General features: G+C 45.3%; 6 protein-coding genes across 11 annotated transcripts; 4 read left to right on the top strand and 2 right to left on the bottom strand.

The window, feature by feature from the left end:
* The first annotated feature begins 24,616 nt into the window (after positions 1-24,616).
* STEAP3 (STEAP3 metalloreductase) lies at positions 24,617-49,543 on the top strand. 2 transcript variants are annotated; one of them, XM_075757140.1, is made up of 5 exons: positions 24,617-24,719; positions 36,764-37,247; positions 37,711-38,238; positions 39,785-39,949; positions 46,079-49,543. In XM_075757140.1, the coding sequence occupies exons 2-5, from the start codon at positions 36,765-36,767 to the stop codon at positions 46,367-46,369; spliced, it is 1,467 nt and encodes a 488-aa protein (XP_075613255.1). In that variant the 5' UTR covers positions 24,617-24,719; position 36,764; the 3' UTR covers positions 46,370-49,543. The 2 variants fall into 2 exon arrangements, with proteins under 2 accessions (XP_075613255.1, XP_075613254.1); XM_075757139.1 differs by lacking the exon at positions 24,617-24,719 and adding an exon at positions 32,139-32,222.
* On the bottom strand, positions 25,351-68,284 carry C6H2orf76 (chromosome 6 C2orf76 homolog). 4 transcript variants are annotated; one of them, XM_075757143.1, is made up of 6 exons: positions 68,150-68,284; positions 65,743-65,895; positions 63,958-64,008; positions 60,358-60,395; positions 60,160-60,241; positions 25,351-27,868 (listed from the first exon to the last, which is right to left on the bottom strand). In XM_075757143.1, exons 2-6 carry the CDS (start codon positions 65,873-65,875, stop codon positions 27,747-27,749), a joined length of 426 nt encoding a protein of 141 aa, XP_075613258.1. In that variant the 5' UTR covers positions 65,876-65,895; positions 68,150-68,284; the 3' UTR covers positions 25,351-27,746. The 4 variants fall into 4 exon arrangements, with proteins under 4 accessions (XP_075613258.1, XP_075613256.1, XP_075613259.1 ...); XM_075757141.1 differs by lacking the exon at positions 68,150-68,284 and adding an exon at positions 67,593-67,698; XM_075757144.1 differs by lacking the exon at positions 68,150-68,284 and adding an exon at positions 67,446-67,498.
* DBI (diazepam binding inhibitor, acyl-CoA binding protein) lies at positions 67,895-71,268 on the top strand. The gene is made up of 4 exons (XM_075757146.1): positions 67,895-68,048; positions 68,185-68,302; positions 70,139-70,201; positions 70,973-71,268. Exons 1-4 carry the CDS (start codon positions 68,040-68,042, stop codon positions 71,044-71,046), a joined length of 264 nt encoding a protein of 87 aa, XP_075613261.1. The 5' UTR covers positions 67,895-68,039; the 3' UTR covers positions 71,047-71,268.
* A 9,235-nt stretch (positions 71,269-80,503) lies between these two features.
* On the top strand, positions 80,504-84,576 carry TMEM37 (transmembrane protein 37). The gene is made up of 2 exons (XM_075757138.1): positions 80,504-80,679; positions 81,575-84,576. The coding sequence occupies exons 1-2, from the start codon at positions 80,659-80,661 to the stop codon at positions 82,145-82,147; spliced, it is 594 nt and encodes a 197-aa protein (XP_075613253.1). The 5' UTR covers positions 80,504-80,658; the 3' UTR covers positions 82,148-84,576.
* Positions 84,577-87,939: 3,363 nt separating this feature from the next.
* SCTR (secretin receptor) lies at positions 87,940-110,316 on the bottom strand. Of its 2 annotated transcripts, none has more exons than XM_075757137.1 (13): positions 110,082-110,316; positions 106,027-106,150; positions 101,259-101,369; positions 97,111-97,214; positions 96,727-96,824; positions 95,614-95,746; positions 94,277-94,430; positions 94,125-94,185; positions 93,355-93,424; positions 90,580-90,671; positions 90,346-90,484; positions 90,149-90,185; positions 87,940-89,128 (listed from the first exon to the last, which is right to left on the bottom strand). In XM_075757137.1, the coding sequence occupies exons 1-13, from the start codon at positions 110,124-110,126 to the stop codon at positions 89,046-89,048; spliced, it is 1,251 nt and encodes a 416-aa protein (XP_075613252.1). In that variant the 5' UTR covers positions 110,127-110,316; the 3' UTR covers positions 87,940-89,045. The 2 variants fall into 2 exon arrangements, with proteins under 2 accessions (XP_075613252.1, XP_075613251.1); XM_075757136.1 differs by having other exon boundaries at positions 88,803-89,128; positions 90,144-90,185; positions 110,082-110,256.
* A 4,770-nt stretch (positions 110,317-115,086) lies between these two features.
* Positions 115,087-141,216, top strand: CFAP221 (cilia and flagella associated protein 221). The gene is made up of 27 exons (XM_075755770.1): positions 115,087-115,170; positions 115,982-116,079; positions 117,741-117,821; positions 118,704-118,888; positions 119,332-119,432; positions 120,442-120,528; positions 120,634-120,729; positions 121,215-121,315; positions 123,706-123,809; positions 125,934-126,093; positions 126,615-126,738; positions 126,825-126,939; positions 127,161-127,269; positions 127,879-127,966; positions 129,687-129,776; positions 131,139-131,234; positions 132,392-132,482; positions 133,780-133,907; positions 134,375-134,455; positions 135,432-135,539; positions 135,683-135,859; positions 137,314-137,472; positions 137,885-137,979; positions 138,529-138,618; positions 138,821-138,940; positions 140,277-140,306; positions 140,909-141,216. The coding sequence occupies exons 4-27, from the start codon at positions 118,750-118,752 to the stop codon at positions 141,030-141,032; spliced, it is 2,613 nt and encodes an 870-aa protein (XP_075611885.1). The 5' UTR covers positions 115,087-115,170; positions 115,982-116,079; positions 117,741-117,821; positions 118,704-118,749; the 3' UTR covers positions 141,033-141,216.
* The last annotated feature ends 237 nt before the right edge of the window (positions 141,217-141,453 follow it).

Here is a 141,453-nt window from a genome sequence, read left to right as displayed (position 1 = left end):
AGTTTTGTAGCCATCCTACAATGTTTTGGATGTTCCTGCAATGTAAGGGACAATCTTCCCTAGTTCCCTTACAAGAATATCATGTGTAACAGTGTTAAAAGCTTTTTAAAGGTTGAGATATGTGATACTGCTTTGCTACTCACACAAAGAAGAAAATTATATTGGCGTGACGCAATCAATTCTTGCCAAAAAGCAAAGTGTGCTGGCTATCATTTATCCCTTTATTATATGAGTATTGCATGTTTTGGTAGCTGCCAGGAAGCTCATCATGCATCAGGCCCCTCTTGTGCAAAGTGCTATGCAAACTCAGAACCAAAAGATGGATCCTGTACCAAGAAATTCACAATCTAATCTTAATTTTTTCCCCAAAAGAAAATGCCAGCTCCTTCCTTAGTAGACTTCACATTGAAACATCTAGGAAAAGAAGAGTCTTCATTCTGAAAAAAAAACCAAACCAAAACAAAAAAACCCCAAACCCACAAGATGACAGCTTCTTTCCAAGGCGTCCCAAACAAGTAGTTATTACTGGCATCATCAAGACTCATCTCTAAGGCTTGATTTTAACTGCATTAAGCCTTGCTTAAGGCTAAAAGACATCATCTGTCTGCATCCCCCTCACTTTGCTCACTCACTGTCTGCTCCACCTAGGATGCAAGTCAGGCAGTTCTTTGGTTTTCAAACCTGACTGCTTCCAGTATGAGTGACACATCTTATGGTGACACAAGCGCTGCAGGGTCTGCAGGAATTGTCTGAAAGCCAAGAGCTCTGTCCAAAGGAAGGAAAAATGGCAAGGATATAGTTGTGTGAAGTGAATGAGTAAAAGGCATCAACTGCAAGACTGCAAGGCACAGTAGCCGAAAATGTGGCATTTTGCAACTGCCCCTGCTGTGCAAAGTAAACCAATTTTTAAAAGTGCTAAATCATGGCACTGGTTGTGGCGAGCAATGAAACTTCATCTTATTTTATGGAGTTTTGATCTTCACAGACACAAGGAAGACCATTATCAAGCTAAAGTATTCCAGCCAGATATAGTCTCTGACTGTGTTTGCAGATCACCTGTGACAGAAAAACGTGGGCTCTGCTGTTGCTTCTGGAACCAAAGAGTTAGTAACAACTAATGGTTTTTTATACGTGCAAAGCATTTGGAATTAATTACAGGTTTGTGCTCTATTTAAGTGTACTTTTAATTACCTTTGATTAGGATAAAGAGGATCATTTTCTTTTACCAATTCGCAGGATATTCAGAACATCTGGAAACTAGAGTAATTCTTTGCACACCAGTTTATTAGCGTAAAATTCAACACTTCCACAGAAATGCCTCGTGAATGGGGAATGGCTGAGGCATCCAGCATGACATGGATGACCTGGGACCTTAGTGCCATGGAAATGGATGGACATGCAAACCTTTCCCTACTGTAGACAGACAGGGTCTGTTGCTCCACCACACGCATTTGTCCAGCTTCTAGGTGTTTAGAGGCCAGAGTGACAAAAAGTCCAAATTGGAAGCACTTATGTTACCCATCCATCTTTCCTTCTCCCAAGCAGCAGCTTTCTCAGATGAAGTGCTGATGAGGCTGCTGTCAGCCCTGGCTGGTACCAGCAGGGAATGGGGGTCTGTTCTGGCTCGGCGTAGCAGGTGCCCGTGCAAGGCAGCTCGCTCTCCATCTGCCTCGCAGCTCTATTAAATCACTCCTTCAAAGGCTGCTGTTCAGGGCTCTCTGCTCGTTTGGTGGGGACTTTGCTGAGGTAGACCCCAGCCTGCCTGAAGATGGAGCTCACTGCTTTAGCAGCTGGCAAAATCCAGCTCCGGAGAAGAGGCGGAGGTTATCAGCCCAGAAACTGGCCAGAGTGGGTGGCCCCACAGTGCCTTGCTCAGATTTGCTGTCACATCCACAGCTCTAAAACTTCTCCTCTAGCCAGGCCTTTGTGGCACATGAAGCACACACTTCCATAAATAACACTAAAACAATTCTACTTCTCTGTGGGATGGAGAGGAGGGGAGAGGAGGGGAGAGGAGAGGAGAGGAGAGGAGAGGAGAGGAGAGGAGAGGAGAGGAGAGGAGAGGAGAGGAGAGGAGAGGAGAGGAGAGGGGAGGGGAAGGGAAGGGAAGGGAAGGGAAGGGAAGGGAAGGGAAGGGAAGGGAAGGGAAGGGAAGGGAAGGAAGGGAAGGGAAGGGAAGGGAAGGGAAGGGAAGGGAAGGGAAGGGAAGGGAAGGGAAGGGAAGGGAAGGGAAGGGAAGGGAAGGGAAGGGAAGGGAAGGGAAGGGAAGGGAAGGGAAGGGAAGGGAAGGGAAGGGAAGGGAAGGGAAGGGAAGGGAAGGGAAGGGAAGGGAAGGGAGAGTAGAAGAGAGAAGAGAAGAGAAGAGAAGAGAAGAGAAGAGAAGAGAAGAGAAGAGAAGAGAAGAGAAGAGAAGAGAAGAGAAGAGAAGAGAAGAGAAGAGAAGAGAAGAGAAGAGAAGAGAAGAGAAGAGAAGAGGAGAAGGAAAAGCCAGGACAATGAATCCAGCATCTTTGTCATAGGATCACAGTAAGTATATTATCTTTTATCATGGAAGGACCGCACTACAGCCAGGGATGAAGCCCAGGCAGGCTGATTTTGGCGCTGAATGCAGCTCTGAGGCTCCACGCGGGACCTCCCACCACCACGCTGCCCCAGCAGGTCCATGCTGATGGAATCAGGAAGCAGGCATGGATGCCAGTGACTTACTGGGACTGCAGGAGGCTGCTCACTTTAATATATGGCACATATGGCATGAGAGTGTTAATGGAATTTATACTGTAAAAAAATTATCTCCGCACAAAGTATGGAATTACTTGGGAGGATTTATGCAACAGACATAAAATCCAGTGGAAACAGTCTAACCTTTCTGAGGCTTATTAAGTTTTGTCTTTATTTATGGAAATGTCTTAATTTATGCAAGGTCAATGCCAGAAAAAATGCTATAGATTAGTCAGAACCTAGTTCTTGCTATTTATAGACTTTCACAGATATATTCTGCTCTTGTTTACATCAGGAGTAAAATTATTTGAAGTCACTGGGCCCAATCCAAAAGCATCTACATAACTCTGATGAATGGGTACCAGCACTATGCTATCAGTTGCCCCCCAAAAGATGCTAATAAAGAACAAAAAGTGTCAAGAAAAAAATGTCAGTAACCAAGAACGTTAAAAAAAATTGCTTTGTATCCTGCTTACCCTTGTTGTATATGTTATATTAAATATACATCAAAGTAACACTCTTCCATCCTTGCCTGTGTGCAGGCAGTTAAGATGCAGGACTCCCTGAGGACAACAGGGTTTCCCTGGGGCCCTGAGGACAGGATGGTACTTAGTCCTTGGTGTGAGGAGGATCTTTAGCCAGGTTACTAAAGAAAAGATGACACTTCAGTAACCATGCTGTCTCTCCGTTAGTGCTTACCCCATACCCACAGTTTCAACCAAACTGTGACAATGTCCTTCAAGAACTTGATTTCCTACAAGTGTCATGAAAATCAGAGAGACGTAAATCGGTGCTCGGTGAGAGGTGACAGAGTCTCCCCAAGGGTTACACCACCTCTGGTAGGGCTGGCCAGCCAGGTAGGACACTTTCAGCCAGACACCAGGAGTGTCACACACAGGGCAGTGTTTGTAGTACAGAAGGAGGAGGTGGATGGAGGGGGGAAAAACCGCACAAATCCATCGGAAAACAGGCTTCTGTTCTTCATCAGTCAACACATCTTACGCATTGCATCTAAATCCTGCACAAATTTCATCCTGTACTTTTCCACAGCTGTATCACTGAAGCATCTTAATTTCTTACAGACACTAACGAATGCGACCTTAAAATGCCCACCCTGAGGTCTGCTGGGGTTATTAACTGGAGGTGGCAATAAACGAGCTCCAGCAAATCTTGCTCCGGTGGCTTCCGACACCATCACCCCACTCATCTGCTTCAACTTCTCTCCAGAGCCACTGGTTCCCAGCCCTCATCCCAAAACCAGGCAAAACAGCACTGATGGGGGCTGGTGTCTTGTAAAAGAAACTTGTAAGTCAGCATCCCCAAAGCCCAGGAGGAAATCAAATAACATTGGGCAGAGAGTCTCTGGCCTGGCCTTTGGAGACCTTGCCCCTAGAAATGAGTTTGAAGTGAAAGTGTTTCTTTTCTTATGATTTTTAAAAGTAAAGGATTTTTAAAGCTCCCTGATGAGGAACTGTCCTTGCCCCATGGGGCAGGGGAGAGTCCAGGGTGGGGCAGCCAGCAGGAGGGGGAATTTGGACCTCAGAGCCCAGATTTTGCCACTCTGGGTGATGGTGAGTGCTCCAGTGTATCCCGCCAGAGTGCCAGTCCCTAGAAGGAGGCATGGACCCAGGCTTTCTCAGCGGGTTTCCCTGCTCTCTCCAGACAAGGCAAATTAAGGTCAGCTCCAGGCTTTGGAGAAGCATTCTCTACCAGGCTTTTGGACCACCCCCTCCACCCTCACCAGCACCACTCCTGCTTTCTTTGTTGCTGCCCTTCATCTGGTGCCATTTTGCCCACCTGAGCTGTGTCTCTTGTCCTCCCTTCTCCATCCTCTGCTCCACCTCCATCTCGGTTCTCTCATACCCCAATTTCCATCCCTGTTCTTCAGGCTCCGCACATCTCCCCACTGTGTCCAAATTCACTGAGGTCTGTCCCCAACGCCAAATCTACCCCCCAACTCTCATTTAACACTGTCATCCCTCCACTCCACACACCTTCCTATGGCAGCATCCCAGCATGGTCCATCCCTCCTGCATCCACCCCAGCAGCAGAGAGAGCACCAGGAGACAGTCCCCAGGCTGTGCCCAGCATCCCAGCGGGATGGACAGGGTCAGTAAAGGTCTGTCCCATCACCCTCCCGAGCTGTGCACACAATGTACAGGGGCTGTGCTGGGCACTGGCAGAATCCCTGGGGAAAGGAGCTGCTGGGCACCCCCGTCTCTCTCTGCTACGCACATGTCAACCGAGACTTTTCAGGCTTATCACTTCACCCACTCTGGGGTTTTAAATAGGGGTGATACAGCCCGAGAGCATCTCTGCCATCAAACTTGGAGCTTCTACTCCAAAGCATGGAGTTTCTTCTGGGCAAAACATCCATAGCAATTTCTATAATGTAGTTAAATTGCCTGATTTTTCTCTAAATTTATTCCCAAGAATAACTACATGCTGTTAGCTGAAAATTTGTATTTCTACAGACAAGCAAACAGAATATGACCACGTGTATGTATCACTCACAAGCTGAAAAACTTCTGTGGAAAGAGCTAATGTTTGATAAAGTTATAATCAAATCAAAACCAGAATTTTATCAGGAAAAATGTTTAGAAGTCTTAACTGTAGACATCACAGTCTGAATTACAACAGGATAAGGACTAATTTCTACATCATTCTGTATCACAGAGAAATCTGAAAACAATGTTCATATTTCATTTATTCTTCACTCCACTGAAACTCCCTTTCAAATCAAATCAAAGTCAGCTGAAAGTAATGCTTTGCCACAAAAAAAGGATCTTCAGATTTGTTCTGTTTCCATCATTTCAGTTATACTTTTCACATTTTTTTGGATGATGCCCTGCAGATCCTACCCTGTGCTACAAAACTACCTCAGCATCTCCCATCTCCTGTCTCTCTGAACTCATCTGTTTGCTCTTTGCTGTTATCTCATCAAACTGTGCAATGTGGTCATCTGTGCCTCTTCTATACGACATATTGACCCAGAATAAATAGGGGCAAAATATTAGTAAATGTGATTCTTTTAAGTAGGACTTACACATGCTCTCTAAACAATATCTGATCTGGCGCGTATGTAGATCTGCCTTTGAAAGTGTCATTTAGGGGATGATGCCTGGAGGATTCCCATCCTCCGTGTTTGCCGACACCACCAGCATTTCACTACAAACACATTTAGACAGATGGGTGGGCAAACCCTGGGAGTGTTTTACAAGTGGAGAGTTTTACAAACTCCCAGCCAGGATTTCTGCAAAAGCTGTGTTTGCCTGCTTAACAGTTATAAAAATGGAAGAGGGTGGAAAATGTAATAAGCAATCCATCTGCGTTACTGAGCAGTTTTAATTGCTCGCGCATCGCAGCTGGCACAGTGGTACGGCCCCGTGCGGGGACAGAGGGGGCTTGTTGCTGCAGAAGCACCATCACTGAGCCCCACAGAGCCACCACAAAATCCCACCTCAATTCCCATCCCCATTAACAGCAAAATATGTAGAACAAAGGTGCTGAAAGGATATAGTGGGCTTTTCTCGCTGACCTGTCAGAGGGGTTGTGTCCTACACGGTGTAAAAATGAAGTTCAGCCATCTCAAGGACGTGGGATCAGATCCTCACGTCAAGTCCATCTTGTCCCAGCTGCTCTGCTCCCAGGTTCACTTGACGTCTTGCTCGTTTGGTGACCGTCCAGTGGGGTCCATGGAGACCTCTTGGCTGGTTTCAGTGTCATCCTTGTTATTCATTATACACAGTTTTAGTCCTGGGCAGTGTTTTACAGTACAATTAAGCCAGGGCAGGGGGTCTGCCCCAGTTAAGGCAGGGGCTGTGGCCCCGTGAATGCTGAACCCCATCACTCAGTGACTCCAGCAAGGAGACAGGGAGGTGGCACTTTGGGTATAGGCTCTATGGCACAAGGACCTGACACCCTGACTCCTCCTCACATTCCTATTGTATATTCATATATACTGTATGCAAATATATATTGTGTATTCATATTGTCTTATTCTCCCATGCATGAGTTACCCAGCCCACTTCAGCCTCCACGGCAAGGCGTGTCTCCTGCCTCTACTGCCAGGGCTCCCAGTGCCGGTGTTGATGAAGCTGTCTCCCAAAAATAACAAGCCAGAACCCTCTCCTGACTCAGCGTGGAGTTTCCCAAGGAACTAGAGGGGGAAAAGTATCAATGCAAAACCTAAGCATGACAGCAGGGTTTGCACCAGCAGCCGTAATCACACCGAAGGGCACAAACGAGGAGCAATTCAGCACAGCCAGAAGAATAACAAAGCGCAGGACAACACCGTGCTGCCAACAGCAGCTCACAGAGGGATGTAACCGGTGCCTTCGGCTCCTTCCAATCCCCAGGCTCTGCTTTGCGCCCCGCTGCAATTTGCTGCTGTTGGGTTATTCAGCTCCCTCCCTGCAAGCATCCCAGCTACCGGACTATTGAGATCCCGCTGCGGCTGCTTGCTTGTAGGTTCTGCAACACGTAGGGGCAAAACCTCAGTGTTTAGTTCTTCCACATGCGTTGCTTGTGGGTTTGGAGTGGTGAAGGTATGATGGGTGAAATTCCCCTTATCCTCAGGGCAAACAATGATCCAACTCCAGTTACAGTTCTCCAGGCAGGGTGATGTACGTGCTTGACAAATCTTGGTTTAGGGCCCTCAACATCAAAGTGAGAAATAGCTTTAATCAACCATCCTAAGTAATGATGGAGAAATGGGAAAAATTAAAAAGACCCCCCAAATTTGAGAGTATTTATTTCCAAGGCAGTATTTTAAAATAAGTATCTGAAGGTTTAAGCAACTGATCATTTAGATCGCCACTCTCTTGGCAAATCTCTTGCAACAATAAAAAATAGGAAGTCGAAATAAAATAATTTAAAAATCCCACAAACAAATAAATGCTGGTGCAGTGACAAGCCACTTCACTGGGCACTCTAGTTTTGTGAGCTCATGCTCAGCCCCACGACCAGGCAGACACAGGAGACACAGCTGGGACTCAGCCAACAGGAGGACCCTGAGGAGCAAAGAAAAGGAGGTTTTATGGTCCAAACCCCCCATATTTCGGCCTCCTGGCACACTGTTTGTCAGCGAGGTGGCTGAGGGGCACAGGGCACATGAAAGGCTGCTCCAGAGGGAAGGGAGCTGGGCACAGGTAAGCACGATTCACCAGCAGTGGTTGCAAGGTGCCACAGAAAGACAAAATCCTGCTGTTGAGCCGGCACTGGAGAACTTCTCCTGGACTTGAATGTTGTTTGAATAAAGCAAAACCCCTGTATGGCTGCTCAGGAGACCGTGACGTGTCTGAATGCTGGCAGTGGCACTGGTTGCACGTCACTCAGCCCGTACGCAGAGCCGCGCGAGGCTCCCTTTGAACAACAGCTCTGCAGCGGGAGCTGAGCTCCACAACACATCCTTGACACAGATACAAAAAGAGAAACAAAGCGCTTCAAATTTGTCATTGCCTGTTCTTCATCTGTGCAATCCAGCTTGCGCTTTGCTTTAGCACAGCAATATCCTCCAGGTCTCCTTATAAACCTCCCCGGGGACCATGTGCACTGTGGTCGTTCCCACCCCTCGTCCCCAGCACTTGTGGCAGGGCCACTGCGGGGACCCTGGCCCCAAATCCCCCTCTCCCTCTCCCCATTTCCCATATGAGATGTTTGCCTTAAATCAATGCTGACTTTACTGTTTTAATCATCGTACGGCGTTCCTCCTCCAGGTTTTAATTCATTGACAATTTGGGAAGCTTTGCATTTTAGCATCAGCACAACCTTACACAGTGGCCATCAGAGGTTGAACTTGTCACAGCTGCATCCCAGTGTCACACCAGTAATCCTTTTCCAAGTTAATTGGCCCAGGCATGCTGCACACACCATTGCATAAAGCTCTGGTTTTACCTCTCTGGCAGCATGGACCAGAAGCCAGCTTTGCTCCTGGGCTGATGTCCTTACTCTGGCAGCGTGGAGCCTCCTAAGCTCATGTCACACACCCTGACACGCTCGCGCCAACCAAGCCCGACACGGCGTGGGCAGCCTGGAGGGCTGGGTATCAGGCTGAGTGCACACAGCTAAAAATAGTTCAGAAACTACGAAACCAGGACATCCACCTGGACACCAAAGAAACGACTTCCTTCCTTCCTTGCTTCCAGGGATCACATGCAAGCAGTGTCTCTGCCGAGTCTTGGGGGAAGCAGGATAATTCGGAGCATCCGCATCGCTGCTGTGCTCTGGGGGAATATCTCTCTCCATCACCTATAGAGAGACTCAGAAACCAGGCCTTTAAATCAGGCACCTGAAATCAGACAGCATGAATAGCCCCAATGTTTTTATTTACTGTGTCTGCCACTTTGTTATTCAGTAAATAATTTTATTTAGTAGCTTATATTAGAGAAAAAGAGTTTTGTACAAAAATAGAGCCAGAACGCTTCTTTACACGTCAGGCTACGTTGCATGACAAATTTGGTTGGCCAAGCCTTCGTCTCCAGCTACAGAGAGACCCCAGCCCGCACACGGCCTCGCTGCGGGGCCCCTTGGGGTTTGCCCAAGGGAACTGCCCCCCCCCCCCCCGGGGTGGGCTGCCAGGGTCCTCACTGCCCAATGAGATGCCCCTGGCATCACACAGAGTGAGTGCTGTACTTTGATGTCACACCTCTCACCAAATCATGCTCAATTTCCTCAGTGTCCCCAAATCCCTACAGTGCCAGGCAAGCTAATTTAAGCTTTAAAGTGTCTGCCAGAGATGGTTTCCTCCTTCCTGCCCTCAGCTTTGCACCCCATATAAAGGCACAAAATGGTATATTTTGAACACACTGATGCACATCTATAGGTGAACTGTATATTATCCTATAAATTGGGAATTAAAGATCTCTAACTCTAACCCAATAGCTCCAAGACAGCAAATCCACGGAGATGCATCCTCTTTTCTGTTTCTCAATGCATTATGCTTGCTTAAATCCAAGACAATGCCTGGTAGACACCCCAGCCATGTTTCCAGTGGTACCAGCACGTACAACATGGCCATACAAACCCGCAGAGCTGAGCTCTCCAGAGCTCCAGATGTCTGCAGAAGGCCTGACGGACTCCCCTGCCGCTTGGCCAAGCAGCAACATGACCCAGTGACTCTGCCAGGGCTGTGGTGGGAAGGAGGGAGCTGCACGACAGGGCTGGAAAGGGCTGCATCGCATCCCATCCCTTCCAAACCCATCAGGACCTCAAGTGAATCCCCTGATCCCCATTGGTGCTGTGAGAGCCGGCGCAGGCAGCTGATACCCATAAGGGTGGCTTCAGCTGCTCCGTGCTTGTGATGCTCAGCCATGGAGATCCCAGACAGCACAGGTTAATGGGCTGCCCACATTTCCTAATCCTCACGAACAAACTCTGCCAGGAATGATTACTAGCCCCCGACAAAGGTCATGCTCTATCAGGGCTCCCTGCTTGATGCATTGGGACGGATTTTCTTTACACTCACGTGTAGCTGCCAAGGCCCCGTTATTGCCATGCATGTTATTTCTGACAAAACATTTCTGTTGGTAAACACCCACTGCTTGCTGCTGAGCATGGTTTTCAACCACCCTCCCTGAAGCCGTGGGAGAGGAGAGGAGGGAAGAGGAGAGGAATCGGCTAAATCCACATCAGCCACCTGACCGAGTGGTTTCCATAGACGCTGGGGACCCCTGGACCTCAGAGGACAGACCCTCAGGAGCTCAGCCCGTTCTCAGACACAGCATCCAATACAGGCAGCACGCGCTTGGACTGTTTGCTTGATCTAGTGCTGGGAAGAGGAATTCATCAGTGTATTGAGTGGTTTCGGTTCTGAGCAGGCAAGGCTTAATACAAGCAATCAGGAGGAGAAACAATCCTTTACAACTGCAAGCAAAGATGAAGAAATGAGTGCTTTTAAGTTGCAGCCTGCAAAGCCCCGTGCTGGGGTGCCAGGGCACCCCAGGGACCAGGACGGCTCCTCTCCTCGCACCCATGCAGCTCCATGAGCAAGCGGGGCATCTCCCACCTGATCTGCCGCTGCCCTCACCTTCTCTGCGATCGTGTTTTGAGGAATTTCCGTTTCCTCCCTTATTATCTTCCCGTCAAGTCTCTTCCCCATCCTTTGATCCTCTTTTTCAGTCTCCCAGCCACGGGATGCGATGCTTTCCCTCTTTGCGGGCACAGAGGCCCCATTCTCCGGCAGTAGCGGAGCTGCTTGTGTGGAGTGCTGGTGACATATTGTGGCTGGGCTGGTTAATCACACGTGTTCCCAAGAGCTATCAAAGCTGGTTGGATCCAAGATCTGATCTAACACAAAATATTCATACTGCGCCCCAAAACCTACACAAGCCAGCGAGGGCTGTGGTTATCCACGTGCTATAGGCTCAGCCTTTCTGCCTGGTATGGTTACGGGTTGAAGTCCAAAGGCTCCTACACTATTGATGTATAATTATAGACATGCATGGAGTATTATTTAACACACTACCTTGACTTCAAAAAATATTCGGATTTAAGCTTGAACCTGATGATATTTACATATAAAATTCTCAGCTTACCACTGCTGGCAGGCCCTACAGTTCAGTAACACTCTTAATTAAGGCCCTAATGGGGCTTGATGTTTAAGGCTATGCTTAAATCTATTGACTTAATAAAATTAAATACGCATAATTATTTATTGCGACTAGTGCAGACACGTGTGCATAACCTATTCCGTTCACACTCACCCTATGCACTTCTGGCTTGGTGTTTAATTTGTGTATCATCATACGGAATGCTGGGGCCAGGCTCTTAGGCACTACAAGCAAGATAATCGTTTAACTGACATCATTATACTCATTTAAGGCAAAAGGATTTCCTGCATGCTAAAGCACGTGCATAAATTGTTATCAATTTATTTATTAATTGTTATCAATTGTTCAAGCCTGTGTACGAATTTTACCAACCCAGAGCATAAATACACCCCGTGTCAGCAGGTCGGGGGTGGCTGCAGCACCTGCGGGTGCTTCCAGCAGAACGTATTCAGGCTACGGTATAGCTGCACAGCGGTACCCACAAAACATTCAAGTCCTTCCTTGTCCCTCATGCCAAACTGATGTTTCAGAACTGTGATATCAAGTCATTTAAATACTGCCAGTTTATGCAGCATCTCAGTTATCCTTTAATAGTATACTTACTTTTTTCTCAGAAGAGAGTGGTGTCTAATCATGTCAGGATTTTCTTAAGTAATTCTGCCTCAGGGTAAAGAGTATTTTTTTATACAGCAGCGATGGATCTATATGGCTTTAAGAGGCAGATTCTCCTAACACTCAGGGCCTGGCTTAGAGGAGGCTCCTGAACTGATTCTGTCAAAAAGCGTTTGCATTTTCTTCAGGGCGAGTTAGAAAAGGGAAAAAACCTAAATGCATTTTGACATTTGCATTTCGAGTGCTATCTGTCAAATATGCCAGGACCAGATCACAAATTTCCTAAAGATTGTCGTGGCCATCCAGCCTATCAATAGCAATCTGGAGCTCATATATGATCCAGGCAGAAAGGCACATTGATAGAGTGCAATGACAGATTCTGCATTAGGATGGAGGAGGAATAGGGGGGCAGCTAATGGCATCTTTAAAATTGCACATGGGTCATCTTGGTAAGTGAGGTCTGACAGGTCAGTTTGCAAAAACCAGAGAAGAAACAGAAACCAGAAGCTTGCCCGAGGCCATGGCCGCGCTACCTGGAGCTGATCAGTGGCTTCGTCACTCGAGTCTTTCGTCCCTTACGTTTTCTGCTGCTGTGGGCAAAATTACTCTGTAGGAAGCCTTGACCTTTCACTTCCTATTTATATGTTATTCTGGAGCAATGGATGTCTTCCAGTCACTGTTTCTCTGAAACCAGCCAGGGGCAGAGGGACTATGCAGGGAAAGGCAAGCAGTACCACCGGGGGCTGAGGGATGCTGAGGTGCGGAGCCGTCCCAGGACGGGCATCCCCACCTCCTGCAGAGCCCCAGCCCTGGGACCGGCTGCAGCATCGCCCTGGGTACCCGCTCCGGCAGGACAAACAGCACTTACAGAGGGCATCCAAGAGCAGCCTTGCATATGCCCATTCAAAATCAGTGGCAGCAGAGGACAGAGGCTGCTTAGATTTTACATTGCTTCATCATTTAGTCTCCCAGGTTCATTATCGATTCCACCTGTGACACTACACAAAAGCCCCCATTGACTACAGGACGATTTAGGATGATTTCTGATACTCCAGCAGCATCAAATTAGATCTGCTTCAAGGTGATCTGCCAGCTCTGCCTCTCCATCACACAGCGCGCGGCTGTTTCCAAAGCACCCTATTCTAATACTCCGTTTTAATACCGTGCGGAGAGGAGATCTGCAGGTCTTGTTATCATATGAAATTAAAATTCATTGTGCCGATTACATTTCTATGTTTAACGTATTGGCTCCGCAAGCAAAACAGCGAGAGCCCACCGAACGCAGGGTGCCACGCGTTGTATTAGCTACATTGATTTGTAGACGAGGAATGCACAAATTGATGGCACACTGTACTCTAACTTTATAAATAAAAACGCCAGTGAAATGTAATGCTCTGTAGAGAGACGTGAGTTGTTCCTGTGTGTATTAATAGTCAGGCTGAACTGGGGGAAAAGGTGTTGGTGTGTTTGTTGCTGAACGTACTTGAGATCCCATGCGGTAAAGCGATGCTGATCTGCTTGACCACGGGCAGCATTGTCCTTACTCAGAGCATGCTTGTCCCAAGGTTTTCCAGGGATCGTCAATACCCGGAGTCCTGCTACAGATGCTGTCAACCTTTTAATTATGGATGCTTAATCACTGGTGGTGGGTTAGCCCCCGGTCTCCTCCAAACACAACCACGTACATGCAACAAAACCTGAGGTTCAGAGCTCAGGCAGCGAGTTCCCAGGTAGCTTCGATTTCCCGTAAGGTTGTCCCTGCACTATGAACACCTTCCAGTCACATCCAGGTGGATGGGAACAGGCTTCAGCAGGTCTTTGCTTCTCACATCATAGTGAACCCTTCTTCAGACCCAGGATGGGGCCTGGCCCGCAGGAAATATTCTGCAGTGGACTGCATTTTTGCAGGGTTTGAGAGATCACTTGAGTTTGCGATGTGCTGAGGGACCAGTTCCACATGTAATATTGCAGGAGGCACCACAATTCCCCCTGTGCCATATGACGTGGAACATACGTGCCATAGGCATCTCACCTCCTCCAAGGTTTCCAGGGGGATGCTCTGCAAAGCACCGAATCTTAAAACCAGTCGACGCTGAGCACCAACCTCTCTTTTCCCTCCCAGTTTAATTCCAACCTGGTCCTGGTAGCTCCTGCCCCCACAGCCTCCAACTTACACTGCACACAAACACTAAGCTTTTGTAATCCTTCCTCTCCAGTGGGTCGAGATATTAATCACTGACACTGCAAACAGGAATCATTGGCCACTACAAGATTGATGGAGTCCCTGGAGAGTAGGTGGGATGGCGAGATGGTGCGCAGAATGACTCTTAAAATATAGCTACCATCTATTTCATAGTATTGATAGATTTGAATATCAGCCGTGTACCTGTTATGAATAGTTTACAAAATTTAAGGGACTTTTAATACCCATGTTTTAGCTGTAATTCCACTTCCCTACCAAAATCTAATGTCTTCTGAATCCTGTGTCACTGGTGACATAAACAGCTCCTGTTTCTCCATTCAAAAGAGGCAAAAATAACCCATCAATAATAAGGGATATAAAGGGTAGATTCATTTTTTAGCATCATCAGGATGCCAGAGCCAGGATACAGGAACAGATGTGAGTGCTATGGCACAGCCCCATCACCTATGCTGCTGGGAGGCATCGCTGCAGAGCAGAATAGAAACATTTCTCTTTTTTTTTTATTTATTTACTTTGGAATCAGAGGGTTTTACAAGCATCATAACCACTAGGAATAAATCATACAGGGCAGTAAGGGGCAGTTTGGCGACTTAGCAGGAGCAGCCCTGGAGAGCAGCAGGGATGCTTGCTGGAGCAGTAAGGCAGATCGCCCTGGGCAGGAGCAGCCCGAGCACTCAGCCTTGGAACAAAAATCAGCGCTCCTGCTCCAAAAAGGCTGCCAACTCATCCCAGCACAGTCGGAAACCCCCAGTCACCCCTGCACCTCCCAGGGCTGCCCCGATATCAGCCCAGCACCGGCCTCTGGGCTCACCCAAACGTCCCCACAAGATGTGTGCTGACCTCCAGAACATATTTCCAGAAAGGAAAAATCAGGGCCAGAGCATTTTGGGACATCTCACTGTCACTGTATCAAAATACCGTCTTCTCCCAGCTGCAGAAATGGCCCCTTGCCCGAGATCCCAGAGTGCGAGCCCTAAGGAGCAGGACCGATCCCATAACTTCAGGAGCTCCCCTCCATCAGAGCACCAACCTGGCAGAAAACAATGCTGACCACCATAAACGCTCCGGGTGTCCTTCTGTCCAGCTGCAAATGCATAATGCAAGTTCCCTTTGGAGATGAAATCACGTGAATAAGACAACTCAGAAATCCTCAGCAAGGTCATCCCAGGACACAACATAACCACCTCCAGTGCCTTGCTAATGGGTTGGATAAATATTTAAACCACATATTAGCTTTCTCACTAGCTACTTGCAAAGCACCCGGATCAGCGGAAAATTTGGGCTCTGCAGCCCACCAGGGAGATGTCAAGCACTGGGCAGCACAGAGCTCATTCCTGATGGTGAACAGGAAGAACAGACACCATGGGGGACAAAGGGATGTCCAGCAATGAGCTGGCTGCTCAGCATCTTGTGCCGGTACAGGACCAGCCTCGTAGGCTGGGACATGGTCCTGGTCTGCTCTGCCACTGCTGAGCTGAGCCTTTGACTTGGAGAGGTACTTCAGTATCTGCTTGAAAATACATTAAAGCCCTCCCTCTTGATGGACACATTTGCAGTATAAATAGTTATGTCCTCTTTATTTCACTCTGAGGTTTAATTAATATATAAATCAAACGCTTATAAAACTCACAAATGCTTGGGAAGATGTAAAATTTAATTAGTTTGCCCACACAACTCCATATGTCAACTGTTAGCTCAATTACTCTTCGCCATGAAATACTGACTGCACTTTCCCATATTAGTAATTTCCCTCTATCTCGGAGTCATGGTTAATCAACACCCTGAACTCAACACACACACTTGTGTTAAATTAAATATTGAGCACAAGGAGCAAGAGCCTCCTTAATGAAATCACAGCTGGATTTTGCTCAGAAATGAGATCCTCATGCAATACTGGGGCAGATGATAATCTCCGGGGTGCGGGGCGGGTTATTGCCCTGCTCCAGGATGTTACCGGACGGGCTCGCAGGAGGTGCACCACCACACTCATGCTATCACATCAAGGGCTGGAGGAAATACATCTCTGTTTGGGTTTTCTTGGGATAGGAGAGGGATGGGGCAGATGCCGCTCAGGCAGGGACTGGAGGAGCCAAGGGGAGGCTGGGGATGAAGCACACGGCAGCGATGGGTGCAAGGGGCAGGCAACAGATACGCTGCGATCAGCTCATGCACATGCAAAGTGCAGGTGTGCAGCAGTTAAAGATGGCGACAAGCTACCAGTGTATATATTAAATACACATTAAAAACACATTTAGCTCAGCCCCAGTCTGGCAGTGAGAATCAGTACAAATGCACCACCGCTGCATTTATTCCTATTTCAAAATTTTCAAGTGACGACAAAATGTCAAAATTACCATCTAGAAAAGGGACCACAAACTCACCACACTCCCGAGGTCTCCCTCCTCCCCATCCCCATCCCTGGCACGAGGGCTCCGAAAGCCCCTTGTGTCACACACCCACAGCTTTCTCCCCGGCCAGGCGTGCCGTGGGGTGACTTGGAAGGGACCTTTGCTGGCTCAGCCGCGGCACCCGGCACGCTTGGCCGCTCCCGGCACAATAGCCGGCCCGTGGCATCACATGGGCTCCTGGTCGGGCCCGTCCCGATCACGCCAGATCCTGCCCACTCCTGGGAAGCGAGGGGATGCAGCCGTGACCAACGGGACCGTTTGGTGGGGAGGAGATGCCAGGGCTGGATATGCTGTAGCAGAGGGTGCAGCAGCCAAGAGAAAATTAAGAAAGCTGGAGGATTTGCACTAAACCATTTCGCTGCCTTCGGGAGAACTCCCTTGGAATAAAGATGTCTCTAACTCTAGAAAATACTTTAAATTAAGCTCTTATTCTTCTCATTTGTGCCGCTTGCCTGTACATAATTTTCCCATTTGTGCTGTGAATACAGACTATTCATTTTTCCCTAAAACTATTTCCTTACCCATTTTGCTTTGAAAAGTTGGTGCAGGAGCAGAGCCCGGCCACGGCCACCGTGCATGAGCCACCAGCGCTGCCTGTCCCCACGGCTTCTGCTTGGAGCCGGACTTTTACAGTCCTGGAAACGTTCCCACCCGTTCTCCTTCCCAAGGCAAGACCCTGCTTGTCACTAACTCCTTGGTTTGCCCCCAGGGTTTGGGGTTTGCTCCCCTCCCTGTAAGAGCCGCAGACCTCGCTGAGATGATGCCGTTAGCCTTGGATCAAGCCCTCCCATGGTTCAAATCTCCCCTAAGCCCATGAGATCAGATGAGAGCCCCACTTCCCTGCACACTGTGACTGTCTCCAAAAAAAATTATAATTTCAAGTGTAAAACTACTTTGGCAGGGTGGTTGTTGGGGTTTTTTTTTAAGCTTTCCTGAAATAAACAGAACTGGAACCCAGATGCAAAATAAAATCATTTTCATCCTCTTCTTTCTTCAGGCAATCAGCTTGTTTCTTTAATTCAAATTAGCTCTTCATATTCAAGTCTCATTTTATTTAATCTTCTTTTAAAATTAAATTCAATTGTCTGTGATCTTCTTAACTTCCTATGCTTTCCTGCATGGCTAATACAGACAAATTTTGCATTTGTTCCTTTCACTTTCTTTTTTTTTTTTTTTTCCTAAGCTGGTGACGTTTTGCTTAACAAAACTGTCTTCCGGCAGAGAGAAGGAGGTAGAAGCAGACCCACGGCTCGCTCCGATCCTTAAGCTCATCTGCGTTGCCCGAACACAAGCAATGACTACTAAAAACCTCTACTGAGAGGGGGAATGTGTTTTCCACTGGCCGGCTGCCTCTGCTTGATGTCGGGGCATTCGTGCTCCCCGTGGCAGGGAGGATGCTGGGGCAGCATTGGTTAGAGGAAAAGGAGCATCCCTCTGCTTTTTGAAGTGTCCCTTCAAAACCCAGCCTTTATTTCTTTAGCCTTTTAGAGGGATAAAAGGAAGCGCTTCATGAAAAGCATGGTGTTAACCATGGGTTACAAGCACCTGGGGAGTTCAGACCAAGTCAGACTCCTGATTTCAAGTGTCCAATATTCAATGCATCGCAATGCCTGTCATGGAGCCGCAGGGTAGCTCCAAGCTACATATAAGATGTTTCTTTCTTAATGAACGCTTTCACAGAGCTTTCGCCAGGACACACGAGCACAGCCCGCCGCCCCACACCGGGTCCAAACTCATCCCTCCTGCAAGCCATGCACCAACTCTGAAGTCCCACCCAGGTCGCTGCAGCCAGAACCTACCCCTGGTCAGGATGGGGGAAACTGAGGAAAATTGGGGCCGTTCAACAGAGAGGGAAAGCAGCTGTCAGAAGGAAGGAGAATTTTTGGGATGGTTTTGTCCACGGCTATGAAGCACCCAGGGAGCAGAGTGAGAAGGCGATGCGGGGATGCCCTTCCCTTGGAGGTGGTGAAGCTACCACTCATCAAGCAAATGGTTGGCAGCAGGTAGACTTGGGATAACACTTGGGTAAGGGATAAAGTCAGGAAAGGTGCAGCAGCCAAAGGATAAACCTCAACATATCCGAAGGTAATGTATATTGTCAGCCACATCTTTATCCAGCCACTTCTCCAATGCAAGAGTGTGAAAGGCAGCTGGGAGCACCCTGCCCTGCCCTGCGGCCACCAGACCTGGCGTTTGCAGGGAAGATGCTCCTGTGGGATTTGCTCGGTTATTGCATTAGGGGTGTTTTGCTGCTTTTATGCTGCAGCAAAGCCTGGCTGTTTCACCATCGGTGTTGTCACGATGCTTTCAGCGCTTCTGGAAAGGTTACGGGAACCAGAGGACCAGTGATCAGGTGAGAAATTCAGTTTCCACCGTCTTCTTTAAATACTAATAAATGCTTAGTCTCTCTGGTTATGATAAAAAGCTAGAAGCAGCCCCCAAGTGTATTTCAAAGATGGAAAGACCAGAAGGCAAAGAAAAAAAGGCCCCAAATTTTATTATTTTGTATAATTGGAGAGCAGACGCTGTCTGTAGCACGCTGCCATTGGGGACTCTGGATTTCTAATAAGAAATCCAGTGGGGAATTGGATGCTGTTTCAGTGGTGGTGTGGCTGATTTACAGGGATGCACCTGGAGCCAGAATCCATGCCCCAAGTCATTGTACTTCACTGAAAGCAAAAAATTCAGGGGCCGTTTGTAAATCCCTGTAAAAAAGTGGATCTGCAGTGGAAACAGCGATAGTCCCTTAATTATAGCAGTGCTTGTGGGAGCTGTGATAATTAGGAGTTTCTGGTGTTCTGGAAATCAAAGTGGTTTCTATTCTCTTTTTTAATTAATTCAGACTTTTATCTATAAAAGTGGAAATGAATTAAGGTTCTGCTCTGGGCAAAGTGCAACGATGCTAGTGCAGTCCCTGGCAGGGTGAAGCCACTGGACCCCAGGACTTGGGTGATGTTCCTCGTGCTGCAGCATCCCTGGCCTCCGGTTCTCAATATTTCAGAAAAATGAAGGGGAAAAGCCAGAGGGAGACGTGCCCCAAGCAGGACTCACCATGTCACACACATATCGCAGGGACCTGCTGCATGGGGATGTGCGTCCGTGTATCCATGGCAGAGGAGAGACCGCCTGCCAGCGGGAATTCATGCACGGCAGATAACAGACACCCAGCATTATCACCTCCCCACACTGGAAAGGGTGAGTCAAGCTGCGTAAAAATCATAGGATTGGTATAAAATCATGATTTTTTTTTTTTTTTTGCTTGTTTGTTTAAAGCAAATTACTGTTATAGGTCCTTTTTATTTTGCCCTGGGAGTGGTTGATTTTGGGAGGTTTTCTCTGGCAAACCCCTAGGGATGGGAAATCACGCTGAAAATCCATGTGACTGTTAGAAGATAATGGTAGCAGAATGGGATTTGTGGTAAAATCATGCGATATGACCAAAGCGGATGCCTTCACGACATGAAATCACAAATGCATGGATGGCAGAGAGAAGTTTGAAGCTGTAAGTAAAGCCTCCAGCTGATGGGATGACCTCGGTGCTGGAAACAGGAACATTCGCCACCCACCAGAACTGAAGGCAGCAGTCCAAGCCAGTATATTGCAATTAACCCACACAGCTAATTAATCAAATCCAGTCCTGACAATGTTATCAAGGACCTGCCTGGAAATGATCCTTTATGTCAAAGTCTATTTTTACATCCAATAAAGCAGGACCCATCCTGGACAAGCCAGGCTCCAGTTTGGGGCATCTCCACGCCTCATCATTTCCCATGCAGTGAACTGGGCTGCGGGTTCCCAAACCACAGGCTCGGCACTAGAGCCATGCCCCAGAGCAGCTTTGTGTCAGATTAAACTGTTCCCCCCGGAAAGAAACTGCATTTCAACATCCACTTTGTTTTATTTTTGGTCTGTTTCTCCTTTTCCTACTAGATGGCGCCTGCATGACAGGCGGAGACCAGCTCCGGCAGCGCCAGCACGGAGCATCTCTACCAGGTCTTCTCCGTGAAGGGCTGATAAATGACATTTTTCTCCGAAAAGCCAGGCAGCTGCGAAAGCGATAACCTGCCAGGAGCTGATTAGCAGCAGGAAGCCGTTTTCTGGTAGCGCCGCATTAAACCGTGCTTTCCCACCAACTTCCCCAGGGGATGCTGCCAGACCCCTGGGGGGGTGGAGGGCATGGGGCCCAGCCAGAGGCTGAATCCGGGGTACTCCGGGTGTGTTTAAACCCTGTACAGAGACTTTCAGCCTGAGCATCCTCCTGAGCACCCTGGCAGCACGGCCGTGCTGCCAGGGTGCTCAGGAGGATGGTCAGGTTGAAAGTGTCCAGCATGGCTGTGCAGTCACCCACACTCAGCCACATCTCACCTCAACAGACTGGTCCAAAATCCAAAATCCACTGATACCTCTGGATCACCCATGGAAGACATACAGTTGACGGCAGGGAGTGGGCAATGGGCATGGGTGTGGACTCCAATCAACTTTTAGTTGATTTTAGTACAGCCACTATCACACACACACAGAGCCCCCGGGTGGGAGAAGGGTTGTGGGGGTACGGCACATCCCTCCCCACCTGGGATACTCCGGGAGGGACATGACAGCTCTTTGTCCTGCCTGCAACCTGCCCGCAAAGTGCTCCCCTCCTTGCAGTTCCATGAGGATACAACCAGGTCCCCAGCACCGTCAGGATTCATCATCACCCCCCAGTACTTCCAGGTAACCTTAGCAGAGTCAAAGGACAACACGAGCTACTACTTCTCCACCCAATAAAGACGCTGTTTGCCCAACTCCAGCTTCACAGAGCCATTGCAGCTCCCCCTGCGCCCATTTTTGCAGTCCCCAGCTCATTCCCCCTGCACGTGCTCTCTGTTTCACAACCACACCGCACTCATTTCTGGCCTCCGCTCACTGGCAATAATTAACCACGTTATCAATTCCACCTCGCCTGCATTGTACGTGCACCTTTCCAGCCTCTTGGCTCCTTTCTGGGCTCGACGGTTTCAGCACCGCTGGGCTACGTGCCAGTCCAGAGCTCTGTGCCGGGAAACCTGCATGACGCTCCTGTTGTGCTTGTAACCCAATTTCCCAATCTAAATGGTATTGCTGGACCCCAAGAAAGCAGCTTCCAGCCCAAAATGCAGCTCTGGAAAGGCCAGAGGAGGAGCTACCATTTACAGACCGCCCTGCCAGATAGGAGTGGTTTGCAAACAGTAACTTTGCCACTGACTATCCCTGGATTTCAGGGGAAAGCGGAGCCATTCCTTTGCTGTGACATTGTGGGTGGCAGGGTGAGACAGTGTTCCCGAGTTCTGCTTTTGTCACGGTATTTGCTCAGGTGCTGGTCTCCGGTGCACGCCAGCCCTGGGACCGGCATGTACACCTCTGTGATGCACCCAAGGGAGCTGGCAAGGGGGAAGCGGCACAGAGGGGCTTGGAGACCACCTCCTTGGTGTCAGGGTACAGTGAAGCCTGGGCATGTCCTGGGACAGGGGAGGGCCACCCACGTGTGGGGCAGGAGGCAAGCTGGCCCGGTTCTCCCCTCCACGTGGCCACCTCAGATGTCTCGAGCATCCCAGCAAGGGTCTCGAGCCACAGTGTGGGAGGTGGGGGCTCCCCACGGCTCCCTGGCCCCGCAGCCAGAGCTGCCAAAGTTCATCTGCTCGCCCATGCCACGCTGTGCTGGCACATGGGCACCGGTGGAGCCTGCCAGCCCCAGCCCTGAGCAGATCCAAAGCAACTGCCCGTCCCCACGGCGAGGAAGGACAGGGAGGAGGGGGTGCAGGTGGCACCGTGGCTGAGAGGACGGTGGGGGCATGGCCAGATGGGCACGGGGACACAGATGGTGCTGCCAGAGAGCTGTGGCTCCGACCACCGAGTGATGGGCCAGCAAAGATGGTTGCTGGGAGAAGAAGGGTCCATCTGACACAGGGAAAACCCTTGCTTAGGACCAGCAAGGAGAAAGGTGGATAAAAACCCCAGATAAATACACAGAAACACTGGCCAAGTCCAGCACAAACCTGGCACATTGGGTATCTTCGGGCAGAAGAGAGATGAAGCCACCTTGCAAGCCCACATCAGGTCACCTCATCAGAAAGACAACTCCCAAGGGCATTTCTTGAGCAACCAATGAAACCAGCCAAGGGCCGGCAGCTGGGGAGGCTTTAGCGACCTACCGAGATGGCTGCAGGAAAAATGGAGCTGTAGGACTCAAAGCATCCAGCAAATTGGTGGCCTGGACAGGTTTGAGAAAAGGGAGACAGGTATAAAGTGTGTGCTCATTTCGAGGCGCTTCTTTGTGACACAAAGGTGGAAAAGCAGAGGGCTAAAGGAACCCCAGAGGGCTGGTCATTACCCAAGGAAATGATCATAAACCCATAACAGCTCTGTGCAAGGGAAAGCTACAGAGAGAGTCCCACACAGTGCAACCACGGCTTTATAGACACCTGAAAGATCAAAGAGGAATCATGTAAAGTGAATCATAATGACCAAGGCAACAAGGCAATAACTAGGGGTTCTATTAATAAATTAAAAGGCAAAATTTGTCCTTTACATAATGCAGGAGTGCAGGTAACAAGATACAGAAAGCACAGGAATGTTCAACCATTTCTTTCCTTCAGCCTCCACGAAGGGCTGATTGTGGCCTATAAATTAAGCATCACTGAGATACGCACAAGGAGGCAGGGGCCACAACCGGGAAAAAGGGGGTAAGGAGTAATCTGCATCTCTCGGCTGCATTCAGTCACAGATGGACTTCACAGAGGCGTGATGAAGTACAGATATCTCAATGATCCTCCTTCTCCTAACCATGCCAATAGGTTTTCTCGCTTCTCTAGTATTCCCCAATACCCAGGGAACTCACAGCATCTGGAAGATTGCAGCTCAAACATCCCTAGCCTCTGAAGCTTTCTCTTATCCAAGATCCAGCCACCAGGAACCACCAATGCAAGCTTTCCCCAGTGATCCCACATCTTCGCTGCAGCCTCCCTGTATCAGCAGGTTTCTGCATCTCTCACCCCATGGATGTGAGAGTGGACGTGAGAGGCGGTGGGTACCCCCCGAGCCAGGACAGCCCTGGCTGGCAGCTGGCACCATTTGCAGGCAGCACAGAGGCAGGAGAAGGGGACATCCTCGGAGAACAGCGGTGAGAATAGGCTCAGATGGTTAAAATCATGGCCTGCCCAGGACAGCGGAAAGAAGCGAGGTTTGTTTCATACCAGGAGCACACATCCCATGTGCAAGGTGGGCACAGAGGGGATGGCAGTCAGCAAAGATCAAGAGATTAGGAAAACCCTCCTGACTGCAGAGGCGGTGAAGCACCTAAGGCTGGGTTCAGCGGGGCTGCACACCCCTCCGCACAGGCTTCAAAACCAGATCGCACCAGCATCTCCCCAGCTATGCCCAGTTCGGGGACGGATCAGACAATCCCTTCAGGTCCCTCCCCTCCGTACTCCTTTCTTCTACCGAGTGAGTGAGCCAAAGCTCCAGAGGGAATTTTTTTTTTTTTTTTTAAATCCCTGTGAGTTTGACCCGATGTTTTTGCCTGAAGACACTACTTTTAGTGCCAGCTCTCGGCAGCCTAACAGCACGCTACCGCCGGTCTATCGGAGCAGGGCCGTGCGGCCGTGTGAGGGCTGGTTGCAACAGGCCAACTCTTTCCCGGTGCGGGGCTAAGAACCATTATCTGCTCCGCACCCTGTGGCACAGCTTTTAAGAGCGAGTGCACGGCCCCTGATAGCACGGAGAGAGGCGCACCGAGCCGCACCCTCCCATTAAAATGAAACACTGGCTGGCTCTGAAATGCCCTTATAAATAGAGAATTAAGGTCTGCCTCCGACTCCTGCCGCTAATGGATACCGCGTCCGCTGCAGCCCCGGCGGCGATGCCCTCCCGCCCGTGTGCGTTTAAGCTCGGCGCGGCAGTGCCACCCGGGTGGGCGCAGCAGGGAGCGGGGCTGCCGGTGGGGCCAGGGCTGGAGGGCTCACTGGGCCCGCACCCTCACCCCCGGGCCGGGCAGCGCTGGGCCGTGCGGTGAGCCGAGCCGGGCCGGACTGTGCGATGCTGTGCTGGGCCGGGCCGGGTCACGCCGTGCCGAGCCGAGCCGTGCCGAGCGGAGCGGAGCGGCGCGGCCGCCGGCGGGCACATGGGCAGGAGGGCGGAGCCCGCGGCCTGACATCACCGCCCCGGCTCCCCGCTACCGGACGGCTCCGCTCGCCCGCCCGCCACGGCGCAGAGGTGAGCACCGCGGGGGGACGGGCACGGCGGGATTCGCCCTTGCGGGGACGGCGAGGCGCGGAGGGTGGGCTGCCCCACGACCGGGGCCCGGCGGCGGCGGGGCTCGAACCGCTAGCCCGGAGGCCGCGCCGGGCGTGCGGTGCAAGACGGGGCCGGCGCGGCGCGGCTCGGCTCGGCTCGGCGCGGCGCGGCGGAGAGGCGCCGCCACGGGGTGCCCCCGCCCGGGGTGACCGTCCCGGGTCCGCGGGGCCTTCCCCCGCCGCGGAGCGCTCGGTGCCGGGGCCCCGTCCCGCCAGCACCCCCCCCGGCCCCGGGAGCCCCGCGGCGGGGCTGGGCAGCGGGGGCCGGTCTCGCCCCGCGGTCCGCTCCGCCCCAGGGCTCGGGCAGGGGGGGTCCGGGCCGGCGGCGGGAGCGGCCCCCGGGGCGGTCTGTGCGGCGGCCGCCTCGGTGCGAGTGTTGGGTTTGGGGCTGGGGCCGCGTCCCGGCCAGAAACTTCCGAGGGGGCCGGTGTGTCCCAAATCCGGGTGGTCACTAGGAAGAGGCCGGCGGGATGCTCGGCCGCAGCAGGTCCGCGGGGCTGCGATGAGGGCTGTCTGCTGGAAGTGCTTTCCCGTGGCTGTCGGACACGTCCGTGCAGGTACGGGAAACTCCCTGGCACTGGGCACAAACCCGCCTGAAACGGGGCAGGTTTTGCTCTGCGAAGTAGACTCGTGGTTTGGTCCTCACGAGCGCGGTGGGATGGCGAGGGATAGACAGATGCACGGGTCGGGTTGTGTACTTCAGAGAGCGGTTTGCACTTGGGTTTCACTTTTTCATTCTCAGCTCTCCATATGCTTTGAGGAGATGAGTGGCTTCTTCCAGCAAGGGAGAAATCAGCACTGAGATGTAAAAAATCTTGGGAAAAATCTTGGCCAGGGCCCACGGTCCCTCAGGGGCGAGCGGGGAGCGGCCGTGTAGTTTCTGTACTGATGTAGGAGCTTTATGAAAGGTACAAGGGTTGGATGCTCTATGGGGGGACTTCAGCATTTGATCTGTGTTTGAGTAACGAAGGATGAAAGCTGCGAAGGAATTGGAGAGGTGACTTCGTAGTAGGACCATCCCACAAGTGATGAGACCTGGAGTGGGACTGTCCCTGTCCTGTGACCCTGGCCAGGGTGTAACCTCTGCCTGAGGGGTCTGTGGGGCCGTGATGGCCCCTTTGCTGAACCACGGGGAGTTTGGGGGAGCGTTTGTGTTTGTAATGCCTGCACCCCACTGAGCTGAGCGGAGGACGGATGGGTACTGAGGACCCCAGATCATTTCCTTTGGTATATTCTAAATAAAACCAGTGCACGGAAAAATGCCTTCCGTGGCGAGAAACCAAAATTGAGAGACAGCGGGAGAGGAAGGCCATCGCCTACAGCATCAATACTCCTGTGGGCTGAGGAGATGGAGGACTAACAAGATTTAAATACTATATCAAGCTTAAATTTTCTCATCTTTTAAAATCGCATTTGCCATGAAACAAATGTACAGTAATACAAGATCACATAGTCACTGCACATATTTGATTTCCTCTGTAATTGTAAAGAAGAAATTGTTGATGACTCAACAAGTCTTTGTTTAAAAGAAAAATATACCAAACCCCAGGAAAACGTGCTTTTTGAAAGCATAATAAATTTTTTTCACTTTGCTTTTTTATTTTTGTTTTTTTTTTGTTTGTTTTGCTTTTTATTGTTAGGAACGATGCTTTGACTGTGACCTTGTAACATCACACCCATAAATAGAAGCAGGTTTAGATTCAGGGGAAACACATTTTTTCCCATGGTGGGAGAAGTAGGCCAGTCACGCCGGTTCTCTCAAGAGGTGGGAAAGGCACTAGCAGCTGTGGTAAGAGATGTCACATACCAAGAATTAAAACTCTCCAATTTGTTATCTATAAGTTTACCATTGCTGATTAGAATTAGCTTTTCTGTCAACTCCACAATGGAGGAAAATGCTAATTATTTCCAAATTTTAAGTTATTGCTTCTTCATAGGGTAGTTTTCCCTACAGTAGATTAAGCAGCTTCCCATCTTCATCTATGTTTAAGTGAAATGTAGCTCAGCTGAAAGGATAAAACATTTTGAAAGCATGTCAGTGATGTGGGAGCTTACGTCTCATTTCCAAAAGCCCTTAGGTACTTTGGGGCCTAAATCACTTGAACATTTTGAAAATTTTTCCCAGGGTTTAAGGAACTGAGACAGAAATTCCTCCCATCCTTTTTCCAGGTTCTCGGATTTTCAGTGAGTCTCTCTGAAGCGTTGACTGTGGTAAAACTTGTGTATGCATTTCCATTTAGTTTGTATGAATATACCACTGTAGTCTTTGGAAAAAATGTCCTAAGAGCTCCCCATGGACCGTAGGCTTCAGGAATCAGGGTCTGTAGATAACGCATGTACCACAAAAGTGTGCTGATACCGACATGTGCAAGCACTAATAGATACCAACATGCATCTCTTCAGGTACTTGAAATAAATTAACTTCTCACTGCGAGGATGTGCTTGCCAAAGGTGGGTGCGGGAGATGTTGCTCCAGCAGAGCTGGCTTTAAAAAAACACATTAAAGCCCATGAAAGAAGGATCCCAGATGGGCAGAACGAACCAGGCAGGCAGCATCGGTTCCCTCTGCAGCAGCCAGCGTAGCTTGGCACAGGATGGCTCTCCTGCGTGGCGGTGAAACACGCGGTATTTGTACTCATCCAGCACACGTGGGTCTCGCTAAGTCGTTGGGGTCCTTGGGGGAAGGCATGCTGTGCACACCCACACGTGCACATGTGCACACACAGGCACCAGACTTCCCTCGTCCCGGAGAAGGTACCACTGAACTGGTACCTTCTGCTGCTGCTTTATACCGAGGTGTTCTCCTTCCCAGACACCTCTCCTGCCCACCACAGCTGCTCAGCAGAGCAGGTATGTCCGTGGCATGTCTTGAACATGCCCCAAGGAAGATAGCGTGTTCAGGCAGAGCAAGGGCTGTATTCACAAGGCAGCATGATCACCATAGTCATCATCCTTCTGTGGTCCTTTCCTGGTGAAGCCACCTGCCGCCTTCTCTTGCTTTTCCTCCAGCACCTCCCAGGTCAATAATACTCCCTCCTCTTCCTCCTTTCCTGTCAGTCTCTTCACCTGCTTGAAGGAGTGAAGAAAAATAGACAGAAATGTAAATGAGATGGCCAGAACACGGCACACACAGCAAGACATTAGCAGCTCGGTGTCCCTCAACAGAAGGCACCGGGTGAATTCGCCTCCCCGGGCGAACAGACCTGGCTCTGCTCTCTGGGTTGTCGGACCAAAGGCACATTTCTGCCGGGCACAGGCAACCAGCCAAGGGAGGGGAAAGCAGAGTGCAGGCATCTCAGGGCAGTGAGTTGACTTTTGGTGGAGAGCATCTCTCTCCCACCCACGTCCCACCCATCTGGATCCTCGAACCTGGTCAGCCAGTCGTGTTTGCCCCATCTCTCCCAGTAGCTTCCCAGGAGCTGCTGGGAGAGGCAGATGAGGCAGAGCGTGGCCCTACACCAGCTTCGTTGCCTTTCCTGGGCAAAGCACCCCATTTTCATGGCTGTGCGTATTCAGGGCCGGCTGAGAGCTACCTCTGTGCACTGCGTGCCGTGCCTCTGCTCCGAGGCAGGAAAGCAAGAGATCAGCAGGAGCCGGGCTGAACCCATGCCATCGGTTGTATCTTCCCTCCACCCCAACCTGCCTCCCGGGGCATCTTCTCTCTCTGTGTGGTCCTGTGCATCCTCTGAGTCACCGTGAGAGGCAAAATCAGAAAGGTGAGGTAGCGCTGCTGATTTTGGAGACCCTTCTAACAGGCGCTGCAGTGCAGGAATAGCCAATCCAAATATTTTCATGCACATACAGCGCAATTCCTGTGTGTCTTTCCTGGAAAGAAGTAAAGAGGTTTTAAACAGCTGGAGCCTGCCAGCTCCCTGCAGTGACTGCTGAAGTTCACCATCTCCAAAGCCCTCAAGCTCCCAGCAGAACAGCACAAGCTGCCCAGAGAAGAGCGGAAGAGATTTTCCCCAGCTCGGTTCAGGCAGGAGCACCTCCTCCCATCATGTCTGGCCGTAGGGCATTATTAGATCTACCTGAGAAGCTTCCATCATCTGGGCTTTTGGCTGCTTCCCTGCTCTCCCCACACTTCGGGAGGGGAAGGCTGAGTCACTGTGAGATAGTCATTAACTTGGTAAGAGCAGCAAGTAAATTAAGACCCCAAAAGAAGGCAAGAGAAGCCACGTGGGACTTCAGTACAGCACCTGCAGTTGTTGTAAACCATCACTTTATGTCACTTAAGAACTAAGAGATAATAAGCAGGGAAAAATAACCCTCTTATCCAGATAAAGTCATGTGTGCCATGTCAGCATCAGCACTGCTCTACCTGCCTGTCTCGCTTCAGGTCTGTGCTCTCCATGGTCTTACAATGAAACCTCCGGGTTTCCCAGACTTTCAGTTTCCCATTTCAGGACGTTTTGTTACAGGGCAGGTCCTTCTCAGGCCTCTCATTACTCTATTGACACAGCAGGCACAGGCAGCAAGATCTTTTGGCAGGAGAGCAGAGGAAGCTCTTCAGACAAGGACTTTGCTGCAAAGAAGTGGTACCTGCAAAGAGGAGCCCCTTGCCTTTGGGGACAAATTTGAGGAGGGTTTGGGGCTACCTATGGCAGAACCTGTTGGTAACTGTGCTTAAAAGTACGTCGTTTTGATGAAAAGAGCAAGCCGAAAGTTTGTTTTCCAGTTCCATGTTGTAGGCGGGTGATTTTTCTGCTCAGCATTAATGTTGCCTTGGGAAGGGAAATTGTCCCTGCAAAGTGACCACAGGCTGATGTATTTCTTTAGGAAAACTGTAGCCAAAATGTCTGAGCTTGTGTGGGAAAAAGAGACTATTTTGCCCTGGTGGGAAATTCTGGTAGCCCTTTCTCCCCCACTTTCCCCTGTTTTGAAAGATGTTTTTGAATCCTGGTCATGGTGAAGAACATCCTGTGGTCAGAGACATGCCTTTGGCTTCACCACTGGCTTCCAAAACCAACAGCCTCAATAATTATCAACGTTTAAACCAGAGGGTGTACCAAGTGGGGAGGGTCAGTGCCTGTCAGCCCGTGTTTTCATTAGCGGGTGATGGAGTCGGGAGGCACGTACTGAATTTGTAGGTGACACTGAGTGGGAAGGGACTGGGAATGTTACAGAGGAGGAGAGACGAAGAATTGAAGATTGTAACACAAATTGGAGAGGAAAAAAAACCCAACACCCAAAACAGGGCATGTGTCATGTCCTGCGTGGTAGGACTGACTGACCGCATGGACATCAGGTCAGAGGACGGGGTGATGGGCACCGTGGCCCTGTGTCAACATCGTCACACGGTTGTGCAAAAGCAAACAACATGCTGTTTGCAGATGAAGAAAGAAAAGCGGCACATCGGGGAAGCGGGATCTCTGCTCTGGCCAGTGCATTTTAGGGGCTTGATTGGAAAACAGAGTTCTGGGCATCCTCCAAGAAAAGTGAGAGGAAGGAAGAGAGGCAGAGTTGTCAGACACTCAGCAAATAGCAGGTCTGAGGAAAGAGTTGGGTTTCACTCACGCTGGAAAAACCGTGAAACCCGTTCTCAAAATGCAGAATGTGTCTGCAGAGAAGGAGGGGGCAAATCGTTTGCCGTGTTCTTTGGGGGTAAGAGGGGAAGCAGTGAGGTTAATTGGATCTCCAGATAGAGGGGAGAAAGCTGGGCTCTGCAGGAGCTTACAGAAGTGGTTTTAACAGATAAATACCTGATAAATGAGATAATCAGATAAACACCTGCCCTAGGGCAGGGATGAGGACCTGTGAATGCAAAGTGCAGTGGAGTGGAGAGCGGTGGCAGGGGGACATGCAGCAGCCCCGGGAGTCCATGGCAGGTGCAGGAGTCCACAGCAGCCCCGCAGGTCCCACAGCAGGTCTGTCCCCACCGTATCGCAGGGGACAGCCTCAGCACCCAGCAGTGCCTGCTTGGGGCAGGACCATCTCCACCAGGGCAGGTCCCTGTCCCACCTCCCCACCCCGGTGGTAGGGGTGCGGGGTGAACAGCCCCCCTGGACAAAGGGGCTGAAGGAGCCTAAGGACGGCAGCGGGGGGAGCCTTGCTCCCGGCATTTCCTCATTCTCCTGGCCTGGCTGGCGTCCCGGGTAGGTTTGCAACATGGCTTTTCTGGCTGAAGTAATACAGACGGTTGATTTACTCCCTTTGCCAGTTCCTGGTTTCACCACTGCGGAATTAACTCTGCTTTGGAAGGAGAAAGAAGGAAAGAGGCAGCGAGCCTGGTTTCCCCCCTCCTTCCCTCTCTTGTGGAGCAGAAGGGTTATTTCCAGTCAGCCTGGGCAGGACTGCAAGGTCTCCTGAAATGTGCACCAGAGCTGGGGTTAAAGCAGCTTTGGATAAGCCCTTTTCTTACTTAAATCTGTACTCGCTGTGCTCCTCGGAGGGACGCTCCCAGTGTGGGAAGGAGATTTAAATGTTTTATTTTCCCTGGAAACAAAATGGCTGTAGCAAAAAAAGTGAGTATTTCTGCTCACAGCAAGACCTGAATGGAGACATCAGGTGCTGAATGCTCCTCTCTAGCTGGGGCTTCTCAAGGGTTAACACAGCAGGAGATGCAGGTGGGCATGGCACTGAGCAGAGGGCTCTGCAAACAGAAACTTTAGGGCTTCGGCTCCATGGTACAAAGGTGCCTCGATGCCGATTGAAAGTCCCCTGGGGGCAGAGATCACACACCTCTGTCCCTCCGGTGTGTGTGTCTGTGGGACCATGCTCCATGGAGCCAGGTACCAGCCATGGCCCAAAGGGACTGTCCCGTTGCAGAAAGCGGGACGTTCCTCTGCCATGATTTGACCAAGGGCTCTGCTACATCAGTTGGTTCCTCCTGTGGTTTGCTGGTCCTTCAACCCACGTGCTCATTAAGGGATGTAGATAATAATCATGTGCTTTATCTCAAATAACCCCCATCACAGAAGCTGAAGCACAGAGGAGGCTCTGTGATGACCTGCACCGAGTTGAAGCCACAGCACTCGAGACTCAGTTGTGGTCAGTCTAAACAAAACCCGACCTCAGGGAAGACAAAAAAGTGGTTGTTTTAGCCAAGGTACTGCTGGCTTGGACTCCATATGTGAGGCTGAGCTCAGAGATGAGTTTTTGTGCAAGCAAGAACCAGTTTGGTTGCACTGGATGGGATCATTACTTGGAGCTCCTTATGAGATTGCTGCCATGTTCTTCAGCACAGTTTGACTCAGCGAGACATTTTAGACATTGCTTTTTCTATTAGAGTTATTGTAAAACTAAGTTGTTTTTTATCTGATAAATCTGAATACCAAGGCAGTGAAATGGGTTTGATTTTTCTGGTCAGAACTGAAGTGAAGCTTGTGCTCCACCACAGGTCCATGTTTCTTCAGGGTTTACAACTCGAACGCAGCCAGACTGCGAGTCGCAGGAACCAGCTAGGCTATCCTCCTGTACCAGAGTAAGTGAAAGGGGCCCGAAAAGATGGTCCTGTTGTTAAAGACATGGTCAAGAATATCAGGGTCTTCCCAGGCAAACTTGCTGGAGTCCCGTTATCGTTAGTATCACGGTCCCCCATGTCTGTCGAAAGAGGATAACTACTGAGCCAGCTCCTCGTTAGCGGTGGGGGATGATCTGCTTGGCAGATTGACTCTGCTGTGAGCCCAGAGACACCTGGAGGGGCTCCTGCAGCCCGGCTCTATCCAGAACGGCTGTCTGCTGCAAAACCTGAGCGAGGCTGCTCGGTGCGGGCAGAGAGGCAGAAAAACCTTGTTTGCCTGGCACTGAGCCTAAGCTAACAGGCTCTGCCAAGCCTCAGGTGCAAAATACATTGAATTATCCGTGTTTTCTTCTGTGAGAGCCCCTCCCTCCCTCTGCCTGGGCAACAGAGATTTGACTGCTTCATTTCACCCAGCTTTTGTCTGCCTGATCCCATTCTTTGGGACAGGAGTGGCCTTCTGGCCAGTTTGGGTAGGGTGCCTGGCAGAGGGGACCTCCTCGTCTTGCTTGTTGCCCATCACTGCTATTGTCCTGCAAATAATAGCAGCGATTGCAATGCAGTCAGTGAACTGCGTGCAGGAATAAGCGTGCTAGAGCTAGACATAGCATCCCCACGCAGTGATATAAGGGTGTCATTAATAGTCTAGCTGAAGTGCAGCTTTACATTGTATTAGATATTTTAATTAGGGAACTGCTTCTCGGTTAGGATTGAAGCTAGTTTACTTCCACTGGGCTGGGCTTTAAATCATCTTGTAGCTTCCTCGGTAAGAAACCGATCTCCTTGAATTGTAGGTGCCATAACTCAGCAGGGGTGCAGTTTCTTGAGAGGAGAGATCAATAGATGAGGTTTAACTAAGGCTGCAGCCAGCTAAAGATGTGTCCGAGTGCTGCGGTACTCACAGTGCTCTTGGTCTCCTCTGTCTCCGGGTGACTCCGCAGCATCCTGGCCACGGTGCTTTGCACTGACTTTGGGTGGGTTGACCTTGCCATCAAGAATGAGCTTTGGGAGGGAGAGTTTTAAGCAGGTAACTGTTCATAGGTGCAGAAAAAGCAGTGTGAAGATGGCAAGTCGGGGGAGGCAGCGGGAGGGGGGGGGTCTGCGTGCTCCACAGAGATACAGAAGTGAAAAAAAACCTGTTGCCTAATCAGACGCTCCATTTCCAGGCATCTGTTAGGCAGAGACCACAGTGTTTGTCTTGCTGAAATGTTTACGGTGAAAGAGGGATTTTCTCCTCTTGTTTTGGGGGGATCTCGGTGTGTGGCAGTGATGGCAATGTCCCCACCAAGGGCTGTGCAGCAGGGACGGGTCCTGCTCCAAAGCCCCAACAGTCAGAGTATGACTAAGATAATCACACTGAAATCCACAGAAAACATTTTGAGGCTTCTTACTTTTTAACTATCCTGCTGACTTCAAAGGCCATTTAATTCTGTCATGCTTTTTAATCAAAATAACCGGAGACAGCAAAGCTGTTTATCTCCAAACATTGCCAACATCTCTCTACATGTTCAGTGGCAGTTACAGGACAGAGAAAACACACTACAAGAAAATTTGCTAGCAGCAAAATTTGCGTCTCTATGTGAGCACAGAGAGACCTTTGAGGTGCTTTAGATTGATTATAAAATGAGTCCGCAGGTAACAACTGCTTTGTCACCCTGAAAGTTGATTGCTGTCCCCTTGGCTGAGAGCCAGAGATGCGTCTCTCTATTTTGGGATAACATTTTGTGTGTACAGGTGGTGGAAAAGGGGGGGGGGGTAGGAAAGAAAGCTCATTAAGCTGAACAATAGCGTTGGCCCAAGAACAAATAGTTCTGTCCACAGATAAATTTAGGTGGAGCAAGAAGATTTCTAAAAAGTAAAGCAGTGAGCTTTTGATAAAGCGTCAGATAGGAAGGGGCCGGGAAAAATAAAACCAACATCTTGTCAGATTGATCTGCTTTACTTTACATCAAGGGCTTAGCAGAAGACAGCTGGTTGTGGTCAAAGAGGACTGGTCTGTCCATATTGCCCTCCAGCATTCCTGTTGACTTGAGCTCCACTCGTGAGGTTGCTCTTCACCTCGAGAAATCCCAGGCGTTCCCTTCTCCCTCCTCACCGATGTGTTCCTTTTCCAAGCCGAGAGCCCTTGTCATTGCTCTCACTCTTTCCCTATGTCTCTCTTCTAGTTTTATTCCCTCATTTTTTGCAGTGGAGTGAGCAGAACTGCACTGCGCATTTCAGTGCGTGGATTTGTACACGGTATAGTAGTGTTTTCTGTGTTGTTTTGCATGCCTTTCCCACTAATTCCTGGATGAAACATCCTAGTGACTGTGGTGCACGTGGAATATACCTAAGGCGGGGTGTGTGCACAGCCAGCAGCCTGGGTTAACCCAGCCGACACAGCCAGCAGCACCAAATCAGCCTTGCAGCACACGAACCCTTCTGCAGGTCTGGAACAGAAGCAGAAACCTTCAGAGTAAAGTATGAGTAATTCTAAGGACTCTCTTACTCACCTAGAGCATGAAAGAAAGTCTACGAGATATGTGGGGAGCAGAGGAAAGGTGTAATTAAAGGGGAGAAGCCATCACACCTTTCTTTGGCACTTGTTTTCTCCTGAGAGCACTTCTTCCATGAACACGTATCTTTGGTCTCTGGGACAGGGGGATGCTTGGTGAGAGGCAGGGAGAGCAGAGAGACCTCTGCCATAGAAGCAGTGTTGTCCCCATAGCCATGATTTTTTGTATTCAGAACAGTGAATTATAGTTCCAAGGTCCATCTGCTGAAGGTGTTTTGCAGGCTTCCATGAGGAGCAGAACTGAGAGATCGTGGTTGCTGTGTGAGAGATCTTCTCCTCCAGTAACTCAGGCTCAGTTTGATGTGTGCCTGTCAGGGAGCACTGAGCTGGTATTTTCAGAGTACTATGACCTTCAGATCTTTTTTTCTGAGTGTTTTTAACAAATTTACAGCTCATGAAAGTATACATATAGTTAAGGGGGGGTTATGCCCATAGGCAGCACTTGGCATGTGTCAGTAGTGAATTTTGGTGCTCAGGTACTTTGAATGAGGAGATCCTTCAGCAGAGTCTTCACAATGAAGATTGACGGTCCTAAACGATCATCACTCACAAGCTCCATCTTCTCAGTATTCACTCCCTTTCCCAGATCACTTACGAGCATGTTGAACAACGCAGATCATCAAGAAAATCCCTTGATAACCTCTTCCTATTATGAAAATTATTTATTTCTCCTTCCCCTTTGTTTCCCATTGGTAACTATTCATGCAGAAGTGCCCTTCCCCTTTGCACCACTACTGCGCCAATCCCAGAATAGCCTTGGGTGAAGGACATTTCCAAAAAGCCTATGAAAAACACAGCCTGCACCAGGGACCAGGTCATCTCATCAGAGTGGTCACCTTCACTTTGAAAGACCTTGACTAGCTATAAGGCAAGACTGTACTCTGCCAAAACCAGGTTGTCTCAGTCCCAAATATATCACGAGTTTGTTAATTATGGTCTTTATTATAATCTCTACCAGTATGCCTAATGCAAAAGCCAGATCTCCTGGCGTGTACATTCCCTGGGCCACCTCCTGAGCCCTTTAAAAATCTGCCCTTGAGGAATCTGCCATTCCTTTAGGGCAAATTTACCGTTCCTTAAGCTGGGAGGCAGATTTGAGCTACCGGTGGCACAGCCCATGAGCAGCCTGGCAGTTCCCTCCCTGAATTTCATCTGCCCTCCAGGGCTGGCTGATGTGCTGCCCATGAATTTATTGATCTGCTTAAAACCTCTCCATGGCCTCAATATCTAATCCATTACAGAGAGCAGAGTGTTACAGGGCAAAATTCATTAACGTTTGTAAAGCTCATCAAGATCTTTCATAAGCAAATCCCACCCTGTTTTAATACGTTTTTTAAATGTCACAAGTTCGCATTACTCATTGAGGAGCTGAAGCAAACAGTGCTTGCCAGACCCAAATATTGGAAGAGACAAAAGCCGCAACTCTCTTCATCTGTCACTTTCAGGACACTTTCATTTCAGCGTAAACTCCCTGCCTTGATTCTGCTTCTCCAGATCAGAATCCACCCCCCCAGCTCTCCCAGATGTGGGCTCAGGGATCCCCATGAACCCCTGGCCTTGGGCTTTTCAGAAGATGCCTGCTGGCTTCATGGGGCTCTGAGAGCTGCTGGTCCTGGTCGCTGTTAGGATTGTGCTGGCAGTATGAGATGCCAGCATGAAGAACAGCAAAGGATGGATGACTGCAGCCAGCAGGTCTTGGATCACACAAATAGGGGAAACCTTCCTAAAACCCTTCGCCTCTGACCCAGCGTGGTGTTTTAGCCCCCTCCAATGGTGCTTGTGCCTTACTGCGCACTCGCTGGTGGGTTTGGCAGATGGGTCCTGGGCTACTGGGACAAAAATCACGTGCATTTCTGTTCAAGTGGCTTTTTCCCCCACGACCACAGATGTGGTCTGGGTCTCTGCAAGAGCTTCACAATGAACTTGCATTTCCCCTTGTTTTTCCTGCCAGGATGTCCAGAGGAGACATGGCCAAACCCCTCCTGGGCCATAGGAGCATGGAGGGTGACCCCAGCATCACGCCTGCGGCCGGACGCACCATCGGGGTGCTGGGGAGCGGGGACTTCGCGCGGTCGTTGGCCATCCGCCTGGTGTGCTCCGGGTTCAAGGTGGTGGTCGGCAGCCGCAACCCGAAGCGCAAAGCCGGCCTCTTCCCTTCTGCAGCAGAAGTCACCTTTCAGGCTGACGCGGTGAAGAAGACGGATGTCATTTTTGTGGCGGTTTTCAGGGAACATTACTCCACCCTCTGTGACCTGGCTGATGTGCTGGTGGGCAAGATCCTGGTGGATGTTAGTAACAACACCGAGATCAACCATCACAAAGAATCCAACGCCGAGTACTTGGCTTCCCTGTTCCCAGCCTGCACCGTGGTCAAGGGGTTTAACGTAGTTTCTGCGTGGACGCTGCAGTCAGGTGCCAGGGATGGAAATAAGCAGGTATTGTTTTCTTCTGACCAGGGCCAAATCCCGGCGGTTTCAGCAGCTGAGATCTGGCAGCATCAACAAATGGCCTTAGGCTCCAGGAAAAGGGGTCTGAGTGCTGGCTGTGGCATCCAGAGACCACCCCACAGCTTCTGCATGCCTTTGCTCAGAAATGAAGTACCCCCACTTGCTTCATGCTTAGACTTTGGATCCTCTGCCTAAGTGAAAAGTATTATTTAATTGTCTGTTTATCTAAATACAGCCAGTAAAACAAACTGGTGGTGCACACATGAAAGGAAACCCGTCCAGGAGAGAGGTCTTTGGCAGCCATGGTAAATCCCCATCAGAAAGCCTGCCAGGAAGCGTGATGCTCGGTGGAATACTGTAGGCTTCCTTTAGCACAGCATCCCTCCCGACGCACTCATTCCTAGCAGCCTGATCTCTCTTTGCCCTGTGTGTATCTTTCTGTTCGTTGCAGGTTCTGATTTGCTCAAACAACCAAGAAGCCAAGCGCACTGTAGCAGAAATTGCTCAAGTCATGGGATTCACCCCTGTGGACATGGGCTGCATGTCATCAGCCTCTGAGATCGAGAACATTCCCCTGCGCCTCTTGCCAGCCTGGAAAATCCCCATCTTCTTGGCTCTGGGGCTCTTTCTTTGCTTCTTCACTTACAACCTGATCCGGCAGGTCATCCACCCTTACATCAGGGAGCAGAAGAACAAGTTGTACAAGATCCCCATCGAGGTGGTCAACACGACGCTGCCTTGCGTGGCTTACGTCATGCTGTCTCTCGTCTACCTGCCCGGGGTGCTGGCAGCCTGCTCGCAGCTCTACTATGGCACCAAATACAGGCGCTTTCCAGATTGGCTCGACCAGTGGCTCCAGCACCGAAAGCAGATTGGTCTCCTCAGCTTCTTCTGTGCGGCTTTGCATGCCGTGTACAGCCTCTGTCTGCCCATGCGCCGCTCCCACCGCTACCAGTTAATCGAGATGGCCGTCAAGCAGGTAATGTGGGTACTCTTCAGGTCAGCACCTGTAGCAACCTTCTACACACATCCAGATGTTGGGTAGCAGGCTTAACATCTTGGCCTTTGCATTCACTTTCCAAAGCATGTGTAGGGCCGGGGGAATAAGCTGTTATCTGCATGAGCACTTCTTCCTCAAGGCAACCACACACCACGTACCAGGCAAGGAGGACCAGCCATCTTAGCAGGGTGTTGCCTAGGAGCTGGATCAAACCCCCCCCATGCCATTGCTCCCCAGAAGCACAGACAAGCCTTTGAAGCCAGCCTTGCCCAGCACCTGGCGTATCTGAGACGAGGGCAGAGACAGGAAAAATGCTAGGAGGGGAGAAATCCAGTGCTGGAGGGAGCAGAGTTCCCCTCAACTTTTCTCCCTAGATTTTGGGAGATCCCCATTTGCTCGCCCTGACGTTCGCAGTAGGTGCCTGCTGGCGTGACCAGTCATAACCCAGGGGGGTTGTTTTGTAGGAGGTGTGTCCTCATCACAGTGTGCCTCCAGGAGTGTAACAAAACGATGGTCATAGTCTAAGAGAACGAGGAGATGGAAAAGGACTTTATTGCCTTATTGAGACTCTCAGCAGTGTTTATCCGATGCGAGATTGCTACCTTCAGGCTATTCAGCCAGCTCTGTAACCCGGCAGTGCCTGGGAAAACGTGATTCTGCCTTCTCCTGCCCCTGGCTTCTGGCTGCTCCACCCCACACCTCCTGGGGTGACACAAGCTTTGTGCAGCCGAGTGGGAAGCCTGACCAAGGAATTGCCCCAGTCTGCTTTCTGCACTGGGATATTTCCCTGAGTGTTTCCAAATGCTGGTCCCAGCACAGAGGAGGGAAGGGGCCATGGGGGCGGTGGGGAGCCGGACAGCTGGTTTCGGCAGCAGTGCCTGTTCCAAGCATCCATCAAACGTCATCCCCAGGCTCTCAGCTCCAGCCGTGAGCAGGTCCTTCTCGACTGCCACAGTCACACATTAATCTCGGGCAAGCATCCTGTGTTCATTTCCCCTCTACCTCCTGTTTTCTAGCAACATCTTTGTTTAGTAAATTAAACCCATTTAATGGGCTAAAGAGGACGGTTCTAAATGTTGCTCTTTGCCATGCAGCATAAAACCCATCTTCCCTTCCATTAGCATGAACAATTTCCCCCCTAAATGCACTTAAAACAAAGGTTATTAGGAGACTACTGCATATTCAAGCATCTCTATTTGTTTTCATGGCTTTAAACTGACTTGTCATTCTAATTACCTTTCCAAATGCGACTTTGGGGCTTGCTGCTGTGGTTACGGGCTGTGGGAGCTGAGAGCGTTCAGCAGTTCTGTGCAGCAGGCTTCAAATCTGGACTCGCTTTGGCCAAATGGCAATGGGATAAAAGAGCGTTTTCACACCTCCCAAATAGGCAAATAGCGCTGGAGGTGTGCTTAGGATGCTGTGTTCATCCAGGAAACCTGCTTCCAAAACCGAAACCAATACAGATAAAATTCAGTTCCTCTGTTCCTAAGCGCTCCGTTTTAACAAACCTTCATTGTCATGCCAGGCTGTGGAGAAGAAGATGAATATCTGGGTAGAGGAGGAAGTCTGGAGGATGGAGATCTATATCTCTGTTGGAATAATTGCCCTGGGCTTGCTGTCGTTACTTGCCATCACTTCGCTTCCATCCATCGCAAACTCTCTCAACTGGAGGGAATTCAGTTTCATTCAGGTAAAGTTGACATTTGCCGATGCCAGAGAGTGCTTTTGCAGTCGGAGTCAGACCCTCACGCACACCACGGAGCTGTGCACCGGTGTCACAGACAAACCCTGCCACTCCACACCTCCCCGTGCACCCCGGGGCCGTGGACCCCCTGCCCGGGAGGCGATAGGGATACGATGGCAGGGCAGCGGGATGCGGTGTGACCCAGGGGGGCCGCGCTGCTCTCACGCAGGGCTGTGGAGGGTGCTGCTGTCTCAGGGGGAAGGGAAAATGTAATGTGTCATGGGCACCCACGTGAGGATTTGCGTCAGACTTTGCAGGAGGGAGTCATTAATGTCTTGGCTGAAGTTCTTTCTCACCCCGCACTTAGCAGCATTAGTTAGAGATCCTGAGAAAAAAACCAGCCTGGGCTCTGCCTGCGTGACCCCCCCGCAGAGTCCTCCTTTCCCCCTCGCTCTGAGCCCGGGAGCAGCGCTGCCCTTCACACCTAAAAACCTCCTGGAGTCACACAAGGCAGAAAGCCCTGGGGTCGTTTTGAGAGCTCAGGGTAGTTCCCTTCCTCCCCCTCGGAGCCGTTTGCGTGTCAGTTATGCACAACAGGTCGGAGGTGCTGTGGGGAGTTTGCACCAGGCTGGGGAGGGCAGGCAGGTAACCCGCCCTGGAGAGAGCTGGCTGCGGGACGCGGATCTGCCCTTGCATTTCAGGGAGAACAGCTTCTGAAAAAACAACGGTTAGGAAAGCGTCTGGCAGGACAGCGCAGGGGAAGGTTTGGCAGAGCTCACATATACCCAAATGTTGAATAGACAGGTTTGAAAAGACCTAGACTGGTCTATAAAAATGTCAGAGCTCAAGAATCACGGAGAACTGAGTGGGATTTCAATGAAAAGTCCATGTCTGACTTTATTATGAGTGTCATTTTTCTTTCTCCAAAGTCATTCAGTGGTTTAGGAGTCTTCTTCCCACTTGCAGCGATGTCCAAGCTCCCAAGGGCCAGATTCCCTTAGTGACCTGAGTCCACCACGTGGGACACTCACAAACCCCAGGCTCAGGGGCTGCAGCGCTCTCAGGGCTGCGCTCAGAGCCAGGCTTAGGGCTAAGGGATAGCGGGGAGCGAACCTTCAAGCTCTCCCTGCACATTAGAGCTGATTTTGAGGCCGAATTCCACCCACCATGTCACTGTCGTATCCCACAGTCCTAAAACCCGTTGTTACTTGTGGCTCCTACATCACTGCTGCTTAGCGTGCGTCAGGCTTCAAGTCCCGCTGCAGTGACCCCCGTGGCACCCCGACACACGTAAGACCCCGTGGGACCCCTTCCTCCGCTGCGGAGCCTCCCCCGTGCATCACACCTACCCCTTCAAAAGGGGAGGGCAGGGTTCGAGGATGCGGAGGTGAATATCTCTCAGAGGCTTCTTCCAGCCTCTCCTGTTGAAGCTCTTCAGCAGCATATAAATAATTCAATATTCATTAGAGCAGGAGTTTGAAGCCTGCTCCCCCGCTTCCCCCACAAGTGCCCCGATCACCAAATGAGTGAGTCAGTTTGCCTTTTTTCCTCTCTCGCTGTGAGCTAGTGAGTAATTATTTACACCGAGCAGAAGGGACTCACCAGGAGAGCTTGACCCCAAGAGATCGTCCCTGGGGGAGAAGGGAGACCTGGCTTTAAACCTCTCTTTCAGATCGGACAACGGGAGCATATTAATTCTCGCCACCATGCCTCAGGGGAGGGCTGCAGCCGCTGGGATGTTGGATAAATCGATCCTGGCTTAGGCATCTCATACCAGGAATCCCAAATGAAGGGAAGTATCTCCTTGCAGATGGAAGGAGGCTTTGAAACCCCCTGCATTTCCCTTTGGCTCCCCAGGCAGCCCGGCAGCTCTCCTGGAGGGTGCTGGCAGTGTCATGTAATATATACGTTGTCACGGCAGGTAAAGCTGCCGTCTCCTACCAGTGTACGTAACACAACTGTCGCATCTGCCCTTTGGGACCCCTTCCCGCGTCTTTCTAAGGGTATGTCAGCGCTGGTACCAGAGGTGATGCTCAGCTCCAAAATAGCTCTTGGCTGCCCCATATGGGAACTGGCTGGCGTAGTTTGGAAAGATACTCACACATATTTCTGTCACACGTATTTCTGCCCACGTGGGATAAGGCATGATAGTGTGACACGAGCTCCCAGCTGATCACATGCAGGAAAAGCACAGCTGAAATCGTGCCCTACTGTGGTAAAATCATCTAAAAAGAGCAGGCTGCAGATCTCTTAGCACGTTAGCTTGCATTTATTTTATTTTTTTTAATGAAGACTCTTTTATAAATCATTTACTGTCTGATAAGTTGGTGATGCCTTTCTTGAGGAAATTAAGAGCAGATACAGCTACAGCTCCCAGGCTCCAGAAATTAACATTCGTGCAGCGCAATGTGATCCTCCCTGAATTAATACACAGTGGCACAATGTAAATACAAGGGGTGAAGCTTTCTCAAATATTTGGGATGTCTAGCACTTGACCCTTTTACCGTGCATCAGAGGCGTCATGGCTTCCCGTGCCTGGGGAAAGTGAAAGAGAGGGAAAATGGGGAGCGCAGCTGCCCCAGCCAGGTGTCTCCCAGAAAATGCAGCAATTTGTTGCCATCGCAGTTGAACTGGCTGGTGTGTTTGAGAGATGCTCTACCAAAAGCCACATTACAGAGGGGGCTGGGGCTTCTTACAAAGCCAGGGGCCACTTTAGTCCCCTCCTTACCCGGAGCTTCCCAAGTCTGACATTTTCCAGCAGCAGTGTGTGTGCACCTGTATTAGTGTCACGGGATACTGCCATGCTTTTAAAATACACATCTGTTGACCGATGGGCCGAAAATCCCATTTGGATTGTTGCTAAGGTTTTAGAGAAAAAAGAAAAAAAAAACCAGTTAATTTTTATAGTAGTTCCCGCACATATACAGATTTCAATTAAAGATAGTTAAATTGGATACAAAGGTCCCCTATATGTCTAGTTTTGATTAACAGAAAATGGACAGGATCTAGACACTAGATAACAGAAATGATTCGTATGTAATTCAACTTATAGGAGACATTTTTAATGTTCCCTAGTGATTTACAAATCAACTCTAATTGGCTGAGAAGTAAAAATGTGTATGATCGCCTTTACCTTCCCACCCTGAGAAGTCCTCCTGGAATTTGAAGGTTGAATTGACCTGGTTTCTTTCTTAGCTTGGGTATCTCAAGATACAAAGAATCCATCATCAGACCTTTTCTAACCCTCCTGTTGACGAAGTGCGAGCCAGAGCCGCTTCCATGGAGCTAATGACTTCACAGGACTGACAGCAGCAGAAGTCAGAAACATATTTGGGTCAGGAAGGGGCTGTTGGCTTTGGACGCTGCCCAGACATTTCTAAATGAGCCACATGCAACTGAATCACCGTCGCTGATGCATTACAGGGAGCCTCGCAGACACCAAGGCGAGGGGGGAGATAGGAGAGTTAATACAGCACTGAAAATAGGTGCAAAGCCTGCATTAGGAAGATACCATCTTCATATAGCCATCCTTCAGAGGGCTTTAACACCCTATGTGGGTCGTGGCCCCGTATTCCCCATGCTGTGACAGTGGGGGAAAAAAAAGGTGCCACTGTTTAAAAGAAGAAACCCCAAAAAGCTTCATAGCTAGAAACTGCATTGAGAGGATAAATGAGAATAAAGCTTCAAAACTCAGTGCGGCATCAGGGCTAAGCGCGTTGGCAAATCAGCCCCTGTGGGGCGTTCAGTAGGCTCTGCATTGTGCTACACTGAGTATAGTATTGAGCTGTATATACGGAGCTAAGCTGCCATCAGCAAAATTTTTGTCTTTTGTGCACTTACAGATCAACTTCTACCCGGCTGACAGCTTGTCTGGTGGGTGCAGCCACAGGGCCTTGCTGACCACAGGTCCTTCGGCCAGCCAATGGCACTGGGACACCCCTGGGCACCCTGCTTATCCCCAGCACTGGGGCTCTCACCAGACAGCCCCGCATTTGTGTTAGGAGCAGATCTGTGCATTGCTGCGGTCTGAGGAGCTGCCAGCGCTGCTCCCAGCCGCCAGCAGCTTATCCATGTGGTTTTTTGCCAATTAGCTTTTTTGTTTCATGTGACCCACCATCCACACACAAAGGTGGGTCACTGAGCGCCTGTGATGGTTTGTCACCTTTTGTCCTGCTAATTTCCATTCCTGCTCTCCCCTGGTACTAGCAGCAGTTGAAAGACAAACTGCAGAGGAACAAACTAATTATCTCCAGCTCCAACATCTCTGCTGACCATAGAGCCTGCTCGGGCTGACTCCGAAAGCACCCTCTGCCCAGGGCAGAAAGTGCCTGCTGCCCTTGGACTTCACTCTGTCCCCTTTCCCCCTGCCCTGCTTTACATCTCTGTTCTGTCAGACGAGTCTCAAGCTGGTACTTCCAACCTTTTGCCACCCAGGGATTTTTTTGCCTGTTGGAGAGAAGCTCAGATAAATGATGGATGAGCTACAGGTCAGGTACTGCTGTTAGGTTCAACTGCAATCATGGCATATTGCAGCAAAGTCCTCCTTGATTTTCCAAGTGAAACCAGTCCTGACCCTGGTTGGAGTTGCTGCTTGTTACCACTTCGGCTTAGGAACCATATGTGGCTTTTGGTAAGAAGGATACCTGTCCCTGGGAGAAAGGACGGATGTGGGGATGCACGCAGGACTGAGGTTACGCTCGCAGGTCTGCTCCCAGCTCCTGGCACGACCTTGAGCGATGCTCAGCTGTAACACAGAGAAGAGTTCTCTAACTTGGCAGGGTGTTGTATAGGTGAAATCTTGGCAGGACTCAGTGACACTCACACAACTGCCTGACAGGTGCTGTAAAAGTGAAGTACCTAGATCTGGTAGCACGTTTTAGAGTTCTCCTCTCCCCTGCCCAGCCCTCTCAGCTGCTTAAATGATTAGTTCTGAAGGTTAGAGGAGTCTTGGTCTAGTTTGTTGATAACATGGTACATTTTTAAAAGTTCCTGGGTTTTAAAAAGGTTTCCCAGCAATCAAAATAGGAAGGGATGCTTTGAATGGAGTAGCTTTCCAGCTGAGATTTTTTTTTTTTTTCCTTCAAGAGAAAATTGAGCCCTTCCTCCTGTCTTGCCCTGGTCCCTTATTTCCCTGCTGTGCCCTCTTTTCTGGACGTACCTTCAGTAAGACTGTATTTCTTGCTGATCTGACTAGCTGCACCAAGCCAGATATTTTGACTTGTAAAGGCTTCCTTCCCTGAGTTAGGGACATCAGCAGCTGCTACCCCTGACGCAGGCAAGAAACCACCAGTGAGGGGACCACAGTTTAGAAACCCTCTTGAGAGCAACCCTCACAGGGAGGTGGAAATATTCAGACGAAACGTCTCTGTGGGTGCTTTGGAGCCATGACCTCAGCTGAAAATGGGGGAAGTTCTTGTCTGCAGAACAGGGGCTCAGTTCTTGCTGCCTCCCTGAGTGGATAAAGGGCTCTTGACTCCTCATTTCAAGGACTTCGTCCATCAGACAGCCTGATGGTCTGGCTCACGAACCAACACAGATCTCTAGGACACAGAAGGAAACCCTTCAGGGCTGTTGCTCACCTCAGACCAGAGCATTTCTGTCTCTGCAATCTCATTTTCCTGTAGATGACAGCAGTTACTCGAAGGTGTCCTTGGCTCTGTGCAAGGCTCCAGCTTCACGGACTTCTGACAGTGCCAACTGCTGGTCCAGAGCCACGATGCTGATGCTTCACCCCGGCGGTCAGCAGCCTCTCGCCAGCCACGGACCAGCAGGCAGCGGGGCCGGCAGCTGCGGCTCGGGAGGAGCATTTGTGAGCTGCCTGCGGTTACGTGCTCGGCAGGGGCTGGGGGCTGCTGCCTCGCATGGAGGCAGGAGCCTGTCTCAGCCGAGTTGGCAGCATCTTCTGGGAAACTCCTGCTGAGTTTCTAATATCACACTTAACCTCTGATTAGAAAAAGAAAAATGCAGTCTGGCACATTACCCAGGAAAGGTTTCCAGTCGCATTTTATTCTGTCCAAGAAATGCAGGAATACTCGTTGCTTTCTCTGTACACTTACAGCATAGAGTAAAAAAATATAGGAAAATAGACAGGCAGGAGGTGCTCTGCTAACTGGTATGTGTTTCTCTTCCTTTTAGTCAACCCTTGGATTTATTGCCTTGGTAATCAGCACTCTGCACACACTCACCTATGGATGGTCGAGGGCCTTCGATGAGAACCAGTACAAATTCTACCTGCCTCCGACCTACACCCTCACGCTGCTCGTTCCATGTACTGTGATTCTAGCAAAAGTCATCTTCAGTTTGCCCTGCATCCAACAAAGACTTCTGCGAATCAGGAGGGGCTGGGAGAAGGGGAGATACGTGAAGTTTGTTCTGCCCAGCGCAACGGGGGAATATTCAAGCGGGGAGACCTCTAGCAATGTCTAACAGAGCCCCAGCTGTGACAGAGGATTTCAAAGCACTATCAACATTTCTATAAAGGTGTTTCTTTTTCTTAAATATATGTGTGTTTTGGTATAATTGTATTGTGGGTAAATAATAAAATTCGGTGACTTTAGAAAATGGATGACCATGAAACTAGTTTAGACAGTAGTAGTTAAATTAGATTGCTGATTTGCTAGGACAATTACTGCCTTAAAAATGACCATGAAAGCCAAGCTAGCAGCACCACTACAGGAAAAACTGATGGACTCTGTCAGTCAGATCAGTCACTTGAGGTGCTGGCTGGCAGCTCCCCAGACCAGTACTTCTCAAATGCTTCCCTTGCTGCTCTCAGAAATTTCAATGCCTTTTTATTTTTTACTATGAAGTAGCACAGATTTTCTAGGGTTTAGGACAGCAAACATATCCTGCCTCTTGAGTGTCTGGATCAATCAAGGCAGTGAGGTTTAGAAAGATGAATTGTCTCTGGTTTTGGTCTCCTCAATGAACTCTACAGACAAATAAGAACAGCAATATCCATGTTATGTAGCGTCTGCAGATTGTACTAAAAGCATCCAAACCTGACAGCAAGTCCAAGTATCCCTGTTCTCTCAAACACAGACAGCACTTCTGGTCCTGCAGTCTGTGCCTGGTGCACATTTATAAGCTACGGAAATAAAGCACCTTTTCCAGCAGTATAAAAGCATTTGGAGAGAAGGATGTCCCTAACATCACACATCTGGTCTGCACTGCTGTTTCTGAGATGACAACTGCTGCTGCTCTATGTTCTCTGTTTTACTAAGCCAAAGTTTTAAGCAGGATTTGATGGAAACAGAGTGAAGATAATTATCAGAAGGATCTGCTGCTTCACAAAATTACGTGGATGGAAACCAAGGCCTTCCAGCTGGCCTTACATCAAATAACAGGCTGAAGCTTTTAGAAATCATTGTCACCTGAACATGCCCATTTACACAGACAAAACAGCAGCTCTAAACCCATTGGTTTCACCAGCAACGATAAGATCTTTGAACAGTCTTGCAAAGGGATCAGCAAGTCTTGAAAATACAGCAATTGTATGTTTTGGGCACAGTCCTTCATTACCTTGTGCCTTCAAAAGTCACTTGCCAGATTGCAAAGCAGGTATCAAATGGTCTTCTGACTTCACACCCCCTTCGGACAAGGTACAGGGCAATGAAGATTTCTGTCCTAATTTCATTTTCCACCTGTCACTTCCTATCCCTTCAAGCTCTTGGTCTTTATCAGAATAATTCTTTAGGTTTTGGGCATCCAAATCACCAGAGAATGGACAGCCATTCACAAAAGCTCATTTAAAAGCAAGCAATCGGGATGACACAAGAAGACTACCTCAGCAAGGTCAGATACAAGGACGTGGCTGGAATAGCTTCATTTTCCTACAGTTACGTAGAAGACACCACTTGGTGTTCAGTATTGCTTTGAAAAACAACAGCTGTCAGCATCAAATGAGGTACGGTTTGTGGGACAAGAAAGGACTTGTTACTACACCACAGTTAATATAAATGGGGAGGGAAACGATCAACTTTGGGGCACATAAACCCTTCTACAAGCCAACATTGCTTCTGTAACCTGGATGATTTCTACACAGATGGATCTTAAGAATTCCCTGTTTAGCCTCAAATAACTACAGTGAATAACATTCTCCAAATATTGCTCAAGCTGCCAGTGATGATATTGAGGGATTTCAGTTCTTGCCTAAGGCTTACAGCAAAGTCTCCAAACACCACTTCTTTTCACTGAATAGAAAGAAAACGGCATGAAGGAAATGCCCAGATTTGATCATTAGCTTATTTCTTTCTTTATTTTGGCAGCACGAGGAAGGTACCATTCTTTCCCACTGTCCCCTTCAGAAAACTGCGGTTATTCAGGTTTCCCCATCCATCTCCACAACCTAGCCCAGATCAGCACCTGATCAAATCACTCACCAAGCAGACTGATTACGTGGCACTATTAATTTGTGTTTGACTGGTGGGTTAAGCTTCCACGTGGATTTGAGACAGTTTCACCTGAGTATAATTCCACCCACTCCAGTTTAACTCATCCTTGAGAGAAAACTGGATTCAGCAAGATTGTTCTTTCAGTCTTCTCCATTTCACCATCAAGCAAAGTCAACATAGAAGCACCAGTTTACATATTGTCTGGTTACTATAGAGTATTGCAATGCCCCTTTTTCCTACTTAAGCTTCTTTTCACATCTTTATGTCAGGCAACACTACTGCCTGGTAGCAAAAAAGAAAAAAAAAAACAAAACACCACAACCAAACAAACAGGATTAGGAGGCAGGGAAAGAGCATTACACAAACTTGCAGGCTTTGACTTCAAGGGGAAAGGTGTGGTTTTACTGTGAGTCGCTGCAAGGTTAAAGACTCACCCTTCTGCCCAGCAGAAGTAAGGTCTGCACCTTTGCTTTGTTTACATGGCTTTGGCGCCCACATACCCTTTCCCACTTACGGCAAAGGGATAGTTTTCATGAGCAGAAGCAGAGTCAGGCACCCAGACCTACCCGAGGAGCTGGCTCCGTTAGCAAGTCGCACGGTGCTTTTCAGATGGACGCAAGCCCAGACGGGCGGATGAGCCAGCTCAAAATGCCCACAGCTACCGCAGCTCCACGGCATCTAAAAAAAGGCTGATCAAGTGTCTGCAGGTAATGCCTGTGCCAAGACACTGCCCAGCCAGTCACCATCCCTTTTAAAGACTGAAAGAAATTCCTATACATGCAGAACAGTGTTTCAAATGGTGCCCTCTGTAGGCATCTCATCCTTAAAACCTTTGACACAACAGTTTGAGTAATTTCTTCTGATTCTGGAATGCTGAAAAGTAGTTTGAGGAATTTTTCAATTATCTTTTCCTTATGCATTTTCAATGTGGATAAGGGGTTTAGTGAGGTTAGTTTAAAATTTACCAATTAACTGTTTTTGTACTTGGAGTTTCTCTCTGTATATATGTACACGCGCATATATTATTGCAGAATATCTAACTGGAATGTAAATTCTTTATATTTTTATTTTCTGTATTGCCTACTATGTGCCTCTGGGATATGTAAGAACCAAATGAAAAGCTGTAAGAGTAAGGCCAGTTTTAATCACTGGCATCTGTAGTTATATAAAAAAATATCCTGAACATGTCTATATAATTATAGCAGAACTCGTTTGAGTCTTTTTTTTCCCTCCTCCTAAACAATACTGTTACTTTAATGGCAGTAGTAGAGTAGTGTGATTACCTAGAATTTAACCATTAGGAAATAAAACCTACTACAGTGAGCATCTGGTAGAGTCTCGTCACCAAGGTAATAAGTGAAAATGATCATTGCTGTGACCCATGGTGCCAGGGCCTCAATTACAAGTGTGTACAGACATATATTTCAAGAGGCTAGTGATATTACACAGCAGTTGTACCACAGGATCAAACAACCTTAATTCACTAAAGAAAAAGCGCTGTTGATACAGAGTTCAAGGGAGTTCCAGAGGAGGGTTTATGGGACTGGAAAGAAAAAGGGAGTTTTAATACTATCAGTTTGCTCTCTGTTTCTTAAGTCACTTCTTCATAGAAGTGGCATGCCAGATCAACCAACTTCTGGATCTGCAGCATTGCATTTTAATGAGCTAATTTGTAAGTTGATTTTAATGAGTTCATTTAAATTCCTGTGCTGAAGATTAACCTCTGCAGGTACAGTTCTCTCCTTCTGTTTTATAATACAAGGCTCAGTGCACTTGGTTTCTTGCTCTTCAGGGATTTACTTACAAAGTGATATATCAAACTACAGTTAAATCTTTAGGGGGGTGCACTTGCTTCAGCACCTCTATGCAATATATTTCCTCCAGGCTCTCAGAGATCGCCAGCACAGCTGCATGACCTGCTACAATCAGCAACAAAAGTCTGGTGTTATCCTTGAGCTCAAAATTTCATGCACTGAGCTAGCGGGATCTGTGGACTGTGCCTCAGGTTTGAGGAATGAGATTTGTTACACCAGGACAGTTTTCTTTTATCTGTTTATTGTGCCTTAATAAGCAGCATCAGTTTTGCAGAATTTCTGCACAAGGTTTTTTAGTGCAAGTCAGAACCATGCTTGTTTTAAAGTTGAGCATGCAATACACAGCAGGAATATACCATCTATGATTAGGGACAGTTCTTGTTAGCAGAGAGTGTGCAGGACTTTCATAATCAAAGACTAAATATAACTTATGTGTGGCCAGTCAGAAGGATCACATATTACAAGCCATAGTATTACAGGAATATTTCAAAGTGGCACTACTGCAGTCCTCAAGAAAGATAATCTGCTTTAGATTTAGAAATCTCAGCGCTGGAGGATCCACTGTAGCTGCTGTTCAGCTGGTTAGTTCCTCTTGTTATCTGTTTCTCATATCTGATCTGCAATTAGCTAGCTTCAGCTGCTGCATGCCAGCCTGCTGGCTTAAAGAGCTATCTACAGTCAGGGGGCTGCTTTTAAGTAGCTGTCTCATTCAGGCTCTAGAAAACAAAGTTACTGTGTAAGATTCAAGTCTGCTTTCCGCAAAACCAGATTTACTTGATTTTGAGGGGATGGAGCAGGGGAGTAGCATGAAAAAAATGACCGTGATGCTAACTGCTGAGGCATAAGACTTTCATTTCTAGATTGCTGCTTTGACTCCAAAACCAACTGATATCCTCCAGTTGGATGGACACAAATACATGCACAGACCCAAAGGTGTGACCTCAAAGTAGTGTGAAAAACACGTTGATACCACACCTTCCATTTTAAAAAAATCTCAGTTCACTGAAGAAAAGGGGCCTCCCAAACTGGCCTTAAAGAATATGTTCCCTGGGCCTCAGGTTAGAAAGCAGAATTAAACCTTCTCAAGATGTGAAATGAAAGCAGACAGCAGTAGTTCTTACAGTACCTGCCAACATTCCTGGTACACAAGACTAAGTCACCTGCCAGACATCAGAAATGGACATACAAAGGTAAATTCTTACAATCTGTCATACTGAGCTCTTGAATGTATTTGCTACCAATTGAAACTCACACTCTTCTGCCTAGCTGCTTTTGGCCTGCTACAAAGGAAAGACTCTATCACTATCAGAGAGAGAATGCTAGCAAACAAAAGGTACAATCCATATCTCATCAAAAATACCTTATCTACAGGAAGATGAAAGCTCTATGTCCCATCCTGTCCCCTACTGCATCACTAGCCCAAACACCCACCTGTCCTCTCAGCTATCTGCCAGGCATGCCATGCTTCAAGAGGAGGTCCTGGTCTCCAGTGAAGCAGAACTGGGTGCTGCGCAGAAGGAAGAGAAGCAAGAATAACACCTCCCAAAAAACCTGCACCACCGTGCTAACTGCACCCATGCACACAGTAGTCCTCCCCTGCAGACAGCGCAAGACTGCACAGCTGCAATCTCCCATGCATCACCTCCAGATTGTGTGTGAGCGTTACAGCGATAGTTTGGAATCGATAAGCAGTTCTCATACACAGCAAGTTGTGGTAAACCTCTAGCACACCACCAGTGGTACAAGGCTAGAGGAAATGAAGTAAGCAGCAGCCCAAAACAGAAGGAAGGAAGGATTTAGGTCACCCAGGCTCTACCTACCACTTAACTTCCCTCTCTTCGATAGTATACCTGGCATCTGCAAGCTGCTGCAAGAAAAGTTACAGGAATCTGAGCAGAAAGCTCTATCACACCTTGTCCCTGTGCAACAATTCAAGTTCACCCTTTTAACCAGGCAGCATCTACACGCATTTCAATCACTGACAGCATAAAGCTGTGCACAGTGATTGGGTTTAGGCTCCAAAACTCATATCCCATCTCAGCTCATCACAGCTCAGAAAGCGTGGCCCGGAGAACGCAGTGCCAGGTTCTCCTCAGCCCTTGCACTACAAGGAAGAAATAGGAGCTTAGGGTCAGAAGCATGGAAGATACATTTGTTGTGTGTTTAAGCTGTGTTGCTGAAAATGTTCTGCTCTGCTTTGCACATGTCTCTATTCTGTGTGGTCTTCCTTGTGTTTGAAAAAAAAAAAGCATATTTAAAGTCTACTTTACAAAACCTCAGGAAATTAACACTGATCTTTTCCAGACAATTCTTCAAATGAATGTTCTGCAAATGCCTGCTCACAGCATGCAAAGATTTAGATACGCTGGAACTGGCTTTGCAAAGGATGCTCTCTAACAAGAGGAATTTAAGCACTGATACCAGTTCAATTTGCCGCTTTTTGATTTTAATATAAAAAGAAATACTTTCTGCAAGGAAAGATTCAGCTTTCATCACCAGAACCCTAGGACAGACTTTGCAGGCTAAACCAATTCACAGATAAGCACCTTTCATAAACATTACATATTTCTTGGCTTACACAGGTTCTGGAGAATGAAAGAGCAGGCTGTGCTGACATCTGGTGGCTTTTTCTGCAGACAAAGACAGCTTATGACAATAGGGCTTGGCTTTTTGCTTTTTTTTGTTGTTGTTGCATTCCCGATGTAACTTCTCTCATTTCCTTCCAACTTACAAAGCATTATGATAAAAACATTATTGCTTCCACTGACCAGTGGACAGTGCTGTCCTATGCAAGTCCTCCTGTAAAACAACAAAGGATCCTTTGTTGTGCACTATTAGCAACAGTGTAGAAAAGGCTGCCTCTCTATTTCAATGCATATTTCTTCATGAATACAGAAAAAAAAAATGTACATTCACTGCCACAGGAAATGCCACTGTTGCATATCAGATGAGGTGCAAACCTAACCATTAAAGCACTGCAAATCAGCAAAGAAGCAAAGGGAAGAGGCTGGGAAAACATGCAAAGGTATGTCTGTTTCTCTAACTCAACGGGAAAGGTAGTAGGAAAAAGTCAATATCCTGGTAATATGAAAAGTAGCAAAGCTGTCTACTGGGCATTGTTGCTTGATTCATTAATCATTTGCAAATCTGTGCCAAGCAGCATTACAAAAAGGAAGTCATGGAAGGAGGACCAGGTGCCAACCAGAAAGATGAGCTCAGTCCGAACTGTTCAATAAGCACAAGTGTGCGTTAGCCTTAAGCACTTGTAATGCCTCCAGCCGGCTGAAGTTCCGCTGAAGCCAGAATCATGTCAGTCATGAGACAAAGAATGAATGAACATCGCATGTTCTGTTCTCTCACTCTTGATCTCTGGACAGTCAGGATTTCTGTAGCTATTAGTGTCCAAGGACAGGACTCATGGATGTCCTGTCATGGCTACGGTAACTCTTGGATTGTTACTTGCCAGCTTGTTTTTAAGGAAATGATCTGCCAGGGGATGTGCTGAATACTCCCAGGGACTGAAACACCACAGCTTACAACTTATCTCTGGATCATCTCTAAGATAGAATGTTTAGATCAGATAAAGCAGTTCCCCAACTTTAACAGTGGCACATATCAGATCTTTGAGGACTCCTTTATGCCATTGGTAAATGTCAACATTTACCTCAGCTATCTGTGCCAGCAGTTTTCTTAGCTCTTCCTTCTTCAAGAGGCAACATAACTATCTCTGGACAGAAAAATACACAAAAACTGTTGCATGCAGAAAGTATAACATGACAGAGCCTGGGAAAAACAAAATGCCTATTCCAGCAGTTTACAAGTTCAAAAAGTATTAAAATGCACCTTTTTCATACCTTTAGTGGCATAAAAAGCAACTCTACTCCAGCGTTTCTGTGCCAGGAAAGAGATTTTGTGTGTTTATTCAGTTACACCATTACTTCTTCTTCTTCATGGTAACTCCTTTCCTAATTTCCTCTCTTCTCCTTTAGTAGTTATTCTTCCACACCTCCTAACCAAAACTCCAGGCTGTTCTTTCTCCAAGAAACATCCAAGCCCCACACACATCCAGCTTCCAATTTGACTGCCTTTCCCTGCTACAGTGCAATAAGCCAGGAGGAGTTGCATCTTATTTCAGCATCCACTCTGGATGCTGTTCTTTTTGTTTTGTTTTTTTTAAAAGGCTCCAAGGACATCATACTGAAAGATGAATACTTACTAACCCCACAATGTCTAAGAACACCACCAGTAAAGCTTTATGATTTACCCCACTACAAATCATGGAGAAGCCACCTTTGATTAACAGTAATTGTAAACCGACGCAATTCACGACCCCTGCCAGGATAACAAACCATGGTACTAACTCTGTAGATGGTTTCCTTCACTAGGAGAAGAATTTCAAAACAACATGGGCAAAGATGTCTCAGCCTTTAGTTAGTGTTCACAGATTTTGTTTGGTACTCAGTGATCCTGGAATCAAACCTATTTTGAAACAAGGCTTTACTATATCCTACCGAAAAATGTTGGAACAGCATCCATCTAAACAAGTTCTCAGTTATTATCTACAGTTTTGTGGTGTTTATTTGAAAGAAGTATTATTAAAGGTCCAATTAAAAAAAAACACAGTAGAAAAACACTTCAGGAAGAATCCAGTTTACAAGTGTGGTCATTGAGAGCACTACAAAAGGCTCTACTGTGCTGCTGCAGAAAGGAGCCAATGAAGCGCCACTGCCAAAGTGAACGGAGCTCACAAAGCAGTAGTTTAACTCTTCCCTTAGAAAGAGAAGCTAGTCTGGAGTGCCAGCCACATCGTTCTTGAATATTTGCATTAAAACACTTACTGTTTTCTTGTTGATGCTGTAGAATTGCTCTTTCACTGTGCCACACTCGATGTACCACTGAACTGTACTAGTCCAGAAAGGACAGTTATCAAAATTTGGTGACGCTTTCAAACATAAATGCCTTAGAGAAAAGGTATCACAAAAACAATCCAAATCTGTCTGAAAGGGCTGGAGACCAAATTCAAATCCCCAAAACAGGAGGAAGAGTATGAGTGTTTGCTCAGTCTGAGAGCCTGAGTGTGCTGACAGATATCATTTACATGCCTTGGAAGGACAGTCTGAGACATTGATCTCTCCAGTATGCCATCTACTTCTTACAAAGCTACCTTCATTACTGTAAATTTGGCTGAACAAAGCTGGTGTGCTCTGGAGGGCAAGGTATTAGCCTAAACTGTCTGAGAAGATGAGTACAAACTCCTATCATCAGCCAGATTAATCTGGCAAATATGACAGGCTATGTAAGAAAGTAACTGAGACATGGGCCCATGTTTGGGGAGCAGGTACCAGCAACAGAAAGGTGACTTGGACAGAAAGAGGAAAGTGGTAAATTCTCCCCACAAATTTATCAGAGTATGCATAACCACATCTAAATCCCAAGAGACCACAGGTGACTTCAGTGACACAGGATGACTCCTTACAAGTTAAAGATACAATCAGCCTTTTAATCACAGATGAAAAAGTGGTATACTACTTTCACAAGAGAATAAAACTCTGAAGCAAAGCTGTAGGTGAGTAACATCAGCTACTGAAACGAGCCTAAACCAGAGAGTTGTCAGGAAAGATGAAGAAAATTAAGTGGGAACTATATAGAGAGGTTTCTTTGGCCCTACATCTAAAGTAAAGAGAACTTTTATTTAGATGTGTTGGAAATCACACATCTGCTCTCACTGTCACTTGTCAATAAAAAAAAAAAATCATCAAAGCTCTAGGAAACTATAAGCTTACTTGTCTGGAAAGTCTCTAGTGGAAATGGTGGTGTCACCTCTCACCCAGAGCTGAGGGTCGATGTGTGGGTCTAAAGCAAATGCACATGAGATGTCATCTGATTTAGCAGAGCCTATGCCCAAAAAGCCTGCTAAGGCAGAGAGCCAGCATCACTTCTATTTCAGTGAAGAGAGGCTCAGAGGTGCAGTGAACCATCTTGGTAACCCCTAAAAAGCAGTATCTAGCTAAAGGTACTTTATTGGATGCATGACCAATTTTTCTTATTCTTGAATTAGTTAATGTAGTAGGAAAACCAGGAATTACCAAGAACTAACATGTAGCAATGCAGTATTTGGCTCTTGGAAAGCAGGAAAGAATCAATTCCAGTCTTGAACTCATGTGGCTCACAGACCGGGCCTCTCCTCTCAAAGATGAAATCATTCAGGTTTTATTCTTAAAACTGAAACCATGAGTTTTCACACCATTTGGAAAAATGCCCAATTCCTATTTATACACACTGATGTCCTGGCAGAACTCAGGTTACTGCCTCTTATGTGAAGGTGTTTCCATGAAGTAAAGCTAAGAACAGGCAAGCTTCCACGCTAAAGAGGGCTGGAAAAGACTATAAAGGAAAGTGAAGAGCATGAAACACTTGCCAGTCTGCACCACTTAAACAAGAGACCAAACATAAAATGACTTGAAATAGAGAGATCCTTTTCTCAAGCTCTCTAAAATACCAGTGATTTGGTCATAAAATGTTCCTATTTTCATTAGAAGTTGGTACCGTGATAGGATTTTACTGTGCATTGTATAAACTCCATACATAGTTAATGTCTGCTGTAGGATCACACCAAGAATGTGTGCCACAGGACAGATTTCACTGCCTGCATTGTAAGAGGCAAGCAAAGGAAATATAAATGCAAGAAAGAAAAAAGTCATTTATGTCCCCCAGTTTTCCTTCTCTCAGTCTTAGCATATTGACAGAAATTAATTTCTATAGGAAGGGAATTGCACTGTTTGCAAAGCAATCCTCTAGGATTTATTGATCTTTAAGAAAAATCTCATTAAGCAGAATAAGGAAAATTTACAACAGGTATGGGAAAACAAAACAATCTCTTGGGATCTTCACCAGGCTGAAACAGGATTAGCTTTGTAGTTTCTGTAATCTTCCTCACAGAAGAATGCTAATTCAGTCTCATTTGCTAGAACAAATAAAAAATTAAATATTTAGCACACCAGTAAATGAACCACCCAACAGCCAGCTATTCAGAATCTTAGAAGACAATTGGCAACTTTTTGGTCAAAGACAATTATAAATCACCACAAACTTTTTTCTCCCCCCCTCATATTTTTGCAAAAGAGATTCCAGTATTAAATAGGTTGTTTAAACTTGTTAAAAAAAAAAAAAAAAAAAAAACAAAAAAACCCCCAAAACCTGAATATATAGAAGTAAATATGTACACAAGCCCCCTCCAGATTTAACACAGCCTTCAGAATTGTTTGTATAAGCATTCAGCAAATTAAGTGACTGCATTTCTAACACCTTCAAATGCTAGAAAAATTATGAAGTATGATTTTCTCTTTCTTTGTGCATTTTTCTGTTAGGAAAGGGAAAAAGAAACTATTTTTTCCATTAAATTAGCCTGTAGGTATAATAATTTAATACTTAGAGGATCAGTAGAATATTTTACAGATCACTTTACATTCTCCCTCATGACCCATCAAAATATGTGTCTGAAGAAGTTAATTTTTTGCCCTACTGATGATTAATTCATGAGGCTTCAACAATATGCAAAGTGAAAGACACAAATTGGCTTCTCCAGCAATACTTTCAAATACCTCTAATTATTCACAGGGGATATGGCAGAGCTAAAGGACCCACAAAGGTTCAGAGCAGTCACAATTCTTTCAACCCAGTAGGTCAAGGACTTCCTCTTCTAAAACAATAAGTCAGCAACATTACTAATTCAGAACAGACACAAATCTGATGGAAAGCCTTCACAATTATTAAACATGGAATTCTTTAAGGTGCTGAGCCAATAAGTTCCACATTCGTTTTTTAAATTAAACCTGAAGTTAATGAAGTCTGCTTGTCTTGTAAAAAAAAAAGAGCAGAAGGGTTTTTAGAATCTCAACTAGAAAACAGGCAAGGCTGTTTGCAATGAATACCCAACACTTTATTAACATGCACTCTGCTTTAAAAAAAACAAAAAAAAACAAACAAAAAAAACCAAACCGAAACAGGCAAGCATTAACTTTGCTGACTAGATAATAACTGTAATAATAATCACTACCACAGAGGCTTTCCTGAGGATACTTACCTAATGTGCTCATAATTTATAAGTCTCTAGCCCAACCCTGTAGTGCCAAAGGCAATCAACTGCAGCTTAGAAAAAAATGTTCTGCTCGTCTCAGAATTTCCCAGATTTTCTAACAGTAATTCTCTGTTTTATTCTAGTAAATCTTTTCCAGACTAGATATTGGAAAATGTAATATGTCAATAGGAGGTTTCAAATCTTCTTACTGATTTAAATGAAACTGTACAAAATGAGAACTAGTGCTATATGCTATCATACTTCACTTCCTTGGTTTACTCTTTTCCACTTCTTGTTGAAGAAAAGTAAAATCAAGATTTTACTACAAAGACCCCACTCCTACCTTAGCTAATTTTCATATCAAGATACACTGGAACATATCAAAATTCAAAAAGGCATAATGGCATGCTGCATTTTACAAACCAAGAGTTTTTCTTTTCTATCACAAATACCCACCATATACTCATGACTAACTGCTGTTAGTTATTCTGAAAAAAATAAAAAGCACCTTTAAATTATTTTCTGCCCTGAATAACCCACCCCTCTCTTTTCACAGAGACACAGAACAGGCTGGTCTATTCTGATTTCCTTTCACTGTAACATTTACTCTGATGTTTTGACTCCTTTTTCAAGATCAATTCCAACTGTTTCACTGCTGTAGCTACAAACCTAGTTTCGAAGATGGATAATATATACAAATATTTATCAATACCTTTTTGAAAGAAGGAAGCTTTGGACAATGTAAGTTCTAATTCAACATTTGGCACTGTCATAAGTCCATTTCCTGAAGTGCATTGCCTCTTATGCATTAGGTGGATAAATATGACATTTAAATGAATCTTAGAGATTTGTAATTTAGTTAGCAGAAGACTTGAGTGTCAGTAATCCTCCTTCCTGAGGAACCTTTTTTTCTTCTCCAGATAAAAAGACCTGGTTTAGTACAAACAGCCAGAGAGTAACTATCGTTCATATTACAGGAATGCCCAAAGACCTTTAGGAAAGGTATACCGAGGCCAGTAGTACTGCACCCCAGAGAAAAACGTTAAAGAGACATCCCAAGTCACTTAAAACCAGAAAGCAAACGGCAGGAAACAAAAGATCCAAGAAACGTATGAGAAAGCAATACCATTCACTAGCTGGGGAGCAATCAGAGGGCATCAGGAGGGAGCTTTCTGTGTGAAACCCCTGCACTTACAGCATAGGCAGTTATGCGTTCCAGCTAGGCAAATCAGATTCAAATGAGCAAATGTCCCTATCAAGGTGGAATGCAACTACATCCCTTAAGTACCCTGCTGCCACAAAGTCATTCAGCCACATTTATGAGAAGCCCAAAGGACATCCAGGGACCATCAATTTTATCATGACAGACATTTCTTTACATTACCAAAAGACATGCCCTATATGTAGTTCCCTGTCAAAATGTGAGAAATCGGGTCAAGTTTCAACTCTTTGCTATGTTCAGCACATTCTCTAAATGATACTGCTGGAGCTTTCCTGAGCAATCTGGCTATCAGGCACTGTATGCTGCACATTAAACAAATCTAATCTTATTTCATTATTCCATGCTGGTTCCACTACTTACATTTCTAACCAAAACATCAGTTTAAATGTTACTGATAAGACTAAGCAGACGCAGTACTAATAACCTATCTGTCAATCATTTAAAATTACTCTCAGCAGAATTATAAGCCTACCCTCTAAAAATCACAATTTGCATTCTGAACATTTGAAGTGCAGATACCTGCTGCCCTCAGCCCAATGATTTGAATGTACATTATCCCCCCTTCTTCCCTGAATAATTATCAAGCAGTGTAAAGAGCATCAGGAATAGCATTTACTTTTCAGCAGGCTATCCAAACATAATCAGCCAGTTATCAGTTTAATGACAACCACAATGAACACCACCTTCAGTCAATATAAATGTGCTCCTACCTACTCCAGCTGCTTTCAGCGTACTGTCTTCTTTCAAAATCAGTTTGTCATCGTCTTCCAAACTCACTACAAGTTCACCAGTCTACAAATCAGAGAACCAGAATACAAAGATAAGAATAAGAATGTCTTGTTTGACAGCACAGAGATCTGCCTGCATTAAAGCATGCAAAAGGGGAAGAACACAGCTAATAATCATACCTTAGATTTGTGTGCTTGGTGAATAATCTTCATTGTATCTGAAAGAAAATACAACGTTTTCCTAAAATAAGGCTTAAAAGGCAGGTAACACTGAAAGTTGTACTTGGGGAAGGAGAGACAAACAAAGGAGTAAAGTTCAAAATCTTTTATTATTAACAATTTTGTGTATTGAGTCTAAAAGGGGAGAAAAATTCTTCATTTCCCAGTCCTGCAGCCACAGTCTTAAACCAGTCAATCCAATATTAAAGTATCACGTCCTATTGGGCTTCTGTCTGCTGGTGAATAACAATAACTAACTAATGACCATCCCAATTGCCAGTCAAAACACATCAATTTAAATGCCAGTTAGGGTGTTTTAACCTAACAGGTTTTACACATGCAATTGGGGCAGGACAAACAGCATTTATGCACTGTCAACTACTAAAGTTAAGTTAGTAGGCAGCAAGTGATTAAGACACAGTAATCTGACCACTTTAGATCATTCCTTGAAATTTTCCTTCTCACAAAGAAAGCACCCAGGGCAGAAATTTTATTAAGTCCATTTTCCATGAACATGTACAGCCTCTCCTTTTTTTAATGCTATACCCTCTTCAGTAATGTTTACCTCTCATGTTTGTGCAGTGTAGCACTTTAAGAAATTATGCTATACAAAAAAAAAATCACTTTCCTCTGGTAACGTGGGCTGGGCTTTGTTAACAGAAGGGAAAAACAGGGGAAATAATGTGGTAACTAAAGCAACCAGATGAGTGCAAAGATGCAGAGGCAATGGAAGTCTGAAGATGCCCATGCAGCACTAAAAAAACCCCAAACTCCAAAGTGTGTTTGAACAGATGCAGAATAACACATCAATCCCTTCCCAGCAAAGAAGCAAAAGCCAGTTCTGTTTGCCTGCTCATCTTCTGTTCTAGTTTGGTTTTGTGCATTAACTGAACACTACATGTTTAAATAGTCTGGTAAGAGAAGAATGCAAGAAAGTTAAATATATGCTAAAACAACTTTCAAGCTACTGAGAGCAAGTATTGAGATGTTCAGAATAACAGAGATCACATTCTCGTTCAGAAGTCTGTTTCCATACCACCCTGGCGCACTTTGAACATTTTATTTAAAATATTACAGAAGTTCAAATCTACCCTGTATTCCCACTGCAGAGGTCACTGGAAAGGCTGTCTTAGCATGCTGTACTAATTGCAGTATTAGAAGCAAGCCACATATTAAATTGCAGTTCCCAGATCCATCTTGCATAGAAGCATTGCAAAAAGACCAAGCAATCACAGCAAAAATATACTGCAATCATGAAACCTTTCTACCACAGCAAATACAATCCAGCCACTGCCTGTTAGTTTTAAGCTTCTCCATCTACTTTGTCACATCCTCTTTTCTCTAGTCTTTGTCGAGTCATTCTCTGAACTATTGTCTCAAATTTACTTCTTCGAAACTCCACCTCTAGCATCCAGCAGTTTACTGTGTCTCTATCTGAGCTATTAAATGACTTCCCTAACTCTGCTACAGAGATGAAACCACAGTGTCTTTGCATCCTGGCTAAAAAGCCTTATGTCCTCTCAATTGCCTTTGCTATTTCATCCCAATTTAGTCCCGCTCAATCATATTCTCAGATTTTTACCTTTCCTTTTCTGGTAATAGATCTTACGTGACAACAGATAAGAAATCACTTTCTAAGTCTGATATGGTAAAGTATCTACCATATTGCTCCACATTCATGGAGGAAAAAAATAAATAGAGAGGCAGTTTATAAGATAAGTTGGCACCCAGGCTGCAATCATCAGTGAAAAGATGGCAATGACAGGGTAGGAAGATGAGAAGATTTACTGAGAAGAGTTCTAGACCAGGACAAGAATTAAATGTACAAAGAATGAAGAGAAAATGAAAGTCATAAGCTTTGAGATGTGAGTTAGAGCACCAAGCCAAGAGGAAAAACGTGATGGCATTATATATATGATGATGAGAGAACAAAGTGGTGCTGGATTTTGGAGAGAAGGAAGCCGAAAGAGGCACAAGGTGAGAGACAGCCAGGTCCAACTGAGATTTCTGGCATTGCCAAACAAAGCAGAAGGAAAAATCTGACTCTTAATTAGCATTATTCATGCAGAAGTTTCACTGCCCTTTCATCACCAAAATACATGACAGTAGAGCACACACAAGATGCCAAAAACATGAACCTCGATGATTCACAGCCTGAGGGGAAGGTGAGGAACTTGGCTTTGATTTTTCTGTGTGAAAATTTCCATGCAGCTAGCACCATCCCACTAAAAGTAGGCTCCCACTAACTGGTGTAACAGGTTTTAAAGGTCTGTAGTGTTTCTCACCCACATTATGCTCAGTCCTACACAGCACAATCAGGTGCTCAGCCACAACATATGCCTTGGGAAAAACTGATGTTCTAAGTGATGAAAGAACTAGTAGCAGGGATAGGCAGCACCAGGAATACAAGTGATAGCAGCAGTCCTAGATAGGATCCCTCACCTAGCCAAAGCCACAGATATTAGGGGGAGAAGGGCAAATTCAAACTTAGACTTACTTAGATTTCAAGACTTTAAATAGTATATTACAAATAATAACAATATTCATGTCCTTGCCACTGATGTATCGTAAATCTTAATCCCTAAATATTTTTCTGCTTTCATTTTGCACTATCTATTTTACCATCAGCAAGAATACAGAATCAAATACTTGGCTTTTTTTTTTTTAATAGGCAAATAGAGTCTATTACCATTCATGTGTATTAAGTAGGTTCCTCATTCAGTTCTTTGAATCACTGTAGAGGAGTTTGTCAACTCCAAGAACATGGGAGACAGAGAATCACTTGCAGCAAAACTCCAAGGGAACTTTCAGAATTGCCAAGTTTAGGAAAAGATATGTTACTGACATCTGAGTTAAACTCCAAGAAAGGAAGTAATTTAGTCAATTTTGAAAGTATATTCTGTCCCAAACAGATGAATTTCACACGTTGATACCAATCTTCACAAAAAGGCAATATACACATAGCTTTACATTAGAGGATAAAGTCAGCCTAAATTTCACACCAGATTATTTCATTCGGTCAGCTTGTATTTAAGAGCTTTCATATCTACTTTGAGCAAAATTCCCCTGCTTCTCTTATATCATGTAAATTATTTAAACATAAAAGTCTTCAGCACTTTCTATTTACTGTCTTCAGCTCCCGCTTCACCTTCCTTTCTGACTTCACAATTAGTAAACAGATACTGAAATACATAAGCACATAGAGAAGTACAATTTCAAAGTGGCTGAGATCACAAGCTGCTTATGAGACAGAGTTAAAAGGCACTTAAAAAAGTAATAAAAAATTAATACCAAAAACCATCGACAGCAATTAGCAAATAATGTATAACATGCAGCCTAATTCAAAGATTAATACAGAACTTCGAAATAATGGTCAAGTTCTGTAAACGTGATCCCAGTGGCATAACCCCAGCTATAAATGCGGAATAGAATTGCAAATGTAGGCAGGCAGTGCCACCACTACGAGTGTTCCATAGCAGTTTTCTTCTATATTGTATAGAAACTGCTATAAAACATTATGTCTGCATTTTATGGGAATTAAAACAAAAAAACCCCACATACCATACTTGTAATTTTTGAAAGGAGGAGGAAGTCCTGCTCTTGAAGGCACATCTATTAAAATAAAAGCACTAAGTTAAAGCAAAATTGTCTTTTTTTTTATTCCCACTATTTTATTTTCCATTATTTCATGCATCCATCCCAGACATCCTTTACATCAAAATAAATCCACAACACAGGAGACTGGTTTGAGCATCAAATACTAAAACACAACCTTTGGCTCAGATTCTATAGTTACTCCATATCTGATTAACTTCACTTGAGCAAGAAGTGCCTCTGAACAAAACGATCAATGAGGGCAGTGAGTCAATGCAATTAGGATCTGATCACAGGAGCCTGATCCTTCAGAAACCTGCCAGGAACATCCTGTTAATGGTTTGCACAACATCTCTCTCTACCTTATACAAACAGCTGACAACTGTCATTCATAACTGAATTGTTCAGTAAACACAGCCATGCAGACCAGCCACAAAAAGGAAGCCAAACTGTAGAAAATTAACTCTGTAGCTGCATGCAGTACACAGCCCATAAGCAACTGCAAGAACATTAACACCTTCTCTGGTGCCAGTGTTCCCAGTGACACCCAGGGATTTAACCAGGGCCTTGGAAGGCCCGGCCACTTGTGGGGTGCTGAAACCATAATTTGATCAACAATTTATCTCAAACTCCCCTTCAAAACACTTTACAGTAAAGGAAGGAACACGGCTTTTGGACCCAGAACAGCACTATCCATCTGTGGAATGAGATTACAAAAAGTCTTGTTCAAGACACTAGCTTTGTCTCAAATAACAGTGAGTTGCAATACTGCACCTGTCAAAGCAAATTTCTTAGCACTGTTTTTTATTTTATTCTTCATAACAGCAGCTGTACCATATGTTCTGAAAGCACTCGTAGTTTTCTAAAAGCATCCCAAGATCTTGCCATGCCCATCACTGTCTAGAAGTATGAAAGTTGCTGAAAACACAATACAGCTGTGAGGCCCTGGGCAATGTCCTAGGAGTTGCTCAAAAGTTATCAGCTATAACAGTTCGAGACTTGTTTAAGCTGACTTCCTGCAAAAAAAAAAAAAAAAAAACCAAAACCAACCCAAATTATGTTATTCTGCATCCTTTGAATGTCTCCATTTAGGTGTGTGGAAATACACCTGCAAGATCAGGGTCCCACCCTAACTACTGAGTCACTGTGTGGGCTGATGTACATTAATTAACTTTTATATACACTGCCACTTTCAACCAGGCTTCTAAAACATAAAACCCATAGATGAGTAAATCTGCATGACAAAGCTCAAGATGGAGACAGAAACTCAGAAGCAAACATGCACAGTGAGACCTCACAGTGTCAAAAACAATTTTTCAAGATGCTCTCTTCTCACAAACAGCAGACTTGCATTCCCACATTCCACATACTGGTGTAGTTCCTAAGGATCAAAGGCTCTCTATATTCTATTAATTTACTCCTGTTAATTCATGAATAGCTGCCTGACAGCACCACTCAAGGAGCCTGAGGCACTGAGCCAAATGCAGCAATGCCCTCATCTCTTTTTGACTAAACATGGGGATTTGGGCAGGGGGAGCAGTCCATCCAAATTTAGGCATGGCACACTGACCATGGAAGCTCTTATTAACTCCAGACCTCTCATCCAAGGGAGGAGAGCGCACAGGGGAGGTAAACACAAATCTGGCATCTCTACCAAAGCCGCAGAATTCCCATTCATTTGCTGCCCTCCACTTCCTTCTGCAGAGACAGCAACACATGGGACTGAAACGAATGAACAAGACAACCTCTTACCCTTCTGCACAAAAGTAATGAACTGCTTTACTGTCTGATCCAAGTTAACGCCATGATACACCACAGGTCTGAAATTCCGGTGTTCAAAAGAGCGAACAAGACGAACTGTGATGGTTGAGCTTTCTGCTGACATGAGAATTAATTCTGAATAACCTGGAAAACATTAAAGAGAGGAATTATTGCCTTTCCTCTGTGTAAGAGCACAGCTAGAAAACAAGGTGCAGGTGGGCCTCATGCAAAGATTAAAACATGGCAAGAAATTCAATAGCATTATGTCTTTCGGGACTTCACTTCTATTATTTCTACAGAAGCAGTAACAGGATCTCAAAACAAGCAGGGTTACTAAGGATATTATTGATACTGCACACCAAAATAGTCCAGTATTTGTAACTGTGCTGTGTACTACAGCACCAGACTCTCCATTAAACACACAAAAATGTTATGGATGAATGCAAGAATGTTCTTTTAAGTGATTGAAGACTTTACCTGCTGGGTGAGTAACCTTGTGCTCTAGAAGAATGTACTAACATGGACAAAACCAAACCCTTTTTAATATACTTGTGTTGTAGAGACCATAATACCCTGAAAAATGCCTAAGCTCTTACACAACACCCATTTTCACCTCCCTGCGGAAAGCAGAAACAACCTCCCCCACATACACATGCAAATAATTCTCCTGGTATACTACTACATAATTAAGGGGCTTAATTTAATTTATAAGAACAGGTCTCTAGAATGGTTCTACAAGGCTTACACTACTTTAACAAAGAGCAGAACCTACAATGGAATCACCACATCAACCCAAGGCCTTCTTCAAACAAGCCCGTGCATTGTTCCATTGGGTTCGTTCTTTCCACAGGAAAAGGAGCTATTTCCTACTTCGGCAATCTGCTCTATTTTTGGTGCTGAGTATTCCTCAACAACTTTGCCTTCTGGGTGGCTGCTGCAGCAATGAGCAAACAGCACAACCTCTGCATCTCCTACCCCTTAGCAGCCATTTCAATCACCACTTTCAGTCCCCCAAGGGGTTCCTTACCTATTCACCTGTTTGCAGAGAGATGCAGGGCATTTTTTTGGGGGGGGTGCCTTTTTTGTTGTGGGGGGAAAATATTGCAGCATCCCACCATCACGCAGGTACCCAGGTACCTCCCAGTCTTTGCTACATTTGTCCTAGCCATATCCTGGCAAAGGAAACCAGCAGTATTTTCTTCAAATGCCTTCTACAGAATGGGGACGCAGACCTTCCACATCACAAGGCAACTTGCTTTTACATCCCTTTGGTTAATAATTCACACAGCTCTAATTCCATTTTCATTGTAAATAAGCTGCGATACACAAATAGAAGATGCCAATCAAGAAAAGCATACTATGTACTTGAAAATAACCAGATTGATACTACACAGCAAAGATGGATATATTCTCGATGCTATTCCACGTGGGCTTGAGATCTGGAGGGAACAGTGAAGAAAAGCGGACAGCATACCAATCCTCTTTCTTCCGAGCAGCAGGGAAGAACATTGTAGGAATACAGACTCGGGAGCACGAACAATTAGAAATCGCCGATTTTCACACTGACCGTACAGACCCAACAGACTGATCCCACCTAGGGCTGGGACCAGGTACTACCCAGCGCCTCCTCAGAGGACAGCAGGGCAGATTCTCCTCAGGGCGCTGCGCGGATCAGAGGTGCTGACGGTCCGTACCTCTTGCGAGGAGGAACCTCCCCCGGGCCTGCCCGGCACCTGCCCGCCGGCAGCGCCCCTGGCCCCAGCGCATCTCCCTGAGGCCGAGCGCTCTCCCGCCCCCCGTCCCGCCCGAAAGGGACCGTTAACGGCCCTCAGCCTTATTACCGACTCCCCCGCCGACACTTCCGGGTCTGTCTCCTCGCCCAGCCTCACACAGCTCCACCAATCACGTCCTTTCGGTGCCACCCACCGCACCGAGGAATTGGCTGCGAGGCGACCTGTCTCCACCCCCTCCTCGCGCCTCCGAGTCGAGTGGGGCTGGGCGGGGCTCCAGGCGACCCCGCCCCCCGAGGCCCTCCCGCTAGGCAATGTCCGGGCTCAACCCTCATGCTAGCCAGCGCCGCGGCCCCTCCGAAGCCCGCCCATCCCGTGACGCCCTCGCATTGGCCCTTTGCCTGCTTTCTCCCCGCCCCCGGCAGGCGTCGATTGGCTCCATGTTGCCCGTGGCGCTGGGATTGGCCAGCGGGCGCTCTGGCGAGGGGTGAAGCGGCCGAGCGGCGGGGGTGGGGCGGCAGACGCTAGGGGGCTAGCATCACGTTAGAGGAGTTCGCCATGTCTGAGGTACGGGCTGTGCCGGGGGCGGGGGTTGTGAGGAACCGGGGGGGTGGTGGATATTTCCCTCTCTCCCGTCCGTTTGGTAGCGGCAGCCTGCGGGTACTTACCCTCGCCCTGCCCCGGGGTCTCCCTTCCCTTCTAGGCCGCGTTCCAGAAGGCCGCTGAGGAGGTGAAGCAGCTCAAGTCCCAGCCCACGGACCAGGAGATGCTCGACGTCTACAGTCACTACAAACAGGCCACGGTGGGCGACGTGAACACGGGTAGGTACCGCCTCGGCCCGGTGGTGGCTGGGCAGCGCCGCCCCGCGTCCCTCTCGGGGGCTCCGTGCCAGGGGCCCTGGCGGGCGGGGGCGATGCGGCTGCGGCCTGAGGCTGAGCTGGAGGCGCTTTGGGAAGCAAAACCTCTCCCCTTTTGTCTGCTTCGCTTCGTGCAATCCCGCGGTTTAGCGTAAATGACTCAGTACCGACTTGGCATGGATTTGCAGGCAAGCAGGCATAAGCTGACCCGATAAGGGTTTGTGCAACTTGTGGTTTTTAGATTAACCCAGTTGCAGTCATCTAAATCGTATAGCAACGGTCTGAGAATCCTTTTTGTTAGCTTTGTGCAAATATTGGGTTTGGGATTTTTGGAGACTTCTGTCAGTAAGTAGGTGCCTAGGTCAAGGGATACTGCTTCAATATAAGCACTTCTCAGTTAAACAGATAAGGCAAACTATACAAGTGTGGAATTGCACTATTTGAAGGGGTGTAGTTTGTTTCAATTGGATTGGCTACTAAAAATATAATTGGAAAGCAAAAATAGAAGAAAATGACATAGATGTGTGTAATAGGAGAAACTCTTATAGAAGCTGCAATTAAATATCGTATCTTGAAAGGGCTGTAGCAGAAATATCTCTGCAGGTAGGCTGTGCAAAATCTTTCCTGCTACTTCTGTCACTGGCAGTTCAGGAATAACGTTTAGAATGAAGCCTGTCTCTATTGACCTTGTGAAACACTTCAGTAACTATAATTAGAAAGGAAAAAGGTCATTTGTTTGCAGCACTGGCCTCCTGACCCAGTTGCTGGTGAAGTTTATTGGGTGTTGCTTGAATTCGAAGCTGGCAGTGAAGTGTACAGGAAGTGGTAAGTATGGGCACTTGCAATCTCTTTTTCCCAAGATGAGCAGCATGGAGGGAGAAAAGAACTGACTTTTAAGATATGATCCTTTTGGTGTCACTGGACCTTAGCATTATTAATGTTTACCAAGGTGAAATGATGCTATAAAACTGTTAATACACCAACATTTCTGCATGTTGCTGCATTCTTGTGAAGCTGAGCTAACGGGAATTGGCTAGAAAAGCAATCCGTTTAAGGGTGAGCTAATATAGGGTTTTGTTGGAGTGGAGCTGCCAACTAGCTCTGCAGGTCACATTGCTGTGTGAGTGACACAAGGGTGGCTAATGTACAGGCTACTGTCCAGTTCCATTTGTTAATCCCAAGAACTGTCTTTAGGGAGACAGAGAGGAAGTGAAACCGCAGAGAGTACTTTATGTGAAGAATAACCATATGCACATCCATATCTCATTCATTTCTTCTATTTGACCATGGCATAGCCTGCAATGAAGTGAATTAGAATTCGGAGCTTATACCCCGAGATGACAGAACAAATAAAGAGCTATGTTAGAAACACACTATTAACTTGATGGTAATGAGTTCTAGGCTGTGTGCTACTCGCTTGTTTTCATGTACTGGTGTGTAATGGACCTTAGGGCATTTCTGCTTTACTGTAGAGCTGACGTTCTTTAATCGGATAGCTGTCATGTGGCAGCAGTCTCTTCAGAAAGTATGATGAAATCAAATCATGCTATTTGGTGCTCCTCTGTTCAAATGCTGCTGTCTTAAGGGAACTTGACAGAGAATATCTCTTTTGCCACCAGTAGTGATCCAACAGGCTCCCTTGAGGTGGTTTCCTGACTACAGGTTAGTAAGTAATAGCTGCAAAGATGAACCATTGTATTTTATCATAGTTAAGAGCTAAATAGCCTTCAGGAAAGGAGTAGATATTACCTACACCCAGACCATACAAACTAATTCTGCTGCTTATCCTGTCTCTCTCAGACCGCCCTGGTATGCTGGACTTCAAAGGCAAAGCAAAGTGGGATGCCTGGAATGCATTGAAAGGTAAGTATCTGCTTAAAAGCTAAAAATTAATAAATAAAACTACAGGCAAACTGGTCAGAAAGTGTATGTGGTTCAGCAAGAAATAAAATTGTGTTGCCTTATAAGACAAGAGTTCTAGAAGTTAGGAATGCCACAATAGTAAACTCTTACTTTTGATTACCTCTGCAAGGCAGAAGTAATCCTGAAAAATGTAGCCTGTGTGAAAGGGAATTAAGGTGCCAAGTGCCCAACGAGCCCAAGATGTTGCACAAAGGAGAACTGTAGCAGCAGCAGAAACCTAGATCTCTGTTTTCCAGGTCCTGCCTGGTGCCCCAGAGACTGAGCTCTCCCTCCAGTTGTTGTGCTTCTATTAAAGCTTTCCTAACTGGAAGATGCAGCTGGGCTCTCTGCTCTAAATGAGGAGCCAAACAAGTGGTCTAATCTAAGGAAAATGGGATTTTTCTGGTGTTTTAAGGAGCCAGCGCTACATCTAAAGGCAATCTAAGTGGATTGAATGGCTGTCCTGTAACAACTGTGAATGACCTTAATAAACTAATACACTGCTTAGTTGCTGTCTATACAAATGTAACTCTACTTTGAAACACTGTTTTCTCATGACTGCTGAACTTGTTTGTTTGAAACTTTAATGCTAGAGTCGCAGCCAAGTGGCCTTAGCTTCTTTGCTCTTTGGTAGCATGCTGCTACATGCTATAGCAAGGAATTGTGACTTGCATGTAAAAGGTATCTTAATCTGTAAAAGGTATCCGACTGCTCCTGTGTTCTGTCTTTCAGGAGTGTCCAAAGAAGACGCAATGAAAGCTTACATAGCAAAAGTGGAAGAACTAAAGGGCAAATATGGCATCTGAGGACTGGATATAGCAGCCACTTGCACACCTGAAACATGCCTTATTTCTAATACTGTGGAAGACTGGTTTCTGAAAATAATTTTAAATACTGAGTACATTGTAGTCAGTTCTCCTCATGCCTGTAGTTCAGGGGAAGTTGCGTACCTGCCTAATGTACTGACACCTTATAAATTCCTTCTGGGAACAAAATCTGGAACTCATTAAAGTGCATTTGGTACTTCAGCTGTTGTAGTGGTCATCCCTTAGAGATTATTCTGAGCTCATCCCTTAATTGCTGCGTTGCAGCTGTCAAACACTCCTCTGCAAGGCACAAGCCAACCCCTCCAGCAGCTGTGCCACTAGAGGGGGCTCGGTAATCTGTGTTTCCTGCAATGAGGACTTGTGCCCAAACCAAGTGATGGCTGTCTGATACTGCTTTGCCTCCTTTCTCATGTAGATAAATGGCAACCCACAAAAGCTGGACCACCACAAAGGTTGTGAGGAGGCTGGGTCTACTGCTGTGTGTACTAAGAACGAGGTGCTTGATATTTGTTGCCTGAGGCTTTCAGGGGCTTATTCAACAATTGTCTTTCATAAAACAGTTCTTGGAGATGTTATTCCCCACCAAGGTTAGGGTTCTGAAGAGAAGGCGAATACTCAGCAGCTGAGTGCAAAACCTTTCCTGTGAAAGAAAAGATTCTGCGGACAATGGTGTTGATGCCCTTGATACTGTAGTGCTGTAAATACAGAGTACTGGCGGTGCTGTGTACTGAGGCTGCAGTGAGGGGCCGGTTTGGTCTCCTGGTGCTGTCTGTTGGAGTTCCTGATGCTGGAAGGGGAGGCTTTGCTTTTAAAATGTGACACTGAACTATTCCAGCATAGAGCATATGAGAATGAAGTCACAGCCTTAAACAGGAATAAGGCATTCTAATTCTTGCTGTACTGGTTAGCATGTGAAGAGGTGAGGACTTCACATCAAACTGTCCTCAGATAAGCAATTGATTTATAGAAATACATGATGAAACCTATAATTACATATCTGTCTAGGCAAATACATAGTTCTGTACCAAGTTACACAGGCTTTGTGTGTATTTTCTTATGCCACTGGTAAGATATGGAAGTGACTTTTGCCTTGCGTGCTTTCAAGAATTTTAAATTTGCCTTTGCTACTTTTAACGAGGAATGCTCTTGGAGCTAGTTGTTCACTATTTAAAATGTGTTAGGACAACAAAAGGGTTTGTTTCCTGTTCTCATAAGGAAAAAGGTTGTTTATTCTCATTCTTCCCTGTTTTTCTGGGTAATATAAATATTTGGGGGTTTTACCTTCTCTTGTATCTTCTGTTAGTTATTTAAGATTGTGTTAATTGCATTCACCTTGCAAAGGAGGAGTAAGAGCAGATGTTCAGCATAAGAGATGATTTTAGCTCTTTGCCAGCCCTAAATTCCACAGCCAGCTCCATCTTCACAGCTGTGTTTTGTGAAGCTGGTTATTCTTGGAGGATTCTGCCAACTTGTAGCAGAATGTAACTTACACTGGCAAATGCTTCCACTTCTGCTCTTGTTTGCTGGAAGCTGATGTGCTGTGAGTGTGCCATGCTTTGCTAACGTGCTTTCTGTCAAAACAGGTGTGTTCAGAATTTTTAGTTGCTAAAGCAGTGGAGTTGGATTCTGTTGAAAGACTGGACTGGAAGTAACAAGTTCTGTATCCTAGTCCTTGTTTGGCTTTATTTTCCCTGAGAGACTTAACTGTTACAGTGCTGCTCTTCTTTCTTGTGCCTGTCTGGCACTAGGAGAAAGTTGCTTATCTCAGAGAGGGCTTGGCCAGGCTTTTATATGTTGCCATGTAATTAGAAATAATGCTGTTTGCCAGTCTGTACAAGTGACTGAGAACTCTACATTGGATGTCATTATTTGGGTACTTTATTTTTACAGTAGTAACATCATCTTCCTGCTTGCAGCTTCACTTGCCTTAGGAAAGTGTCATCAGTGGTCTTAGTGTTATTTAGCTTGCCCTCTGGCAATGAATCTACCCTCTGGCAGTGAATCTACCCTTTGGCAATCAAGGGTGCCTCTCAAGAGCAAGCTGAAAAAATTCAAGTTGTGGAAGTAAGAGACTGTACAAAAGGCACTAAGGCAGAAACAAGGGTACGGATGTCTGTGCACAGCGTCTGGTGAGAAGCAGCAACGCAGAAGTTGGCTGCGCAGCCAGTAACTGTGGGTACTGCCACTGCAGGGAGAGTGTTGAAAAAGATTGAACTGCGGGGGGGGCGGGGAGGGGGACGACACATGACTGGTGGTTTAGCAGCAGGATGAATGTCTGCAAATGCGCAGGATGTTGGGCTGTCTGAAAGTGTTGCTAACTTACAGACAGCATGGTGCTTGCTGATATGGAGTATGAGATTCCTGGGCTGCGTAATAACACTTCGGCAGTGGTGTTGCTAGGGCAATGGTGGTTTAAGGACATCTAAACCAGATTTGTAGATAGAGGTAATTGCTTTTATTAAACTAATAAAGTGATAAAAATGGACAACCGTTAAAGTATATAGCCTTGAGATTTGAAACAGAAGCAGCAACCCTCAGACCAAAATACAACTTCAGAACCATCGCTTTGTCTGCAGTAAGGCACTCTTGATGGAGGAACAGACACTTTTGATGCCTGGGCAGTGCTGCAAAACAGGGGATTGTTCTGACACCCGTTCAGGGAGTTGCTATTTCCTCTGTATTAGATCAAAGAAAGGCCAGCAACATCCTGATCCTTGCAGTGCCTGCAAAGGGGAAAAGACGTGCACTGAAACAAGCCCAGCGCGTAGGAGGTCAGAGGCCAGCTGGCACGCATGCACTCAGGTCTGGTTTGCTGAGTTTGCAAAGTGTGCAGGACGGAATCTGGACTTTGGATATGGCAATAATAAATGTTAACTTGCGTCTGTGATAAGACAGTGTTCCTCCTATCGCACTTCTACTATTAGTTCTTGCACAGAGAAACTAGTTGATTGGTACCCAGTGCAATTAGAGATAAGCTGTAAAGGGGATGATGTTTTCCTTGGTGGTTTTTTTTCTTGTGGGCTTTGCTTGCTCTTACCAAACATACGTGAAGGTGCAACACTCCTAGCACAGATTTAACAAATCAGTATTGGTGTACTGCTTAAGGCCCGTGACAGATTTTTTTCAACCCTGTTAAGTTAAGCTTTCTAAAAGGCACTTGAGGCCAACTGCAACTGTGTTTGTCAAAATTCTTCAGTTCTCATCTGCAGTGGTCTTGTTTCACAATGCAAGTATTTTAACTTTTGAACTGATTTGACCCTGATGATACTGCTAAAAATAAATGACAATTGTATTTGCTGTTGTTTAAAATATTTGCTCTGTCCCCTGAATGTTCAAAGCAAACAATATTGGGCAATACCACTTTGGGGTGAGTGGGCATTGGCGGCATCTTGCGGGACCGATTATAAATTGGGGGAGACAAAAAAAAAAAGGCATTTTGGCTTGGATAGGTTTCTAAATACTACAGTTGTCACCCAAAAAGGATTATGTTGTTTTCCAAGTTGTCAAATCTGCTCAGAGATAAGTCAAGTTGCTATTACATAGACATAACATATTTGAGAGACACAGTAATAAACTCTGGAGTGTAGAAGTTGATAAAATAGACAAAAAGATAGAATGATTCATTTTTTTCCCCTACCCACAAGTATATAAGGTATCTTCAGGCTCGGATAACTGATCTGTAAATTACCCAATCTTAAGCTGCTTGTTTAAAGTGCAAATACCATCAATCCATTCTAGGTATGAGTCTGTCCTCATCGTGAATAAGATGAGCTTGTAGTTCCTCTGGAACCAGCATATCTGTGAAAGTTAAACACAACTTGGGTTATTCTAGAACAGGGATTTCATGTGGGGCTTGGCTGCGCTGATCTTTAACTTTCATTCCCATTTCTACTTGTGGCTGCTGGATTTCTGATTAGTCCCAGTACTACACACACATTTATTTTTCAAGGTCTGACCCTCTCAATGCTTGTTAGAGCTGATTCATCTCCTACAACTATCCCACCATCCAGTGTAGTTTTAGAGCAATCCTTTGCTATCTCAAGAATATCTGAAGATGTACAGAGTTGTTTCCAAAATAATTTAATATGTCTTGCCTCTAGTTTTTGAAAACCTTCCTATACTTTAGACTGTCTAGACTAATGGAGAAGCCATTTGAAAATACAGTATCATTAACAAGTAATGAGCATGGGCCAGGGAGAAACAGCTGGTCAAAATTCCTGGGGCTTATGAAAGAGGTGATATGAAAAAATGCCTGGAAGAGGAATCAGTGGCTCAATAAAACCCTTCTAATTTGTATGTTAGCAAGGGTTACTTTAGCTTTAAGTTCTGCCACTGCAATGAGTTCTTTATTGTTATATAAAAGAGCTCAAAGCCCTGGCATATTATATTTCTGGATGAGAGCTTGTTCTGTTTGCCAGCCCAGATTGCCTCGGGCAGGTGATTCTGCACGCTGGAAAGAATGAAAATGCTATTACTCGGCTAACACGGCCAGGGAGACACCTCGTTTGTCTCTACCAAAGGAGACAAAGCACTGACTTGTACCACGTTCCCCAAAAGGCTGAGGTTGTGGTATGTCATCTCCTCCTAACAACCACTGCTCATTTGAATACATTTGGAATCTGAAAGGTGCGCTTGTTGGTTTGAAATGCTTGGTATTTTTAAATCTGAGTATTTAGCTGCATTGATCTGAGTTTTTACTGAGAGAAGAAATGTAGATACAACAGCCGAGAGACTGAATAATATGATTTCCCCCAGCTTATGCAGTATTGAAATATGGACCCAAATTTTTCTAGTAGTACTAAAAGGGCTGAAGTTTTACTTTCTATATTGAATGTATAATTCAAAACACCAGTTTGTCACAATGGACATGCAAATAGTTTGAGGTATTGAGTAGTGTAACTACTGCCAGTGGTCCCTGAAAAGACAATTCAAAGCAGAACAAGCAAGCACCCAGCGTTTGGTCTCTGGAATGCAATGCTGAGGTAGGTCCAGAAACTGATCAGGAGTGAAAAAACAATTCTGTCCAGGATACAAAATGTATTTCTCTAAGCTTCTCCTTCTGCTTAGTCTCTTTTTGTTCTTGGAATGAGTTGGGGGTGGAGGGTAAAGTCTCTGTAATGGATCAGTGTATTATCCGCGTGGTTCTGACCCAGCTAGGAGTGCCTTAGGAGATGCAGTTTGATTCCGACGCGCAGTAGGATCCCAGACCTCGGTGGTGGGTGTTATCGCCATGTCCAGCAGCGAGCGCGAGAGCCTGGGGCTGCAGGGACACGTGGTAGCCCCAGGCTGGGCGAGCAGTCTGCCTTCCAGTGCCACCAGAGAGGCATCCAGGCGAGCAGCCTGCCTTCCAGTGCCACCAGAGAGGCATCCAGGCGAGCAGTCTGCCTTCCAGTGCCACCAGAGAGGCGTCCAGGCGAGCAGTCTGCCTTCCAGTGCCACCAGAGAGGCGTCCAGATGAGCAGCCTGCCTTCCAGTGCCACCAGAGAGGCGTCCAGACGAGCAGCCTGCCTTCCAGTGCCACCAGAGAGGTGTCCAGGCAGGAGGCAAAGTGAAACCATCTGGCCCGGGAGCTGTCTCCTCTTTACATGCTTAACTGCGTCTCTTTTACATGCTAGGATGAGGCTGCCTGCTTGGCTGCAGTAACCTGCAGCGATGGGAGGAAAAGCGTGAGCTAAAGTAGTTGTGACAAGGGGCTGGTCCGAGCTCTACGGGCCTTGGTACAACCAAAACCCCCTTATGTTACACGCACTGCCTGGGGCACTAGTCACTGAGGATGACCGTGCCTCTGTTCCCAGAAGCCGCCGGTCGAGCAGCTTGCCAGCAACTTGCTACCGTTTTGCCCCATTCTAGAAGCTCTGTTTCAGCCCAGCTAGGTTGAACCCAGCCTGAGCTGAATGCAGCTTCTTCAGTTTGGATTTTCAACCTACTGCCAGGAAAAGGGAAAAAAAAAAAAAAAGAAAAAAGCAAACCAACCCAACAAACTGCAAAAGAACGGTGACACAAGACAGCTAGCCTCTTCCTTCTTCCTCATGAAATTTTCTACATGCTCACTTTCTGGAGAAGGTACAAATAAAACCATTTTGCCCCTTGTACAGACCTTGGGTACATCCCAAAGTCTCAGTCTGCAAGATATTGAAGATCTATTTGTTTCCAAGATCAGGTCAACTTCTGTCTGAAAAGACACCTTGAAATAGGGATGTGATAAAAACAAGGATTTAAATGCCTAGCCAGATCAGTTGCTAAGCCAAGAATTAAAGATGTGATCAGAAATGGTTTTATTCAGCAGATAAATGCATTTACAGAAGTAACCAACTTCAAGATTAGACGAATTTTGATGATGGACTCAGTCGCTTGTGTTCTGCATTACCTTGAAGTGAAATACTTCATCAGGTAACTGTTCCCTGAGCCCTGGTGACGCTCAGAATTCAGTCCTGACCCTTCTCCAGGCTTCTGCAGGACAAAAGCTGGAACAAATTCTTCAGTGTTAAACTTCTCGTGGTTTTAAATGAACCAGATGAAACTATTCCCATGTTTTACAACAGTGTCTGGTAATTTCCATTATTTATGAACACATTTCCCTGAAAACTTTCTCTCCAGGGATAGGATGTGAAATGCCCACTTAAACAATAGAGAAAACAAAATAATGAAACTGGCAATATACCAAGAACTCTGAATTAACACAGCTGAAACAAAAATACATCTGAAGTGCTTTAAAGGTCATTTACTGTGTTGTTAGGATGTAGGTAACATATTTTTTCAGGCAAAAAACCCTCAACTTATTTTTCCTTTTAAAGTATTGAGCTCATTATTGTGAAACACTGTTTTCACATACAATTTTCCAAAATAATCTTGAGGCATTTTTCCACAATTTGTCTTTTCTTCAATAAACTTAGTTATTTTATCTTGGAAAGATGGAAAATATATTTAGCTTGTTTTGCTATGAGATAGTGAAGATAAACTCATTTTTCCATCTGAAAAAGGTGCACGGTTCTAGCAGACTTTGTAATACCAGAAGGTATCTCCAGCCATGCAACAGCAGAAACAAAGAGCTCATAAACTGTTAGTAACTGTTCTGTTAACACAACTGTTACGATTGCCCTCCCCTCAGTGACTTCAGTAAAGGGTAAATCTGCAAATGCCGATTCAATTCTGATATTAGTAACGGGTCAAGTTTTTGGTTAGTTTTGGGGTTTTTTTTGTTTCGTTGTTTTGTTTTTTAATTTGGGGAAACTAAATTAAGTACAAAACATTAAACTGATTTTGTGTTTGCAGCAAAAGTACCATCCCCAAACCATCCTTTTCCTCAATGAACCAGCTTGGCAGATAACCATATATCTACTAAAGGATCCAAGTGTGACAGGGAGCAATTTTGGTCTCAAAAGTAACTGCTTTAAGTTCCTCATTCTACAAAGCTCTTTATGCACATGTATACTCACGTGAGCCTTACCACAGGCTTTTACAGAAAAATGATCTTGTTCAGCAAGATACACCTCACTTTTTTTTTTTTTTAAATTGCTGAAGTCATTAGGATGACTCACATGTTTCAAAGGCAGATCTATGCATAATTTTGCTAATTGGGGCCCAAATTGCCTAATGCTTTGCAGGATTAAGCCTATGTTACAGAAAGTGTAAGACACGTGAGGTTCTTCCCAGATAAGAGTTGGTGTATTTTGTCTGGCCCGAGCCTGCATTTGCTCAGCACAGTTACGTGCAGGCAGCGTTTGTTCAGTTCACGCAGCAAATGAGACAACAAGACCTGCTTGTGCTTTTTGAACCAAAAATACTTACTGTTAAATTTGGAACTTAGAAGTGGAAGGGTGTAGCAGCAAATGCATCTGATCAGTCTGAACACGGTGATACAGAAGTGCTGTTTAACCTGTGGAATAAATAGCCCAGGATGTTCATAAAACACCTGATCTATCATCCGATGAACCTCAAATGAAAGGGAAGTGGCAAGCATCAAGTTACCTAGCCTGGATAACATGTTCAGAAAATAAAAAATATTGCAGACCACAAACCCACAAAAGAAGTTTTAACAATAGACCTTCCAAAAATTTGCCGTGTTGCAAAAAGTGGAAAATCCCAATTTGGTGTTTGATAGAAATATAATCTAATAATGTATGCAACTTTGAAGAGAATCAGTTAAACAAAAGATTTTGCAGGAAGAGAGAGAAAAGTCAGATTTTATCATTAAAATGTGAAGAAAGAAGACTGAAGTAAACATTGTTTAGAACACTCACTAAAAATAGTGTTACACAAAACACCCTCAGCCAAACCGTAGCAGATGTAGATACATATGTGTTTTTAGAGGAAACAGAAAGCCCTCGTAAAACCATGTAGAGATTAAAATAATGAGACAATCTGTACAGACAACTGATTTGTTCAGAAATAGAAGCTAGAAGAAGGGTAAAGTTATGGTAACTTCTACCATGCCGTGTTGGAGAAGGAGATCCTTCCAACTCCTTTCAGCTAGAAAGGGAATGGTTGAATTCTGACCCTGGGTACGTACGAGGAGGCCCAGAACAACGACTGACTCATGAGTCCGTCCACCGGAGCCTGTGAAGTCACTGCAGACCTCTCCGCTGGAATCAAAATTAGAATTTGGCAGTAAAACAAGAGTTTCTGATGACACAGCAAAACCCAACTTCCTTGGGCTTTTTTTTTAAAAGCTGTTTCTGACCAAAAAGAAAAAAAGAAAAAGAAAAAAAGTAAAGCAATCGGTAATTCATTAGAGGATCGCAAAACATGAATGAGAAAAAGAGCAAGGGCATAAAACTTTATGAGCAGAGATATTTTGCTGACGGTACAGGTCGAAAGAGATACATGAGGTTAAGTACGCCGGTAACAGATAAGAGCGCGCACACAGCCCAAGGTGAGAGGCCGTAATCACAGCGGGCAAGGAGGAGAGACGTGTCCGAGTGGCTTCGGAGACAAACACCAGGAGTGGACACCCCTGGGCAGCTGCAGGGGAAGGGCAGGACGGGGCCGTTGCGGTGTCCTGTGGCTGGCTATCGCTGTGCGCAGCACTGCAACCCCAGGAACGGTTCCCGGAGTAGTGCACAGGGACTCCTTTGCGACACGGTTCTGGTGAAGTGCAATACCCGCCTCACAAAGGGCCCCGTGGATGGGCAAGCAGGTCTGGGGGTCGTTGCCCGTCCCACGAAGGCCTGGCACCGGGGCCGTAAACGCTGCCTCGAGAAGGAAGCGTCGAGCTCTCCGGCAGCCGGCGATACGCGGGCACACGGGGAGGGAGTGAGGCTGCGGGACGGCGGGAGGAGCCGCTGCCGCCCGGGACACCTTCTCCCGGGACGGCCGTGCATGGCCAAGCCAATGCCCCAGGCCGGGCAGCGCTGCCTTTCCCCGCTATGCCGGGCCAGAGGGGAGGAGCGGCGCGGCGCGGCCCGGCCCGGCTCGGTTCGGTTCGGCCCGGCTCGGCTCCGCCCGTCGGGGCCGCGCTGCTGACTCAGCCGCGGGGGGGGCCCGGAGGGCGTCCCGGCCCCGCGGGCGTGGCGGCCCGACTGCCCGCCGCCCTCCGGGGACATAAAAAGCCGCGGCAGGAGCCCGCCTGTGTCTTTCGGCGCTGCGGGCAGCATGACCGCCATCGGGGCGCAGGTATGTCGCCGCCCGGCCTGGCCCGGCGGGGCCGGGGACGTGGACGTGGGGGAGGCTCCGGGCACCGGGGCCGCGCATCGCCCCGCCGCGGGGCTATTGCTTCGGCTCGTCCCTGTGCGGCCGGGGTCGCCCCGACCCTCCCCGGAACCGCGGGGCGCAGGCGGCCGGATCCCCTCGTTCCCCGGAGCGGCAGCAGCTCCCCCGGCTCCGTGGCTCTCCCCTCCCCGCCGCACCTGGCTCTCTGAGCACCACCGCCTGCCGTGCGAGGCTGGAGAGGGCTGCGGGGTGCTCGGCTTCTCTTTAATTAAATTTCGAGGTTTAGAATTAAATTAGGAGGATTTGGGGAGGAGGGGGCGTGCAGCCGGAGACGTCCCCCAGCCGTGCCGCCTCCGGGGTGAGGAACCGGGTCCTGATCGCTGCTGCTGCCGGCGAGAGGAGCAGAGCCCGGCTGGCTGCAGCCCGGGGGGGGGCTGCGGGAAAAGGAGGGCAGTGCTGGTAATTGGGTGCCCCCCCCCCTCCCACCCCGCTTCTGTCGCCTCCCCCGTCCCAGCCGTCGGCTTCCATCCTCCCAGGGGCCAGTGGTCTCCTCCAGCCCTGCCAGAGCAGGATACTGTGCCGCGGGGCAGGGATCTTGCTCAGCCCAGAGTTTTTGTGATCTTGAACCCGGGCCTGGACATGGGAGCATTGTTCGTGCAGCTGGGGAATTGTGAGAGCTTCACCCACCCTTCCTTTCTTCTGAGTCCAGCCTGTAACTGCATTGCCTTCCCTTGCTACAAGGGGTTTGATGTACACAAGCAAATAACTTAAAATGCTTAAGTCCCACAGCTTTGTCCCTCTGGTTTCATTTCACCCTTAAGTAGCACTGTTAACTCAGATGTTTTTTCTTTCCTCTAAGGCGCCAAGGCCGCTGGCACACCGGAGACCGCAGAAATCCTTCTTTGAGACGCTTATCAGGAGCCTGATCATCTTATGCGTGGCGATAGCGGTGGTCTTGTCGTCCATCTCTGTCTGTGATGGCCGCTGGCTCTTTGCAAGGGGGCAGCTCTTTGGACTGTGGCACTTCTGCACCATTAGCAATGGCAGCGTCCTGAATTGCGTCACTGACCTCAGCCTGGCCAAGGTGGAGGGGCTGAGTGTGGGGGTGATTCCCATAAGAAGCATGGTGTCCTTTGCTGTTGTAGTCGCCATATTTGGCCTGGAGCTGCTGATGGTGTCCCAAGTCTGTGAGGATGCCAATGCAAGGCGGAAGTGGTCGATGGGCTCGGTTCTCATTCTTGGCTCATTTTTGCTGTCGGCTTCTGGAGTTCTGAGCTTCTCCATCCTCGTGAAGGATCACCTCACGTTCATGGGCTTCACGCTGACATACTGGTGTGAGTTCATTGCTGCCTTCCTCTTCTTCCTTAATGGGATCAGCGGACTTCACATCAACAGCCTCACACACCCCAGGAACAGGGTAGGCAAAATCTAGTTGCAAAGGGTGTATCTCTGCCTTTGTGTAATCAGCTTTGCCAATTAGACTGGAAAAAGGAGTCTAACGAAGTTTGAAAAGGACACCGTGTCTAAATTGTGTGCAAGGAGGGGAAGTATGAGTCAGTCTTGATGCCTGTAGAAGACATACCCACCCACTGGTCAGCGTGGAGGGCTGCGCAACATGAGCGAACTGAGACTGAGACTGGCTGCTGCTGAAATGCGTTCTTCTGGAGGAGCGGTTTAAAGAAGAGGGTGTCCCATCAAACGTCCCAAGGGGTGGCAGACTGCGATCCACACACGTGGGCTCAGTTTTGAGGCTTACACCAAGCCTGTACTGCTGTGGGCTTGGTGTTGCTAGGCTTTCCCTCATACTCTGGAGCCTGTGAAGAGTATGACACAATGTTGGTGTATCTCATGGCTTTACTCTGTCTCAGGGACAGATGGTTTGTGCCTGGCCATGGTCACTGGCGTGGAGTGTTGAAAATCTTCACTGGATCTCACTCCTCCATTTATTTTTCAAAAGAGAAGACACATAGATCTTGGTCTGGTCACTAGTTTTGTTTCCTGCTGGCACATTCTCTGTATCTGTCCTTTCCTCTGAGTTTTTTGGGGACACCACTGACAGAAACACAGGGAGATGTAGCTGCCTGTAGGACACATGCCAATAAGTCATCCAAACTGACTTGCAGCCCTTGCAAAGTTCACTGTAATGGTGCATTGCTCTTCCTGGTTTCTTTTTTGTCCCTTTGGGGCAAGAGGGACAAGCTCTGCAGGGGCTTTAGGTGGGCATTGCAGCTGGGCAGACCATGCAGAGACCACTGCACCTTCTGGGCGGTGTTAAGGCTGGTCTTCCTCCTGCCAATGTTTGAGTCAAGATCTCTACAACTGCTGCAGCTTTGAAGTTCCATTTGGTGTCTAATGTAAAATAAGAAAAGATCTCAGAGGTTGGGTTGCCCCGCATGTGTCCTCCCTGCCCAACATACAGCACTCCAATGACCACAGATAAAAGTATCTTCAGAATATTTCAGAGTCTCTGGTTTAATGTTTGTTTTGTATCCTCTGGTAAGACTGCTTGTGTTTTTGTGTTAGGACAAATGTTTCTACATGTTTCATGTCTGTAGGTTGTCTGATAGCTGTTGAGCAAGCTTTTCATTTCCTGTGCAGCAAGTTTGACACAATTTTTCACCTGAAACAGAAGCATCAAAGCACAAGGGCCAAGAAGGCCATGTAGGTGGGCCATGAGTAAACAGCTTTGTCTTTGAAAGCTAGGAATCATAAGCCCTGCCTGAGCGGACATCCACACTTGCTGAATCTGCTCCTATGGACTCACTTGCCTTTATGAGGACAGTCTCCATTCCTTCTTGGATTTCTATAACTTTTTAAGACAATGTTCCTAAGTCTGTTTTGCGATACAGTTTTAGACCAGGCTTGCTCTGGACAGTGCTAGTTGTGCTTTTGCACATGAATCTGGCCATCTTCCTGGTAAGATAATGCACAAAGCTGTGCTACCTAGCCAGCTCCTGAAGCTCTTGCGATGTTTGGGGCTCAGTCAGGGTTTCTTGACCCACTCTCAAGGGCAAGGACTTGTGCCCTTAACCTGCCTCTGGAAAACTGCACTGTGAATGTGTGTGTGTCTGTGAAGGTGCTTTTGATTTATTGCATTGCACTGTTGAAGATGTGCTAGTGGGCTGAACTTGCAGGTGCTTGCATGAACAGTGCTGTTGGCTTTAACAGAGCCACGTACCCCAGAGAGGTTCTGCAAGGTCTGGTCCCAAACTGTTGAACCTGGGTGTTTCCAGGTGGTAAAAGTGCCTTAACTAACCAGTAAATCAGTTGTGGTGCCTTTGGGTGCCCATGGCAGGCAGGACAGTTCCCCCACACGAGGTCAAGGGTGTCCATGCCTTGCCTAGAAACATGGATGTAACTTCAGAGTGCCTTCTTGGTGACAATCCAAAACTGGAAATCAATTCTGCAGGTACTCCTCTTCGTGCTAGTGGGAGGCAGTGCCCCCAGCCCTTTCCCCGGGGGAAGGCAGCCGTAGCCAGACGGAGTACCAGGCTGGTGCCATCCACTCGGCTTAGAGGGAGGCAGTGGACAATTGGCCATTGAGTTCACACAAGACTTGGTGCAATTGTGAATGATTTTTGGGATGCCCTTTGCTAGCTGAAGAGGCCTTTTGTTAGGGGTAGGGAATCCTCTAGGGAAAATACAGTAACGTTTTTTCTGACTGGCTTTGTATAGTACTGCTTGGCTTACTAATGCTGGGAGAAGATGCGTTTTGATGGCTAAATACTACAAAACAAGGTTGATTGTCTCTGGGACAAACGTATATACAGCAGCCTGTGCAGCAATGGGTAACTGTTCATTTTCTGGTCTGTAGAAGTGTCAAGCAATATTCCTGAATTTTCTTAAATAAATTTCTTTGAAGTAAGATAATTGTAATTCTCTCTCTTTATATTTAGATATTAGGGTTCAGGTTTAAGGGGATGAGTGGGGTTTACGTAACCTCCCAGGCACCAATTCTGTGTGTTTCCCCAGCTAGACCGATGCAGAAAAGACTGCTTGGTGCTCTGCCGAGCTCTGACCAAGGGAGCCGAGGCCACAGAGCTGCTGCACGCTCCCCTCTCCTTTCTCCTCCAACATGTCCATACCAACCCCAGCAGCCAGTGTGCTTTCTTGTCTTGCAGAACAAGAGGGGCAGTCAGCTGTGCTGCTTCGTGGGAATTAGAGATAACCTTGTAGGCTATTAATGATTTCCTGCTGTTGCATGTGCTCTGTTTACCAGCTAAAAAGCTCTTTCCTGTGTCCTTCACCTCCCTTTTCCCACACCGCACCCTCTGTCTGAAGCATCCTTGCTCTCTTTCCCAGCTTTGCTTATTTGACCTGCAGAAGTGGTATCTGAGTACAAATGTATTTATGCAGGTTTTTTTTCCCCCCTGAGCTCACTGTACTAAAAGGTTTAGTTAAATGTCAGGAAAACAGATTTCCAGCTTCACTACTGAATTAGTTTATGTAATCTCAAGGAAGTTAATTAGCACCTGGTGTTTTCTTTCTGATGGGAGAGGTTATTGGCCTGTCTCAGATGGCTTAATATCTCTTAAAAGCAGGGTAATGAACATCACCTCTTGTTAATGAGCTGTTTAGACTTGCTCAGTTGCTAACTTTAATTGGAAACTTGTGCACTAATCATCGCTTGCAGATAGGAACAAGGAAGTAATGGTACAGGGCATACTAGCTGGGGAGATATCCTGGACTGTTACTGCTGGTTTGATTTTAAGTCTAGAGTACCTTCATCAGCTGTGCTTGGAGGGACACCTGGTTTGGGGGTTGAGCTTTGCTTGTTTTTGTGAGCCAGAGGAAGGTGATTACAGGAAGAGGAGTGCCCTAACCTGCCTTCTCTTCCCCTCTGCTGGGGCTATGGTAAGCAGGTAACAGCCCTTCGTCTAAACTCACCACCTCAGCTTGCACACGTAAGAAGGGCCTCGTTTCTGGGTGAAAGCAAGGTCTGTCCCGGGGAGTGTCCTGGAGAGGTGCTGGCTGGATGCCTGGGGACTCTCACCTTCACAGGGGTGCAGCCCCTCTGCATTGGCACCACCCCCTCCTGAAAAAGTTCATTTCAGCCCCCCCCCATGCCCAGCCAGGTGTTGCACAATGCAATTACTCACTGCACAACAATACTGCTTTTTGCTTCTGACAGTTTTGCTGGGAACTTCCTTCTTGTTGTGTTGGGAGAGAAAATCCGTTAATCACTTCCTCTTAAATTCAGCCGTAGGTCTTAGAACAGCTGATGTTTGGGCTCTGGGAGCTGCTGGCTGCACTGCTGGCTTGCAGAGCTGCAACTGGCTTCTTGGGGCACCTAGAGTGGAGAGCCAGAGGCTGTCACCAGTGTCCCAGAGCAGTGATAACTACTCATCTGAAAGATGGTACTCAAGTCCTATTTACTGATGACAAACGCCTGTTTTACATTGAATACTGAGGAGCAGGGACAGAGAAGGGGAAATCAGTGAACTCTGAATATGGAGTTTGTGTTCAGCCTGTGTCAGCATCTTCAGGCCACTGATGCTGGAGTCTGCATGCCTTGCACCCGTTCATCTCCAGCTTTTTGCATCACTTGCTGAGACTTACTTCCCTATTTCTCTTCATCTGCTTGTAAACGTGTAGGTGTTCCTGGAGTTAAGTCGCTCATTGCTTCAGCATTGTTCAGTACAGTTAACTGAGAGAGATATCCCCATCAGGGAAGGGTGCTTCTGCATCGCCTGTGCAGAAGATGGGCGAGGTGAGAATCCATCCCACTACGGTGGTGTTTGGCAGCAGCTTTCGACATACAGGTCACAGCACCATAATGCCTGGGGCTGCCTGTTTCTGGCACCTGCCCGAGTGGACTTGCTTTTCCCGAAGAGCTGAGGACTCCGAATGTCTGAAGCAAACATGTAATACAGAATCTGGGAATACTTCCTTTTTATGGTTATTTCAGGTAAGTCAAATAAAAACAAAATGGCTGTATAAAACAATAACTTATCCTAAATCTTTTTCTTTTAAATACAAAAACCAGCAGCATTTTATTTCAGGGCATGTGGTTTGTCCCTGTTTTACCAGGACTCCTGGACAAATAGGCATCACGCTCAGCCTGGGCTCCACCAGACCTTGTGCCATCAGTGCTTGTCCTAACTACACACTGCAGGGCTGAGTTCTTACTGGCTTGTGGGAGAGCCAATAATTGCATCAGGTCTAATTAATTACATGTTATTGTATCTCTGAATCTATTTTTCTTCATTTATGCCGGAAGAAGGCACTTGCATTTAAAACAAACAGCTGCTTTGGCTTGACTGATGTATGTTTAATTCTCAGGGAACATACAAGTTGTTTCACTCTTCTTCATCTTATTTTTAGGCGAGAGAGAAAATTAGGCTAATGGTTGTATCTTTTCGGAAGTATCTCACTTGCTAAATGTGCTGGGACAGAGTGAATCCCCAAGGAGGCCGGAGGCTTTGCTTGGCTTGGGTAAGTCAGTGAAAAGTGAGATCTTCCACCCAAACATGCATGGAGGGGCTTTCACTTCTCCCTCAGTCACGGGACTGATCCTGCTTCTGCTCTTCCTTCTGCTTGTTTTGGCTGAGTTTTAAAGGACAAAGCCAACTCAAAACCTTGCAATTTCAAAAAAAAAAAAAAGTAAGTTTAAAATTAATTCCTGGAAACCCTTACCAGTTCACTGCTTTGTATTTGATTTTTTTTCCTGGTTTTAAAGAGGTTCAACTCTCCCACTGCTGGGCAAAGCCAACGGGGCAGGGGATGCCAGAGCGAACGTCCTGCTGAGGTGCCCTTCCTCGCCTGGCTGCCATCAGCGGTGCTGCTGCCTGCAGTGCCTGCTTCCCCGGAGGAACTGTCCGCGCCGGCAGAGAGGGAAAAAAAAAAAGCATTTTTCCTGAATCTTTGAAACAGTGCTAATAGCACTGAAAAATCTGCTTCTGTACAGGTAATTTAACTTTGAAAGCATCCTTTGACTTTCTCTGCATGTTTGCCTTCTGTTAAAACGGCAGAAGTCTACCACGAGGGTTTGCTGTGAATAAAAGCTTGTTAGAGCAGTTTTGGCAGAGCGGTTGGGGAATGCCGCTTGGTCAGCATTTGACATACCATGCACGTTTTGCCAATGTCTTATAGGTGATCAGGAGGAGGGTGAAGTGTGATAAACACCACTTGCTTTCTGTTTAGTCGTATTTGCCCTTGAAGAAAACCAGGCAAGAATTGCCCCAACTGGGGAAATGCAGATACAATATCAAGTAGGAGGCTTGATTGCATTTGTGGAATGAATTCTTTTATCTCTTTCCAACTCAAACCAGGGAAATTTGCTTAACAATTTTATCTTTACGAACATAAAGCTGTAAAAGATTTCTGCACGCTGAGTGATCATGGACTGTAGAGAGATTTTTGCCAGCCATTACGGTGTTGTTTTTCACAAGATACCTTGTAACGTCCAGTTCAATTGAGTTTTAAAGGGCTTTCATTGCTTCCCTTCCAAGACTAGCAGGACAAGTCTCAGCAGTACAGACGCAACAGAAAAGAGCCATCTTACTGAAGTTTTCTTGGCCACCCTTGGAATATGCTATAATAGCTTTTTTTTTTTTTACCATTTCAAAAAACATACAAAAATCCAAACTGTTATTTCTGAGATCTCCGCTGTTAGAAGAGGCAAAGGAAGAAAACTCTCTGAACCTGCCACCGTCACCGGAGCATACCTGAGCAATGGATGTGCAGCTGGATAGGAAGCATTAGCTCAGCCATGCTTTATGTTCTCAGTGTCCACCATCCATCACCACAAAAGAAAGACTTTGAATCTTGGTAAATTTTAGGGATGAATTAATTTTGCATTTCGAATCCATGAGCTGTGTTAAAGAATGGCACGGAACATTCATCGTACAAAATTGCACATCCTCCTAGCTTCAACAGCAGAAGAAATAACGAACATCTAAAACTCACCAGCCTGGCTTAGCCTGGAACATGTTGGAGAGCCACATGGAAAATGAAAGGTCACATTTAAGGTAGAAATAGCAGCTGAAAAATATCGGTGTGGAAAGAAACACAAATGACTGTGGCCAGAAACCTAAGGAAGAGCATAATCTTTCAGCCATTTTGCCTTACAAAATAACTCTGGTGCTACACAGGATGTAGATGAACAGATGCGCTTCAAGAACCATTGATCTACAGCCAAGTCCCACTTTCGGATACATACACAAGACTCCCAGCACGGTCCACGGGACTTAACCATGTGTATCTGAGCACGGAGATATCCTTCAGGCATACAGTGTTAAAGCACGCTTGATCTTTGGAGGGTTGTTCTCCTGTGCTCTGGTGGGCTCGACCTCACTGTCTGCATCTCTTGAGTTAAGCCACTTCCTCCGTTACTTGCTGAGGTGCTGAGATGCTGACGCAAGTGTTTGCTTAAACGCCACTGCCTCCATTTTCTCTGAACTTCCAGTTGAACCTAGGTAGAAAGGTCACAAAATACTTAGTTCAGCTAGTTTATCTTGGAGCCCTGCATTGCAGAGAGCAGTATAACAGGAAAAGGAGAGCGGGTTACCTTCGCCAAGGTTTAGATTTATTTATTTAACCCCCAGTTTAAGGGGTTAGGATAGGGCCTGTTTCTTGTCACTTCTAGTGGTATTGTTGTTGCAACCACACAATTTTCTGTTAACCTGTGTTTCTGTTTAATTGCAGGTGAAACCGCTCACGGAGTCTAGCTGGCCTTAGTTTGGGTTAGATTTTTCCAATATTTTTATTTTAGTTATAAAAATGGGTCATTTTAGCACTCTAAGGTAAAAAAAATTGCAGATTTTCTTTTCAAAACCACTTTTTCTGAACCCTGTTAAACATCAAAGTATTTCAAACCTCCTCTCCATTTCAAAGTGATCTTTTCTTCCAACCTTAGGCACTAATGTTTGGGTTTCTTTATTATTTTCCAATAACCTCAGGATCTCCCAGATTTGGATAATGCTTCCCCCCACCTTTACCAACAGCAGCATTTCAGAGTGCAAGTTCTAGCCCAGAAGCCTGGAAGTTATCATACGACTACAAAGGAAACGGTCCCTCTTCTAAAAGCTTTACCTTACGAGGGTCTGGACTGGATACAGCTCTTGATAAATTCCCTCCCAAGGATGAAGCACAGAAAACAGCCGTGGGATGACAGGTAATAGCAGCACGCATCAGAACCAGTTGGTTGTAAGTGTGACTGTGTGCAGGATGGTACTCCCACCCTCTGTTCCCAGACAGTAATAATGCTATCTGATTTACAAAAGGGCTGCAATAGTTGACAGGTGAAGTTTCCATCTGGCATACAATTACTTGGGCTTGCCAGGTCTAGGAGGTATTTCACTAGTGACGTTAGGTAGCTGGGAAGAAAACCCTCAGATAAAACATGTAATTCATTGGAGAATGTATCCTACTGATTAATGAGGCATGCCTGAGCGATAAAAAAAGAATATTATATACACAAAACTCACCTCACCATTAAGAAAACAATAAAGTACAGCCACGACAAAGCCCTAAAAGATAAAAGAACCATGGTCACAGAATTAGAACAGCAGTTTCAGCTTTTAAATGGAGACGAGGCATCTCAAGGGAAATCAGACAGCTTGGTTTTGTTATTGGGACTCTGCTCTGTTTTTTCTTATTTTAAAGAAATAATAGCTTGTCAAATATTACCTGGAATGATCCAAGAGCCAATTCAAAAAACAGCTGAATTTCCATTGTGCCACTGCTTGCGTCTTCGGGGAAAAAAGCAAAGATGATGTAGTGGATCCCAAAGAGAGGGATGAGGAGAAGCGTTGACTTTGCAAGTCTCCTGGGAATGAAAACAGAGGGGAAAGCCGGTGTAGAAGGAGCAAGAGGAGCTCAGGTGGGCTCATGTGGCATAAAGTCGTGATGTAAGGGACATACTTGTATTGGTTGAAATCACTGCTCCGTCCTTCAGGCGAGCTGAGCTTTCTCATCAAGATTCTTAAAATGTTGACAAAAAGAATGAAATTAATCTGAAAAAAAAAAACCACAAGGCAGGACATGAAAAATACCCACCACAACCAAACATCAAAACCAAATGCCCAGTAATCACTTCTGTACCTGCCAGGTATCAGCAGAGCCAGTTGTGGGGTGTTTTAGCTGAGCAGGGGTTGAGGCTGGCCTGCCTGTGTCCCTGTCTCCATCCCAGACCCTGTCCCTGCCTCTCCAGCCTGCTTGGTGACCCTGGGCTTGGGTGCTGGCTGCTTTCCCCACCAGTTTGTTGGAGCTTTAGATATGGGGATGATCAGGGCTTATTATCCGGGCAAATCACCAAAGGGCGGTGAGACCAGGCGCATCGGTAGGGTCTCTTCTGGCTGTGGGGTTCACAGCCTCGGTGCAGTCTGGCTCCACTTTGGGTGGCAGCAAAGGGACAGCACTGGAGCTACCGCTCGCTAACTGGGACTGCAAATGGCATTTGTTCCCTGCCAAAAGACACAGCATGATTTGGGATGATGGAGGCAAAGTGGTTAAAAGTGGGGATAGGAGAGAGTCAGCACAAATTTTCCCCCTCTCCAAGGGTAGATATCAGATAAAAATGCTGATCTGTTTCTTGGTTTGGGAGAAGGTGAAGCAATAGCTGTTTCTGCTTGTTTGACCCTCAGGCAAAGAGTGGGTGTTGAAGGGGAGCCAAAGCCACATCAGGGAGCAACCTGGGCTTTATCCGCCCTTTGCATCAGGGCTCCGAAGTCGCCCTGTGCTCCTCCTGCCCCCAGCACTGCCTGCTGACCCACGGCCCTTTTGCAACACCCTGCACCATGGCAGGCCCTTAACCCTTCCCTACTCCTGGAAACACTATCGGAGTGGTGCACTCTCTTCATGGTGGCTGATACGTGCCTTTGGGTGTCAGAGCAGGGCTCCGAGGTGGTGGGTTTCCCTAAGAGAAGCAGGTCTACTTTAGATGGGGCTAGACCCAGGATGTCCCTGGGTTTCTGAAATTATTGGATGAAGTGGGAGCAACTGGTCTGGGCTGCTGAGGGTGTCTGGAGAGGGCTGGAAGTTTGGGGAGCTGGGGAGGGGTGAGGAAAAGAGCAGAGCTGAGAGGAGCTAGGGGTGGGGAACATGAAGGAAAGACTGAAATATTTTTGGGGGTGTTGGGGGGAGGGGGGGAAAGGAGGCTCAGGTCTGAGGATTCTGGGGTTTTTAACCCGCCAGGCCAGGCAGGAGCCGTGTAGGCTGAGCAGGACTTTTTGTTGATGAAAAACTGCTGGGGAAGGGGGGACGGTGGGATTCCTGCTGGGAGGGATTGCCCGTGGGCAGCACAGCAATGAGTGTTTGCCTAGGAGCACAAAGGAGTTTATCGGTGTTGATTTTCTGCCCTTTGAACTGCTGAGGACTGTGGCTGTGAGGAATAAAGAGATTAGATCTGAATTCTGAAGGACTGGCTGTTTGTTTGTGGCTATGGGCTTGAGAAAAGCCTCTTTTAGGTAAAGAGGCAGAGCAATGCAGGCGGCTCCTGCTTTAGTGGCTAAGTTAGATGTGATCAGCATTTTGAGGAAACTTGAAAGGGAATAGGGTGGCCCTCAAAAGATAAGTTTAAATTGTACTTTTGCCTTGCAGAATGCCTGGGCCTTGAACGCATTTAAATATTGCTGAGTGGCTCCTGGAGCATAAGGGTTGATTCATTAAGAAAAATAAATGCTGTGGCCTCATTAAGTTGATCATGAATCACTTGTATGGTCTTCTGCTTGTCTTGTGGGGGTGAAGGATTGCTCGGTGGTAAACGGGAGCAGAACTTTAACCCACTACCTCTGCTGCTTGTGTTTCCAAGAGAGCCTGCAAGTGTTGCAGTTGGTGTTTTGCAAATGTAATGGCTCCTACTGGCAACACAAAAACCTCAAACAACTCCTGGGTTCTCACTTGGAGCTTCAGTAGGTAGAGTAACTAGCAGCTTGAGTGTTTCTGTACGAGAGTTTCAGATTGATCGTTGCAGAGTGGTCTGCCCCAGAGCATCTCAGTTGGGCAGAATAACTATCTCCAGCCCCTTGGTACCTAAGGCTCTGAAGGTGACCACCAGCAAATGCTCAAATCATAGGTGTTCAGTATTATTTGTACCAAACTGTTCTTTACGTTGCTACTGCTTTGTACTGGGCTGGTTCACACAGACTTTCAATGCCTATGCCTTATTTCAAGGAGCAATAGCATACTAGTGCAATTGCAGTGCACTTAGATATGGTGCGTGCAGCTTGTGAGCCGCTTTCAATGCTAAAAACAAAAGCTAATGGTCATGTAAGGCAAGTTGTTTTTGGCTTTGCTGACAGGGGCATTGACCGGGAGACACAAAGGCGATTGTACTGAAATGTACAGCCACTTCGTTTCTCCTCCGGAGCCTTCTTTGAAACAGTCCAAAACAAGCTTCCACAAGCCAGCCAAGTTCATATGAAATCAACAGGATGTGGAAACCTGATCTTCTTTAGGCTCTTGCTTCTTGGGAGGACACTCTAGCTTTCCTTGTGAACTTAGCTTCGGGGCATTAGTTACTGACTAAATCCTGCTGAGCAGAAGTTGCTTAAGCAGTAATTCATGTGTCACACCAGTTCAGGCACATGTCTTAGGATCAGTTGATTAACACACTTGTAAAGCTGTTGAGTAGATGATCTCTGACTTTACAATATTTGAAAATACAGTTTGAATCTTCTTGTCCCAGAAAAGACTTACAAAAATAGACAAAACTACAGGGCCTCTAATGATCCACCAGGTATTGGCATTAGCGTTAATGTCCCAACACCTGTAAAAATAGAAGAGAAGGTGCAGTCAGTTATCGAAACACTGGTGTCTTTTCAAAGGGGTTTAGTCTGTTTTGCACTTCAGACAGGCCCCTGTTCCCTTCTTCCACAAAATTAATTTCCTGTTCTCACTTAGCTGCACAACACAGGTTACTCAGAAGCTGTGAATGCCCCCTCCCTGGAAATGTTCAAGACCAGGCTGGATGGGGCTTTGGGCAACCTGGTCTAGTGGAGGGTGTCCCTGCCCATGGCAGGGGGTTGGAACTAGATGGCCTTTGAGGTCCCTTCCAACCCAAACCATTCTATGATTCTAACATTTCTGAACAGAAAACTCTCCACCTGCACAGCACAAAAGTACATCCTGCCCTTAAAGTACAACCACTGTTCAAAATTTTGGAAGGGAGAGGAGAAAGGGTCAAAGTTCACCAGTCAGAAAGTCAAATACAGATGCAGAAAACATTGTGGGCTGAATTCATACTTGAAGGCTACCTCCTACCCTTGAAAATACTCAAATGAAATTTGAGGCTCTTTCTCAGGTTGCTCAGCTGGACCTCTACTCCTGCCCACGCTAGGATTCTGCTGTGGTAGTTGGTTTGCCTGGCTGCCAGAGGTTAGGAATGAGCAGGACCCTGTGGAGCAGCCTGTGCGGGGGCTGCATGCTCCCCCTTGACGTGCCACCTTCCCCCCCTCCACACAACTTACCCAATATTTTCATGGAGTTGCCTAGCAGTCGCCCATGCGGCCACAAACACAGTTGGGGCTCCTGCAATTGGAAAAGCTGGTTACTGCTCTGCAAGTCCATCCCAAAGGCAAAATAATCCCACAGTTATTCTTACTGAAAGGAGAACCAGTACCCCATCCGAGGGCGATGAACCTCCAAAGGAACTTCCTTTCCGAGAAGAAAGAAATAACCAGGAGAGTGTGGAGGTAGAGTCCCTCCACGAGGAGCCAGCTGTAGTTAGACATGATGCAGTACTGAAAGAAGACCATGGTGAGCTTACACCCAGCCTGAAGAAAGAGAGGATAATTAGCTTCTGCCTGGGTTTGCATCTACCTTCTAACAGAGAGTGAGCTGTAAATGAATCTTGGCAAACAGAGAATTTATAGCCATTAGGGGACTAAACTGAACGGGTGGCCTCAAGACAGGCATTTGCGTGACAAGAAAGCAGGACTGGCACTCAACTACCTCACTAGTAAGAACCAAATGTGTCATGGACACATGGGTTTGGATTACTGTCTCACTTAGAGGAGCTCCACTATTACTACCTTATTAGTATCAGTAGCACTATTACCACCTTAGAGAAGCACGTGACTGTATTTGTCAGTAATTTTTTTCCTAAGGAAAAGGGTCAGCGAAAACAAGTTAAAATTTGCTCAAAATGTTCTTGGTCAGCAACAAAAATCCAGCAAAACTGGGAGGTAAAACAACCAACCAACCAATAGCCCTTTTTTTCTCTCCTCCCTAATTCCTATCTTTTGGTTTAAAGCATTGAACATTTGTCTCCAGTGCTCCCTCCTTCCCCCCCCCCAATTTTCAAGATACTTTGTTGTCAAGAAAAAGAAATCAAAATTTAGGAGGTTCTTTTTCCAGGGTCTTGGGTGCAAATCCATATCTTACTATCAGGTCTCACACTGTAATATGTCAGCAATATTTAATGTGTTCTCACACTTTTCCTGCCAGCCCTATCCACCAGGATCTAGAATGCATGTAAGAATCTCCACCTTGGTGGTGTATCCTGCGTTCACAGCTTGAGACACCCATTTGTAGGCACTTTTTGTCAATGTGCTCAACCCCTGATGTCTTCTGTGGCCATCAAGTCAATGTAATCAAGATGATGAATGTAGGTACCTACTTCAGACTGACCTGGATGCCCTCTGCTCCAATACTTGTAAGGGCATCTACAGCGAGGAGGAACTGCACCTAGGTTTCTGTGTGTATGGTCCAGCCTGGACTGCTTTTGCATCCTCACGCCTCCCTCAGCCACGTAGAATACTCCCAAACAGGGAAATCTCCACCAGAAACAACCAACATGCAGGACTGAGTGATGGAGAACGGACATACCTCTCTTTTCACATAACTCCCTATGCTGAATAGAAAATTGGGATGGAGATTTCCTTCCCTGCACACTAACTACTGCTAGGATCCTCCCAGGAATCTGAGGCATGGAGCAAGCTGGAAGGCAGAAGTTACCGTGTATGCCCCGCAGTAATTTGTGTCTTCAGAGGAAAACAAAACGGCATCCTTGATGAAGCTGGACAGTGCTCGCAAAATGAACGATGTGAAGAGATGCATGTGGATGTAGTTCCTCGTACAGCGAAGTCGTCTGTTATAAAAAGAGAGATCGATCCCATGAAATTACATTTCTAGCCAATATGGGTAGCTTGTGGCTGTAAACAGCAAGTTTCAATCCTTATTAATGCTAAACTGACAAATTAAGAACGCTGTTTTTCTGTCCATGAAAGGAAGACTAATGCATTTCCCAAGAAGGATATCCTAGAGAAGATTTTAAAAAGCTGAAGTCACATCTGCTCCACTCAGGTACTAAAACAAGCTGAACATTGCCAGAAGAATTGCAATTTCGTGCCAATGTGCCTGGTCTAGCCTCCCTCCCTCCCTCCTTTCTGGAGTAACGTGAACCCAAGGTGTTTATCCACACCTGGGTGGATTTATTTGATTTGTCTGCACAGTGCAGGTTTGCCTGACATGTTTTCTGTATTAAATCTCCAAATAATCTGGATCTGGAGGCCATGCACCCTGAAGACAAGTTTGCAAAGTAGTTGGGGTTCCTTCTGTCCAGAGGTGCCTCCCTGACATTGTAAGGAAAATTAATTTCACTGAATAAGCAGCAAAGTACAAATTCCAGGTTATAAGGATGCATGAAGATAAGCCAACTGTCAGATGGCTGCTGTGAACCTGAAACACCTTCCCAGAAGTCAGTGCAGCAGGACTTAGAGCAAAGTTTTAGCCACAGCTTCAAGTGGGGAAAAGAACAGCAAGGTGAAAGACACTCTGCCAGGGGACACTGAAGTCATGGAAAGACCTCAGCAGGGAGGGGGTGCAAACATCAGTCTGCAAAAATACATCCACCTGCATTTTGGAAAGAACAGGAGAGCACAATATGAGGAGCAGCCCTGACATTTTCTGGGAGACAAGACTGAGAGATCATTTTTGTCACTGATTTCTGTGAAGATTTTCAGAAATACTTCAATTTTTAACTTGCCCTGAAAGCCAGCAGAAGGATCTGGGTGAGCTGAGATGACCAGAAGTCCTGGCCAAACACAAACCAGAGATGCTTCTCCTCACCTAAAAGAGACCAGGACCACTAAGGCTATCATCAGCGTCACGAGGGAGGTGCAGTATCCGATGGTGTACATGGTCTTCAGAGTCATGAAATAGGAATGCTGCAGGGGAACATTGATTCACACTTTTACATTTGACTGTCTGATAGAAATCAGCCCATATCAGTCTCCTCTTGCTTAAGAAATAAATTTTCTTGTAAAATCAGCTACTGTAGTTTTACCCTGAGCAACCCATTCTGATCATTTGGAGGAAGCATTTAAGCTGAAAAACACCTGTAACAATAACCCCACCTGAGTTAAATCACAACATCATTCAGTCCCTCCTTAACACGTTCCTGCCCCGGTGTCCCCAAGCAGCAGATCTGCGGTCACAGACACTCAGACTCACTCTCGCTTCATTTGTTGTGTCATTGACATTGTAGCCACAAGCGATATCGGGTCTCGGATATGGATCTGACCAACCCTCACTCGTACAGTTTCGGTAGACAAAACCTGTGTGGTAACAACAAAAGAAGATGAAATCAGGTGTGTGATCATTTCTAACTGTATCTTTGTTCTCCTTGGAGGTCAGTCACCAATGTGTAGGGTTGCTCCAAGAGCAAAGAGAATGTTTTCCCCCAGGCAGTGCACTCTGCATAGCTGGAGGTGAAATGCAGCTGAGCTAATTATGTTGATACTTGCCCAGTGTACGTGTGGGTCATAGTATTGTTTGCCAACTCAGGGATGACTGTGATGGATGTGTTTTTATTAACTGCAACATAAATAATACTGTTCGGTACATCTGGTGTTTTTTGGCCAGTATTCCAAGATCAGCAAAACCATGACTTTTTCTATCACAGATTCATACTCCATGCAAACCTGATACTTTCTTGAATGCTCCCACCTCCTTACTGTGGTTTGTCATGGTCTGAAGAGAACACAAAACTTCAGATGGTCACAGATGTTTGGTGAAATTTAAATGAAAACTAAAAGGCTTGTCCCCACAGCCAGGTCTGGGCATTATCTTACACTGTTGATTTCCTTGCTTACTTGCAAATTAAAGGCTAGGATGGGATTCTCCTCACTTAAGTTAGACTTCTGAAAGCTAAATTCTTGAGTTCAACTGTGTCCCTTGTGGCTGTCTTTCTAGTCAGTGGAAAAAAAGAGGCATTTGCAGCATTTATCTCATTTTCAGACAGCCATCCGCAGACGGCAGTTTGTCTGACCCACATCTGCTGGGACGTCTGACTTTTAGACTCCTAAAGCTGAGTGTGATGGATCCCCAGCATGTTGCACATGGTTGAATAGGACATGTTTGAACACATCCATATTCATGTTTGGCACTAAAGTGGAAGTGGGAAGTCCTGCTCTACACACCTTACAATCTCGTTGGAAGAAAATGACCCTAGCAGGCAGGCATGTGTGTTATGCGCTGAAGAAAAGAGAAACTTTCACAAAGAAGTAAGGCCACTGCCCACTGTCCTAATCACATTAATCTGTCAGGTAGGAGCCACACTTGAGAAACACGGAGTGAAATCCTGGCTTTGCTGCAGTAAGGCAATACTAGGAAGGACTTAGAGAGTGCCTGAAATCAGCAGCGCTTCTTAGTAGAAGCCTTGCCAGAAGGCACCATAAAAATCTATTTTTGCCCACACATTTATTTATGGGGACTCTAGGGTACTCAGTTCCTGCAAAACATCCCTGCAGCATTGAAGGCATGGAGGGACATGCATATGCAGCAGTATTTGGCACTAGTTTATGCTCTTCGGAGCCCTGCTGGGACTGTCAGGACAGTCAGGGCTCCTGCTACCTCTGGGCTAATTCTGGTGACCTGACAGCAATTCTGCACTTGGTTTGAACTCACCTCTGTAAAACTGCAAGGCACAGCTAACATGCTGAGATCCCCAAGTGGGAAGAGTTCTGGGTGTGTCAGTGTCAGACTATTATTCTGATACTTTTAGGAACATCTTGTTCCAGCTTAGGAAGGACTAGGCTTGCTTTTTAAGCCAGGTTTTCTATAGCCTGTTGCAGTGCAGCAACAACAGGAGACAAGCAGCTCTCCCAAACAGTTCGCAACCCGCCTTGACACCCAGCAAGGGACTGGTATGGTGGCAAGTTCTCTACTTCAGCTTCAATTATTGAGACACATGTACTTAACTCAGAGCAGTGTTGTGCTTGTAAACATGCCTGTAACTGGTTTTTGCCTGAGGATGTCAAAGTGGATCAGACAAGAAGAGGTGAAGTTCTGTGTTGGTGTGCATGTGCAATTGTGTTATATGCAAAGCATGGGAGAGTAAGCAGGACATATTATATTGATGGACACGAACACAATTTTAAACAATGCTACTTGCTTATGGGTGACATACACACTGGGGAAACTGCAGCATGCCCCACTCGGAGCAGATTTGGGGTCTGCAGTCTGTCTGACCGTCGGTGCTTGGTGTTTACTGGTGCCTTGGAGTCTTTCGGTGTTGCCTAGGCAAGGGGGAACACGAAGGCTAAAGGGATGGCCATGGAACTGGGGCTATCCGATGTGGCCTTCTCCTCTGCCTCTGAATCCTCACAGTCGTCACACCTTTCCTCATTTCTTGCCTGAGACACAATGTGCAGGTCTGGATGTGAACTTCAGTTATGCTACCTGATTCCAGAGTATTTTGTTTCTTTGGTCTGCTATGCGGGAAGAGGCCAGACAGTCTGGGCTACAAATGCAAGTCTAGATGTCAGCACAAAGCTCAACAGCATGGAGACCAGGGTTTGGTCAGAGCTCAGAGTTATCTGCATCCCTTAATGTATGGGTCTTTGGCATTTGTGGCTCCCCATCTGCTTTGTAAGTTGTGAAGAGAGAAAACTTTTGCTTTTTTTTTTCCCCCAAGCAAACAGATTTTTGTTTTTCTTTTGCAAAATTGCTTCAAACAGGACGACAACTGTAGCAGTAATTAAATGCATGAGTCACAAGCCAACCGCAGTATAAAATCAGAGAAGAATGTGGCTATGAGAATGAGAATAAACTATTGCTGACTTTGTTACCCAAGATGTCAGAGGCAGAGGCCAAAATAAGATGCAAATGCCAATGGACCGTGTCTTGGCTTTCTGTTTGGAACACTGTCACTCTGGTTATTGCTTATCAGAAGCAGCACAGCTCTCAGCTTCTCGATAAGGAGGGCAACTAAAGTTTAAAGCTGTTAGACTATGTGCAAGATAACGCAATGCACATTTGAGATGTAATTATGACCTTTGGATGTACAAATTCCTGTTTTCCTCCCGGGTGCGAAGGCCAGAGGCAGGGAGCAGTTCCCTCTAGTGGCTGTACCAGCAAGGATTTCATTTAATGCATTTAAGGGCCGGTATCACTATGCTAAAGATTTGTGAGCGCATGCCAGATGGATGATTTCTTCAGCGATCTGTGTCTTTGTGTAGTTTATCCCCTGTCTTTAAACCAGATTATAGGATTCAATGGGCAGCTACTGTTTGTGCGTACAGAAAGTACCACGGTATTTATTTTAATCTGAAGGGCTCATTTCTGATTTTATTTAAAGACCACTAAGTGCTTCTCCTCTGACTTATCTAATCTTTATTAGACAGCCTAATACTTTTGTCTCCCTTTCCTCCCTCCATAAAATGGATCTGTCTGCTTTTCTGTAAGTACTGGACCTCACTAATTTGTGTCCTATAACCAAAGAATGCAAAACCTTCTTCCAATTTGAATCATTAACTCACTAAAGAGAAATGTAAGCACATTTCTTGGGCATTGCTGAAAAGTAGAACGGAAGAGAAAGCAGGCAGAAAGTCCTACTTAATGGCTCATGATTACTGTAGTATACTAGGAATAACTTTCACTTCATTTCTAGCCTAGAAATCCCAGAGAAAGGACAACAAACATTGCTTGAGCTCATCTCTTTTTAAGTAAGTTTTTGTGAGCCATGAAACCTGACTTGCCATGAATTTGTGCCACTTGTGTGGAGCCTGTCACAGCCAAAGGATGAACCCCCAGTGCAGATTTCCTCTTGATGGAGGCAAAATAAAAAAAAAAAATTAAAAAAACCCCCACACAAACAAAAAAACCACCCACTTTTCCCCCTACCTGGCTGGCTGTTTTGCCAAAACTTGTATGAACATAATGCTAGGTGAAATTTTGTCCCTGTCAAGCTCAGCTGAGATCAGCCAGAGTCTCTGAGAGTTGTTAGAAGGGGAAGGATGGGCAGAAATACATAAACACAAAGCCTGAGTGGAGAAAACATTTTTCTTTAAGGAACCATGCTAAAAATCTGCTTTTCGGGATAGCATATACTTCCTGCACTTTTCTCCACCTGGCTAAGAAAAATAAACACTTAAAACATCTTGCTGCTTTAATTCCAGGCTTTCCCACATTTAACTTAGTGTTGGAAATGTAGCTGCTAAGTGACCATCGGTCTTTAAAAGAAGCGGAGACACAATTTCACTTCAAGTTCATACCTGACAGTGGCATCTTTGTAACAGATTTTGTTTTTTAAAAATAATAATAATAAAAAAATAATAATAAAAACCACCTGGGCAAGAAAAGCATCTTTTTATTGTTACCTTTTTTCCCAGTCAGCATCTGGAAGAATTCGGGGCAGTGAGCGTTGACAGTCTGTCCCACGGCAGATGAAGGCCAGCAGCTCATGTTATCCCACATTCCAGCACATCTGCCTGGGGGGGAGGGCAACAACAGAACACCATGCAGCATCTCCCAGTGACAAAACACCATGAAACTTCTCCCAACAATGAAACACTATTAAACATCTCCAAGCAATGAAACACCATGCAATGTCTCCCAAGGACCAAGGCAGCTATGGGAGCAAAGATGCTCAGTACTCTGAAGAGCAAGCTGGATGAGACAGAACAAGTCCTGCTGAGACCTGTCAAGTCCTGGATAGGACAGAACAGGTCTTGCTTGCTTCAAACCAGCCCCAGCAAGCTCCAGGCCCATCCCATTCTGGTCCTTGACTCCACTAGTCTCTACTAGCCAGACAAAGAGCAACCTGGGCCGTTGTGAACTTTGTATCAGACCCTTACCTACACGTCTGCCTTCTGGTAACTATTGTATGGCCCTGGAAAGATGAAGGAAACCAGCTGTGAATTTTTTAGCTCACTTTTCAGTCTTTATAAAGCTTCCACTTTGAGTGACCCTGATGTTTTCCTTACATTATCCTTTTGTAAACAGAAAAAGATACAACATGACGAGGAGTTTAAACAGTTTCGGAATGATACTAGGGAAAGGGCAGAGAGGAACAGTATCCATGTCATCCTTGTACCACCATAAACACCCCTCTGCTTTTTGTCCCTTTCATTATGCCAAGACCGTGCTGTAGTAACGCCAACAGACCGCTCGCTGGGCTTGGCTGGGGGTCTCAGTGGCTTTTCTGCTGCAGGAGAGCAAAACTCTGCCAAGCTCTGTCAGTCTCTGGGACTGTAAAGCAAAGATCATCACATTTACAGACCAGGGCAAAATATGGGTTCATACCAAATATGCTGGTAAATCTGCCTGTACTGTTGTTCTTTCTAAGGCCAAGCCTCTAACAGAGTGACCTGCCTGTTGGAGGACCCATCTCAGAGCAACCATCGAACCTGGAGTCCCGCCGGGCTGTCTGCAGGCACAAGCCTGTGGCTCAGTTGCCCTCCCTGCACCTTCTGCCACCTGAGGCCTCCATCAGCTGCAGGGACTGACCCACACTGCCCAAACCCACCCCATTTCCCTCAGGTGCAGGAGCTGCTTATGTTAAGGACAGGCTTGTTGTGGTCCCCTCCTACAGTCAGGGTGTGAGGGGTTTCTCAGCTGCGCCCTTGGCTTGGCCGTGTTGCCTTCTGGTAGGAGTGGTAGAGAGGCAGCAGGGAGCTGATGGTCAATGGAGCACAGCGTGACGGTGATCTCAGTCTTGCTTAGGTGCTTGAAGCTGGCATGCATGAATTTTGATCCGCAATGCAGAGTGTTAATAGATAAGGACCTTGTGGCACAGAGAAACTGCAATCCTGGTCTTTCTTATTTTGCTCTTCTCCTGCAAGCATTCAGGCTGGTTCCCTTTTGCCTCCATTCACCATCATTGGTTTTTGCAAAGCCTTGTCTGTGGGTTTTGTAATGTGACAGGGAAAAAAGAGGCCACTGGAGCATGCCAGGACCACCCTACACCTGGCAGGTCTCAGCATGTGCCAAACGCCCTGCACACTCACTGAAAGTGGAGCGGAAGAAGTGCTGAGTGCTCTCCTCAAACGCTTCATGCTTTATAAGGCCAGCCTCCATTAGCCTGACAAAAATATTTACATTTCTAGAAATGTAATGGTTTCCTCCTGCCCAACGGTCCTAGTGCCTGGAACTACAGAGCTTTTCACAGGGCACCTCAGCTCTGGTGTCCTCCCTGTGACAATGTTTATAGGACTTGGTAACCTTTCACTTCAAAGCAATAGTTTAATGACAAATGGAATGTCACCTTGGGTGATATTTATGCCTAGCCATGCTGCATTGTTTGGATTATGGAACCTTCATGCCAACACCACTGGCATAAAGCCCCCAAATCAGACTCAGTGCACAGCAAAATCTGGCAAAATTATGATGTTGGGATGGTCTCTGCCTGGGAGGAGAAAACAAAAACCAGCTGAGCCATTCCTACTGCAGGTGGGCTTCTTGCCATTCCTCAGGAGCAAAGCCAGTGGCACCCACCCCTACCTAGCTAAAGAGCCTCCTGGGTGGAGGCAGAGCACAGCGGCATCTCCCTGACATCCCTCTGCTCTTTGGGACCTCCCTCAAATGGCAAACAGAGCATTCCTCCAGCAGCAATACATGGTGTCACCACAACCAGAGGTCCCAGACCTCCAGCAGCTTCCCTCCCCTGCTCCCTGCACCTGAGAGAATTATTCCATCTTTGCTCATGAGAAAAAAGGAGCATCTCCACAACTTGGATTACGTTAATGTAGCATTTATTCCTTCTGCAATCTAAGGGCATCAGAAGGGCAGAGGCCCTTCTTCCTTGTGCTGCAGGAGGATAAAACCACTTACTGCTCAGGTACTTTGTGCTTGATTCACCCACAACTAATCTGGGTGTTTGTGCCATTTTCCACAGAGACGTGAGCACCGCAGCAGAGATGGCGCAGTGGAAGCTTGTGCCCTGCTTTGCCCTTCTTCCTGCTTGCACCAGTCAAAGCTTCTGGGGTAGGTGCAGGAAGGATGGGGTATGGAAGGCAACCTACACCCTGCAAAGCTGCCTTTGTCTCTCCCTGCATGAACCACCAAGGACATGCACTGAGTCCCCAGAGCTTTGTTTCTCTCTTCTTGAAACGGAAGTCTCCGTATGGGATTTTCTCTGCACAGACCTCAGACATGCAGATAATTGAAGGCTGGAGGTATTTTCAGATTATTTATTTCCCAGAATAAAAGCATTATTCCATAATTTACCAAGGTAACAAACCTTCCTTGTGTAAGGACCAGCAGAAGGAAGTTCCTAGTCTCTGTCTTCAGGAACCATTACTTGGGGAAAGATGTGCATCTTGCTTCTGTTTATTCTTCTTGGGTTTCACTGCCAGGAGGTGTGTTTGCAGCGTTACAGAGACAGGCTTGGTCACTTGGGTCACTTCCAGCTTAAAGCTTTCTGCCCTGAGCCCACAGCACTGCACCTTGTTTGATCTGACTTGTGCTGTTAGAAGAGCAATTTTGACAGCCATTGGAAATGCTTTCTCAAAGATTTAACATGATCCTATACTTTTAACTTCTATCTCTGTAGATTTGGGGAGAGGGGCACAGAGGGTAGAATTATCCTGTTTAAAAATTTCCAGTAACAAAAGGCTTCAGGGGAATTTTTGAATTTGGATCCAACTTAAAACTGGATTAAGTCTCTCCTGAGGAACTAGTATTTTACTGAGACAAAATGAGACCATCTGTAAAATGGCACTGCCTGCTAATGCTAGTGCTGGTCCACACCTGCATGGCCCTGTGAAGTTTAACTTGCTTGCATCTTCGGAGCTCTGGTGCAGAGGAAATGCAGAGCTCACCATTAGAGCCATGTCACAGGAGCAAAGCAGAAAAATAGATAGGTTGTCAAACCACTCTCCTCTTCAGCGAAGGGCACCGGGGAAGGAAACAAACAATGCTGATTTATTCATATCATCAAACTTCTTATATGCAAAGCGACAGATCTGTGTTCTGGAGCATCTGGCATAACCTGCCATAAGGTACCCTGTCACTGCTACATGGGCGTAATGCCCTGAAGCTGTGCTCACACCCATCAGTCTGCTCACAGGCATAAAACAAAGGTGGAGAAAAACGCTAGGCATGCTAAGAAACCAGGCAATAGATCGTCCCTCTGAGTCCTGCCCTTGGACCAAGTCATAGTGAAACAGTTCTGTGTCTCCAATGGTCTCTGTTAGAGAGGAAGGCTTTGAACCTAAGAAAAACCTCAACTCTTGCTCCACACAGTAGCTTATCTCTGGCCGGGACACCCTGCACACAGCACATCTCACAGGAGTTCCTTCACTTTCCACACTGGTGAGGACCTTGCCATGTCATGGTCCACAAAAGTCACCCAGAAACAGTTCAGTCTGTGAGATGCTGTGAATGACACAAACTCATCCTTGGTGGCAATGGCTGGTCACACACAAAAAATAGTCACATCTGTTGCCTCCATCCAACGTACCCTGTGAGATGTTGACCCAGCTGCTGCCTGGGGGAGCTAACACTCAGTTCATAGGCAAGCTTCACTAATTGCCTGCAGTTATCTCTCTGAGAACCCTTGCACATGAACGTGCTTGCTGAGCAGTGAAAGGAAAGCTGTCTACATGATGAGGACTCAGTAACACAAGACCTTCCCAGGCCAAAAAACTCCTTTATATGATGATAAACCCTCTCTGAAATGCAAGAGCTCTGTTATGTGACAGTAAGTTAGAACAAGGAGGAAGTAACAAAGACCGTCAGGCCACATGATTTAAATGTTGGCTGCTGGTATTCATTGATTTTGAAGGCAAACATAGTTAAGTAAATTTGCACTTAATGGGCTGACTTTATAAAAAAATCCTTGTCCAAGATGAGAAGAACTCTAAATTATCTGCAATTTGCAGGATTTTGTTGCTGATGTGCTCCCTAGTTGTGAGGACTGCAGTTGAGCAGCTGAGTTAGAAGTCTCCTATGACCCTTGCTGTCACAGTAAGGTCAAAATCGCACTCTTGGAGCCTTTTAACAGATCTTACCTGGTTTTCTGCTCCTGAAGGAGAGATGCATACAAGGTGCATGCCTCCAATGGGGCAGAAAGTGGGGTATCTGATTTTGAGGCCACTCAGCTCACTTGAGAGCAGTTTTTATTGTGTACATTCATTCAGCCTTTACCTGAGATCAGTAGATTGTTTTCAGGCGTTCTGTTCTGTGCCTCCAGGGAGAGAGTCTCAGCACACTTTTCTTCCTCCTTTTTCAGGACACTCAGGAGGTCACAAACAGGTGGGACAGCTCTGATCTGCAAATTTTAAAAGCAGTGGAATCACTTTTCGTCTTAAAACTTACAACTCCTCAACAAGATTTACCCTTCTTATGCTCACATTCCCCCTGCAGCCCCATCAAGTGATTGTGGGCAATATTTCCTTGAAATACATTCAATTTCCTTGAAATACAGTCAATTTTCCTAATTAAGTCTGCTTTTTTTATAGTAGCAGCAGGCAAGCACAGACTGAGTTTCTGCCTTCTCTCTTTTGCTGACATTACTGTTATTGAGAAAAATGAATGTGCTATTCTGCTAAATTAAGTACACGAGCAGGATGCTCTTCCAAAAGGCTGCAGAAACATCCAGGGCACTGCTGGACTCTCATAAAGCAACAGGGAATTAATTACTCGCCCCTGGCAGTGTTAAACCATAGACCTGGCAGGTCATTCTCCTGGGCACAAGTGACCCAAATACGTCCACTGGTTGCAGACCACCCAAGCCTGTTTCACTGCTGCTGATCATGAAGCTGCAGGAGCCAACCTGAAAGCAGAATCTCACCCAGATTTTTGCGAGAACCTAGACGGTAATTTGTCCTAAGGTCATTTTCTCACCTTCCCATCTTGTCCCATCCTCCTTTCTCACAAAGCAGCATGGAAATGTTAGTCTTAACTCAATTCTGATGTGGCAATTAAATGTGCAGTTTATGTTATATGTGGCTGGACCAAAATTAATGTACAAACCAGCTACCCACCATTAAAATGGCATGTATTAAAAATCATTGCACAATGATTTGCAGGACAAGGTCCCGGTTGTTATGTCTTGCAGTAAAAAAGTACTTTTACTATTTCTATTATTTTACCACTTTCTATTATTTTTGACAATAAAAATACTAATATAAGCGGGTTTTCATTATAACAAATAAGATAATTCCTCCCTCATGAACAAAACCGAAAATCTTTATAAATTCTCGCTATGGAACTTATATGTATATATGTATGCATACATATATACACACACATACTTAAAAGATTAAAAGCAAGTCATCAAGATGTATTATTTAAAAAGTATCAGATATAATTTTTTTATGTACTTTGTGCAGGAAAAATTAACCCAGCAGCATGATATTACTACTCAACCTAATCAATCTTGTAGCACTGCTGATCACTTTCAGATTGGATTTAGAAGAGAGAATGATCACTGAAAACCTCGTAATGAGAACTATTCCTTTTCTACAATTAAATTTTAGCCTAAGGGACATCAGCAACTATATTCCCACTCATTTCAGCTGGAAGTACTCTGGGTATTGTATTTCTGAACAAAGTTTGATCTTTTCAGCAGTGTATCATGCCTCATCTAATTGTCTGTTGTGTTAACTTCAGCATCTTTCTCCCTTTGTGTGTCATGAAATAAATAAACTAAAACCCATTTGGGTTTACATAATGTAATGAATTTGCTGGAATCACACATGCAAAGAATTCAGATGAAATAAACTATCATCTGATGCCAGGATTTAAATGTGGGTTTTTTAATCCATGTCATATTTGGGGGGGGGGGGGGGGGAAGAAATACTTTTAAAAATTCATTTAATCTTCAGAAAAAATAGAAATATCTGATTGGAGTAACATGCGTAAAGAAATGTAATAGCATTTAGTAGTTTTAGTTGTTAGCTGAAGGCTGAATTTGATAATTTCTAAATCTTGACAGATTTTTTTGAATGTGCATTATTTATAACTCTCTGTTGTTATCTATTTGATTACCAATAGTAAAGCAATTTAGTACATTTTCAGAGTTCACAAGTACAAACGTGACAGTTAAGACATACAACGTACTTCTACTATAGTATTGTTGTCCAAACATTACCTTGAAAATACATTAAAAACCAATATTAGTACTGAGCATTTGAAGCGGCCAACAAAACCGGTCTGGTTTGCGTGCAGGTTGTTCATGATACTGAACGTACGTAAAAATAAATGCTAGCAATCACGTTTTAGTAACAATCATCTCAGAAACAGGAAAACTGTTCACCTTAAACAAGGCTATACATCTTGTGGTCACTGTTTCTTTTTAAGAAATGTAGGGCCTAAGAAAGATTTTGTTCCAACATGAGATTTAAAGACTACGTTATATCGTTATGGCTAGAATGAGGCTGGATGCTTTTAGCACATCCAGCTGTGCAGACCACTGCGATGATCTGATAGAGCACTAATTTCTGACATAAAATGTGTGCTCAAGCAGGAATATGGTGTGCTGATGCCTTACAATTAGTGTTTAACCCCACCAAGTGATGTCCACCCTACTCTTCTGATCAGACACTGCTCTCTGGTAACAGACATGCGCGTAATTAGATTTTAAACCCAGAGAAAGCAGAGAGCTTCCAAGTGCTGGTTTAAAGCCCTTGTTTTCCACAAACGCTGTCCCTCGGTCGGTCTTTGCCAACGCCGGCATCCGACGGGGCAGGCTCTGTGCGAGCGGGGCCATCACAGGTCCGGCGCGGCTGTTTGCCAGGCGATGCCAAATCCCGCTTCCCGTGCCACAGCTAGATAACCCCACTCTGCTGCCAGCTGCGCTTGGTCTCGCTCGTGTTTACCGTCCGCAACTGGGAGCAAACAGACGGCCCCCGCACCTTGAAATCGAGGAGGAAAATGGGCTCCTCTACATGGGTTTTTTTGGTCTTTTCCTAAGCAGTTCACTGAAACAGCTCCCAGCTCACAGGCTGTCAGATTTTGATGAGGAGGCAAGACATCCTCATGTTTTGTTTAAAGAAAATGTCAGGAACCAAAATAATTCCAAACAGAAATAGCTGTGATAAACAGATGTCCAGAACAGGCAGAAAGCTGCAGTTCGTCATATTGATAGCAACAGCCGACTACAGTTTTTAGCCTGTGAAATGGACGGATCTAAACAATATTTAATATAAATAATATTTGCAGCCACAGAATTCACAGCTATTTAATTTGAAAGTAAGTGGGTTTAGTTTAACGAGAGGATTTAAAGGAGAACAAAAGATGCCTGGCAAGATCAAAATAGGTATTTTGAAGGATTAGAAAGAGAACAAGCAGAAGGAGATGCTCTCAGTGGCACCCTGAGCAATGACATCTATTTACAGAGTCCTGTAGGTAACAGTTAATAAGAAAATAAAATGACAAGAAAACCATTAAAGTCACTATTTTTATTGTGGAGGATGATCAAAAGGCAAAAAGTTTGCTGATTGCCTTCACTCTGCAATTAAAATATTTAGGCAGAGCTCAGGTTTTCTCAGTTTGAACCAAATCCCCTGCTGGGACACATAGATTGATTTTTCCATTAGTTGCAATGAAACAGTGATTTTTTTACACTTGCCAGGAGTTTGATCCTTTTCCAACTTCTCACACTCAAACTGGACTTATTTCAGTCTTGCTTTTATATGCTTTCAAAACACAAATAAGCTGAGCCGCACATGGGCATCACAGCCCAGGTTCAGCTGTCCTTCCTGACGGGTCTGAGCACCCGGAGCTCAGCAGTGACAATCTGTCACATAAACTCCCAGTAAAGTGATAAAGCTAAAAGCAAGAAACCAAACTTTGTGGGTCAAACATCAGTTTGCATTCCTTCAATCTGAGTCAAGGGAGGCTTTGGTAGTGGTGGGCATTCCCCCTTAGGGGATTGCTTGCTGGTGTAAATCAGCAAAGCTTCTCTAAATGGCATCAAATCTTTTCTCCTTCATCACAGAACCTGCTATGTTTACCAAAGCAAGTTAGTAACACTGCTGTCTTTATACAGGTGGGTAAACTGAGGCATCCATCATCTAGCCATCTGGCCACTGTCAATTAGCGCAGGAAGGAGCAGAAACAAGAGTAAAATTAAAAAATCCCAGCTTCTACACAGACCTTTTTAAACAAAACCACCACGACTTCATGGAATAGAGGTGCACTTACTCAGACAACATGTGATTTCATGCAAGTGGGAATAAATAACTCTGAGCACCTACCAGGACAGTTGAAATACAGAAGATGATCACCCAGATGGTCCACATAGTCAATCACGGGCTGTTTCCTTCATCCCTCGCGCACCAGAGGTCACCGGGCTGTCTGTATGCTCTCCAGCGTGGCTCTTAGCTCCTTTCACTTCATCCCTTCCCCTCCTCGTTTTTTTTCCTTCCCAGCTTTGACCATCCTTAGCCAATGTTTCTCTCCAGCTGCTGAGCCCTAGAGAGCATCAGCAATGACAGGACCCCTCCACCCCCCCGTCCACCCTCCAAACTCTCCTCCTCCTCTGCAGAAGCCTCCTGTCCCAAGAATAACAGCACCTCCGTTGAGCATGTTCCTACTATCGTCTGCCTCGCTTCCCGGCTATTATTCACTGTTATCAATGGGTGTCGCTGGGGAATGATCATTTCTCACGCTCCCATGATAAGGGACCAAGCAGGACTCCCGTGTAAGATGTCAGCCCCACAATGGCAGAGGTAATCAATCAAAGGGAAATACAGCCCTGGAATAAGTGCCCTGCTGAGAAACAGGGTTGGAGGAATGGGATTCAGGCTGCCTGCACTGCTTCTGCTCTCGACAGCTCTGCACATGCCTCCCACAGCGAGCATACATCCCCAAGAGCCAGAAATCAGGAGGCTGGCAGAGCCTGCTGCAGGACAGCCGGCTACCCGTGTCTCCCACCAAGCCCATGTGAGCACAGCTGCCGGAGGTGAAAACGACCTCAAGTCTGGGGTAGGCACCAGAGAAAGGGCAAACAGGGGATCTGCTCTTCCCACTCCTTCCCAAGAGAACTCTGAATGCTCCCTGGACTTCACCCCCGCATCCAACATCCAGAGAAACAGTCAGTCTGCATTTCTTCTCCATGCTATAGGTTGCAAGATGTCATTGCGTTTGCCCCTGTGGTACCTTGTTGGTGAGATGTGGATTCCAGCCATCCTGGGTTCCCCATAGGCAGTTCCTCAGCAGTCCCCTTCCCTTTCAGCAGAGCCCTCTTTGTTTTTCCAGGTTTTGTTTCTGTGGCAAAAACTATTGTAAAGGAGCTGTGTGCTTACCCTGGGTGTGAGCTCCCAGCTGCCAAAGCAGGCGCTCCAAACCCTTGCTTGCCAAGTTCACTTGTAGCACAATAATGAATATGGATCCACAAAAGAGCCGAAGTCTGCACTGTGAACTAGTGCTCTTTCTCAAAGCACTGCAGTCCTCAGCTTGGCAAAGTGTCTCGAAACGTCTTTTACCACCTATTCCAATTTACCACCAGCCATCACCCTAGACAGGTCAAATATGATGAGGGGCTGCCCAGTACACAGGTGTGCTCCAGATCTACCAGTAAAGTCAATGACTATGGCCATAAAACATATGGCTTATTACCTGTGCATTGAAAATTCAGCCTTTGGATTAAGCAAGTCATCTGCTGAGCAGCACAATGAAGGAATCCATGTTTCCTAGCAAGTGCTGCCCTTTCCATGCCCACTCTGACCACGGTAACTCCAGCTCATCTCTATATGTGCTCCTTAGGACAGTTGAATTGCAATGCTCTGTGTTTCCATCCACACCACCCTCATCTCTCCCTACATCTCCAGAGCAGGAGTCGTGCAAATGGCAGCATTTGCTCTAACCCCACGCTACGTTTGCATGTGCTAGCTGCCCGGCCGCCATGCTCACACAGCATCCTTTGCCTTGCAAAGGGCACATGTTTCAGTCTTCCTTGCCCCTGTCCACACAAAACTTGTAGAAACATTCATTTCTTGAAGAGCTCTGCTTTCCCACAGAGTTTGGTTGAAATTGGTCAAAAGGTTAGACAAATTGTTAAAAGGGGGTCTGAGAGGCAGCCAGACAATGCCATTATAGTAGTCTCGAGAAACCACTTTGGCAATGCTGCGTCATCTTGTTGGGGTGCCAAGTCATTCTCTCTCTTCCTTTGGCTGAAGGAATATTTTATTATTCCATTCATATTGTAACAGCTTCCCCTGAAAGCCACCACTCTTGCTCGCGTTTGTGTAGTCAAGGGAGCTTTGGTCCTGAACGTACTTCTGAATGTGGGGCATTTTCTGAAATAGGCAATGGTTGCCCGGGCGTTTCAGAGAGACAACAGTGGATTTAAACATCAACGGTGTGAATGAAGAGCCTAATATTTTGTGACCCTCCCATTATATTCATGTGCAGGCTGAGCATTTGAAAGAAGATAGATGCAAAATAAAATCTGGAGAATTCTCACCTGTGCAAACCATTGCGTGACTCACAGCGCAGCAGATGTCAGTGCAGAGGGACAGACACCACGGAATGGGAAACCTAAGAGCAGCAGCAGACTGCAGAGAATTTTTACCAAGATTTCATTTATTCTGAAATGAGGCATTTGTTTAATTAAACAATGTGGCGTTGCACTTGGCTGTGTGCATCTGCCTTTATTCCTACTCAGTATATCCGTTTTAAATTTGTCACAGCTGGAATTTCTTTCAAGTCTGTAGTCTAAACCAGAAACTAAACATCACAATTTGTTCATGTAATCTTGAAAGACTTTTAATTGTAACTTTAGGTGTAAATAAAAGAAATTACTTTGCTTTGTATTACTCTGATTGTAGAGTTGCTTACTCTTCAAACACTAACCAACTTTGTTGTTAAATATTTATTTATTAATACTTAAAATTTCCATTAGTGCTTCAGCCTAATAATTCATTTTTCTCCCTCCTTTGCTAAACAATTAAATTGTTTGCAATACCTCTATTACAGCTTGGCAATCAGGCCATGCATTTTTCATCTCATACTTGGAATGTAGAGATAAAACTGACGTGAGAATCACCTACTTAAATCCTAGTTCACAACCTTTATTTACACTAGCCTTCCCAAGGAAATCTGCAGATTTGTTGCCTGATAATCCCCCCTCTTCACCTACCTTTTCCACTGATGTGCTACCTTACAGAGTGCTTTTCCAGAGGTGCCTCATGTTCAGCTCCTCTGAAGCGAGGATGGATTCTGGTTTACACTCGGCTATCACTGTCCAAACAGACAGACGTACATGTGAATTGTGCTTCTGTGGGAGGAGAGACATGTTAACATGCTATTTGCTCTACTATGTTCCCACGGCCTTTTTCTTGGAAACAGGAACAAAAACCCAGCAAACCCATAGACCTAAACAAGTTCAGCATGGGACACTGTGATTAAGCTCTGGAGCCGGCAAGTCTATTTTCAGCCCCAAACCATGCCACACAAAAAACATAGCATTTTGCAGAAACATCTCCCCTTTCCCCATGGAGCCGATTGGAGCAGCCCATCCCCCTGTGAGGGCTCTCCAGCAGGTACATTCTGCAAGAGAAAATAATTTTAACCATCTGCCCAACTTGTCAGGTGGAGAATAATCTGTCTGCCTTAGTCTGTTTACTCAGTCGAGGCGTATGGATAGTTTGGAAAAGCGCTGGCTTGCTTTCTCACCTGATGTTTGAAATGGTCCAAGCTCCACCAAAGGCGGAGAGCTCCACACATGGAGCTACGAGGAGGAAGAGGTGCACGCACCCAGGAAAGGAAGGCTGAGACGGGAGGTTTGGCAGGCAGGAGGTGTTTTATGTACCTCTCTGAGGGTTTAGGCACCTTTAGGGTGATGTAGCACACTGGGACACATACAGAGGTGAGGACCAGCTCCGACAGAAAACATGCTGGGAAATGGTGGGGCAGTGAGCTGCTGCAGCCTGCACGAAGCCCATGTAAAAGCTGATCCTGAACTTTCCCCTAAGCCCAGCTTGAATGCTGTCATCACTGGGCATATCTCCCCATCTCTCGTCAAGGGTGTACGCGTCATTCTTTCCTAATCAACTGCAATTACATTTCACTAAGTACAGGAACTACGTTCTGGGGGCTGAATTTTATAATCTGAAGTTTCTCTTCCTTTATTTTTTATTCAAACTGAGCGTTGCACTACTTTCAGTCACATTTTACCTCTGTGTTAGAAATGCTGAAAAAGAATTTTATTCTTAAAGTATGTAAGAGAAAAAAAAATATTCTAGCAATATTTCTGGGTTTCTATATTAAATGTCCTTGAGACAGCATGAAAAAAACTAGCAGGGCTATGAAAACAGTTTGTCCCAAACACACATTCATGCCCAAGACAAACATAATACACCCATGGGAGAAGCAGCCAGGGCAGCCAATACTCTCAAATGTATTTTTGATGTTTGATGCAGGATATCAGTGCAGATTTCTTTGGTGTTAATCTTTCTCTTTGGCTCTTCCACCAGCTCTTTTGGGAGTCTGGAGGGCTCACAGGTTTGGGACAACACTTGCAAAGGATGCCAGGGCGTCTTCAGCAAAAGAGGTTCTTTCTGTGCAAGCTGGCAACACCGCTGCGTTTAATTCAGCATTTTTTGGTCTCATCAATCTGTCCAAATCACCTGTCTGAAAGAAAAAAAATTAAAAAAAAAATAAAAAATTGGGCTTTCCTTTCTCCTCTGTACACATGCAGGTAAAAGTATATAAAAAAAATATCGGTGGGAAGAGCAATACACTGAAAAATGTTTTCAGGATTATGTTTCAAGGGACTGCTCTTTAATACTGAAAAGTGAGAATATATAGGTAGTGGTAAAAGAGATGTTTACTTCTTTTTAAAGTATTGTAATAAAACTTTCAAAGTTTGTTTTAAGCCAACGCAGGTCCCCGCGGACACCGCACGATCCCGGCGGGCTTCGTGTCACCTCACCTCACCCCAGACAACCTTTATTTGAGCCTTACACAATGTACGTGTTAATAGACCAGTGGTTTTAAGGATAAAAAGCGCCTCTGCCTTGCCTGCGGTCACACTGTGGATCCAGAAAAAGACGCTGACTGGGGGAAAAAAAAAAAAAAAGAAAAAGTGTTTTGTTTCTTTTTTGTACTTTTGCCGCCAGAGCCAGCTGAACTGCAGCGCTGGCTCCGCACCGTCCCTGAGGGGACACACACACCCCCCACACCCCCCCCCGAATCGGCGCCCCCTAGCGCGGCGGGCCGCCCCAGCGCCACCACCACCACCACCACCCCCCCCCCAGCCGCGAATGGTGCGGCCCGGCCCCGAGGATGGGGGGGTGGTTGCCCTGTTGCGGAGCAACCGCCGCGGCCCGCCGCGGCGCTGAGGTGAGTGCCGGGCCGGGCCGGGCCGCAGAGGGGGGTAACCGGCAGTCGGGCCCCTGGGCGCCGGGAGCCGCTGTGAGGGGAGGAGCGGGATTAGCAGGGGCTCCCTCTGGGCCGGGAGGGTGCATGGATGCGTGTGTTTGTTTCCGTCTGCGTCGCGTCGCTGTCCCCAAAGGGGTTGGGGCGGGACGTCCAGCTCCCCTCGACCGGGCTGGAGCTTGAGGGGGATGTGGCACCGGCAGGGTACGTGTTGTGGAGCTATACGCCCTTCTGCCTGCCAAGAAACTCTGCTAGCCTAATTATATTGAGCGGACCTTAAAAGCACGTTTTCCGTTGCTTCTAAAGCACTTTTGATGCTTTGCAAGTCTGACGCGGTATGTGATGGCATTAAACTGCATCCCCGTCTGGTGGTGAGGTGTGCGAGGAGCTCTGTGAGACGCGAAGGGATTAGAAAGCCCAAGTGCCGAGAGAAGAAGGGTAATACCCTGACATGAGGGGATTTGGGGTGGTTTCTGCCATTGCCTCCAAGGGAACCAGGATTTCACAGCCCCAGAGTTCTCCTACTGGTGGCTTTCAAAAAAAAAAAAAAAAAAAAAAAAGAAGTCATGTTAAGGGTAGACACAGGTACCCTGGAAAACTTAAGAAGATCAGTCAGCAATTCCAGGATCTTGGCATGTAAATATTCATCCTGTATTAGCCTTTTGAGGAATACTACAGTGTGTTAGTAAAGTTGGTGAGTGGTGATGGTAGTGTCACTTTAAATTACTGATAAGATTACGTTGGGAATCCTTTGCTAATATAAGTCTGTCTACAGCTTTTCAAAACTTGTATTCCTGAGAGGGGGAATGCAGAGCAAGCGAAGGAGGATGGCAGTTGTATAGATTAAAGTTGAACAACTCGAGTGGAAAGAATGTAAGCCTTATGTTTAGAATTTTTTAGCATGTTGTGGTCCGTGTTTGGTTGGTCTCACTACCTCAGAAGAAATTTACTGTTCTGCACAATAATACAGTTCCTCTTACAGATTTTCTGTTGCAAGTGGAAAATTTGTACTTGGAGCCATGGAGTGGAAAATATTATTGAGGCCAGGGTACTGGTAGCACATTGTTTTAAGCTTCTTGCTTATTTATTATTTAATACTGCACAAGGCCATAAATCAAACCAGCACTTTATGAGCTTGAAACACCTCTCAGCTTCTGCCTCAAAGATCTAAAGCAGACTAGAAAACCAGACAAATACCACAGATGAGACCATAAAATGTAATGGGGGAGGTGGACCTCTTCAGTCCTCAAAAGTGCTGATCCAGGTACATTGGGCATTGCTTTGATGCTCCCCTCTGCCCTTCTTCCCTCAAACTTTTATTGATTGCTGTTAATTTTAGGTTAGGGCTCCTTAAGGTCATTCAAGCCAGTATAAGAGTGTTAAAACAACGAAACAAACCCAATGCTGCTCCTGGTACTAATGATTCAACTTTGGTACTGTTGAGTCTTAAAGTGCTACGCTAGTGTGGATCATATTCACAGATTCACAGATTGGTAGGGGTTGGAAGGGACCTCTAGAGATCATCTAGTCCAACCCTCCTGCTAGAGCAGGATCACTTAGAGCATGTTGCACAGGATTGCGTCCAGGCGGGTTTTGAATATCTCCAGAGAAGGATTCTCTACAACCTCTCTGGGCGGCCTGTTCCAATGCTTGGTCACCCTCAGAGCAAAGAAGTTTTTCCTCATACGCAGATGGAACTTCCTGTGACCCAGTTTGGTCCCATTGCCCCTTGTCCTGTCACTGGGCACCATTGAGAAGAGTCTGGCCCCTTCCTCTAGACATCCACCCTTTAGATATTTATAAGCACTGATCAGATCCCCTCTCAGTCTTCTCCAGGCTGAAAACAGACCCAGCTCTCTCAGCTTTTCCTCATACGAGAGATGCTCAAGTCCCTTAATCGTCTTTGTAGCCCTCCGCTGAACTCTCTCCAGTAGTTCCCTGTCTGTCTTGAACTGGGGAGCCCAGAGCTGGACACACCATTCCAGATGTGGCCTCACCAGGGCAGAGTAGAGGGGGAAGATAACCTCCCTCGACCTGCTGGTCACACTCTTCTTAACACACCCCAAGATACCATTGGCCTTCTTGGCCACGAGGGCGCATTGATGGCTCATGGAGAGCTTGTGGTCCACCAGGACTTCCAGGTCCTTCTCTGCAGTGCTGCTTCCCAGCAGGTCAACCCCTAACCTATACTGGTGTCTGGGGTTGTTTTTCCCTAGGTGCAGGGCCCTACACTTGCCCTTATTGAAGTTCATATGGTTCCTCTCTGCCCAGTTCTCTAGTCTGTCAAGATCTCGCTGAACAGCAGCACAGCCTTCTGGTGTGTCGGCCACTCCTCCTGGCTGAATTTGCTGAGGGTACATTCTGTCCCCTCGTCCAGGTCATCGATGAATACATTGAATAAGACTGGACCAAGCCCTGACCTTTGGGGCACACCACTAGATACCGGCCTCCAACTAGACTCTGTGCCGCTTATCACAACCCTCTGGGCTCTGCCGTTCAGCCAGTTATATAACCGAACTCTGTTGTCCAAGCAGCTAATCAGCCTTTGTGCCACTGCTCCAGGAGTGCCTTGGGACTGAAGCCTGGCAAGAGAAGTCTATATTGTCTAGGACCGGGTGAGTTGAAGTGTGAATTGATATTAACGTGGCACCATCCTGAGCTGCGCACCCACATTCCCATTCATGAAGAACAAATAAAAAATGGAGAGTTTTCACGCCCCTTCTTGAGGGTTGAAAAACCCAGCGTGGCTTTTGAACTCAATACTTTTTCCGAAAGTGTCTTGTCTTTTTCTCCATGTAGTTCTCTGGTTCATAGGAGAGCCAAGGGTTATGTGCTATATTTATGAAGATAATTTCTTGTGGGTGGATTGTGTCTGGTGCCATTATTGTGTAATATTTGCACTTGTCATTAGAGAAGTTTATGTTCTGATAACTGTGCTTACTTAACACAGGATCTAGAACACCCGTGGCCTTCTGGGTTTACAGTTATCTTCACTAAACAAATAACCCAGATGATGCTATCCAAACAAAAGATTCAAATGCCAGTTTTCTTATCCCTCATATTAATATTTAAAAATTAAAAATTAATCTGCAAGTTGACAACCCAAACGCTCAGGAGAGATTGGAAGAACATGTCTGCAGAAATCAGTTTGGATAGTGCAATTATCAGAAGAACCTTCTCTCCTTCTCTGTGCTGGGGGATGTGAAGGGAGAGAGAGATGTTTTACGCAGTCCTGAGAGCCAAGTGTCCCCAGTATGCCCTAGAACAGATGAACATGCCCAAAATGCTAGGGCTTGTGGTGGGAGCAAGGTTTCCTGGAATCACTCTGTCCTTGTACTCAGCACATATAATCTACTTCAGTAGGAAAAAAAAGTAACTCCTTTTCCTAAATGAGAGTTGTTTTTTGGTTTGGTTTTTTTTTTGCAGTTTTATGCATCAGATGTTACTAGTGCAAGGGAATACATTTCGATCATTATGTTATTTTGATTTGCCTCCAGGTGCTGAGGAATTTTAGTACCATTCAGACTCCATTTCTGTCCTAACATGGACATAGTTCAATCAGCCACCACAGAAATCATGATTGCTAAGACATCCTTCAAGAAAATACCCAGTGACCTTCTGGGCAGCCTAGTGGAGGAACCTAAAAAAAGACATGCTATCCCCAATCACCTGCTGGAATCAAGTAAGTTTCTGCTCTCGGATTGTTCTCCAACCTTGGAGCAATCCTAGGAGGCACTTCTCTATTATTTTTTTTCACAACACACAGGCAAAACTCCCATCCTGCTGCTTAAATTGCATCTTCCTGTGAGCCCAAATCATAGGAAAGGTAGTCAGGAAAGAAATAGTGGCTGTGCTGATCCTGGCTTGACCCTGAAGTTTTGAGGTGGCTTGTTGATTCCAAGACATAAACTGGTGACAGGATCATGGCTCTGCTGGGGTAGTAGATGCCACCTTAACTTTCCATTTAAAGAGTCATGCCTGCTTAGCAGAAGAAATAATCTCTGTCTCAATTTTTTTTATATAATACATTGAGTGCAACATATATATACTTAATCAATGTAAGTAACAGTCATGTTGATTTCACCTGGTCTCCTTTTGTCCCTGTTTTATTATCTATCTCTGTAGAGATTTATTCAGAACTGGAAAGGAGCAAGGTTGTACAGGCTGAGCCTGCTGTGTTACACTATGGAGGGTACAAAGTTGGAAAACATCACCAACAGACACTGGTGAGTGTCAGAGCAGGGATCCTCTTGGGGCTCATAAAAGGATAACAGAAGCTGAGCAGACTGCTTGTGGTCATGAGGCCTTTTGCTCTATGGAGTGCTCTAAAAAGCAGCACTCAAAATCAACAGCCTCGTGGTAACAAATCAGACAAGTACCATGGTGTGTACTTCGCTGTTCTTTACAGTCTCTGTTTTACCTTTCTTTTTCCCATGTCTGCGAGCAGTGTTACTGATATGTAACTTGCATGTCATGAATGAAGGGTTAATGTTTTAACTCCATAAGGGACTGTTTTCAAAATGTGCTTGGACCGTCACTGTGTCTGCCAACACGTTCACTGGTGGGAAAATTTTGAAAGCACCTCTGGCCTTCTGCCAAGAGCAATTTAATCTAAGGAAAGAAACTCCATGCATAGATTTGATTTCCTTTCCTTGTGAACAGTTTGGGTATTTCCTTTTCTTCTCTCTGCTTTCCCTTTGTCTGCCTTCTTTATTCATGTGGTTAGCGTTTTGATGCAGAGGTTGGGTGATTATGGTGGACTGGGTTCTCCAGATATAATGAAAGTAAACAAGATGCAGGAGGCTTTACAGGCTGAACTGTCACCATCCAAAGGTTTGTTGCTTTGCGATCCAAAGCAAAACCATGGAATATTACATTATTTGTGTTGTTTCAGACCTCTGTAAAAGCAAAGTCAATAGGTTGTTTCATTTTTTGTTCCTTTTGCACATAAGCAAAACAGTACCAGAATTTGATTCAACAGTAAGACTGTTATTGCCTGGTAAGGAATTGTGACTTGGTTCCAGAGAATAAAAATGCAGGATGCAAGGTTTATATAATTTTCTTTTAAATTCAGAGCATAATCAGAATTATTTCTGCTAAAGTAAAAATTTTTACTTCCTTGTTTAATACAGCTTCTTTGCTATGGATAGTCTCACAAAAACTACAATTGGCATTCTCAATAGACCTCTTATATTGTAAAGTGTTTCGTGGTTTTTGTTTTCTTTTATTCTGCAGAAACTGATAAATATATCTGGTGATGTAATAAACCTTCACATAATACCACCCCAGACAAAGTATTTTCAGATCAAATACAACAAAACAGTAAGTGTCAGAAAGGCTTCACACTGCCCTTTGCATGCAGCACTGGTTTTGTGTCATATAAACGGCTTTTACATGTGTTCTATATTATTTTGGGTCATTTTCTAGCACCGGCTTGTCCCTGGCTTGTCATATGTGGTTACTGTTGATTTTTGTCCTGATGAGTGGCGGTATTACTATGACTGCATCCGAATTCACTGTCAGGTGAGGATTTATTATAAAATATATTTACAGTTGTAATGGACCAAAACAACTATTAGGACATGATGATAATGATAAAGGTACAGATAATCTCCTAGACCCACATGGGTTTATTCCCAGTAAGTCTGGATTGGAGTATTTCATTCTAAACATTTAAAATTTTTCTCCCTTTAAACATCCCAGAGCTGTGGGTAGAATATCTTCCTTGTTCTGTTACTCTTTGCCAGATCAGTCTTTGTGCCACACTGACGTAATGTCTTAGCTTAGTAGGCTTGAAGGAGCTCTGTAGTTGCCGAAAGTATGGAAAGACAGATGGATACCGAAAGCAGGTAGAATATCAATATCCTGAGGTGCAACACAGTGATCATCTTGAAGATGTTTTATGCTCACTTACTGGCCAACTACTACAGAAACTTTTTCTTTCCATAACATTTATTCATTGTAAGAAATAAATATTTACCTCCTTTTTTTTTTTTTTTTTTTTCCAGGGAGAAGATACATTAGTCATTCCTGTGCATGCTTACCCTGCTGTGAATGTTGTAGAATTTCCATCATTTATAAATCTGTCTGATGTATCAGTTGGTAAGAGGTGAGTTAAGGACAGACATTTGTCCACATTTTGAGAGACATGCACAAAATCTGAAAAATCTCATTCTCCTCTATTTGTACAACTTAACATCTCGGAAGCTTTAAGGAAGTCAGCTATCATATGGACTGCAAAATAATTCTGTATATGAACTGTTTCAGGTGCACATTCACAGGAAAGTAAATTCTGTGCAAACTAAACATATACGTAGATGGAACTGGGGTTTCAGCTAATTAAACTAGTGCTGACTCCATTCATTGTACGGTGAAGTAATATGGCTGCTGTTCATAATCTGTACACTTCCAAGTACTAAGTCTTTTTAGCATTAGTAAGTCCTAAGTGAACAGATCTTCCTTTCAGGATGAAGGGTTCTGGAAATGCAGTTTTGAGCTGGTAATGGTAGGTGTGACAGCAAATAGCTAATCTCAGTCCAGAGATTGATCAGTCATTAGATTTGCTTCTTCTATTTAAAAATATTTAAAGTGCTCTTCTGATGTGGAGCTCTAAATGGTATAGACTTCATCTTCCTCTGCAGCATAGATGTAACGCTGACTGTTCTCATGAAGTAATCAGTAATAATTGTTAATAGGAACTGGGAAGGGGAAAAGGAGAAGGAAGATCCTCTTGATTAGGGTCTAGTTCTGTAGTATATTGATTATATTAGTTGTAATTATGGTGTAAAGTTAGTGTAAAGATTTCTGTGAATTCTAGGAACTGAAGGTCTTAGCAGCTAGTTTTTGTCTTAGCCTGTGCGTTGGAAGTAACTCATAAATTTTACTGAAGCACAGAAATATGAATAGGCAAGGCATATACAAGGAAAATGCAAAATTCTGCAGTAAAACTGAGCCTAGCATTGTAGAATGAACATTTGTGTCTTTTTGTTTATTTGTTTTTCTAATCCCCCTTAATCTGTTAAACTCTAGTGAATCTGTCAGAAGTGATGTTTCAGCTGTATCACAGGACTGAACATAACTCCTGACTTTCTGGGTGCCTCTAGGCATGATGTGATTCTGTTTATTTGCTCCATTTTTATAACAAGTGCTGAGGTATAAAGAATTTTCATACTCTCAGAATACAGAAAAGAGATTAGACAGAATACAAAATGCAATTTTAAATAACAGGAATTTTTTTTAATACAACAGGGATGCTCAGAGATGCCCCTGAAGCAATTTGGAAGAGTTCCTGAAGAGAAAACTGATGGTTTCAAACCTTAATTTTTACCAGTATTTATCATCATTAGGCTATTAAAAACTTTCCTAAAAATGAAAGTTCTCTGAGATACTTGGTACTGTACAGAACCCAAGGGACTATGGGCTCCATAGTGCTCTGAGGTCAATGGAAAAAATGCCTTTTATTTCCACAAGTGTAGGATAAGACATATATTCTACCACCGAGCTTTCTCCTTAGATACAGAAGGTCCATAAGGCAACAGGCAGCATAATTGTCTTGTTTCTAAGACAGTTTGGTTACTGTAGAAGCTGCACTATTCCTTAAAATAAATTGCCTCCCCAATCTGCTGTTACATCTTCTTCCTGAACAGGTCATATTAAGGCAGAGAAAAAAGGACTTTGCTATTATTCTTTATTTCCTTAGGCATTTCAAAATGTACTTTCCAAAGGAAAATTGTGTATAACATGCATTCTTTGCTAATCAGCAGGATAGGATTTCAGTCAGTTTACAAAAACCAGAAATAAGCCTGGATAAATTGGTCTTGATTTGTAGGATGATGGACGGTGTTACACCAATGCTTTCGTATTTCAGTTTGATACACAAAAATAAATGCATACGAAAGCAAGACAGCTTGCAAAGATGTGTGCTAATACCCCTCGCACTATCAGCGTGAGACATAAAGGGCTTTTATGAAAATCAGGCCACGGCATCATTATCTCTACAGTGGTTAAAGTCTGGTTACTCTGATGTGCTGGAATTTTCAACACTGCACTGTCTTTTCTCATTGTCTTCCACGAGGAGGGCCATGGGAGGAGGTTGATTTCTGGTTCTGTGTTTATTGTTGCTCCAGTTTGGATTGTTTGTACTTGCTAGATATTGTAGTTTTCAAGAATGTGAGCATACACATAAGTAACTTCTAAAAAGTAAATTTTATAAATATTTCTGTAATCAGATTCTCTGTGGGTAGGAGAAAGTAAGTCAAGATGTAAAATACCTAGCACTCAAATCATGGTTTAGCTCTCATTTCCTCACTGAGTGAAAGATCTGAAATATTTTGCTATTTTGGAACAACGAAGAACGGCTATTTTTTCACATTAATAATTAACCCATCCCTCTGAACACAGATATATTCAGTGCATGTTGTGTATAATATGATTTTCCAGCTTGTAATTGATGATCAACTGTAGTTTCATTAATTTCTTTCTTCCTTTCTCTCTTTTCAGTAAGGAGTATGTTATCCCGTTGCAGTGCAGCTGTCCAATAGACTTTGAATTCCACATTGATTTTATTCAGCCTCATAGAGCCTTCACTGTCCAGCCAACATTTGGTAGATTGAACTTATTTAAAATTCTAAACATTAAATCCATATTTATTGAGTGTAGTTACTTGTGACAGTGTATTCAGTGTTGTACAGAAAAAGCCTTTGCCTCAGAATGTTTCCACGTAAATGCAGGCTGATAAATATTAGCCACATGCAGCCTCATGGCAAACAGCCCTCTGTGGCTGGTAGATTTCTTTTGTCAATGCCCAGCTACAGACCTTGGGCAAAATATGGGACGTCCCAAACAGTCCATCCAGCCTTTGTCTGCTGCCTTTGCCAGTATGGCCTTTGGAGAGGAGAGGGGCAGGGAGCCCAGCATTCACCTCTTTATCACACCTTTCCCCAAGGACTGTCTGTCTCCCGCCCCATTAAAGGAACACATACTGGTCTTTGTGCAATAGGTATGCATCGTATTACTTGACTAGGGGCACAGAGGAAATAAAAGGTGACCTCTGCTCTATCAAACATATCCCCGTACCTGTTTTTACCCTAGTGCTCTGGAAGAATTTGATAGGACTGTGTCTGTTGCTTCAGGAGTCATTACAGTGATGGGCACAAAACACACCACTGCAGGTGTTTCATGGGGCGGCAGTGGATATTAGATTCAGTCTAGACCTCTGTGTATGGGCTCCACAAGAGGCAGGGACTTTAGGCTACAGTATGCTTGGCTATTTTCATGCCTAATGCTGGAGAGGACTCTGTCTTGGGACAGACGTAACTATTTGCAGGTCAGTTGCTACCATTGTTACATTTACCAGGTGCCAGCAGTAGCATGTAAGTGCCCAGGTGTTCTGACAAAAACGTGTAAGTGAATGAGACCTGGCTGTATAATTCACTTAGGCAGTCTGGTCAATTCCATGAAAATGCATAAAGACCTAAATAAATAAAAGCCTTCATAAATCTGGTGCTTAGTGCCATTTGTGACACTGGAATTTAAACTCTGATTATTTATGCACTTCAATAAAAGTTGCTGTTGTTCCTGTATGTACAATGGTATGAATTTGCCCTGTCTTGTCGGATGGATTTTCATTCTTCAGAGGTAGTAGTTGGATTCTATTAGCTGTGTGCTTCACAAATGTGAACTATGCTGCTGCCTTGTTTTGGGTCATTCTTTCAGGGTAATGTTCTTGCTTACTTTGTACTTAAAGAATTTTTGATACATCAATGGAGGAAGGGAACGGTATTACAATTGAGTAAAACTGGGGAGAAGTAAAATTTGTTAGGAAGTTTTTGGGTTTTTGCATGGTCATAGACAAAGTGGCTGGAACTAATTCATGCTTGCTAAGTTGGCTTAGTTCTTGAGAGAAAGGGGGACAAAAATATCCCAGAAAAAAAACATCAACCCAGTGAAAGTTAAGTCAGAAACTTTGGTAGCTAGAAACTTGGAGGTGCTGAAGGCCATCTGAAAAGCACTAAGAAGTTTCAGCTCCTACTCAAGCCATTGAGCTCTGAGATCAGTAATGATGAAATACTCTAACAAATTACACACACACACACACACACTCCCACAATGAAATTAACTGTTGTTTAAAACTACAGGATGCAGAAAACCAGGCAATGGTCACTTTACAGAGATGAGAAATTAATATTTCTGATGAGCTGAATAAATTCCTTGTTGCAGAAATGCCTAGGACCATCAGGGACTGTATCCTGGGATTGCACTGAATGTTTAGGGATATGAAGGGTGGTTAAATTGCTTGAGAAAATAATAGGTAGTAAGGAAGTAACACCAGGTAGAGACAGGTAATGTATCAAATCCAGATGATTCCACCAACTTGGACTAGCACAGAGGAATATGTTTAGAATGCCTTGTTCATGAAAGCAGGAAGTGCCAGAGACTTAAGGCTGGCAGATGCAAGTGAAGAATTTCTACATATAAACAGGCAATCATTTTCACAACAGTAGGAAATATTATAGCCTTACTCTCAAATCACTATGCTATTGCGAGATATCTCCCATTATCTGGCAATGGATAGTTCTTGAAAGACACTTTGAAACATTTTCCATGTCCACTGCCATTCATTCAAACATTAATATTGTTTTAAAAAAGTGTAGTCCAGAATTAATGTCAGCATACTTATGTGGGCTCATGTTAGATGGACTCTTACTGTTTTTCTCTTCTAATCACAGGAATCATTCCAGGCAATGGGAAAGTGGAAGTAACTGTGAAATATTCCCCATTTGAGTATGGAACAGCACAAATGACAATGCAGTTACGAATTTCACAGTTTCACTCAAAACCCTATGTATGTGTATTCACAGGAACTTCGACACCACATCTGGGTCTAATGTATGTGTGGCTGACTGATCTTTGAATATTTTTGCCCAGTGTTAAAAATCCTCTGTAATAGGATTTCATGCCATTTTGCTGTAACCATTTTAAGCATTTGTGTCTGTGGAGACTTAAAATGCACTAATGTAATTCAACTGTTAATACATGTACCTGGTCTCTTACATCATTTACTCAGAGTGCCCTTAATCTGTATGAAGTGAAACTGTACCAAAATAAGAATAATGAGAAGTTATATATCCTTAAAGAAGTGTTGAGCATCCTCAGATTCTGTTATGCCTGCTCTATGTTATTCTTATTGCTGAGGCCTTGGAAGTTAAAGGGGGTTTTGAGCAATAAGGTCTTTTGGGATGTACTTAATTTTTTGTGAACTCTGAAGATTAGAAAGTTGGGTTCCAGTTGTAATTTGGGAGAGAAATTTCCAGTATCCTTGTATATTTAAATGTATATATGCATGTACTAGACTTATATGCCATTTACAGAGTGCTTAAAAGAGCAATATCTGTCCTTCTGACACCTAGAAAAGAACATTTTAACAAACAGCGAAGGCGTCCAGAGAAAAAAGCTGCATCTGCAGGAAAATCCATTGTGTGGAGAAGAGGCCAATTCAGCCAACCACAATCGAGGCCTATTCAAAAAGTAAAGGTGTGAAGAGATAATAATCACAAGTACTTTTCTGGGCTGAACATCTGTCTTGTTTCTATTTCTTCCTATCAACTTATATCTTGTAGGAAATAATTGAATACCAGAACCTCAGATTCCCCACAGACTTGTCAAATCCATATGCTGTAGCTACTGTTTTGAATCAGGAACCAGGCAAATTGAAGATTAAGGACTTGAAAGAAGGTAATGTGATTAAGCAGTATAAACTTGATCTTAGCATTATTTGTAGGTTTCTGATGAGGAAGTCAGCTTCAAAATTGCTGAGGTGACGTGACTGTAGCTTCTATAAGAAATGTCACCTTAGCTTTATGTATTAATGAGTTCAGTTATCATAATGGATGGATTTCCCGATTAAAAATTCATTCTAGTTTGAGGTGTGATATAGCTTTCTGATATTCCTGCAGCCTTTTCCCAAGGCAATGAAGGGATAAAAATAAGACAGATGAAGGAAGCCATATTTCAACTAAAAGTAAAACAAAATATTCAGGAAGAGGAAGGAAATCATCTAAAGAGGTAAGTGTTAATTAACCACATTAACAACACTGGGGTTTGCATAACTAAGTAAGTTCTCTATGAATGATGTATGCAATATCCATTAGTGCATAATGCTGCCATTTCATGTCCTGATTGGTTTGTTTTGCAACTAAGTTACTGTTGTTTTACTTTCTTTTTTTTTTTTCTCTTCTGCCTAAAAGCAGTCTCAGTAGTAATCCATACTAGTACCCAATGAAGTCTTTGATTGTGTTATGGCTGCATTCAGAAAGAAACCTGCTGAAAACCTTGTTCACCTAACCTTGTTCTCAGGCATCTCATCTTGTGCCCTTAAGGGCAAAGGAAGCTTTTGCCACAGTTGCCAATAAATCAAGGGTAAAATATATAATGGAGTGAACAGAATTCCACATGTACATCAAATGGTGTAAAGCAAAACACGTAGTCGTGTGTGTAAGCACACCATGGTTTCATTTGCAATCCACAGATCTGCTCATACGTTGAATCTGCTCATATGTTGAATGTTATGGACCCCTAGACACCTTAGGAAGAGGAGAATAAGTCTGTTAGCCTTTAAATAAAGCAAACTGTGCGTTAAGTAAAGCATTTTTCTTGCTTTCACCGTAAATACAGGCAAGTTCATAAAGGCAAAGATCCAATATCTGTGGAATTTAAAAAAGAGGTTATTGAAAACCGACAGAGGGAAGAAGAGCAATACAAGGTTAGTCTTTGCTGTTTTTTCTATAGAATTAAAATCAAATTTATACTTTCAGATTATGCATTGCACTACTGAATTTTATGAAGCTCTCTATATCTTCAGTTTTTCTTCATACATCACTGCAAACCTGTACCAGCTGTACTTCTTGTTGCAGTTGTATTTTTATTATGTCTGTATATCACTGTTTCTGAGGTGGTTTTATCTTGGAGGTAGACAGAGGGAAAGATAAGTTATTAATGGAAATGTAACTAGATATTTGCCCAGCCTCGCAGATTTGCACTGAGCCACCCAGCCACGTCACAGTGCAACATTGCAGCATAATTCTGTCAGCACTGTGGCTGCATCCAGCCTTCTGCTTATATTGTACCTCTCTGAAGAACTGATGTCCTGAATGGCTCACAGTTAAAGAGCTACACCCAGTCAGTACTCTCACACAGAGCCATGGGGAGATAAATCATCAGGTTGTTCTTCTACACCTTCATCCTCCCTCGTTGGTTTCTTCCAGTCACCCCAGACTGCGGGTCATCTTCCATGGAGGTAACAGCAGCAATACTTGGTAGCAGGAAATATTTTTCCCCATGTGGCACAGCCCTCAGGGACAGGTGGGGCTTGTCCCTCTTATCCTGCCTCCTGGGTATTTAAGTAGCTCCTGACATCCCACTGACTTCCAAGGAGCTGTTTATGCGAGTAAAATTATTTCTAGATAGGGTAAAGGCTTAATTTATACTCTGAATTAGGCACTGTGAAGTAATTCAAACATATTTAATACTAACAAAGGAGGAGTGAGTAAAAAGATGATCTAAATTGTGAGACTGTTGTATCACTGAGTTAGATGTATGTTAACTTTGTTTAGAAACATTTATTTACTTACCTGTTGGCCACAGGGGCTATGGAGATCTCTGGCTGGTTTCACAGTTGCCCCCATGACTTTCTGATGGAGGCATATTTTTACTCATGCTGTCAATTTGTTCATCTTGAGCATCATTAGACCTCACAGAGTATTTATTATACCTCTATCATTTGCTCAAGTGTCCACTATGTTACACAGCCTGGGAGTGGCTGTCCTGGAGACCTTTAACTGGTCTGTCTTCCATTGTACTAACTAGAACCTCAGTACAAGACAATCATGGGAATTTCACTCGGCAAAATAACCCCCAGGTCTTTGTTTAAGACATAATAGTATCCTGGAAATGAAACAACAGGTAAGTAGGACTGGGATGGAAGAGGCACAATGAAAAGAAGCACTGGTATTCATCCAGCATGCCTGAGCACTTTGAGAGGGTCTCAAAGAAGTGAAGTTATATCAGTAGTAAACTGTTTCACACATGGACAGATTAAAGAGCTGACACCATTGGAAACCATGCCAGAGATGTTCACAGAACATGGGAAAACTGCAGGAAATTTCTGTAGCGCTGTTGTCACGGAAGATCTGTTCAGGTGCTAACTTATGGTGTTGGTTCTGTAACCCCTGGCTGATTCTGGCTATGCAAAGCAAACTGTGTTTCATTAGGGTGGGGATCTGACTGAAACTCAAGCCCAAAATGACATTTACTTTGACTTGCTCAAGAGTCCCAATAGTCACTCACTAGAAGGGAATGAAGTCTGTGTTTTGTCAAGCACCTCCAAAATGTTACAATATAAGTGAGTTCCACTAATTGTAAAGGAGAAAATAATTCACTGGATGCTTGTACTAATGTGATTGTTCTTCCTGCTGACAAATTAGATCCAAAGAGGAGATCCTATCATAGAACAGGAGTTTCAAAGGAACGAAGTAGAAGTTACTTTCAGACGTGTTACCCGGTTTGCTGACCAGGTTTGTTTATATGTTATTATCACCTGCTATTGTCACCTACTAAGCTAACAAACAGCCATAGATATTTGGCACCGAATACTTTTCCTCCTAATATTCTCATTTCTGTGTCAGTGTCTTATTTCCCATTTTACTTTTAGTACAGTAGATGATCTAGTATGAGAGACAAGTGGAAATCTGCAGGCCTAACCTGAGATTCGCATTGCTTGTTTCTGAAAGTTCTCTCAGCAGTAACTTTCTCATGCCTAAACATAACGTTAAGCGTATTACAAGATTTACAACCTTTACCTGCAGGTCAGATTGACAGGAACCTTTCTGGTACTTAGATTTTTTTGTCCTTCTCTGTGGTGTGAGGTACTTCCTAAGATCCATTTCCTAGCATTATTGGGAGCTTTGTTTAATAGATACCCCACTACTGAAGGAACTTTGAATGTTAGCAACATAAAGGATCCTTGCTGCTGCCTTCTAGAGGAACATAATAGCTGTGGGAGTTGGTCTTTTACTATATTCTTACATCTGTTAGAAAGTGCTGAAAATTGTTTGGTGAGGCATGGCATGGGGTTGTGTGGAGTTGGTGTTCTGAGGACCTTCCTAATCTAAATGTTGGTTGAGTGGCTGCCCTCCTTTTGAGAGGTACTGTACTCTGGGGCCGCTGGAGTTTCTTCTAGTGCCACATTCTTTTGTCACATCAATTGAAAACTGAAGAGGAGATTAATGCATCAGGAAACAAATTTACTTGTGTTCGTTCAAAGAGCATTCAAATAAAACAATTTAAGGCGTTAGATATGGACACACCACCTCTGTCTCAAGAGCCAGAGATCACTAGGTGTGGGGAGGTTATTCTGGGGAATTATCACTTAGTTTACTCTGGTCTTTCACCCTTCTGTGCATATGTGCTATCAGCCATTGTTGGAGACAGGATATTGGTTTTGTTGGGCCTCTGGTTTGAGCCCTTACAGTTATTCCAACTTCAGGTCTGTGCAGGATTAAGTGTGTGCGCAGTAGAGACTTAGTCCATTCTCTCCACTATCTGATTGCACATGTATTGCATTTGAGTCGTAGTATATGGTTGTCATTTATGTGTGGATGCAGACCATGCTACCTTATCTCTGCATTCCCTGTACTGCATCTACAAATATTTGGTGATTACCTCCTCTTAAGCCCTGCAGTGAAGGCTTCTGGTTAAATGCCAGTACTGTGAATGTTTTCATTTGACTTAATGTTTTAATTTGACTTAGTGTTTGGAAATAACATATGGATTCAGGCCAAGGAATGGCTTGGGCTGGAGGAAATCCCTCCCTTGTCTAGTTGTAAAAAGGGTGTCCTTTTTCTTTTCCTTTTCTTTTTTTAAAAAACACCATGCAGTGTCCAAGTGTCCATCCCACATTTGACTTGCTCCATAATGACCCTTGGGACAACAGAAACAGGATGTTGAGGAAATTCCAACAAGCAGCATACAAGGTAACATGAACAACCAGAATGCAGAGTGATGGCATGATGCCTTGGAAATGGCACAAAAGAACACGCAAATGAGCATGTAAGGAGTCTTCACAGCTAGCCAGGGATTTCTTTGATAAATATGTCCCTACTTCACCAGGAAATAAGGATCTGGAGTAAATTTTGTATTCAGCTGGTGCTTCTGCTGGTGCTTAGTATTGCAATCAATACTAAACAAATGCAGATGAATTTAGATTTTTTAAAAAAATACTTTTGCACAAAAAAGAGATTTCAAAATGCATCTCAGATACCGTGCCCAGTTTTAGGCTCCTAGTACAAGACGAACATAAGCTGGAGTGAGTTCATTGTAGAGCCACCAAGATGGTCAGGCTCTGGAGCACTCTGTGAGGAGACTCTGTGAGGAGACACTTACTCAGCCTGGAGAGGGAAAGTGGGGGGAGAGGGCAGCACCTTCCAGCACTTCTGAGGACATTATTGATGATGGAGCCAGGATCTTTGCAACAGTTCTTGGTGGGAACATGGGAAGCAATGGGCATAAATTCAAATAAGAGAGGTATAGACTGTATATAAGGAAAACCTTTTTCATCATGAGGACAGTCAGTCATTGCAGCAGGTTGCCCAGAGAGGTTGTACAGTCTATATCCTTGGATGTTTTGAAGACCAGACTGGATAAAACCCTGAGCAACCTGGTCTGATCTCATTGCTGACCTTGCTTGGAGCAGGAGGTTGAACTAGCCCTCCTAAGATCCCACCCAGTCTGGAAGCTTATTACTTATTCTTCTCATTCATATAGCTACAAGTGTTCATTGTGGCCCTAATCAACTGACTGTTTACCCATTGTTAAATCTGTATATGCCAGCAGACACAGCAGAAGGATTAGGACCTAGCAAAAAAAAAAGTCTCATTAATGTGTAAGACTAAATGAAGGTTTGAACTGTTTTTGTTGTGTAGCGTAGTGTAGAGCTGAGATCAGTTCTACATCTCTCCTTCCCCATTTTCTCCCTCCTGAACAGAATACTATAGTAAAAATTCTGAAATAGAGAATAGAGATGTATGAGTGAGCGCTGTAGAATAAATACAGTTGTAATGTACCTATATGTCTATGGCTGTAAATCGTAGAGTGTTCGGCTTAATATAAAACTTTAAAATCATTCTCTCAGATTGTGGTTCAGATTCGGCTAAATCGCTTACTGCTTCTGTTCCGTGGGCTAACCAGAGAAGCCAAAGGTTTGGAGGAAGGCTCTGTGTCTGGTAAGGAGTAGAACAAATTGATATTTTGGCCATGAATGATGATAATTCAGGATGTACTGCAGTGTGTCAGGTGCGTTACATATATACTGACATGTAAATGTAGAGACAGAGTCCCTACAAAGGAGTCTTCAAGCAAAAAGAGAAGTATGACAGGGTAGAAATGGCTATAGTCAAAATACATCTATTTTTCATGCACATTATTTGCCAGATTTTAAAAAGTGTGATTAATTCTTCTTAGGAGCCCTGCAGCTTATCTACTTAATAACGGAGCAAAAGTTGTGAATGCTCCATCATTGGAAGTGTTCAAGGTCAGGTTGGATGGGGCTTTGAGCAACCTGATCTAGTGATAGATGTCTCTGCCCTGTCAGAAGGGTTGGACTAGATAATCTTTAAAGGTGCCTTCCAACCCAAACCATTCTATGATTCTACTTATAGGCCTGAGGAACAAGGAAAGGGCAGATGGGACTATATGAAAAACACAGGTAGGTAAACAGATCAGGTGGTGCCCAAGAGGTTAAAGACATCGGATAGGAGGAGCTTATCGCATGGGGATGGAAGAGGGAAAGACACCTGAGTGTGATGAAGGCAAGATATCTGAATTGAGTGAAATGGTAGGATGGTAGGAACCATGAGATACATGGCTAGGTGTCCGGTACTGGGTTGAGTTTTCCTCCTTATCATTTTCTCATACAAGTGCTTTCAAGAAATCACTTTTCTTTACAGTGACATGAAAGTACTGGCCCGGAAAAGCCACTTTAACAGTCATAGAAGGAAACTGGCCTTGGATGAGAGTCACAACTGGGTATACTGGGGACAGAAGAGAATTTGTGTCTCTTATTTCCCACTCCCTCATACACACCCAATTTGACAACTGCTGAAACACATTTCCATATCCGGCTTTTTGCTGCTTCTGCAAATAGGCAGTTTTAACTCCCAGTTTGCAGGAGCTGCAGGGGTGCTTCAAGTAGAAGGCAGTTAGTGTAAGAGAGGTCTTCTGACTTGTCTCTGCCTTGCTGATCGGAATGAGATAGAGGACCACGCTGGAATGAGGGGGCTGTAATGTCATTTTAGAAAAGAGGAAATTAGATCTGTCTGCTAGTCAAGGTATTGTGCCTGCTGTCTTGTAGATGTGGCATTTAAAGCCTTTAGGAAATATTACCCTACTTTTTATATTAAATGACTAAACACAACCTGCCTTAGGAAGATGTTAAATATATTTTGTGGTTTGATTCTATTTTTGAAACAGTGTATTACGATATATTACAAAATCTTAGTATTTGCTTTCCATTCATGATAGAAAGCAGGAGTTTCAGCAAACCAGAGAGAAGTGAAGAATGTAAGGGCATTTCTTCCAGGATATCTGAAGATCGTATATTGCCTTTTGAACTCCCCTTTTCCAGTTCCTGTGAATTTCACCGTGATTTGGTAGGTATAGTAACTAAAATGGTGGCCAACACTCAAGACAGAATTTTGTTGAAGTCATTGGCCCCAGGCCTGGTACTGCCTTTATTAAAATTTCACAATGTGACTGATGTTCTGGGGTTCCCACAAATTAATTAGGACTTCAGATATGCTAAGGGTGCTGCTGAAAATGATAAAAAAAATTATCTTTGCATTCTCTTAATTGCATTCTAAAATTCTGAGTAATACATTAATGATCAGAGTTAGTTAACATCCATGATTTTGCGGAAGAAAATAAATGAAAAGTAACTGGAATGCCAAAGTCCAAGAAAGGACAGGAGAAATATCAAACAAAATGTTTGCATAATTATTTCCATACGTTTTCAAGTAGCTGTTCCATATGTTTTCAAGTAGCTGTGCTGATGGATTGCTGCCAATGAAAAACAAAATGCACACCATATTACTGGGTTTTAAATATGGTTTTCTTTCAGGCACCTGATGCTCTTGGCCTAGTTCCTATCGAACCTGTAGATGTGAAAGTCAGACACATTCTTCCTTTTTATGACTTGAAGGTGAGTCAGTACAGCTCCCTCAGCTGTATCATGTTTCTGTCTTCCAGTTAAATATGTTTCCTGCCTGATTCAGTGACTCCATTGTGCAGCCCAGTAGAAATGTTACCTTAATATGGCTGTGTGATCAGCATGCTTTTATTAAAAACAAATCTTACCTGTTTCCATAAGGAATAAGCTTATAGTCAGCAATAGTCCCCTCTCTCCAGAGAGAGAGATGAATCACCTCAGCTGAAATGATTTTATGTCAAACAACAAAATCCTTCTCTGAATGAGGATACTGCAAGCCCTGCATGCCACACAGTTTTTCCTTTGATTTTTATAGAAGTGACATTATAAAAGTGTCCTTCCTTTTAGAAAGTAGTGGAAGTCATCTGTTTATTTGGTATCCAGTTCTACATGCTTAGTTCCTTCATTCCTGCATAGGAAATGCAAACATCTCATTCTTGAAATATATAATGTTTTTTCAACTTTATGAGTACAGAAACATCTTGTTCTCCTGACTTCTAAACCATTTTCTTTCCAGTTTCTGAATAGCAAAAAATCAAATTCTGCACCCCATCAAAGTAAAATATTTCCTCGGGTTCAAATCAATATAGATTTTGGCTCAATGTCCACTTCTTTTTTTTTTCAGGTGGTGTAACAACTTGTAGTATCTTTCCCCCTTATTACACATTGGTTCATCTAGCAATGTTACATATATTACTTAACATAGCTTCTCTCCACCCCGTTAAATTCAATATATTTGATCAAGAAACTGTTAAATCCATTATCTTTCATAGAAAAATGAATGGAAATACTCCTTTATGGATTCATTCAGCTTGTCTTGGTGCAGTGTGGCTTCTCAAAGTTTTGGTTGTATACCCTGTTCCAGAGTAGTGATCCAAGTATCTTTTACCATGTTCCATTCCATCTATAAGTTAATCAAAAGTGATTGTTGTATTTTCCTGCAGCACACCGCTTTTTCTTTTATACTTAGGTTCCTCAGCATTTCAGCATTATGAAGTATCAGCCATTTTGTACACACCATGCAGCCACAAGTTACAAACCTCGAAAACTTTCCCGACCACTGAGGCAGGGAGCCCAGGTAACAAGTAATTTCAAGTACAAATTTTGCTGAAGTCACTCCCAATTCTACATTTCTACAATTATTTGATTATTTTTGTCTCAACATTTTATACTAAAAGGCTTACTACACTCTGAAAACCTTTGATGTCTGTGTTTTTCAAGGATGAGTTGGTTCAAGTAGTTTCTTCCCCAGAGGGGCAACTTAACCTGATCTCCCAGAGTGTGGATTTTCACAAAACATCCCCAGAAGAAGCAGCAGAAAGGAATATCAGCCTCTTAAAACTGGTTCCTCCCCAAGCTTTAGTCTACCCTACAGAGAGCAACCCACTTCGCATTTTTGTAAGTAGAAGTTGACTTCCAGAAAGAGTTTAAGAAAGGAGGGGAAAATGCGTTTCTTTAATCAGAAGCCTGATGTGGAATCGGTGGGCAATTCTCTTACTAAGATTGGTATATATGACTATCCAGAGTGAGAATAATCCTTCAAGGTGCAAGCCCTGGTATGTAGGAGTCACAGAGCTTATCCCACTGAAAAAGGCACCATTTCACTTTAAGGGGGAATTTGATCAGTTTAGGCAAGGGATGATAAGGCAAAGTTGCCAGTGATGGCAGAGAACTGGACACCCTTCCAGTCTTACACTCCACAAATGGTCACTGATCCCAGGATTCCCTGGAACACCACAGGGCCCCTCCCTTCTTCTCTGTTTGTTTCCCCATATGGATGTTAGAAGTAAAGCCATGATCTTGGCGTAACAATCCTATAACCTCATGCTCTTGCCCAGGTAGGTGGGACAGGTGCAGTCTTTCCCTTCTGTTCAGCTAGGGAAATGCAGTTCTGCCTGATCCTTAGGTAAACTGCGAAAAGAGAAGTCAATCTCTGTGCTCACATCATGTCCTGCTGCCTTAGAGTTTCCAGCAGTTCACATAGCATCCCAAAACCACATTTCCAAATTATTAAGCACAGAGATTCAAAAAATCACAACCACATGCATAGGAAGATTTTATGTTACTTAATTGTCATGTAGATTGTGCTACTTGGCACCAACAACAGAAGGTATTTTCCACGCAGTGCTGCACAGCCTGGAGGTCCCTGAGGTGTCTCTGAGCAGGCAGAGACAGATGTTAGCTCAGTGAAGTGCTGCGCGTGGGTACAGGCAGCATCTCCAAGCCAGCATGGCACCGTGCCTGACTTGGGTGGCTCTGTCTTTCAGCATTACTTAGCTGCAATGCCCAGAGTCCAGTGTGCTAGTCTGGTGGTCTTAGCATAACATATGTAGTATAGATTTGTCCTCACTGCATATGACCAGGATTCCGGTGAACTTACTGATGAGATCCTCTGTGTATATCTTTCATGCCTCTGTCATGGCAATGTAAGAGCCAGGCACAGCCTGATCCCACACTACCCAGCATTAGACTTTATTCAGAAACAGATGCTGGTGCAGTGAAATAGGTGGCAAAATGCTCACTAGCTTCCACCACAGCAAGGCCAGTTCGCATTCTTGGATTCTGAGGTGTCCAGAGATTCAGCAATGGATTTTTGAGTAATCAGGCAATAGTTCTTTCTTCCAAACTTGGAAACAACACTTAAATTGCTGTATTTTAGACAGCAGAGAGCCAGGCAGATTATGGGTCTGTGATGAGGGGAAGAAATGGGTCACATCGAACAGAACAGTCACAATGACACAAAGGTGTGAATCTGGGGAGACTACATTAATTGTAAGAACTGAATTTTCATCCATTTAGTTCTTTATGGTGCTCAGAATTATTTTTCAAAATAATCTCTTCTTTGTTTTTAGAACCCTACTCCAGGATTAGTTCCAGTTTTACCTCCTTTGGCCTATTCTGAAACAAATATTGAATATCATCTTTGTCCTCATCCAAAATATACCTTTACCAAGGAATGCCCACAAGGATCCAGTATTCCAGTCACACAAAAGAAATTTCTGCATCACAAGGTATGGCCTTTTGGGTTTATTGTACGAGTACCTGGCTTGAGTATTTTCCTGCTAAGAATTTGCTCCAAGGAATCAAAAAGAAACATGAAGAGTCATCCTAGATAGAAGACGTTTTCAAATACAAATTGTACATGCACCTAAATAGTCAGTACATGGGTCAGAATAATTTGTTCTTGTTAGGCTTTATCCATGTTTCTTATTTATCCCTGAATATTTCTCTGCTCTTTCCTTCTTCTCATTGTCCATTGTATTTTCATGACCTTGCAATGGAGGAAGCATCTTTTAAATATGGAGAACCACAGCTCCCCAGATTCAATTCTCAGCGAAGAAGTCAGATGTTCTGTCCTGCAAGCCTCTCTCTCCACTGCATTATGTGTTAGAGGTGTGATTGCTGTAGCACTTGTCATTTCAGGAAGTGATTTGTGAAGTAATGGAATGGAGAAGATTCTTGCCAGTGGTGTATTCCACTTTTTCTAGCACTCCCACACTGACAAGTACAACACCTAGGTAAGAAAGAATTTGAATATACAGTACTTCTACCCTGCACCAGTTTCTGCTGTCTGTAACTACATTGACCAGTAACTAGTCCCACAGATAAAAGGAGGCCTACGGGTGGAATTAATTGCTGCTCAGAAATCTAAAACCAATGGGGAAAACCCTTACTGACCTCCTTGAACAGTGGGTTAAGAACAGTGTCATTAGAGGAAATATCTAACCCTGGAAGGAGAGTTCCAGTCTGGACTTTAGATAACATGTCTTCTGAATGTTTTTTTATTCAGTGCCAGAAGACCTTGGAGGTACAAACTCTGTCTGTCCTGCAGAAGTATGAATGGTAAAACCTTTAACATATGGGCACCTGTACCCAGAGGTAGCCAACATCTCTCAGGCTCACGTTGCCTCATATCACAGCAGTTTCTGATGTACTCAGATTTTCCAGGAATATTTAAAAGTACATCATCTTCATTGTAATTACGACTACTCTGAAGCTTCAAAATATAAGCATTGAGTGCGGTTACTCTCTGTCCATCTTTTTAACTAATACCATTTCCATCGCAGGGATCCTTACAGTTTAGATATGCTTCCAAGAGATGTACCACCAATGCTGTGTGACTTACTTGAGAGAGACAGGGAGAATATAATTGACCAGTAAGTTTCTCCTCTATTTTGTATTCAGTGTGATTGATTATGTCTTAACCACTTGTATGGATATGTCTAAACCTGAGAGTCCCAAGAGATCCTCAAAGGCAAAAGCACACAGTCCCACTAGCATAAAACATAATATTTTTTTTTGTTGGCTAAAAAAATACTTTCAAAAGGATAAAGCCTGATTGTTCTTACTAATTTTTAGTGAGACAGATGAAACCGAGTTCAAAATGATTCTTACTCCAGAGATGGTGAGAGCTGAATTTCCACAAATTGGGCAGGCACTCTCAGAAGAAGGCAAAGAGAAATCAGCAAAAGATGACAGGTAGGTATAATTTGAAATTAGGGGAGAGGAATGGGGCAAATCTGAAGACAAACATCTGAAGACAAAAACAGAATTATGTAGAAAGTTATACTGAGTCTAGAGGCTCCATCATGAGTGGGATGCAGCTCTGGTACTTTGAGCAAATTTGCACTGCAAATGCAATCTCTGGATCGGACTTCAGAAAGCAGCTCTGGATGTGACACACTGGCATGGATGTCTGACTTCAGTTTTATCAATATGATCTAACACTTGAGGCAGTTTTATTGCCTTTGCAGAGATATTCAATGTTCTTGGACCAGTGGTATTTCCTTTTTAGTGACTCTTTAGGTTAGGAATTTATTAGTGCTGGCAGAAGAATGAGTCCTTAGAATTTCCCCCTGGCATGGTGCTTTTTTCATAGTCTCTTCCTAGGAGTGAGTCACATTTGCTGTCCTTCCCCAACACACATGGTGTTTTAGGCATACAGCACAGCATGTAAAATAACTTGTATTCATAACCACAGAACTACCTACTCCCTAAAATGTTGTAACCTGGCTACTGTAAGGGCCAAATTCTGCCTTTTTCCTCCAGTGTTGTCAGGCCAATGTCCTGCGTTTGCAGCTCAGCAGAGAAACCTTGAGGGGGAACCTGAGGACAAGGAAAACTCTGAGGGCCAAATGGATCTCTGATGGGCTTGATGGTTACCACCATGGTTTCAGAACAGCATTTCAGAACTGCCCAGCAGTTCTGTGGACCTGAAAGCAGCAGTGAACGCACTGTGTGAAACTTGGGGGTATGTGAGGTTGCAGGAAGGATGCAAGGATGTGTATGTGCTGGGAAGTGGGACACAGAGGGCGGTGGACTTGAGCTGCAGGCAGTATGGGTAGGATAAGTGATTGCAGAGCAACACACAAGATTGTGCTGAATTCTAACCCTGTGTTTTCACAGGTATCTTGTGTGGCTTGGAGCAGGTGAATTAATCTTTCTGTCCAACAGTTCCCTCTCTTTAAAAAAAGTAGTCATGATGTGCCTTTGATGTCAGGATGTGCAGAATAGCCTGAAACTTTCAGAGCCATGAAGAGATTTGAATGTTTCATTTTCCTTACTTTTAGAGGGAAATTATTTGATTGACATTCAAATCCTGTGCAACTTTAAAACAGTGCTGCCTATTATGAGCTCTCTGACAAAACACTGGTTGCTGTATTGTCATTACTACAGCATTGATTGAAAATAATTTCCTGTAAAAACGCAGGTGTGTCTGACTCAGTGCCACTTTTTGCATTCTATGAAACTGCTCGTCAGAACATGGGGATTTGGGATAGCTTGTGTAACTAAAGAGTGACCTTTTTCTCCACAGTGATACAGTGTTGGATGGTGCTTTTGCTGGGTAAGTAGTTTTATAACCATAATGTTCTTTCTTTTTGAAGTTTTAGATGTTTTCTTCAAAAATGAAAATACTTTTCTATATTAAATACCTCTAGGTATTGATATTTACTTGTTGGAAGCTTCCCTATTTTTTTGGCTTTGTAAAGAGGGGAGCAAAAATTTATTTACAAACAATGGAGTCCCAGTCCTTTCTTTTGTCACTGGAAGGTTCTTCGTTGTTATCAATGGGGTGGTGTTTCACTAGATGACAGAGCACACATTGCTCCTGTGCAGCATTTCAGCATTTTATCCTTAAGGCAGTTTTTCATGTGGCTGTTCTTGTTCTGGCCATTATAGCATATGCTCCTTCATAGATAAAATGTAAAATTCTATCTAGTTTACTGCTTACCGATCAGTCAGTTAGCTTTCCTAATTGGCCAAGCCAAGAGTGAATGTTTTCGCAGTTTCACTCATTTTCCAGTTCTGCATCAGTAATGGAATACCCTCTGTGTTCATTATAAAAATGAAAGAAATTATGTGTGTTGCTTCCTTTGTTTTTGTCAGCATTCCTAAGTAGCTCCCCTGGCTATTATAAATACAAATGATTTTTTAAACTTCTTGCAGAGACCCGCACAACCATCCAGATGGACATTTTCAACCCCAAAACAACGAGCTCAGAGAGAAGGTTCAAAAACACATGGAGAAAATGAAGCTGAAAGCACTTAATAAAACCCTTATTCTGGGATAAAAGTAGTTTTACGAAGTCCGTGGTTTGGCACTAATTATCCTGTTAATGCGTGAGGCCTCCTATGTCCTAGCTACATGTACTTATGTTCAGTGGGGTCAGCAACTTGTTATGCACAGAGAAGAGAACCACCAGTAATGCCACATATGTCAAAGACAGTCACTGTGACCATACCCCAGCCATGTACCTGCTCATTTTGTCCAGGTGTGAAAGACCAGAAAACCACAGTACTACCATGTAAATAGTTTGGTAATTAATTTACAGCCCACTGTTTTCAAATAAAATGTGAAAAGTCCTCATGACCGAATTCTCTGTTTTTTTAGTTATGACCTGTCCTTGAATTTTTGTGGGTAAGTCACTAAGTCTCAGACTTGACTATGAATCTTAGACTTGAGATTTTTAATGAAAGGGAAGATGAACACAG

The sequence above is a fragment of the Balearica regulorum genome, chromosome 6 (assembly GCF_011004875.1).
Source record: "Balearica regulorum gibbericeps isolate bBalReg1 chromosome 6, bBalReg1.pri, whole genome shotgun sequence".
Classification (NCBI taxonomy): domain Eukaryota; kingdom Metazoa; phylum Chordata; class Aves; order Gruiformes; family Gruidae; genus Balearica; species Balearica regulorum.
This window is presented reverse-complemented; position numbering and strand designations above follow the sequence as displayed.

Bases quoted from the DNA above. Each gene is read 5' to 3' on its own strand.
- STEAP3 (XM_075757139.1), top strand. From the start codon at position 32,143: ATGTTTCTTCAGGGTTTACAACTCGAACGCAGCCAGACTGCGAGTCGC. The intron at 38,239-39,784 runs GTAATGTGGGTA...TTGTCATGCCAG, and splicing joins TCGAGATGGCCGTCAAGCAG to GCTGTGGAGAAGAAGATGAA. The intron at 39,950-46,078 runs GTAAAGTTGACA...TCTTCCTTTTAG, and splicing joins GGGAATTCAGTTTCATTCAG to TCAACCCTTGGATTTATTGC.
- C6H2orf76 (XM_075757143.1), bottom strand. From the start codon at position 65,875: ATGTCAGCAGAAAGCTCAACCATCACAGTTCGTCTTGTTCGCTCTTTT. The intron at 60,396-63,957 runs GTATGTGGGGTT...ATTTTCTTTCAG, and splicing joins TTTCAAAAATTACAAGTATG to ATACAATGAAGATTATTCAC. The intron at 27,869-60,159 runs GTAGGAGCACAT...CACTCCTTCAAG, and splicing joins GCTGAAAGCAGCTGGAGTAG to CAGGTGAAGAGACTGACAGG.
- DBI (XM_075757146.1), top strand. The intron at 68,303-70,138 runs GTAGGTACCGCC...TGTCTCTCTCAG, and splicing joins GGTGGGCGACGTGAACACGG to ACCGCCCTGGTATGCTGGAC. The intron at 70,202-70,972 runs GTAAGTATCTGC...TCTGTCTTTCAG, and splicing joins TGCCTGGAATGCATTGAAAG to GAGTGTCCAAAGAAGACGCA.
- TMEM37 (XM_075757138.1), top strand. From the start codon at position 80,659: ATGACCGCCATCGGGGCGCAG. The intron at 80,680-81,574 runs GTATGTCGCCGC...CTTTCCTCTAAG, and splicing joins TGACCGCCATCGGGGCGCAG to GCGCCAAGGCCGCTGGCACA.
- SCTR (XM_075757136.1), bottom strand. From the start codon at position 110,126: ATGTGGACCATCTGGGTGATCATCTTCTGTATTTCAACTGTCCTG. The intron at 93,425-94,124 runs GTAAGTTGTGTG...CTATTTTTACAG, and splicing joins CAACTCCATGAAAATATTGG to GTGTTGGGACATTAACGCTA. The intron at 90,485-90,579 runs GTATGTCCCTTA...TTTCATTCCCAG, and splicing joins AGTGATTTCAACCAATACAA to GAGACTTGCAAAGTCAACGC.
- CFAP221 (XM_075755770.1), top strand. From the start codon at position 118,750: ATGGACATAGTTCAATCAGCCACCACAGAAATCATGATTGCTAAGACA. The intron at 131,235-132,391 runs GTAACATGAACA...TCATTCTCTCAG, and splicing joins TCCAACAAGCAGCATACAAG to ATTGTGGTTCAGATTCGGCT. The intron at 140,307-140,908 runs GTAAGTAGTTTT...AACTTCTTGCAG, and splicing joins TTGGATGGTGCTTTTGCTGG to AGACCCGCACAACCATCCAG.